The following is a 121,476-nucleotide window of genomic DNA, read 5'->3' on the forward strand; positions in this document are numbered from 1 at the left end:
AGGAAAGTTCACAGGAATTAAATTTCATAAACATTGCGCATGTCACCTACACGGTATTTATCAATGGAGGTCTCTATAATAGCGATACGCGCATATATCGTGGACATATTGTGCGAGAATGGGAAAGCGTGTCCGTTTTTTTGTAATAGGGGCGAGAAGACATGAGCCCCTGAACGCTGGCGTACTGATGGGGAGGGGGGGGGGGGGGTGGTGTATTTCTTATTCGAAACAAGTGATTTACAAATGTTGATGTTGTGACATGATTTTCCGGCATTTTTTCTCCATTTTTTTGTAAGTCATACCTTTTTATGCGTTTGTTGGAAAATAAGAAATTCCCAAATTACAGTTAGGCGAAAATACGCTTATTTAGAAGCCTTTATGTCATGGTCTGCAAAGTGGCAAGGCTCGAGCCCCCCCCCCCCCCCACTCCTTTATGAAAAAGTATGTTAAAGAGAAAAAGAAAGAAAGACGGAGAAAAAAATAAATGACCTGCCAATGTCACAAATAAGGTATAAAAAATGCTCATCTGACCGTAATTAAATGCTTAAAACCCCAGAGCTTGCGGGGGCTCCGCCCCCGGACCCCACCAAGGGACCTAAGGCGGGCCCCTGGATGCTCATCTGACCGTAATTAAATACCTCAAACCCCCCGAGCTTCCAGGGGCTCTGCCCCCTGGACCCTACCAAGGGATCTAAGGCGGGCCCCTGGATGCTCATCTGACCGTAATTAAATACCTAAAACCACAGAGCTTCCGGGGGCTCTGCCCCCTGGACCCCACCAAGGGCCCTAAGGCGGGCCCCTGGATGCTCATCTGACCGTAATTAAATACGTAAAACCCCTGAGCTTCCGGTAGCTCTGCCCCCTGGAACCCCACCAAGGGCCCTAAGGCGGGCCCCTGGATGCTCATCTGACCGTTATTAAATACCTAAAACCCCTGAGCTTCCGGGGCTCTGCCCCCTGGATCCCACCAAGGGCCCTAAGGCGGTCCCCTGGATGCTCATCTGACCTTAATTAAATACCTAAAACCCCTGAGCTTCCGGGGGCTCCGCCCCCTGGACCCCACCAAGGGCCCTAAGGCAGGCCCATGGATGCTCATCTGACCGTAATTAAATACCTAAAACCCCTGAGCTACCGGGGGCTCTGCCCCCTGGACCCCACCAAGGGCCCTAAGACGGCCCCTGGATGCTCATCTGACCGTCGTTAAATATAGGTTTTCCCGGCCAATTTCGTCAAAGCAGCGATCAATTTCACTAACGTGCATTCATGTTCGAGCAAATTTTCTTCACTCGTTGCTTCCCTGTTTCATTTTTAAACTTTTTGCATTCAATTTCGTTTCGAGTCACCGAATTTTCGAAACAAGCACATTCAAATTAACGTTTGGTTCAGTCAATTTGGAAATGCGTTAGCGTCATTCGATTTCGCCAAAGTTGAGTGGGAGGACAATTCTTTGTCGAATTGCGGTTTCATTTTCGTCTATGGGCAACCTCTTTCGCAATCGGGTCATTCAAATTAAAACTAGACCTCATAATTATTGTATGAGGCTCGATGTTTATTCGGATATTCACTTTTTCATGTTCATTTGTTTATTATTTTACTCTATGATCTTTTCTGACATGATTTCACATTATACAATCTTCTTATTTGTCTGATATATTTATATTGCATTCAATATTTTCTCTTTCTGTCGATCTTTATTTTTGATGAAACATTTCTTTATACAGTCATGTCTTCATATATTTCATTATAAATGAAGTTATTTTTTAAATGTTTTTTTTTCTGTATCAATCTGGATTGAGTGGGTAATCTTTCTTTCTTTTCATTTCACATATTTTTCTTTATTCACCATTGTATTATGTTTCCATCATGGCCATGTCTAAAGCTCAACTCTACCGCTGTCCAGGATCTGTGTATAATTATATAGCTTGTTCTTACAAGAAGAAGAGAAGTCACAAATTGTGCGCCTTCTCTGGGGACAGTTACCTGTGTCATGACAGATATCTGCTAACGAATACGCATAATCATTCCTACAAGTAAACTTAGCATTAAATTATTCAAACAGAAGTATATTAAGTGACAAATTAACATCAAATGAAAAGCAATGCACAAATGTCACATATGGATGCCTAATCACGAAATTGAATGCTCGAATACATACCACCGTCTGTCCGGCGCGAATTTGAATGCTCTTTGCACGCTTTTCTAAATTGAATGCTCGTTTTGCACTTCTCCGTGACAAGAGTATGAAATCGCATGCTACTAAATCAAATTGAACGACGCAATTAGCTTTTTGAATGTTGATCTACATAGTCATTCAATTTCGCACGAACTTGAATGAACGTAACGTTAATTCGGATGCTAAGTTTACGAAGTTGGGCGGGAAAACCTATATTAAAACCTCTGAGCTTCTGGTGGCTCCCCCCCCCCCTCCCTTGGAACACGTCAATGGCCTTAAAGAGGGCCCCTGGATGCTCATCTAACCGTAATTAATTACCTAAAACCCCTGAGCTTCCGGGGGCTCAGCCCCTTGACCCCCTACCGAGGCTCATGCCCTGGACCCCACGCCAATTTACGCTCTACCTGATCGATAATACTCCACTTTGAAAAACGTTCCGCGGGACCTGCATGTAACGTGTAAGACTGGTGGTGATGCAGATTTTTCGTCTGCCCCCCCCCCCCCCCCTCCGAACTTTTTTTCTCATTACGTCACTGCCCCTGGAAGGTGAGCCCCCTGGAATGTTTGCCCCCCCAATCCCAAACTGCTTCCGGCGCGCCTGATGCTTATCAACTAGGGGACCTACGCCCTTAAGTCATAAATGACAGTAATGAGGACTAATGCCCCACAAAAGGGCACTAATATAGCACATCGACACGGTTTTGATCCTGGGGCCTCACAGTTATGAGGCCATTGCTTTGTCACTGAACCATGACTGTACGCAGCGGACGCTGAAAATTTATTGCATTACCCCGGCAGTTTCCATAAATAAAATAAAAAACAGAAAATGCAATAAATTTTCAATAATTTATTGCATTTTACCCCGGTCCCCAACATAAAAAAAATCCTCTTAACTGGTCAGGCATTATGGCTCAAGGCATTGGCACACAGAGGATTTGTTTATGTTGGGAACCGGGGTAAAATGCAATAAATTATTGGAAATTTATTGCATTTTCTGTCAGACACTATTGAGTGACTGACTGGCTTTTTTCTTCTTTGGTAATAACACACATAAAATGGGCTGTAAAAGGTACATGAGCATTTGTCTACACCAATAACCCAATTCTTGTGATGGCCAAAATTAAACTGATTGAATCTTTGCGCAGCATAAAACGTATGATCATTCGGTACAATGGTCTGAAAATCAAGACTATTACTTATTGGCTCTATAGCTCCTAAGTCGATTTGACATTACTAATGGTCATTATTTTCCCACTTGAAGACATTTTCAAGCCCCACCTTTTTTAGGGAAGTTCTAAATTAGTTTTACCTTTCAAATGCCGTTGGAACTTAACCTTTTCATTTTTTGGGCCTGCAAATGGGACATAGTACCTTTAATGTATCGAAATTTATATTTTTCCAACCCTAATTAAAATGGTTTTAAACTAATTTGATGATAGAATACAATCTGTTACTGGTTATATATTATCTGATGAAAAACATGCAAGAAGTTACCTTACTATGTACATGACTCCTGTAGTGAAAATAACTTACTTTCAATATAAGCAGAAAAATCAGACAAACCAATCAAAAGAAGTTCGAGCAAAATCGGATAGGCCTAACTAATAAGAAAGTTATAAATTTGTAATGACATGACTGAAAACTTAGAAAATTACAAGACAAATTGGCAACTCACTCATGGGTCTGTGATGTTATTGCCTCACTATCCACTAATTGTTTCTAATTTTTTCCCCTAAAAAAAAAAAAAAAAAAAAAATCGTATTTGACACCAGCATCCAAGTTATATTGATAGTATTGTGTTTTTGTGTGGATGCACTAATGAAGAGTAATTTTTTAATAGTTAAATCATGAAAAATGTGAATTTTGATCAACTGTTCATACTTATGAATATGCCATATTCAGAAAACTGAGTATCAATTCTTCAAAGTTCATGAAAGATTTTGTGAAATGTATGCACGCATTATAATACAAATCTGACCTGGGCAAAAGCATGGGGAAATCAATTTGAGGGGGGGGGGATAAAAAAAGGAAATTAATGGGACACTATGATTATATAAAGCAATTGATAAATAGTGAGACAATGACGTCACAAACTGATAACCAAATTGGCAATTTTTGTCGTGATTTTCTAAGTTTCATAGTTTTTCATACTTAAAAAAAAGAATCATAACTAATAGTTATTTCGATTTTACTAAAATTTTGTTTGCTCTCTTTCTCTTGTTTTTGCATCTATTAAAAGCACATTTTTTTTGGAGTGAAATTAGACTTTAACAATTCTCTCAATCCCTCTCTCTATTGCATAAAGAAATTATGAATATAATTTTTTGCTTTGATTAAGAAAATTTGAACATTTTATCAGTATCAAAGAGGGAAAAAAGAAGTGGAGAGGAAATTAATCAAAACAAACATTTAAGATACCTGTTAAATTATCATGTTAAAATGTGAAATAATTCATTATAGAGCGATGGTTACTCAATTATTTGACGTTAATTGATTCGTTCATTTTACATGAATGCGGTGACTTGTCGGTAAAGACCGGCAGGCTGTGGTATCTACTCAATCTATCAAACGATACGAAATCTAGCTTTAGTTAATACACAGACAAGATAGAAAATAAAGCAGGTAGATGCCAGGGAATGATGACGATGACAATGATTAAATGTTTGAATAAAAAAATCATCAAACAATGTGTTCTTAGGTCATATTTATAGCAATTTTAGGCAGTTTTATCCAACAGCGTGTTATTAAACAATAATGATCAATTAAAAATGTTTGTAAAAGGTATATTATGTAACTTCCTCCAGCTCAGCACATGGTCGCAACTTCAGAATTGCATTCTTTCATACACCTCCATATTATCTTTCCTTTCCTGGTGATGCTACAGCACGTCTGACATATTATCAACTCCTATGTTGGTACTGTATGGTCTATCATTGTAACATGCAGGTGGTTAGCTCTGGTGCAGCTACATAACACTGTCTCTTGTTAGCTCACTAATGAATGAAAGATGATGTCACAAGGTGAATGAGATCTGGAGCATTTTTTTAGGGTGGAGTTTAGCAGGTCTGAAAAAATTATTCCAACAAATATTTAAAAATCTATGAAATATATTTAAATGTTAGAATAACAAAATATGAGTCGTTTGCAGCCCTGCACATCAACAGGAATCAACTTATGTTTGGATGTCACCCGGCTTGGTAATTGTAAAGATGAAAGAAAATGGTGCTAGGGTAGTGAATTCAATGCTAGGTGTCACAATTAAAGATAATCTGAGAGTGAAATCAGACCATTATTAATGATACAAATTAGACAAAGTGAACTGATCGATTCCTGAATTCTCCCAACTTCATTATTATAATTTAATTCTTGCTATCAAGAAATGATTTTCCGTTGTAAAGCAATTGTAATTCTTTAACAAGAATTGAATTCTTGATATCAGAATGTTAAAATGGCTTGCCATATAGTACGCATGATCAGTGGACGTTCGATTCACGCCGTTCTCGTTCACTCAATCTAAGTCCCTATTTATTATTGGTGCTCGGAGCCCCTTTACTAAGCTTTAGAGCTGTACCATTCTAGACTTGTCAGATGGCGCTATTCAATACTGTACTGAGTGCACTCTATAAAGGGAAACGAAAGAGCCGACAGTTTGGCTAAAAATGCAACACAAAAAGAACACATAGATGTAACTGTACCACGGAATAGGTCTGAATTAACTAACCACATGCGTCATTTTTATCAGCATTTATGGCAAAATCAGTGGGAAACAATAGACAAAGGTAGATTCTTATTTCAGATAATTATAACTAGACTTATTAACTTATCTGGTTTTTGTAGAAAAGATGAAAGATTATTACATCAAATGAGAATGGGAAAATAAAATTAATCTTTTAAAAATTCAGTATTAATAAACATGAAAATGGCCTTTGTAAAAAGAAATTTTGAGACTGAAACAATCAAACATTATTTATTGGTGTGTAAGAAATATGTACGAGAGAGGAAAAGGTTGTTTTCTCGGTTGAAAAGTAAAAATAAGAGTTTAAAGAATTTACTGGGAGTGAAGATCATCTGCACACTCTGTTGGCCAAAAAGCTAAAAAGCTAACGAGTTATAACTAACAGCTCTCTTGGAGAGGAAGGGAAGGGAAAGTATAGTTTTACAGTTAACCCCTATTATTAATTTGAAAAAATCGCAACCTGTTCATGGTCGACTCCTAAAGTTATTGCCCGCACCATCGAATAAACGGAAGCTACACACAGGGGCGTCTCCAAAGGGGGGGGGGGGTGTGGGGGTGCACCCCCCACCTGTCAGGATATTGTCGGTAAAACTGCGCTGCCGTCGGGAAAAAAGAGAAAGGGGGAGGGGGAAAAAGAGAGGGAAAGGGAAAGAAAAGGAGGAAAAAGAAAAGTAAAAGAAAAGAAGGAAAAGAAAAGAAAGGTATAGAAAGTAAAAGAAAGGAAAAAAAAGAGAAGAAAGAAGAAAAAGGAGAAAAGGAAACAAAAGAAACGGGGGATGAAAGAAAGGAGAGAGAGGGAGGTAAGAGCCCGAGAGAGGAGGGGTGGGAGTAAAAGAGAGAGGGAGTTGTTGGGTGGAGTCGTCTCGTCGAGGAAGCAAGAAAGACACGGATAAATCTGTTGCTGTGTCGGGTCAGCTGTGTCGGTATTCTTGCTCGATCCTCATGTACTATATCAATGCAGAAGTTTGAAGTCGGTGAGATGTATATTGTCGGTCGGCCGACAAGTTTTTTTCCCTACGAACTGTGACTTTTTATTCGCTTGTGACGACTTCGAGAGTAACTACAATCAGGCGCGTACGCAGCAAAGGGGGGAGGGGGTGGGGTTGAACCCCTTACCCCCCCCCCACCCCCCCCCCCCCCGCTTATTCAGCGGCTGGCGGAGACGTTGCGAAATTTTCTGCCCGATTTAAAAATGTTAACCCCCCCCCCCCTTGTAAAAATCCTGCGTACACGCCTGGCTACAATACTTGTATTTTCTCGAAGTTTCACTTTCCTATATTATCAGCTAAAGAAATCAGAGGTTTAAAATTTTCGGGGAAACTAAAGTCAAACAAGGATTAATAGTCAACAACGGTACGACGAATCGTCTTCATTTCTCTATATTTTGATGAAACGTCAAAAATTCCGGCTTTGCGCGGGAGGAGGGAAACTGAATTCAGATAAAATTAGGTTAAGAGTCGTGAACGGTACAACGAATCGTCTGCTTTCTCTAATAATTTACGGAAACGTCAAAGCTTCCGCGCTTCGCGCGATAGGGGGAAACTGAATCAGATAAATAGGGCTTAATAAGAGTCGAAAAAGGTACAACGAATCGTTTTCTTTCTCTAACAATTTAACGAAACTTCAAAACTGTCAAAAGGAGGAAATCTCATTCCGACAAGGATTAAGAGTCGAAAAAGGTGCAACGAATCGTCTTCTTTTTATGATAATTAAATCAAACGTCTAAGCTTTTCGCGCTTCGCGCGGGAGGGAGAAACTGAATTCAGACAAGTATTAAGAGTCGAAAACGGTAAAACGAATCGTCTGCTTTCTCTAATAATTTAAGGAAACGTCAAAACTGTCAAAAAGGGGGAAACCTCATTCCGACAAGGATTAAGAGTCGAGCACGGTTCAACGAATCGTCTGCTTTTTCTCATAATTTGATTAAACAGGAGGGGGAGATAATGAATTCAGACAAGGATTAACAGTCGAGAACATACACCAAATCGTCTTCTTTTTATAATAATTTAAGGAAACGTCTAAGCTTCCGCGCTTCGCGTGCTCTTTAAGTGATTCGCTTGCTCACTACTGCCCCTCACTAAAATAAGATCCTAGCTCCGCGCATTAAAATATATGGCTATGATGCTGACTAAGTTGACGAAATAATTCGTGTATTATGTCGTCGAGGAAAATGACCATTGGCATTTGTGCATACGTATAGATAGTCCATAGGAAAAACAATTTAGCCTACGGCCCCGGGTTTATAGGGTTAAATTTGTAGATATTGGGACATTTAATGTTTTCGGTAATTGGTGGCTAGTTTTGTCGGTAATCGTTGGCCTCTACCCCCCCCCCCCCCCCCCCTCACTGAAAAAGGTCTAGCGACGCCCCTGGTTGCACAGTAACATGATACCCCTATGACCCGGCCGCGACTTTGCGTTTTACACCCTGGCCTGGACCTTTTCCCAATAAATTTCAAGGAACCGACTGGGAAAAGTCTATCCATGACAAGATATTGCGCGCGCACGTAGCTCTTCTGCAATGCTCAACGTACGTCCTATATGTCCAGTGTCGCGGTACGCGGTACATGTACTTTTGTATCGAGACGTACGAGTGAGAGAAAAACAACGAATAACAACAGAAGGAAATAGAGAAAAACAATAAATAATTAAAGAACAGAGAGGAAACAAAGAATGTCATAAGCAGAGAGAGAAAACAAAAACTAACTTGAAAGAAAGAGAGAAATTAGAGAAGGAATTAATCAAAGTAAGGAAAGAGAGAAACCAAATAATATTATGGTTTTTGTGGTTTAATTCCGCCTTCTTCAGGGTTTCAATTTTTGACGTGTAGCCTACTTTCAAACCATTTGCTGATTCGGACCCCCCCCCCCCCCCTAACACACGTGTACACATATCGACACATACACAGACTACACTCGACATAATATGTGTAATGGTAATGTAATACATAAACTGTGATTTAAATATTGCACTCGTACCATTTTCTATTATTGTGGGATCACGTCTTTCATTTTTTAAATTCATGTCATTTGTTTCTAAGACCTAATTTCTCTAATTCTCTTGACCCCTCTCCCTTCATATTTGTTTTCTAAGACCTCCCCCCCCCCTCATCTCTCTTCATATTTGTTTTCTAAGACCCATTTCTCCCCCCCCCCCCCCCCCCCCATCTCTATTCATATTTGTTTTCTAAGACCTCTCTCTCTCTCGACCCACTCTCTCTCTCGTATGTATTTCTCAGACCCCTCTTTCTTTCTCTCTCATTAACCCCCTCTTCATAATTGTTTCTAAGGCCTCTCTCTCTCTCTTCATATTTGTTTCTAAGACCCCCCCCCCCTCCCTTACAAAAAAAATCTATGATATTCCTATGGTACGGCTCTATGGTGAATGGTATTTCTATGATATATTATATGGTAGAATATATTTCTATGGTATACCACACAATTGCTGAATGGTGGAGTTCTATGGTCAATGGTATATCATTGATGCCGTCCTATGGTGTATGGTATTTCTATGATATATTATATGGTAGACTATATTTCTATGGTATTTCTGTTGAATGGTATCCCTATGGTGGAGGATATTTCAGTGGTAGCTCTATGGTGGATGATGACTTTATGGTATATCTATGGTGGTTATGTGACTCTATGGTGGCTCTAAAGTGAATGGTAGATCTATGGTAGCTCTATGGTGGCTGTATGGTGTATGGTATTTCTACGGTATGTTATATGGTAGAATATATTTCTATGGTATTTCTGTTGAATGGTATCCCTATGGTGGAGGATATTTCAGTGGTGGATGGTGACTTTATGGTATATCTATGGTGGTTATGTGACTCTATGGTGGCTCTAACGTGAATGGTAGATGTATGGTAGCTCTATGGTGGCTGTATGGTGTATGGTATTTCTACGGTATGTTATATGGTAGAATATATTTCTATGGTATTTCTGTTGATTGGTATCCCTATGGTGGAGGATATTTCAGTGGTAGCTCTATGGTGGATGATGACTTTATGGTATATCTATGGTGGTTATGTGACTCTATGGTGGCTCTAAAGTGAATGGTAGATCTATGGTAGCTCTATGGTGGCTGTATGGTGCCCGGCCCCCACACTCAGGGGTCGGAATGACCGCATGCGTGTTGCCAAAATGTCCGGTAAAGGGGTACTTTTCGTGCGACAAAGTCCGGCCCGAGAATTGTAAAAAAAAGGGGTGTATTTGACTTTTCACCCGGAGATTTCTTTAAAAAGGGGGTGTTTTTTCTTTTTTTCTCTCATCTCTTTGGACTCCTGAGAAATTATTCAGAATTTAGGGGGGTACATTGAGCATTTTTCCTGATTTAGGGGGGTCTCCAAGGCAGGAAAAGCCCTCGAAAAGCCAGCGAAAGGGGGGTTCAAAAATGTTGGCAGTCCTCAGATAGGGGGTGCTTTCAAAAAGAGGGAACGAGCATATGCGTACCCTAAATAACACTGAGTGGGGGGGGGGGGGCGGGGTATGGTGTATGGTATTTCTATGGTATGATATATGGTAGAGTATATTATATGGTATTTCCGATGAATGGTATATCCCTGTGGTGTAAGATATTTTAGCAGTAGCTCTATGGTGGATGATGACTTTATGATATATTTCTAGTGGTTAGTGACTCCATGGTGGCTCTAACGTGGCACTTTTTACATAAAAAGGGCCCCTTTACTTTAAAAAGTGCCCCTATTATTTTTTTAAAGTGCCCCTTTTCCTTCGATAAGTTCCGGTTTTCCTTTGCAATAAGTGTCCATTTTCCATTCTCATAAGTGCCCTTTTTCCATCTCTAGTAAGTGCCCCTTTTCAGATACGAGAAGTGCCCCTTTTCACCTTTGATAAGTGCCCCATTCACCTCTGATAATTTCCCTATTCAAATCTGAGAGGGGCCTTTCCCCTTTTAATAACTACCCCTTGTTTAACTCGGATAAGCGCACCTTATATTTTCACATGTGCCCCCTTTCCTTTCTAACAAGTGCCCCCATTTAATAGAGAGCCCCTTCCCTTTATCATAAATGCCTCCTTTTCATCTATGAAAACAGTTACTTTTCATTCTTAAGTCCCTCTTCATTCTCATAGTCCCGTTCAATCTCTAGTAAATGACCCTATTAAATTCTGAGAGGTACTCGTTTTATTTTGACAAGTGTCCCTTTTCCTCCTGATAAGTGCTCTTTTCATCTTCAATAACTGCCCCTTTTATTTTGCCCCATTTAAAAGAGAGCCCCTTCCCTTTATCATAAATGCCCCTTCCCTTCCTAATAAATGCTCTTTTTCCTTCTTTTAAGTGCCCCATCCCCTTCCCATAATTACCCCCTTTTCATCTCTCATAAGTGCCCCATTTATCTTGACATGTGCCTCTTTTCTTTTTAATAATAGCCTGCACTTCCCCTTTCTCATAAATCCCCCCTTCCCCTCGTATTAAATGCCCCTATTAAAAACTGATCGGTGCCCCTTTTCGTACAACTAATGAACATTTCCCCTGATTATTAGTGCCCCTTTTTCATTCTCATAAGTGCCCCTTTTCTTTTCACCTCAGATAATTACCCTTTAACAATGATACGTGCCCCATTTTCACCTTCTGATAATTACCCGTTGTAATTTGACATGCGCTCCTTTTCTTTTCTAATAAGTGTCACCCTTTTCGATAAGTGTCCCCTTTTCCTCTCATCACGTGCCCCTAATTTCCAGCTACTAAGAGCAATATCACCCAAAGCACACTCGCATTTCTAGATGTTATAATTATGGTACTTAAGGTCTTTTCAGTCTTCTGTTATGATAATGTAATAAACCCATCAGGATTGGGTTTTTCTTCTTTATAATTGATGTAATTTTTCGCACTGCGACCTCACAAATCTTATTTATAAAGATAAAAAAATATTGAAATCATCCCTGATAAAGTAATCACAATATAGGGGGTATATACAAATGTTTGTTTTTTAAAATATATATTTTCTCTTTGAGATTTCCCTTTGTAGGTGCCCTATTTATTTTCTCCAGAAAGTGCCCTTTTTGTTGGTGCCCCCCCCCCACTTTGGAAGTCGCTCCACTGCCTCTGTTTGCACTCAACTAGTCTCAATCAATTAAAGAAATCATTAAATAAAAAATTCTAAACCAAATTGTAACAAGTAATGTATATCAGCAGAAAGTAGATAACAAGGGCTGTTTGCTGCCACCTTGTGCCCAAGATTTGAATAACTCTTCTAGCCGTTGGTCTCCAATTTCTACTCACTGAAAATGCTTCGCAAAACTCCAAAATATGTGAGGAAGAGGAAGGTGTTCAAAGGAGATCAATACCAGATATTACAGAAGAGTAACATGAATGCTGGAGAGGTGCCAGAAGAACTAACAGCTAATTCAGAGATCGATGAAGCTTTCCCTGAATAAGTGTTTGGACAGCCCTATTTTTGACCCTGGTCCCACATGTGAAGATCCGCGTCATTAGTGGCCCACAACTTGCAGCTGCTTTGCAAAAGGCTCACGTGTGTCTGGGAGGTATGTACTTACTATCAAACAATATTTTTTAGTTTGCAAACTGTTACTTTGAGATTGTATTGCATGCTCAAGGGGTGAATGGCTCAAAAAGCCAAATCAAATGATTAAGAATAGAGTAAAGGAGGGGGTAATCGACCATCACCAGTTTTCGGCCGATCCGTTGGATGCATGGTAAAATCCCTTTAAAATCCATCGCATAACAGCATATCATATATCCCACACATACCATACCATGCCAGAGTCACTGAAGAACCACATTTGCAATGGAAAATATATCCTAAAATATCACATTTTAGCAATGTAATCGGCGGTCCCGCTCCCCGAATCTGAAAAATTAAGTACAGTATCTTTCGCGTGTAAGGAATATGGGTACCATAAAATGAGCTTTATTTCAAGTATTTTTCAGATTTAGAGTCCGATTTTGTGTGAGTCGCAAGCTCAAAAGTATCTCATCGCATGTATTTAATCAATGCAGCCGGATACCGCAGCGCACACACGATATCTCTGTCTAATTCAGATTCCAATTTCTGATCACCACAGAGGTAGTTTTCGGCACGGGAAGCTCCGGCTTGGGATACCTGCTCCAGCCGCTAGTGCTATAGATCAGTGGGGAAACGCATGGCGCGCTTGCTTGCTTCCTATTGACTTTGTACATGCGGCCGAAAACTGCCTCGCTAGGCCGAAAACTACCTCCGAAACAGTGAAAATTGAAATGAATGTTGTCATGGCAATTCATGATTTTTTTTCTGGGATTCTTTCTTTGTTTAAATAATAATAGTATTTGCTTCATGATTTGAACAAGAAATGATAATAAATAGGAAGTAAAGAGTCCAAAAAATAGGATTTTGTCTTAAGTGGCCGAAAAACCCCTACTTTACTCTATGGTGAATCGAAGTGGGGGCATCGAAATTGGCGTGAAATCTGTGAAAATGTGTATTTGTGTAATATACTACATGCATGTCATAACTAGCACTTTGTTATTATTTGGGGATTGTGCTTTTCAAAATATTTTCCCTGTTCCATAAAGTGTTTTGGATATCTTTTACAGGGCATGTCATTCCTCTGGAGAATTTGTCAAAGAGGAATGGGTTGAACTGCGCCATGGTCCTTGGTTGCTTCATTTGCAAGAAGGAGAGGACATTCTCTTCATCAGAAAATGAATGCGAAGGACGTGGAAAGTCTGCAGAAATAAACCGCAGAGCTACTCTGGCAGCAACGGAGGTTGGTTTGGCACGGGATAGCTTGTGCGACTTGCTGACCATCCTCGGAACAGCCCCACTAGTCGAAGCCCCTAGCTACAACAGGCACATAGCCACTTTATCTTCCTTATCCCAAGAGGTTAGTCACCAGCCTTGTGTTTTCTTCATTACATTATCTTAGCTTTACGTACATTTAATCCAAACATATTTTTATTTCTTAGTTATGGTCGATAGACAGTATAATACATGTACATCAATATCCCTTCTTGTCAAATCAAGGGATGAAAATTAATCAAATCTAAATATTTGTAATAGGGTCTAATAAGTAAGGGGCCTGAGGGAACTTGAAATTTACTTGTTATTTATTACAAACTCTTTTTTTTTTTGCAGACCAGTAAGGATCAGAAGAAGAAGGTGGCAGCATGCCTACGTCAAAGGACCATGGACAAGGATCTGACCATCAGGGAAAATGATTATGTGGATGTGGCAGTGCCCTACGATGGAACATGGCATAGACGAGGTTACACATCGAATCATGGGGTGGGGGTAGTGATACCGATCGATACAGGGGAGATGGTTTGACACAGAGGGTCTATCAAAATCATGTAAACAGTTTGAGTATAGAAAGGGTTGGGTCTTTAGTGTTCTCAGCCAGAGGGACCTTGATCGCCTTCAGAGACTCCAAAAATGAGCAGCAAGGCTTGTCTTTTCTGCTCCTCTTCGAACTCACATACAACCTCTTTGACTTGAACTTCATTGTACATGTTTATACAATGTTTTAGAACATTTCTGTGCTGCAACTCAGTGCCTTAGTTTTTATTGTACATGTTTATATATTTTTAACTTGCCTTTCATTTTAGTCATGTTTACATACACACTATATATGACATTTTAGTTATTTAGAGGAACTAGGGTGATATATATGTGGGTATTTATTACAGCTTAGTAGAATAAGTCCAAGTAATATGTGTTGCAATTATGAACTTGCCTTTCATTTGAGTTTTTATTGTACATGTTTATACAATGTTTTAGAACAATCCTGTGCTGCAACTCAGTGCCTTAGTTTTTATTGTACATGTTTATATATTTTTAACTTGCCTTTCATTTTAGTCATGTTTACGTACACACTATGACATTTTAGTTGTTTCTTTTTAACTTGCCGATTATTTAGAGGAACTAGGGTGATATATATGTGGGTATTTGTTACATCTTAGTAGAATAAGTCCAAGTAATATGTGTTGCAATTACGAACTTGCCTTTCATATTAGTTTGTAGTGTACATGTTTATGTGATATATTTTTTTTACTTGCCTTTTATTTTTAGTTTTTAGCATATGTACATGCATACAACTTTTGATATAAACCAAATACATCCTGCCACTTTAATTCAATTCATTTTTTTAATAAGCATCATGTGTGTATTGTAAGTTAACATTTAAGTTTAGATTTCTCAAACATTCAATATATTATAGTCACCATTCTGTGTACTATAGAACGCACTACAGCCACCATTCTGCTAACCATAGATCAAGATCCAAACTACCATTCTGAATATACCATTTCAAAATGCTACAATTAAGCGTAACATTTTGTTGCATATTTTGAATGGTAGTGAATGGTAGATGAATGGTGGCTCTATGGTAGATGAATGGTGGCTCTATGGTAGATGAATGGTGGCTCTATGGTAGATGAATGGTGGCTCTATGGTAGATGAATGGTGGCTCTATGGTAGATAAATGGTGGCTCTATGGTAGATGAATGGTGACTCTATGGTAGATGAATGGTGGCTCTATGGTAGATGAATGGTGGCTCTATGGTAGATGAATGGTGGCTCTATGGTAGATGAATGGTGGCTCTATGGTAGATGAATGGTGGCTCTATGGTAGATGAGTGGTGACTCTATGGTAGATGAATGGTGGCTCTATGGTAGATGAGTGGTGACTCTATGGTAGATGAGTGGTGACTCTATGGTAGATGAGTGGTGAGTCTATGGTAGATGAATGGTGGCTCTATGGTAGATGAATGGTGGCTCTATGGTTGATGAATGGTGGCTCTATGGTAGATGAATGGTGGCTCTATGGTAGATGAATGGTGGCTCTATGGTAGATGAATGGTGGCTTTATGGTAGATGAATGGTGGCTCTATGGTAGATGAATGATGGCTCTATGGTAGATGAATGGTGGCTCTATGGTAGATGAATGGTGGCTCTGTGGTAGATGAATGGTGGTTCTATGGTAGATGAATGGTGGCTCTATGGTAGATGAATGATGGCTCTATGGTAGATGAATGATGACTCTATGGTGGCTCTATGGTATATGAATGGTGGCTCTATGGTAGAATATGTAGGTGTGGCCTAATTTGAATAAATGAATAAATTTGTCCCAATTATTTTAATTAGTTCTATGGTAAATGAATGGTAGATCTATGGTAGATTTGCTATGGTGTTTGTATGGTAATCTATGGTAGATTTGCTATGGTGTTTGTATGGTGTACCATAGAGATTTTTTTTGTAAGGGCTCTCTTTCTCATTTCTTGATATTTGTTTGTAAGACCTCTCTCTCTCTAGCTCTCAATTCATGATATTTGTTTCTAAGACCCCCTCTCTTTCTCACTTCTTGAATTCATATTTGTTTCTAAGACCTCTGTCTCTCTCTCCCTTTCTCTCTTTCTCATTTTAAATTCATGATATTTGTTTATAAGACCTCTCTTTCTCTCTTTTTCCATTCATCACTTTGTCTAGTGTAATGTACAGACACATAACATATAAAGGAAATTATACACCAGTTTTACATGAATTCATTTGCACTTTATTTACTGCTTTACATTCATATACTTTTTTTTTCGTGAAGGTAATCTAATCCTTCAATGTCAGAGAAGTAATACAAAAGATACAGGAGTATGTGTATGCATAAATAGTTATATAAAGAAGAAATATGTAGTAAAAGTGAAAGCAAACAATAGTAGAAATTTGAACAGATAATTTGACAGTGTGTTAAGATTTAGAGGCAAGAAATGACTATAAGAAATTTTTATTTGAAAATACATGCACATGTAGATAAAAAGAGATCTGAACATACGCGGATTCATGGGCGCAGAGGCGTGCACCGCACTTTACTTTGGAGATAACGAACTGACAGTGACAGTGACAATGTGACACTGTGCAGCGACTCACTTAGTCTTACTCTTAGTTTTGCTAACTATGGATGCCTAACAGTTACAGTTAATCGTACTCATATAACTACAATTCAAAACTGGATTTACAGTATTCATACCCGCAAATTAGGCGTCTGCATTGCCACTCCGTCATCATCCTCGATGAATTCCATCGTGCAGCAAGCTTCTTAACTTGTTGTTCTGAACTTGAAATCCTATATCTTCTCCCTTAATCTTCAGTATTGCAGCTGCGTACGGTGTGTATAAATGCTGCATCGACGTACGTCTGTGCATGTACGATTCGACCGATCGAGGAGCGTAGACTAGACTCATTCAAGCAGTTTCATTGCTATTTACCGGGAAAATGTCCAGGCCAGGGTGTAAAACGCAAAGTCGCGACCCGGCCGCCTATCCCCTCGGAAAAGAAACAGCGCCATCTAATCATCAGTGATGATTATATATCTCTAGAACACAACTAACAAAAAAAAGCACAGCCTAGCGATAGCATAGCCAGGCAAAAATATTCGTTTTAGATTGGTCAGGTCAGCCCACAACAACAACAATCGTAAGGCTTGATTTCGACAGCCATGTATGTAGAGCCACTGACCTCTAGAGGTCAGTGTGTAAGGCCCATACCACTAATCTGTACAGAACAGATCAGTCGAGACCGAGGCCGAGGGGCGAAATCTAACATTTAACAAGGCGAAAGAATTTGACTGATTTTGCTGGAATCCGGGGAGGGTTGACAAAGTACCCTACATTCTGTCTACGAGTGGTGCTGATCTGAGCTGATCAGGGTAGACCCTATTTATAATTCCAAGCAAAGCCAAAGCCAAGGCTCGCTCCGTCGAGTGATCAGCTGTAAGTTAGGCCTATTGAGTATTGTGTATTGAGTAGTAGACCTAGATCTATTGGGTAAGAAGGCTATGACTTTTTCATGATTATGACTGTTTAGTAACGTAATCAGTTAATAATACTTTCTTTAATAGACCCTAGGCCAGCTAGGCCAGCTAAACTAGGGTCTAGTACTTAAGTAAAGTAGACCTAGGTCTAGTAGTAGTAGGCTAGTAGACTACTACTAGGGGTCTAAAAAGTTAGTTCTAGTAGTAGAAATCTAGATTCTACATGTATTAATCAGTTAATACTTAGGTTCTAATACTTTAATAGACCCTAGGCCAGCTAGGGTCTATAACTATAAGTAAAGTAGTAGATCTAGTAGCCTAGTAGACTAGATCTAGTCTAGGGGTCTAGTAGAAATCTAGACCCTAACGTTAGATTCTACATGTATTAATTTATCTTTGTTTTACTTACTTTAGTTACTTTATGGTGGTGTGACCAAAGTTCGCGCGTGACCTAAGTTCGCTATCTCAAAAAATCAGTAAGATTACGAAAATCTGATATCACCAATGGAAAGAGGAACATAAAATCACCCAGAATTGAAATTTTCTTTGGAATTGGGTACGAAATTGTGAAAATATTGACAAAAGATCGGCAAATTTTGCAATATTTTGCGTCCGTTCCGAAAAATGATCAACTTACCGATAAGGGTCTGAAAATCTTCAATTTGAGAGCAGATTTCCTCAAAATTGTAAGTAAAAAGTGGTACTAACTGATTGTATGATATCTTGCCTTGCAAATTATGATATTACCTTATTTTTGATGGATCACACTTTTTGATAAATCAACTGTAAACCCCCGTGCGTGAAGTTAGGTCTCGTTGTTTTTATGACTTTTTTAGATGCAGCGCGCACGAACGATCGGACATCGAATTTTTAGATCGCGATATCTCCGAAATCCTTCGACAATAAAATTTTCTAGTTGAACTAATCTGTAGTTAAAAACTTCGCCGTCCCTTTGGTTATAATTGAAATCAATAAATTTGTGTAGAATATGAGAAATCGTAATTCGAATATCACATTTTGTAATATGTTCTAAAATGTCCGCGAACTTTGGTCACCCCTTCATACTCCTTTAATCCATCGATGCTTGTAGGGCAATGCCTGTTCATCGATCATCAGGTTAAAATCATTTCCATCTCTCTTCGGGCGTAAGTCTTATCAAGTGAGCATCTGTCTTTCATAAGTATGTTTAAACTTGATAGTGCAGTGTGTGCATGGAGCAGAATCAGTTCTCAATTTGTTATGTTTATTTAATGAATGCATGCTACACCACACACATACTGTGTCATAATTAATGCGTTAGCGATTTAAATCGCCCATTCGCCCTGATTATTTTTATTTTGTAATCAGTGATTTTAAAAAATTCCATAGACTTGTGAGTTGTGTGTGTTAAGAAAGTTGAAGGGAGTGTATAGCTAGCTGACGAGACTTTACATATTTCCTGTGGCCTGAATCGGGGGGGGGGGGGGGGGGGGGGGGGGGGGGGGGGTGGGGCCAATCGGGTATAGGCCTATATGACGCGACCGCAGCAATCACAAGCGTGCAATGTACGCGAAACCGAAGCGTGAGGAGAACTTTGGTCTGTTAGTGTTATACGCGAAAGATCTGACCATAGAGATTAAGTTGCTGACTCTGTTAATCAAGTCCATTTGTTTACGTGCAGTTGTCCAAAAGAAGACGTAGATGACGTTAACCATCATGTATTTGCCAAGCTATGCACTCCCTTTACAGGCCTGATAAAAACCCGATTTAAATCGGTTTCCCGATTTTTTAATTTTTTTTTCCTGATTTTTTTCCTGATTTTTTTTTTTTTTACCAATTTTTTTTTCTTCCCTATTTTATCCTGATTTTACTGATTTCCCTCTTATTTTCTCTATTCTTCCCTATTTTGCCCTATTTTTCCAAATTTTCTTACTCGAAAGGGGGGAATGTTGTTAGATGCCATTTTTACCCCGCGAATCCTCTTTTTTTTTTTTTACTCACTCAAGGGTGGCGTGGTTGAGGGGAAAACAAAAAAAAACAATTTTTTTTTAGTGCTCACTATCACCCCTGCCTTTAATGTTTGAAATATATTGCTTAGAAAAATTTCATGTTTTATCCTACTGTTGTGCAATTCTGTGCTATTTATACAATAATGAATATTACTTATTTTGTTCTAAATTCAAGAGTCAAGACCTTTTTGTTGACCCATCATCAGCCCTGGCATATTAAAGACCATGGCATCAGTAATGCAAACACATTGTCCACAAAATCAGAGTCCACAGTGATTTTTTTTGGTCCTTTTTGTGTAGACAGAGGCGGCGCACCTTTTCAAGTACCCCGTAACTGCCCCATTTTTACATAGAGTGCCCCTTTAACTTCGTAAGAAGTGCCCCTTTTACTTTGACTAGTACCCCTTCCCCTTTTCACCTCTGATAACTGCCCTTTTATTTTGACATGTGCCCCTTTTCATTCACCAAATGTCCCCATTATCCTTTGTAATAAGTGTCCATTTTCCATGCTCATAAGAGCCCTTTTTAATCTCTAGTAAGTGCCCCTTTTCAGGTACGAGTAGTGCCCCCTTCACATCTGATGATTGCCCCTTTTGAATCTGAGAAGTGGCCCTTTTACTTTATAAGAAGTGCCCCTTCCCCTTTTCATAAAAGCCCCCTTTCCGTCTCTGATAAGCGGCTCGTTTATTTTAACATGTGCCTCTTTTCGCTTTTCATAAAAGCCCCCTTTCACCTCCAAGAAATGCCCCTATTAAAATCTAATCGGTACCACTTTTCTTTTCTTTTCTTAGCTAATGCACATTTTCCTTTATCATATATGGCCCTTTTCATCCTCATAAGTGCCCCCTTCACTTCTGATAATATCCCTTTTAACAATGTTACTTGTCCCTTTCCTTTCTTATAAGGGACCTATCCTTTTTTCATAAATGCCTCTTTTCATCTCTTATAAATGCCCCTATTAAAATCTGATGGGTACCGCTTTTACGTTGACAAATGTCAAGTGCGTAGCTAGGATTTTGTTTTAAGGGGGCGTTAGTGAGCACGCAAAGCATGCAAATCACTTACAGAGCGCGCAGAGTGCGCTCTCTAGGGGGGTGGGCGCAGGGAGGGGCGCAGAAGCTTTAACGTTTCATTAAAGTATAAGAGAAAATCATACGAGGAGTACATAAATGGAATATATACGGACAGCAACGATGAACAACAATCACATAAAAGATTCTGGAAATACGTTAACAGCAAGAAGAAGGACTCGGGTACGATTCCCACCTTGAAGACAGCTTATGGACTTGCGACAGACAACCTTTCAAAAGCTGAGGCCCTCAATAATCAGTATTGGGGTTATAAGTTATAAGATTTAATTTTTTGCACTGGGACCTCACAAATGAATATTCGGAGTTTCAGACCAGGATAAACAATCGATCAACCATGTGTTGATGATCATTAAATTTAAATTGCCTCTTTTTTGTGGTCTATTGGTAGATTGAAACCCCCCAAAATATAGTGGACTCTACAGTACTATCGTGTTGACAAAGTAGTACATCTCTCTCTAACTATACCGGTGAGCAAATTTTGGAGAGACTTTTCCCTTCTTTAGTCATCAAAAACAGGTTGGTTCAATGTCAAGGTTGTTGTAATTGTCTAGATCTGTATAATGTGTATATAGCTATAGGACATGTTGAATCTGTGAATCCTGCTTCATTATAATTTATGTCATGATTGCATTTTTTTATTTTATGCTAATCAATACCAAATTTCATTTTTTTTCTTTCTTCCTTGAAGCTTTATCTCCGTCCAAAAGTGATGGCGCATCGTGTATTTGTGTACGGAACTCTCAAGCAAGGGCAGCCCAATCACCACGTCATAACAGGGTGTAAGGAAGGAAAATACACACTTCTTGGGCAAGGAAGGACAGTTTCAAAATGGCCGCTGGTCATTGCTTCACCTTTCAACATTCCATTCCTGTTAGACATTGAAGGGGAAGGTCATGTGAGTATTGGTATGACAAAGGGAACAATCATCAATATCTATTTGCTCTGTGGTGTGAGAGCATTAAATGAGCCTAATTTTGTTAAAAAACAATGCTTCACTGTATAGTCAAAAGAGACGGGGGGGGGGGGGGGGAGGATGTAAAAATGAATGGTCCAAGTAGGATCGAATTTACAGCTTAGTCTAGCTCAAGGCAGCTGGATAACCTGATTCATGATTTTTGTTCAAATCCATACTCAGCTACAAATGTGGGCTAGCTCTCCATGATGAAAATTACTCTTTGAATTGATTGATTCCAAATTCTTATGGTCAATCGTATATATACTTCAAGCTTGTAAAGTAGAACAATGTACAATTGATTGCTTGAGATTGAAAGCCGGACACGACTCAAACATTGCTTAATTTTGTTTCAGACTTTGACAATCTATTCCTTTAATTTACAAAAATGACAATATCTATACTGGAGATAATGATTTTTTTTTTAGGTCTATAAGATCTGTGGGGAAACTGTTGGAAATCAATTCTCTCTCTCTCTCCCTCACTTTTATTATATTGAAACAATACAAATGATTCTTCAAAATACAGTCTTTTTAAACATAATTCAATTAACTAAATATATGTACAATTCATTAATTACGATCGAAAAAAGAAGAAGAATAAAATCAGTTATAAAATAAAACAAATTATACCCCTCCCCCTTCCCTTCCCCTTCCATCCTTATCCCACCCCACCCCACCATATGCATCTGCACTCAATCTCCCGCATACACATGCTTAGCACACACGCGTACATGTAATAATAATAATAATTATTCTTATAATAATTTTCTTTCTTTTTTCTGTATTGTATTGTATTGAACTCGCAAACAATTATTTGTCAAATTACTGCCGTCTTAATTTTAATTGTGTACCTCTCGCTACAGTAAACATTTTCTGTCCCTGTTATTTTTCAAGTCTCCCAGGAACCTATTCTTTACAAGCTCTGCTTTTCTATAGGTTCCTGCACATTTCACAGTTTGTACTTTTGTCTAGGTTTCCTTTAAATGATATTAGTTGTCAAACAAATATGATGGTTACCTTGTCAATTAATATAATCATTTTTTTTAATTATGAAACAATATGTATTTTATATATATTTTGTTATCTGTATTATTTCTGCATGTGAAATGTGAAATCAATATAAACTCAAACTCAATAAACTCAAAAATAATAATATTGGATTCTTGATATAGCGCACGTATCGACCTTGCAAGGTCCTCAAGGTGCACCACAATAATAACACACAATGAATGAAAAGCTAGGTAGAGTCCTTCAGTAGGATTAATCCTTTTCAAGAGCGTACAAAAGAGCACAAAAGAGCCTTGAGATTGAACATTCCATCTCATTCAGCAGTAGCAGAACACACCCTTAATACTGGACACAAAGTTTGATGGGATGATTCCCACATTTTTTTAGTTTGAACAAACTTTTGGTCAAGAAAGGTGATAGAATCCATCTGGATAAAAAGAATTAATCCTTCACTTTCTCTTTTCTTGTGGTGAGATTTGGTTTTCATTTCATCCAATGCATTGCTGACCCATTACTTCTATACTGGAGAAAATGAAGCTTCTTTTGGGACTATCAATCAATCCTCGCTCTCTCTCTCTCCCTCCCTCCCTCCATCCCTCTCTCCCTCCCTCCCTCCCTCCCTCCCTCCCTCCCTCCCTCCCTCCCTTCCTCCCTCCCTCCCTCCTTCTCTCCCTCCCTCCCTCCCTCCCTCCCTCCCTCCCTCTCTTCTTCTATTTTACCTTCTTTTCACTTTTTTCTCCCGTAGCTATATAGAAACCAAGAATATCGTTAATCCAAATGGTTTGTGTGATCTTTTCCGGTTTGAACTTGTTAAGAGTGGCAAATAAAGGTTCTCTTGCCCTCAAAATGCCTGTTCTTGGTTTTAAATCAGGATCATTTTAGTCCAGACTTTCATTGGTATTACGAACTGGCAAATTGGAACATTGATGTACATAACGAATTTGTCACTTCATAAACACTTGACTGCCAACATGTACCGTAAATCTCTGTTAATAAGACACACTTTTTTCCCGCTGAAAAAAATAATCAAAAGTCGGAGGTGCGGCTTATACACAGGTACAAAAAAATAAAATTAAAAAAAATAAAAAATATAAATATTTCGGCCCCCCAAATAGGGATGCGTCTTATACACAGGTGCGTCTTATACACAGAGATTTACGGTAGTCCAATTAGATCAAAACACCTGAATTGACAAAAAAATTGTTTTTCATTTGCCTTGTTCTAGAATATTGTTGGAGAAGTTTACGAGGTCAACGACGCCCTGTTTGCCGACCTGGACGTCCTGGAGGGTTACCCCGGCTACTACGACAGGAGACCAATCAGCATCAAGCTGGAGAAGAAGACGGAAGGCGTCGAGTGTGCCGATGTCTTGGATTGCTGGCTCTACATAATTAACACTTACAAGCCTTTCATGAGGGACTTGGAGAAATACGAGAACTACGACAGCTTTGGTAGTCATGGCAAGCCGTATCTGAGCAGGTGTGAGAGGGATGAGGGATGGGCTCAACAAATTGATTGTCTGATGAAGGTCCATGCTAAATAGCATTGTAAACCATGTTTCCTAAAAATGTGCATATTCTCAAACTTTGCCTAGTGAATTAGGACTCGTGGCTGTCCTTGCCATGGTCTTTCTTTACAATAGTTGGCTCGTGGAGATGTCTGTAATCATACTACTTTAACAAAATATATATTATTGTTATATTAATATTGAAGGGTAATTAATGAATTGTTGAATTGTACCAACATCGTAACCAGCTGAAGCAAACGTTCATAATTTTGCTTCTCTTGCATAGCAGTAGACAAGCATTTCATCAATAGTTTACTCTCTTGAACCAGGTGTAGTTAATGCTCGCCCCCCCCCCCCTCCCACTCAGTGTTATTTAGGGTACGCGTATGCATGTTCCCTCCCTTTGAAAGCACCCCCTAAGTTGGGTGTATAAAGTCAATACGCACCAATTTTGTGTGTATTACGACCTGGGGAGTGTTTCACAAAGATCCTAAGTAGAACTTAACACTAAGTTGGACTTAAAAAGTATGGACAGCCATTGGAGCCTTAAAATGAAATATATTCAAAAGCAAAAATTGGAGTATTTTAGACTTTTCATCAATTCCACATCAAGAACATGAAATCTCCCATGATAATAGAAAATATGAATGATTTGAATCAACATTTTATGCCTTCTAAAAAAAAATTAAAAAAATGTTTTCAAGGATGCTAATGGCTTCCCATGAATTTTAAGTCCAACTTAGAGATAAGTTCAACTTAGGATCTTTGTGAAACACCCCCCTGGACTTTGTTGCGTGAAAAGTACCCCTTAAAGAGCACTTAATTTGTTTTTTTTTCAGAAGAAATTTTGCAGCGAATTAGCCGATCTTCCGATCAGCCGGCAAATAATTGTGGGGGGGGGGGGGGATGGTGGATATTTAGAATATTGACATTGAAAAATACATTTGTGGTTTATGCAACGGTAAAAGCTCATTGATATCATTTCTCATTTTTGAGCATTTTTTTAAGACTACTGTCAATTCTTTAACACAAAACAAATTGCAATACCTTCCAGCATAACCTTTTAATCTGTCTCCTACTTTACGAGGACTGTCCTTTGTTCTGATAAGAACAGGAACTAATGATGGGTCAATAGGAAGGAAATATTAGCTACTTGCCCTACAAAGAGAAAGATAAAACAGTTAGAATGTACACTCAAAGGGACACCTTCTTGATTCGCAGAAGCTTGTGTAGTGTATGTCACTCGTAGCCCAGTTTCAGCTTCTTGTACTATTTTGTAGTGCTTCTGATACAAGTATATATTTTTGTATGACTAATGCTATCGGAATTTGCCCTAAATCAGAGATAAATGTGATGCATATCATTGGACTTGTGATGAAGATTTTACAAGTATGTGCCTTATAGATGACAAGTTACGGGTAAATTAGTTGGTGTATTATATTATTTTATTTCATATTTGATAGATATATAATGATAATAATAATATAGAATATTTGGTCAGCGCATAATAAATTAAAAATTTATCTATGCGCTTTACAATTATGACAAATTTGAATATATATATATATATATATATATATATATATATAAATAAATCATATATCATTCTTCTTATGAATAATCAATTAAATAGTATTCAATAATTCTATTGGCCACCTGTAGTAGTTGCAGTATATACACTCCAGTGAATGTCACTTATCTCAAGAGCCTCACCTTAAAAGTGTCCCACCACCATTTACCGGTACATTTTTATTGAGACAAAGGAATAAGTGAAGTGTAAAATATATCTCATTGGAGTGTAACCGTTAGCAACCACAACTTTTTCATCCATATCATGTGCAATTCTATTTCAAATATTAATTAACACATAAAAGAATGGCAACAAAAGATGAAAAGGATAACATTCCATTAAAAATGCAAGAGTAATCTGTATAGTCCTATACCAGTGTTAAAGGGTTGTCATGGAGCTAATCTGGACTTTGCGAAGGTTTGACCTTGAAGAGGAGCCAAGAAAGCTAGTGGAGTGTTAATACACGGAGCTCATGATTGCAGAAGATAATTAGATCATTTGTTTTTATTCTCACCAATTGATGGACAACTATCACAGAATTTAGCACTATTCCTAAGGCATAGATGGCTGTTGATGAATTTAGTTGCTCATTTCCCCCCTTTTCTTACAGTGATGATTTGAATAGTCTAGATGATATTCATCCTGTATGAGAACGTTTGACAGACGAACACATGAACTTCTTGTGAGATCTGGAGACTGCGGATGAAAAATGGAGCATTGGTCATTGGGGCAGCGAGGAATTAGCTGCAGAGAGCTTCCAAAAAGTTGCCACTCTCCACCCAGGTTTTAAATGGGTACCGGTAGGAAGGAATTCCTTGAATGCTGTGAGCGCCAAAATCGGCTGCCTAGCAGAGCCGGGGTAATAGTTGGAGCACCTTGAGCACCATGCATGGTGGATATGTGCGCTATATAAATATCCAATATTATTATTATTATTTCTAAATCTTAAAAGTACATATGGAAAGAAGGGACAATATGTGCAATTTCACGCTACACCAAATCGCTCTTTTTAAGGAAGAGATTTAAAAAGAGATGCAATGAATGAGAAAAGAAAAAGTGATTTTGCCATCAGACAAGATTTTGTATCCAACCACTGATCAGAGAGAGAAAATATTTATGGAATTCATATACTGTGCAATGTGATCTTTATCAAGTAATTACAACGTCCTTATAACACATTTTCAGATTGAAACTTTGAAATTAATTTGTCTTATATTCTTTGGGAACAAACATGTTTTCTTCACCTTTCTATCCTGGGGGTTGTTTCACAAAGATTCTAAGTTGAACTTATCTCTAAGTTGGACTTAAAAATTATGGAAAGCCGTTAGCATCTTTGAAAATATTTTGTAAAAGTCATTTTGAAAGGCATAAAATGTTGATTCAAATCATTCATATTTTTTATCATCAAGGAGATTTCATGTTCTTGATGTGGAATTTATAAAAAAAAGTCTAAAATACTTGAATTTTTGCTTTTGAATATATTTCATTTTAAGGCTCCAATGGCTGTCCATAATTTTTAAGTCCAACTTAGTGTTAAGTTCTACTTAGGATCTTTGTGAAACACCCCCCTGGTGTGCAGGTGTCCAGTTTGGGTCTCAATTATCTTTTTATGTATCGTAATCAATGATATATATATATATTGTTATGTATTGTATGAATCAAATATATATTGTTATGTATTGTATCAATCAAATTTATTTTTTCATTATTATTTTTGATGAAGGAATAAATGTATTACTGTAAAGATAGGGAATATGTAAAAACATGTGTCCAAAAATAAATATCTAGGACAAATGTCTAACGAGTTATTTTCTTTGGAGAAATTGGAAATTTAATCCTAACTTTCTTATCCTTTATCAGATTTTCCCTATAAGTTCACTACCAGTAATTTGTTTCTCTAATTTTTAATACTACTTTAGCCAATGTGATCTTTATTTATCGTACTTGGTAACACTCACCTTCAGTTATATCTAGGTAACAAAATTATGACATCAGTGTTTGTTTATTAATCTATGGTATTTCTTAGAGTGCAAGCATTTATTTGCAATAATTTAACAACTATATTAAATTAATTTGAAATGAATTAAGTCATTTACTTGATTATATTTAGAAGTGATGATTTAAAAAAAGAGATTTTATAAAGTACTTAAATTGTTATTGTTATTTCTATCTTGATTAAAGGGTTGTATGCTCGACTTGTTTACATGGTATACACCTGTACATGATAAAGGACCATTTCTGAGATAACTGGATTATGGCAGACACTTTCTCATCAGAATACTCCTCTGACTCTCGCCATTATTCAGAATTCCAGAAAGTTTATCAATCAAACATAACTTGGCAACTCTGTGTGTGATTAATTTTATTGGACCTACATAGAAGTATGTTTTTTTAATTGATATAATACTTGTATCAGGATGTACAATTTTGCAAAATAAATATAGTTTTAATGAATGAGTACTCAAAACGCTTGATGTTGGTATCTGTTCTTACATTTGAGTTCCATTACTATAAGGTATATCAAAGTCATAGAAGTGTCGTAGTTAAGTGGTTTAAACACTTGTGTAGAGATGCGAATGTTGTGGGTCCAATCACTTGTGTAGAGATGCAAATGTTGTGGGTCCAATCACGGTATGGTGTCCTTAACCCTTAAGAGGCCAAGGTATTTTGAGGCTTCTAATATCGAGGGGGCATTATGACCCCCCCCCCCCCCCCAAGATCTTGGCTATGGTTGACGATATGAAGATGAATTTTGGTACACATATTTTAAATAAAGTATAATGAACAACATGACATCAATTTTTTTGGGATTAAATTATTTCTAATGTAATATGCACATTTTTTGTAAAATTTATCTCTTGCAGTTTTAGTGTAAATTGGGTGGAAAATTAGTTGTTTGATAGATGAACTACACGATAGTAAAAAACATTTATTGTCGAATAATATACATCGTTTTCAATTTTCGTTGTTTTTTTAATTGTTTTGAATTGAACCCAAGATAGGTCTCGCTTAGTGGAAGTGTAAACCTTCTTAACAATGATTTTGGTTACCCCCCCCCCCCCCCCCCCCCTGGCCTCATTAGGGCTAAGCAAGGTATTTTATCTACATTGCTTCTCTTCACCCAGGTGTTAAACGGGTATCCAGTAGGAAGCAATAGACATAGTTTGCTCTGTATTTTGATTGTCTATAATATGGCGACTGGCTGGAATGCTCCCCAGGGAGTGGAGCATGTGCATACATTTTGTTTCAGCAAGCCTGTATCCAATGACCACGGTAATGTGTTTTTTAATAGCTTATGAACATCGTAGATAAATGAAATGCGATATAAACCCAGAAATTAGTATTATTGAGGAAAAGGATCCTTTTTGTGAAGATGTAGTAGCAATTTGTCTAAAGTGTGAAATTCACAATACATATGATTTAATGTGATACATGTGCTTTCAACTCGACAGAAAACATCCTGTTCCTCATATATTTTTTTCTACCAATTTCACAACTTTAGGGGAAGTTGACCGTAATATTAAGTAAGCAAAATCCGTTAAAGAGTAAGTTGCAGTCGATCAGACACAAAATGGCAACTCGGTTAAATACCTTGCAAGGTCCCCTCCCATTTGCTCTATTCTGAAAATTGTAGATGATCTTATGCACCCTAGAAATAATCATTACAAACACATTTTGACAGAAATTGAAAATTCATGATATTTCAGTACAGATGAATTTGGAGAGGACCTCGAAAGATACATCAAAGAGTTGCCACCTTTTGCTTTGTTGTTTACAACTTTAAAAATTCATAATTGTCTTGTTTTCAATTAGATTTTGCTCAAACTTTCACTAATCTGTTTGTTTATTTCTGCTTTTATTAAAACCAACTAAATATCAGGGTACCGGGTAGATTTTTTTTTAAATGTGCATGTAAATAATTCTTTAGTCAGTGTTTACCATTATCTAGCTTAAGAAGTTTTCAAAACCATGAAACACAAATGATGCAGGCAAACTTATACTGCATAATGAATTTCGTTTTAATGAAATCACATGTACACTGTATACGTTAAACAATATGAGGATTGACAGCTTTCGCAACATAATGCCGCAAGAGATATTTCCTTGCAAGACAGTGAAGAAAAGTGAAGATGTACGATAAGTATGAAAATATACTTCGGCTCAATATGCTACTGAAATAAAATAATTTCTTTGTGTTTGCAAACTATTCTGCATACGGTATGTTTGCACATTACTGTGATGTAAGCCTGTAGTACGCTTCACAAGAAAGTTAAATTATTCTTCATTTTACGACTTGACAGCTATCTTTTCTCCAGTATTAGTAGTTGTGTTGCCTACACCATGATTGAAAGTTGTAAAACCTTTTGTATTATAAAAAGCATTCATAGTTAATAAAGCCATTACCTAATACATGGTCTGCTCTTCTGTAGACAAACCATGTGATACATGTGTATCTTAGAGAATGCAATACGCATAGTGTTAAGTTTAGTAAGGTGTTTGTAATATTAATGACTTGTCAAATTGAAGTACACCTAGAATACCATTCTGAATGCAATAATGCATACCAATATTATACCATTTCATTAATGTGATAAATACTAAATAACATACTAAAAGGGCACTGTACTACGAGTATGAATTATGGAATATTCCAGATTTATTTGGATGATAGGCAAATGCATTCTTGAGTGATCTAGTTATATCCTTAATAAATATATCTTTATCTGCTTTGAAAAAAAACCACATAGAGAGAGAGAACCATATCCGCTATTACATTTTGATAGTCAAAATTACCAGTTGATGTTCTTGATAATATTCTTTCAAATCATGTGGATATAAACTTTTGGCTTGCACATCACATGGATTAGTCCCTAACACTTAGTTGTGTGATGAAAAAAAAAATGGCATCAACATATGTGTTGTCGTACATCAAGTAAATGCCATATTTTTTTAAATATCAAAACATTTTTTATTATACAAGTACATGCCCATTGAAACATACAAAACTGGTGTACCAGAAATTGCGAAATACTCGTAATCAGCAAAGTTTGTATTCCTGCTTTGGAATTTGGATTTTCAAGAAAGGTTGGACAAATATCTGTTGGTACCAGAGGCAGCAACATTTCTTTCGCATCCTTGGAAAGTGCAATTTCTCTGAAATGTATAGAGTTGATTCTTCACTATCGACCCCCTTTGCAAAAAATATGCCTCAAATACTTTACACCTAAACAGCTTGCACATACCGGTAGTCTCTGCTTAATGGTCAAGGAATGCATTATATCTGGCTGATATAAGGCACGAACATTGTATTCTTCAGCAAGAGGATTTAACTCCATGTATCTGATCGTCCTATCTCTTGAAAAAGATAAAGGCGCCCTAAACCTTCACAATAGCACCATTTACAGATATGGTGAAATTTACTACATCATATGCATACACTTAACTGGCTTAATGATAAAAGCTGGAAATGAATTATGTAGTAAACATTTAAAAGTTCACTGATCATCACAAAAATGGAAAAAGATAAAGATTTACTGATAGTCTACATTCGTAACAAGAAATCATAATACAGAACAATGTAAGCATTTTTTCGTGAGCACAGATGGACAGAGATGTAAATTTATAATATTGTATTGTCCAACAAAGTTATTATGTGAAGGGAAGTCCAAGAATCAAAACAAATACACAGGATCCCTCTTCTCTCCCTGTTACCAATACTTGTATACATATATTCATTCATGTGAGGAAAGAAATGTCCATTGGAATTAAATAAGAGTCAAAATCATCCATATGAAAGGTGAATAATCCTAACAATTCAGTTCATTAATCAATGATGTAAACAGGTCTGTAAATTACAATTGGCAACTTAATAAAGTTGAAGAAATATATTGTACCTGATCAGATCATATTTAGTTTGCATCACGTCTCTCAATGTGTTAGGAAGTCAATGATGGCCAAGGTTTATCTGCCATGTAAGTAGAAGGTGCTATATCTAGCCGTTTTACTTCTCTTTTCACATACAATATGTGAGAAGATCCAAGAAAAAGCTTATATATAGTAGACACCGATTTATATGTGTTGTGCCCAATATTTTGGCTAACATAAACGCCCACAGGATAAAAATACAAACCCGTATTATATCCTTCATATATACGGTCTTAATGCTACTGGATAAAAGAAGCAGGAAAGATATATCTGCAAAATTCTTACTTGTAATGTTTGAGAGAAAACAAAATAGAAAGAAGGAAATACATTTAGGAAGCAAAGAACTTTTGAAAATTGATTGAGCTTAGAGGTAAAATATTTGCAGAAGCCTATAAACTTGATCATTCTAAACTCTGTGTGGGTCCATATGGCATATCTTATATGTAAGTAATGCCTAAGGGATAGCTTCAGGCCAAGCTCACAGAATTGGTATACAAATAATTACTGCCATGAGAAGGGAATAGTTGGAACTATGGTCCCCCAGGTGGTACAGGGAAATTAATCATCAAGGGTACCATAGTTTAACCAAAAGCTAAAATATAGGCAGTTTACATTTGGTTTTATATTCGTCATTTGGAACTCGTGTCTAGATCTACTGACGATCATCCGCACCTTACCGTACCGAACACACTCAAATTTTGGAAGTGGAAAGGAATTTGCGTGCATATCAAACGCAACGATGACATCGTCACATTCTGGTGCGTATCTATGACATCACAAGTCACAGTACGCACTTTTTTTTGTGTGATGTCATACGCTGTATACAGTATCTGTGAATCGAGATAATATGCACGGAATCATAAATGTAACGTCGGATGTTGGCCTCGGATGGGAAATGTATTTCATCACATGATGCGCAATGGATCGATCAATTACACAGATTTTTTTTTAATGACAGATAGAAAAGTACATATTGTATGCTCATGATATAATAGTGGCAGATAGTTACAGGTACTCGGGTGACAGTCAATGTGCATGACAACATGATGCTTTCATTGCAAGTCAACGACTCTGGATAATATCCATGCAATAATCACGATGAACTTTGTTTGCGACAGGTCTAGGACATATCGGACATCATTGCTTGAACTTGAAGACGGACAACACATTGATTTTAACTCGATGAAGCGATGCTGTAGCAGTTGGCCTGCTAGATACAACCCCGGAAGAGCTTTAAATTATAATATTATGCTGCTGCTGGCTCGACAGACAATCACACAGTCTACCCTACAAGACGATTCTGTGCCCATACTCGATCACTAACTTCCCTTGTGATCAATGTCTGTGGTATCTAGCACATTAGAAAAATATGTCTCTGTTCACAGCATCTGTAAATGTTCAGGTTTGACCCCTTCCCTCCGTGAAGGAGAGGTCAATTTTCTAGAGCTGCGTAACGATTTCCTAGTTGTAGATTCCCTCCTTTACTGCTGGCACCGTCCACTGCTTGTCCGCCCTTGGTTACAGTAGAAAAAGTTGCGTCCTCCACCTTATTACTGCAATAAACAGACAAGCAGAACAAGATATGTTTAAGAAGTTGAGGTGAGATTGAAAACGAATTCTAGTAAGCTTCAACACTATGACACAGATTTGATAAGTTTGTATTCTCATTACATCTTATTGTCAAATCCAGATGACCTTCTTCAAGTCTTGACGCTGCATAATTTTCATAGATTTTGGTTCTCGAAAAACGTGCGACTCTTGGCTGCAAGGTCAAAAAAAGCTTGCAAAGGATTTTCTTTTCTAATGAATCATGTTGTGGCACACATACATGGAAGACCCATTTGAAAAACTACCTGTAACATATTGTTTCAAACTTATTTTGAGACATTTCATTGTTAATTACAATCAACAGAAGAAAAGTTGGCCTCAGTTGGCCACCTAACAAGAATCTACATTGCCTGGCCGACAACCCAATTAAAATTTACAAGAGAAGCCAGTTTGGAAAAGAAATAATATTAACTGAAAAAAATGAGCAAGTTGACAACAGAAGTACATCCCAGAAAGAGACAGAATACTGCATGACAATACTAAACCAACAGCTGACTGATGGTGCTACAATGTGTGGGTGTGTGTAATTGGGTTTTTACAGACGTGTATCAATCAGATATGATTATTTACGTCTGGGGACCGACCTTTAATGTCACCGAAAGACGTGCTCAACAGCACTCATTTTAAGAAAGAATATTAAAACTACAAGCAAGGTTTCCCTACATCTCATGACATGCAAAATCCAGATGCCTACCGGTATATAGTTTACTAAAAATGGTCTGATTTCTATCTTATATGACATCATACACACTTGCTTTCATGAACCAGAGGTTTTCACATAATATCCCGATGCAAAAAGAGAGGATGTACCTGTGTTTAACTAGGTCTGAACTTGCAGCTAATGTTGGGAACTCAAATTCACTGTTAAGCTGTGGTGCCTTTCCCTTGCGTGCCATGCCGAGCCTGGCAGCAGCAGCAGCAGGGCTAGAAGAGGACTCTCCGCCAGCTCCAGCACCTCGCCTGTTGGGTGGGACATACTTTCCCCCTGATGTGACTGCTGGCTTGGGTTCTTCCTTGACAGGTTCTGAGGATTAAACAAACAAGGATATAAAGCGTAAGTTAAACAGCTAGATATAAAAATATTGTAGGTGATGTCATGTACCTGTTTTTCACAGTGATCACTCAAATATTTAAGGAACACCAGATTTTAGGATGTTGCCTGATTTCGGGCCTTATCTTGTCTCAGTTAGAACCTTTTAAAGCTTTATGTTGTACCCGATATGTCCATTTGCAGCCTAATTGGGAAAATCCTACTGGTGTCCCTGAAATTTGTACGAAAATGTACCAATAATATGGATTAGCTTGTATCATTGTATGACAGTACTACACCAATCAATATTTTTGTTTTCTGTGGACGAGGGGGGGGGGGGGGGTCAAATTTGAAAGCACACAGGGCTATTGTAATAGTCAGAGTTCTCCTCAACGTAGTACCGGTACGTATTTGATATATTCATCAACCATTGAAGGAAATTGAGTAATCCTATAATGTATTTCTCTTTTTGAAAACACCCCTCCCCCCACCCCCAATAAAAAAAATCCTTGGTATGATCATGATACATATGTACAGTCATGAAGCATTTGTCTCCTGATAATTTGAATATCAACTCCCAAGTGTACTGTGAACGCTGTTATTTCCAGTGATTAGTTTTTTTCGCGCTGAGAGACCCCAGAACATATTCGCTGGTTCTTAAATTCGCGTTGCACACGATTCAGCCCGTTCAAAACATGCATAAGAAGTCAGCTTATATTTTTGAGTTCTAATATTCGGGCTTGCCAATTTTAACGCTAAATCCGCGAAAATTCATGTACGGGAAATATTTCTACTTTTACAGTATTTGATACCTGGTGCTGGAGCAGGAGCAGGGGCTGGAGTTGGAGCGGGGGCAGGAGCTCGAGCCGTTTCAGCCGTCCTGTTCCATGGTCCTGATGCTCCTTGACCTTTGGTCTTTATAATTTCTCCATTTTCATCCACTTCTTCCTCTTCCTCTTCGCCTACGGGGGGTTCATCACTGAAAATAATAATATCCAAAGAGATTAATACTCAATCAATAATACAGAATGTAATTGAACTTGTGATTCACGTGCCATTTTAAATATCAAATGACAAGACACAAACCTTGGTTTCCAAAAATTAATGAGGTACAGAAATACTCTAGAAATACACTGGAGCTCATTTTTCACTAACGGGTCTAAGCTAAAAGATCTCATTCAAAACAGTATGACCCTAAATCTATAAATACTTCAAACAAATAAGGCAGGATCCATTGTTGATTCAAGTTGACTTAATCTTACATGTTAATGGTTTGGTTATTTGTTTTTTGTATTAAGAAAAACACAGCAGCAAATTTTATAACAAAATATAAATATATCTTTGTGTAATTAAAAATAGATTGAAAGATAAATTGGACAGTTTCCCGACCCTTCCCAGAACTAAACACCACCCCTAATCTTGCCCTTGTCTAATGTAGGAGAGTCTATAGCGGTATCACTGTAATACTTACGTCACTTGAAGAGCCTGGATCTTTAAGCCACTGTAATCCTTTTGTGAATCATCTCTAAAGTCTGTCCATTCATCATCATCCTATTAAAAAGGGATAGAAGAAACATACCTTATGTTTATCTCTCGAATGTTTCCATAAAGTGCTTTTATTAAATTAAATACGTGCATCCACCAATCATGTAAGCAATAATAATTCAGGTTAGAATCAAGCACCACTCGATGCAACAACCGAAAGTTTTAACAGAATCACCTCTCACTTCTGTACACTGATGCTGATGCTGATGCTGAAATGTCAAATCATATCATGCAGATAATGACTATAGCTTTGTGCAGAGGACTGGGCTAGTGAGTTCACATTATCCACAAAATTCAGGGTGAGACCGTGAGAGGTCTATTTTTCTGAAAAAAATTACACCTATCTTAACACACAGCAAAAACTGATAAGACGCCGTCACTAACCCGCTTAGAATTTCCTGAGGCTGAAGCATGGACAAGAGATCTGGAAGAAGTTTTCTTTGAGAAACAACTTTGACTCAATGACGTTAAAACATTATTCAATTGCACAATTTAGTGACTTAATTAGTTATTTCAGTAGGATTAGTTTATAAGATTTTACCCTTAGAAGTTAAGAGTTAGACTCAGTTAGTTTCAGATATTACCTATTAATTTTACCAGAAATGAACGCCTGGTATGGGAAATTCTTCAATAAATCTGACATTTGTAGACATTTCCCCTACGCAGAAGGTAACCCTTGCCACAGGCACAAGGGGGGGTTAACTGTATGAATATTGGAATTATATTGATAAGCTTGATATGAAATGATAATATGAGGAAGGGAACAGACCTGGTGAATAGCCCTTTACAAATTTTAAAAATTACTGCCTACTGGGCATCATCATGAAGCAGTAGGGGCGATGGTCCGAGAACGAGGATAGTCCGCATAGAGGATCATCTTTATAACGCAGACGGATGCGTCCGCAAAAAAAAAGGATCATCTGCATTTCCTGATCCGCTCATTGGCGATGCGAAAAACGGGTTCCGCAATGATTTTCTTGATGCATTTAACTGTATTTTAACATTGACTTTGAACAGAGACTTTCATATTATGAGCAATAAATAAATCCTCGGGAAGACGGATGGTGAATTGGGGTTATTTTTTTTACCCAGAATCCATTTTTTGGCATCGCCAGCGCGCAACTCGGGAACACAAAACCGCTGATGAAAAAAACAAAAATGCGGACGATCCTACGGTAGACTAGACCGAATTTTTCTGTCTCTTTCGTTCGTTAGCCTCTGATTTGGGTAGGTCGGCTCTCTCTTTAGAGACAGAACAGCCCCATACGCTGTAGTGGCCGCGCGTTTGTACTAAGAAACGTTACACAAAACTTGGCCAAACTTAATCCCTAATTTTGATATTTTACCGGATGCGTATCCGATGCATTTAAAGTCCTAAATTAGCTAAATACTTAACTACTTCGGTTCCACTTACCAACTTGACTGGAATAATCCGTTTAATGGTCCATTTTTAGGAAATTAGGGGTCAAGATCGACATCCATGAAGAAAATCTTGCAGCCGAGTCTCATTCTTTCTAGTCTACGCCGAAGGCAAAATGATTATAACGGAAAAACTGTGCACGAGCTATGACATGCACAGTTTTTCCGTTATAATCATTTTGCCTTCGGCGTAGACTAGAAAGAATGAGACTCGGCTGCAAGATTTTCTTCATGGATGTCGATCTTGACCCCTAATTTCCTAAAAATGGACCATTAAACGGATTATTCCAGTCAAGTTGGTAAGTGGAACCGAAGTAGTTAAGTATTTAGCTAATTTAGGACTTTAAATGCATCGGATACGCATCCGGTAAAATATCAAAATTAGGGATTAAGTTTGGCCAAGTTTTGTGTAACGTTTCTTAGTACAAACGCGCGGCCACTACAGCGTATGGGGCTGTTCTGTCTCTAAAGAGAGAGCCGACCTACCCAAATCAGAGGCTAACGAACGAAAGAGACAGAAAAATTCGGTCTAACGGTAGACTAGTTATTTTTTTAGAACGCAATTTGTCCGCGTTTACGAGGATATCCTTGTTAATGCGGACGATCCTAAATCTCGGACCAGCTAGCGCCCCTAGGCCTACTGATACTTGTTTTTAATGGAAACATTACATTCAATTTTATTATTGCCAAATATTAATAATGAAATAATCTTTTTGCTAAATCATTACAACTGTCATGACATTAGGGCCTATTCTTGTCCCCCTTTTTCAAGTATTTTAATATAATTCTTCTAAAAATAAAAAAAATGATCACCTTAAAACGATAGTCTATCTGTTCTTCTTCATTTTCTTCCTTTACTTCTTTGACAGCCTCGGGTGCTGTACTAACTGCAGCCTTGGGCTTTTTCGTCGTGACATCAGCGGATACTGATCCGAGGCTGCTCGGGCCGGGGGTTGTGTCTTGTTCAACCATTTTTTTGGCTACCTCGTCGGTGGTCGTAATCTTCTTGCTCTTTCCTTTGCCTTTGGCACCTTTTTTCTTGCTCTTCTTAGCGAAGAAATCCTCTAACGACTTTTCACTTTCAGTCATCTTGTAGTTCTGCACAGAAAATAGTTCTAAAAGAGTTCAAATTTGATAAAAACGTTACCATATGACAAAGGAAATGAACAGTCTTGGTTCACATGCCATTCATTCGGTGCATGCCATTACCACATACATATCCACAACACACGTGTAATACGCCAGGAACCTAGACTTATCGCCCTTTCTTATCTCGCTAATTATGAAGTCGACCATCTTACCACATCGGTCATGGAGGATCTTGGCCTGGTTCTGGATTTTGTTGTTCTCTACGGCAAAACTCTTGTGTCCTTCAATTCTGAACATCATTACAGTTACTGAGTAATTGTTGTTGTTTTTAATGGTAACCTTTCAATGTTATTAATATTACCAAATATCCCTTTTGCTAAATGTATTCTTGTCCACATTTTCACGTATTTTAATATAACTTATTTAAGTATTTTAACTTATTGTCTGTAGGGGACCCCACTGGAAATAACCTCTCGAGCTTTCGTGGGTTATCCTGTTCAAGCTGACTTAATTTTTATTTGTTATTATGTTATCAGTTGGTTATTGGTCAGGTTTAACTCAAATAAGTAAAAATCTACGTATAGGCCCACCGTTGAGAAAACTAGTCTTGAGAGCAAAACATGCAGCTGAGCATAGAAGCCCCGGCAGGCGCGGATCCAGGATTTCTTAGGGGAGGGGGCCCAACTTTTTTTTTTTTTGCTCCCGAAAATTTGAAAATCGCGCCGGCCGAAAAGTCGCTCAGTGGGGGGGGGGGGGGGGGGAGGATGGTACAGAGCACATTTTTTTTTTTTTTTTTTTTTTTTTTTTTTTTTTTGCTCCCGAAAATTTGAAAAACGCGCCGGCCAAAAATTCGCTCAGTGGGGGGGGGGGGGGGGGGGGGGGGGGGGGGGGGGGGGGGGGGGGGGTAGTGAGCACATTTTTTTTTTTTTGATCCTCAAAAAAATTTCAATTTGCACCCCCCCCCCTTGAGCGCCAGGGGGGGGGCCCAACCCCCAAAAATCGTAAAAATCACGTGATTTTACATGATTTTTTTCTCAAGGGGGGGGGCCCGGGCCCCCCGGGCCCCCCCCCCCTGGATCCGCCACTGAGCCCCGGGCCCCCCCCCCCCACTCAGAGGTCGGAATGACCGCATGCGTGTTGCCAAAATGTCCGGTAAAGGGGTACTTTTCGTGCGACAAAGTCCGGCCCGAGAATTGTAAAAAAAAGGGGTGTATTTGACTTTTCACCCGGAGATTTCTTTAAAAAGGGGGGTGTTTTCTTTTTTTCTCTCATCTCTTTGGACTCCTGAGAAATTATTCCGAATTTAGGGGGGTACATTGAGCATTTTTCCTGATTTAGGGGGGTCTCCAAGGCAGGAAAAGCCCGCGAAAAGCCCGCGAAAGGGGGGTTCGGAAATGTTGGCAGTCCTCAGATAGGGGGTGCTTTCAAAAAGAGGGTACGAGCATATGCGTACCCTAAATAACACTGAGTGGGGGGGGGGCCGGGATAGAAGCAGACTCATCTAGTAAAAGTTTTAACGTAATTGGACACTATATAACAATAATTTAATGAGGAAGTTATGAAATCAGTCATGTCACTGTGATGTGGTGCCGACAATTTTCAACTCGTTTCAACACAACTAAAAAAAAAATGTCAATTTTCAAAATATAGCCTAGGCTACATCACATGAATCATAGTCTTTTCTTTTCAGAGGAGCCAGCTATCCGTATATTTTGAGCAGTGGCCAAGGGAAAAAGCAATAAGAGAAAAACAAAAATTAGTGATACTTTTTTTTTACATGACAAGTTAACGTGTTTCTCGTCCGGACTTTAAAAAAAAGGAGGAGGCAGGGCATTACTATTTACTATTTTGCTATTTTTTTTAATTTTTGTCTCCAAGATGGCTCCAATTTGCTCCAAGATAGATGGCCAAGCCACAGATATCGTGCTATATGAGAGTATTATACTGATGCAATTTATGACAACACAAATGATTTTTATCACTTTAAAAGATATTTAAACAACTATATTATAATAAGTCGTTTGTAATATAATCTTAATAGTGCATCTAATGTATTCGATTTCGTATGTTGAGAGAAAGAGAATCAAAATATAACATTCCAAAATAACAACAAAATCAATCCAACCCCCCCCCCCCCCCAACAACAAAAAAAAACCCACTACAGCCAATGTGGAATGGGTAACTCTCTAATTCGCTTGCACAGTGTTTGTGTGTGTGCGTGTGTGTGTAATTGGGACAAAGGTGTGAATTGATACTTAATTTCTGATGTATATCTATATAGCTTACATTCTTAAATTTCGTAGCCTTTCATTTCTTGATGAAAGGATATAATCAAAATGTACATTGCCCTCTTTTCGAGACACCTGTAAAATTATGGATCTTCAGTGACTGGTCCCTCAGAAACTAGTGCTAAGCCAGTCACAGAGAATATATGATTTCAATTGAAGCCTGTCAGTACATGGTAAAATTGATTTTTATTCAAATATTTTTTTGAAATATTTCCATATTTTATGATGTATTGGCATTATGGGCTATAATGGTTGGAGCGATGGATGCAGTTAACAGCGTTGTTGTATTTTGTGGATTTATCATTTTGAAAAGGATGCCAATTAGTAATGTACACAATATTGTCCGTTAACATATTTTTTCTCTATCCCTCTTTCTCCCCCTCTTGTATAGGCCTATAAGGAAAATATGAATAATTATATTGGGCGTTTTATCAGTTTTAAACATGGAGAGAGGAATGGAGAGGGAATAAATCAAAACGAACGTTTAAGAAACCTACTAAATTTTCATTCGTGATGAATAAAAATGATAAATCAACTCTTTGACGTTGATCGATTCGTTCAATTTTAAATGAATGTGGTGACTAGTGATTAAAAGTTTGAAGAAAAAAAATAATCGAACAATTTGTTCTGAGGTCATTTTTTAGACACGTTCTTCAATTTTACAAAAATGCGGTGACTTCTCCTTTACGAGCAGATGGTCATGGCAGATTGACAACCTTCGATATTCTATAAATATTGTAAACTATCTAGACAGTACTTCAACAGAATAGAGACACTTCGTCACATCAAGCTACGAGAAAGTATAATCTCACCGAATTATACTCGAACACCGCATCGAAATCAGGTAGGCCCAACTACCCCCATTATACGTTATGCCTGTTGAATATTTGAGGCGTCTTTCTGATTGCGTCAGTTTGAAATTGTATTGATAATGATATCGATTATTTAGGAGCGCTAAAACCAAAAGTACCTTATCGCTAATACAAAATAACAAAATGTGAAGAGAAACATAAAACTCATGGATAGGTAAATCATACTTTATTACTGAAGGAAGAATAATTTTTAAAAGAAATAGGTTACATTTTACACGTAGGAGATGTAACAAAAAAAGGACCATACATATAGTTTGTTGAACACAAGTTAGTGTTTAAACAATAATATTCTGGGTAGGTACATTTTACCATGGAGTTACTACACTGTTGGTCATATTTTCCCCCCAGTTTAGGGAAGGATTTTAAATTGTGTTTAATTTCTAATATAGATCTAGATAATGGCATACATTCTCAGATTTTATTGAATATTGATTTGTGAGTGTTTGTTTTGCGTGACTGCTTAATCATATGTGTGCTACTATGCTAATCAGATAAGGGACCTACGTCCTTAAGTCATAATTGACAGTAATGAGGATTAATGCCTCACAAAAGGGCACTAATATATAGCTGATCGACACGATTTTTATCCTGGGGCCTCACAGTAGCCTAACGAGGCCATTGCTTAGCCCCTGAATCATGACTGTACGCAGTGTTTGCTAGGGTACGCGGCCCCTTCCACAAATCCCCCAAAACGAAGAAAATGCAATAAATTGTCAAAAATTCATTGCATTTTCCCCCGGCCCCAAACAGGAAAAATTCCTCTGTAGGGCCATGCATTATGGCTCAAGGCATCAATGACATGGGAGATAAAGTAATACCATATGGCACTTGTGTTTAAAGGAGAGTTGGTTTCTGTGGCCAAGAAAAGTTCTATCTATATGTAAATGAGACAAAATGTGAAGGTATAGAAAATCCACATTTTTAATCACGAGTTAAATTATATGTTGATATGTGTATGTATTTTTACGCGTAGATCATAATCAAAATATTATTATACACGGTTCAGCATTTGCTCAAAAAGCTATATAGACCATGATTAAGGAACAACGTACCATAACTCGACTGTCTCCAATAACATTGATAGCGGCTTCGAAGAGGATCTCCTAGTAAACCTATACACGACTTTTTGTTAGCAATGGAATCCAATGACCGGGGTAATTATGTAAGGCGTTTAGACACATAGGAGCTCTATACAAACGTGACTATTATCTTTAAACTTGAAATCCATTTTACATAACCCAGGAAAATGTCAGACAAAATCCATTAAACTATAACTCCAAAGCCTGTGCCTAAATTAAAAACTTTAAAAACACACACTAGTAGATAGAAACGCACTCTCTTGAATGCTATCAATATTTTTGTAATTAGATTATCCAAAAACTCTGTGGAAACAACATTTCCCATACGATGAGGTAGAGTAATTGAGTGCCTAAAACCCTTGGGCTTCCAAGGGCTCCGACCCCTGAACCCCACGCCAATTAGGGGCCTGCCAGTGTCACAATTAGGTATCAAAATAATGCTCATCTGACCGTAATTAAATGCCTAAAACCCCTGAACTTCCGGGGCTCTGCCCTCTGGACCCCGCCTAGGGCCCTAAGGCGGACCCCTGAGTGCTAATCTGACCATTATTATTGCCTTAAACCCCTGACCTTCCAGGCGCGGACAAGGTATCAACATTATGTTCATCTGACCGCAGGCGCGTAGCCAGGGGGGCAGTATGGTCCACCCAAAACGCCGGCCAAAAAAATAAAGGAGTGAAAAGGAAGAGGACGTATGAAGAAAAGGGAGTAGACAAAGAACATTTTTGATATTCAGACAAGGATTAAGAGTCGAGAACGTTACAACGATTGGTCTTCTTTCTCTATTAATAAAACGTCAAAGGGGGGGGGGGGGGAACGAAATTTAGACAAGGATTAAGAGTCGAGAACGGTACAACGAATCGTCTTCTTTCTCTAAAGATTGAATGAAACGTTAAAGCTTCCGCGCGAGGGGGAGGGGGACATAATTCAGACGAGGATTATTTTTGGGAACGGTAAAACGAATCGTCTTCTTTCTCTAATAATTTATTGAAATGTCAAAGCTTCCGCACTTCGCGGAGGAGGGTGGGTGGAAACACGCCCCTCCCTGCACCCACCCCCCTAATTACATCACTGCTGGTCACCATTATGTACCAATATGTGGCTCGCATAATTTCAAAATTGGGCCCCCCCCCCCTAAGAAATCCTGGATCCGCGCCTGCAACTTCACACTTCCAAATAACGTGATCAAACTTTATTCACGCCATATTCTGCACAACTTGCCTTAGTCATTTCTCCAGACATTTCCAATCCAACCATAGTCTTACTTCAGACTCTTACGTGTATGAAATATGAATCAACACAACATTATTTCAAGTACTAGACTTTCAGAAAGTGAAGAATAAAATTATGACTAAATTGAGACATTCTGAAGCCTTCCCGTCTTGTATTCATCAGAGCTATTAAACCACAATGCCCGTATTTTCTGGCAGCCAATCGTCTCGAAGCCTTTTATTTTTCGCACCTTTGTTGTTCAAGTTCATTTTCCGTTAAAACTTTGTCCGGTTCGACTTTCTCTTCATTCTTGATGAGTGGTAAAAGGCCCGGTAAAAGGAAAATTCCAGTACGTCACTATTCTATGCTGATACTCTTAATTGTCTTGCAATAACACCGTATAGCTTTGACCAAATTACCCGCCCCCCCCCCCCCCCCCCCCACTCAGTGTTATTTAGGGTACGCATATGCTCGTTCCCTCTTTTTGAAAGCACCCCCTATCTGAGGACTGCCAACATTTCCGAACCCCCCTTTCGCGGGCTTTTCGGGAGACCCCCATAAATCAGGAAAAATGCTCAATGTACCCCCCTAAATTCTGAATAACTTCTCAGGAGTCCAAAGAGATGAGAGAAAAAAAAGGAAAAACACCCCCTTTTTTTACAATCCTCAGGCCGGACTTTGTCGCACGAAAAGCACCCCTTTACCGGATATTTTGGCAACACGCATGCGGTCATTCCGACCCCTGGGTGGGGGGGGGGGGCCGGGCCAAATTATCAAAATGTATTCCATGTTGATTCTATTTTCCTTAGACTTTGAAAATGGCTACAACAACCCTGATTGCTCTCTGCTTTCTGATTGCCTTGGCCGTGGCAGCAAGTGTTTTAGTCGAGGACTCAGATGAGATCAACAATTCTGGTGAGTTTAATGTCGAGGGGGACATAATTATGCGGGACGAAACAATCGAAAGTAAGCATTTCATGTTTGATGTTGTCAACCAACCGTCGAATTACTAAAGCATAATAATTACAAAACAATCAACGTCAAGAAATTTCCAATAGCCGTATAATTATGCTTGTGCGGTCACCTATTAAAATGTGCCAACATGACCGTGTTTGTACATAATCCGAACAGATTTGAAGAAAGAGTTGTTTTCAAATTATATGCAAGTAATTCTCATTCCATTCCCTCTAAAATAATATCCTTAAGAGGATCTAAATACGTAGTTCATATTATTCACTTTACATTGGTAAACAAAACAAAAAGGAAAAATATTGTAATCAGTTAAAATCCAGGAGTAAAACGTTGAAGAGCATTTGATAATGTGATTTTTATCTAAATTCAGTTTGTTTAATGTGCCATATCGTAAAGATATTGAACGTTTTCCCTTGAAAGTAATTTACTATACCACAAGCTTATTTTGAGGGCGGGCGGTATTTTTTCTTCTTTTTTTCTTCTTCTTTTGAATAGTAAATAGTAATTTTTCAAAAAGGAGGCGGCGACCAGAAACTAGGCGGGCGGTGAAGAGAAACACTTCATTGTGTTATTTGGCTATAATAGGCCTATCCGCGACTCCGTCACAGTCCATTGACTAAATTGACAATTTGAGACTACGGTATAGATATTGACAGTGATCTCATATTTCTAACAATTCTTAACTATATATCAATTAATTATTTTTAGGTCCGATGTATTTCAAACTTTCGTTACTCTGTTTCTGCTTTAATATAAATAAACTAATTACAATTTATTAAGGTTGGATTGCCCATTATTTTTTTGGTATAAATATAAAGTCGTGAACCATCGATGCCTACCATGCTAACGAGCGATATCATTAAGGGCGAATTATCTTGGGGCGAGAATGTCTAAATATGAGCGCGCCGTTGGATAATCCTCCTACGTAAATGTGCGGCTGGTTTCTGTCAACTCGGTTTAGTCCCCAAGGGGTATAGTGCGAGCATGACTCGACACCAACCAACCTTTTTATTCCCTCCTTTTTCCATCTTTTTCCCAACGTTTAATCTATAAAACACGTTAGAAGTATGCAGGGAGGCGAGTTTGTAAGCTATTGTTTCGTGCTCGGGCCTGGAGCTGGCTAATTACCCCCCCCCGCCATATTGTGCTGAGTTTCAGGGGTACAGCCCCCCCCCCCCCCCCCCCCCCCCCCCCCCCCCACTCCGGGGTCGGAAGGACCGCATTCGTGTTCCCAAAATCTCTGGTAAAGGGGTACATTTCACGCGATGAAGTCCGGCCCGAGAATTGTAAAAAAGGGGTAAATTTGACTTTTCACCCCGAGATTTCTTAAAAGGGGGTATTTCTCTCTCTCTCTCTCTCTCTCTTTGGATTCCTTAGAAATTTAAAAAGGAGGTTATAAGATAATATATCAGAAAGGGTATGTGTTTTCTCTCTCTCTCTCTCTCTTTGGACTTCTGAGAAACAAACAAAAAGGGGTTATAAAATATCTTGAATATCATAGATAGGGGGTATACATTGAGCAGAGTTCCTTATCTCCAAGACAGGAAAAGCCCGCAAAAGGAGGGGTGCAGGAAATGTTGGCAGTCCTGAGATAGGGGGGGGGGGTGCTTTCAAAGGGAGGGAACAAGCATACGCGTATCCTAAAAACACTGAATGGGGGAGGGGGTAGGGCAGCCGCAGGGACAGATGGGCGTAAATCCTAGGGACAGGCAGGTCGACTACTTCTGGAAGTACAATTATAGGAGCGGTTCTCGAAGAGGATTTTTTTTTTTGGGGGGGGGGACTTGGGCCCCCCAACCCCTGTAGAACGACTACTGCCTGGAAGTCAAGTTTTTGGGATGGTAGTTTGAAAAGTGAAACGTCATGTTTATCTCTAACAGAAAAATTTATGTAATGTATAGTATTTTGTCTAGTTTCCTACCCACCAAATGTGGAGTTCCTCAAGGATCAATTTTAAGCCCTTTGCTTTTTGTATTATAATTAATGATTTAACCAATACAACAACTTTATTATCATTTTGTCCTATTTGCTGATGATACGAACATCTGCTGTTCACATCCTAATTTAAACACTTTAGTAAAATACATTTAATAATGAGTTACCAAAATTATCTCTATGGTTTCAATGCAATAAGTTATCCCTTAATATAAATAAAATAAATTTCATGTATTTCAACCAAGCAACTTCTCATGTCATTGACTTTTCTTACAACATAATTATAGATAATGTACCTCTCGAAAGAAAGAGAACAACAAAAACAAATGTTGGTGTCATTATCGATGAAAATCTAAATCGGATTGAACATAATACGTCATAATTATCACTACCTCTATTTCTAGGAATGTTGGTTTATTATATAAAATGAAGAAATTAATCCCATGTTATACGCCTGTTATGCTTTATAATTCATTGATGTTACCGTTTAATTGTAATTTAGTATGGGCCACCAGAGCCAAACCAAAATCAACTCTATTTATTTATTGTATAATAAAAGAAAGCCCTTCGTATACTGGTTCACCATATTTATCTCACACAAGTCCAATATTTTACAAACTGAAAACCCTAACAGTATTCGACATAAATTCGCTACAAAGTTTACTGATCATGTTTAAGTATTTTATATACTCCCTCTTTCATTTAAAAACTTTTTATACTATGAATAAAGCTATTCACTCTTACCCTACCCGTTATTCCTCAAGTTTTCATCTAGTAAACCCGAAATTACTTATTGCCCATAGATCCATAAGACACCATGGTCCTGACTTGGAACTCTCTCCCCGTAAATCATGTTGCTCCCTCTACTCACTTAAGGCCAAAGTTAAAACGATGTTATTATCTGAATACTCAAGGTGAAATTTATAGTCAACTCTTCATTCTTATCATGTCATCTCTTCCTTCATTTCATTCATTGTCATCTTCATCATCATCATCATCATCATCATCATCCTCATCTGCATTGTCAATATTACCTTCATCAAAATTTATATTTTCAAGTACCTATCCGTTTCTGCTTAATAAATGTGTTAATATAATACTTGAGTTTTGTCTGGGGCTGTCGTATAAGCAATCTGCTTACAATGACAGTCCTTCTTCCGCAAATAATTTGATAATGTTTGAGGAAATTTAGTATTCATGACAGTTTATCATTTCGTTTTTGAAAATAACAATTGATATTTATATGTATTCGCTTATTTATGATTCATTGTCAGAAAAAAAAACTTGTTTATGCCTCTTTGTATTGTTGTTTAATTTGATTTGTTTTGCGCTTTTTTAAAATAAATGTAGGGCCTTTATACAATATGCCGTTTAGTCTTTACCACCCCTTCCCATATGGGAGTTGGCCTATATATAGGATGCGAGTGCAAGGCCAATATTAATAACTCGATTACTTAGGTGATTGCAATCACTTAAGTCAATATGACAACTAATGGTTAATATTTTCCCACTTAAAGACATTTTCAAGCCCTTTCGTTTTGAGGGAAGTTCTAAATTAGTATTATCTTTCAAATGGGACATAATAATCCTCCGCTTTCGACAGTGAAAAGCAAGTCTACCCTTATTCCTGGCAATTCCCGGGGGAGGGGCCGGGGGTTCCCAGAGTTGGTTGGACGGGGTTGTACCGCTCAAGCCTCGTAACACCTAGCCAGTTTTAAGGGTCATTTGGGCAGATTTTTCACAATTTTCGGGTATTCGCCATGCAAACACATGGAAACTCTGAAAAAAATTGAAAAACGGACAGATGTTTTAAAAGTCATGAGTGATATTTTTGTAAAAAATGGGACCCATGTTTGTTTAGGGATTTTTTGTGAAAAAGTGACCCATAAAATCGGCACATCCCGTATATCTTAATAGGTTGGTACCGCCCTCCCCCCTCCCCCATCCGGGGGGGGGGGGGGCTATTCTATACTTTGAATCATTGTTGGACTTAATGAGTGCCTTAAAAACCATCCATGTTAGTACCCGCTACCACTGCAGATTATATTCTTGTTATCTTCTTCCTTTTTATTTAGGCTCCCCATTTTTACATTGTTTTAACCTTGCCTGTTATATCATCTATATATTTCAAAACTTCGTACCTATTTTCCGTACATTATACTTTATTTGAAATCTGAAATTTTTAACCTTTAACAGCGATGAGAGCAGAGGAAGCACTGGAGAGCCAATCTTCCTTTGATAGGGAGCAGGTGGAGAAGGAGCAGGAGATGGAAAAGGTTGAGGAGACGGAGGAAGATGAAGAGGAGGACAAAGAGGAGAGAGAAGACAAGAAGGACAACGAAGAGGAGGAGAAAACGGAAGATGGGGAGAAAAAGGAGGACGAGGAGAAGGAGGAAGACGAGGAGAAGAAGGAGGAGGGGGAAGGCGAGAAATCTTTTGATTAGAAAAGTAAATTGATATCTTCGAGGCATGAATCTTTTCACAATAATTTGTGGTTCAAACAATAATCGTTAAATCTGTTTCGGGATTATGAATTTAAAAAGAATTTAACAAAATCACACTATAGTTCACAAATTAGAAATTATTATATCCTGCATCACAAATTTGTTGGCTTTTGATTGGTTGAGAGCTTGTCACATGACCAGAAATATTTGACCTATTTTTAGAAAGTACTATATAAGAGTACTATTTTGGTTTACTATTAAGGAGTTGAAAAAAATGTGAATTTTTTTTTTGAATTGAATTAATTTTTTTTTTTCAAATCTTAATTTAATGAAAACAAAATATTTTAAATCTTTTAAATAAAAATTGAAATTGTTTTTGTTCTAAAAAAATGTTTCCCCAAAATGTGTTGTTTTTTTGTGTTTTTTTTAAAATAAATTTTTGATGCAGGATATAAAACAAATATACAATGCCTTCTATTCGAGGTACTGGTTAAACTATGGGCCTCGGTGACTCCAAAAGTACCATTTGCTTCGGGGCTGCGCCCCTCAGCAAATAGTACTTTTGGAGTCACCTCTTGCGCATAGTTTTAACCAGAACCTCTCAAGGCAATGTATATTTGTTTACTATTCGCAGAGAATCGTGTTTTTAAGAAGAGGCAGTTCAGACGGGATCCAATTTTATGAAATAATTTTACTAGTTAAACATAATTTTGGCACTTTAATTAAACAATTCAATTAAACAAATTGGATACTTTTCTTTCACGAAATCTGCAAGTCTTTGCTTTTTACTATAATAATTATCAACCTTCCTTTTTTATGTGTTCTTTTATCAAAACAGTTCAAAAATAGACCAAACCAAACCTTAGATCAAGATAGTTATGTAAAGTTCCTTAATTAAAAGTAAATTAAATTAAACTAAGTTCTTCCATCGCCCGATTGCTGCAATGGCCGTTTCATTAACAAGGGCCAGGTCTTCATTTGTGCAACCCGTTCCGCCACAGTGCAAGATGTGGTCCATCGTCTGAGTCTCTCCGCAGTCGCAAAGAGTATCTCCTTCCTGGGCATAGCCCCATGAGCATAGCCCCATCTTGCCATCTTGCCATCTCGCCATCAACTATAGTGCTATTATTGACCAACCCATCGAAAACGAATGGATACTTTTGGATGACTGTAACAACCTTGACGCACCACACCAAGTTTATTCCCATGATATGACAACAGACTTACTTGATTCAATCACAACCAAATGATAAAGAAAGCAATATTGATGAGGACAGGCACAAGATGAGGCTACAACGGAGGCTACCAAGACGGAGTCCATCATTTTGTTCCACTTTATTATTGTCCAATACGAAGACATATTTGATTTTTTGTTGTTGCTTTGATTGCTTGGCTCTTTATAGGTTTCTTTAAATAACATATGAAATAATTTGTACTTTATTGATTATCTAAAAATTTGAGTTTGTTCTTTTATCATTGCTATATTGAGTGTTGCTATACTCTTGTTAGTTGTTACAATGTATCTATGTAGTGATCTCCCATGAGTACTGCAAAACGGAATGGGGGGGGGCCTTCACGGTTTCGGTGATTTAGTTTGCCTGCCCCATTCCTGGCAACTTGTAAATGCTCATGGGAATCACGATAATGTTTTTTTTTTAATGATTTTCATCCTTTGTTTTGTATGATTTATTCTTCTATGTAATCCTCTAATATACACTTTGTTTTGCCGAATAATAATAATAATAATAATAATAATAATAAATACTGTTTCAAAAACTTTTTTTTTGTGTGTCTGTAAAGAAATCAAAATAACAAGTGAAGGTGATGGTGTCGGTCATAATGATAATTATGATGAACATGATGATGATGATGATGATGATGATGATGACGACGACAATGATGATGATGATCATGATGACAATTATTATATGTCTTGTGGTGGCAGTTGTGATGGTGATTTTTTTTATATATTTTTTTTAAATAACAAAACTTTTAAGACTAATCGACTTCTGAAAACTGAATAACCAGATAATTCATTTGGAATTAGTAAGACAAATAACATCGGTAGTTACTATACGAAAATCTCCATGATTCTTTAATTTAAAAAGAAGGAGATATTTCTGTTGTGGATTGGTGATTAGGGTGACGCGAAATTTTTTATTTCTCAAAAGGGTGCCGTGACTACAAAAAGGTTGGAAATCGCTAAAGATAAGCCGTAATGAAATGGTTCATTGTACGTACTATACGTACTATACTATACGTTAATGATCAGGTAGAGCGTATACCGTAAATTGGCTTGGGGTCTAGGGGCAAAGCTCAGGGGGTATGGGCATTTAATTACGGTCAGATGAGTTTTGATACCTTATTCATGACACTGGCAGGTCACTAATTGGCGTGGGGTCCAGGGGGCTGAACCCACTGAAACTCAGGGATTTGAGGCATTTTATAACGGTCAGATAAGCATTCAGGGGACCGCCTTAAGGGCCCCTGGTGGGTTTGAGGGGCTGAGCCCTCGGAAACTCAGGGGTTTTAGGCATTTATAATAACGGTCAGATAAACATATTTTGATACCTATTTTGTGACACTGGCAGGACACTAATTGGCGTGAGGTCCAGGGGTGGAGCCCAAGAAGCTCAGGGGTTTTAGGCATTTAATCACGGTCAGATGAGCATCATTATGATACCTCATTATTCTGTGACACTGCAGTGTCACATAATAATTATGGCAGGTCACTATTCTTTCTTTTTCTCTCTTTCTTACTATTTATCTTTGATATACTTTTTTTTTAAGTATGGGGGAGGGCTCGAGGCGTTCCGCGGGCCCTGACATGCAGGCCGCTAAATAAGCATATTTCTTGCCTGACTGTAAATTTAGGAATTTGACATTTTCGAACAAATGCATAAAAAAGTATAATTTACTTAAAAGTGAAGAAAAAACTCGGAAAATAATTTCATTTCAGCAAAATTTGTATATCACAAGTATCAAATTATAAATTAACCACGTTTGGATTATATTTTATGGGGCAACTGCCCCCCCTTTCAGTTCGCCACCCCCCCCCCCTCTGATCTACACCTTGTTGGCCTTCCCTGTACTGATCTCCTCTTTTCCTTTTTTCTGTCCCTGTCCCCCTTATTTTTGTTGATGGGGGGGGGCGGGGGGGGGGGGTAACAGCCTGGAAGGCCCTTTCGCCCCCCCCCCCCTCGATCTCCTTCTTTTCCCACGTATTCTTTTATTCTTCCTCTTCTTTCTTTCCTTTTCTCTCCTCTTTTCCTTTTCCTTCTCTCACTTTTTTTTTGTTCTGGGGTGGGGGGGGGGGGGGGCAAGATCTGCTCCCCCCAGATCGATACCAGCTTTATATCGATACAACTTTATATAAGTTGTATAGAACATAGAGCCCCAAATAATATCATGATGGATTGACACTATAGGAAAGGCAAGACAATTTCGACCCTGATTCACTTTGCTTGGTTGAAATTATAACGAAGCCGAAATAAATGGTACCGCTACATCACTCAACGTTAGTTCGATCAGCGGATAGGTGATTTCCACCGCTGGTGATTTCAGTCGATTTGTTCCGGGGGATAGAATCTGCGCGTCTATTCGACCCCCCCCCCCCCCCCCCCAGAACCTAGAGCGAGCGCGAGTTGGCGCTAGAGCATATTGACGACACGTTGCGCAATACACAACACAGGATCTAACTTAGACTCGGAGGTTGTTATTTCGACATAAAGAGCAAGGCAGCTTTTGCTGCAAGTTTTCTAGGATAAGAACTTGAAGACGACACCAGACTAGTCCAGAGCTACAGAGAGACAGTATTAACACAGTCGTCCACAGAAAACCGACAAGAAATACTAAATTCAAAAGAGGATACCGAAGTTTGTCGAGAAGTTCAAGTATTTAGTGGTGGTAAGTATGGACCTGGTTCCTCTTCTTCTAACTCCAGGAAGCTCCGACACCGACGCCGACGCCGACGGAGCTTCCTGGAGTTAGGCCTACTCTTCTTCAAGATAATCTGCCTCTTTCAATATATTGACCTCTAGTGCTGTATACCTGCTGAAATTAGGCACTCCAGCAAAACATAGACTAGAGAGTCAATGCTAAATGCGTATTGAGCTCTAGCTAGCACTGCTTTACGTGTTAATAGGCAGCATTTGAATACATGAATAGTCAATACACTCATAACACACAGATGCACACAATCATGCCGATGCGGCTGATCGGCAAGTTTGACAGTGGACTCACAATTTGAATTTTTAAATTATTCTTTCTAACATCAGAGAGTTGAAAAATTGTATTTTACTGCTATTTAGCTGTCATCAATCGTCACTAAAGTACTGATTTTGAGTGAAATCAGTTGAGTTTTGTACAGTGGTGTTTGAAAGGTTGAGAATCAATAGCACAGCTTTAAATACACAGCCAGGATAGTAATGCATCTGTGTGGCTGAAAGGCAGCAATTGCACACAGTGCACATATATTCACATTGCACACCATTGCACAGTATTGCACACTAATGCAAATCATGAATACAAAGTTGCTGATTGGCAAGTTTGACAGTAGACTCATGATTTGAATTTTCAAAGAATTTTTTCAAACACCGGCTAGTTGAAAAGTGAATTTAATGCTATTTAGGTGTTATCAATTGTCACTAAAGTACCGATTTAGAGTGAACTTGGTTGAGTTTTGTACGGTGGTGTTTGAAATGTTGAGAATCAATAGAGGTCGTCTAAACAGTTTTAAATACACAGCCAGGATATAGTAATGCAGCTATGTGTGCCTGCGTCTATGAAACAAGGGGAGGGGCACGTTAACACAACGCAGGCTTCAGTCATCTGCCTGGGTTGGATTTGAGACCAAGATCTTTCGTTCAACAGGCAGAAGCTTTCCTGACTGAGCGTACTTGCCTTTTGGTTGTATTGTCTATTGGCAAACCGCAAAACCAAAAAATGATAATGATTAAGCACCTATTATTAGAATCAAGAATCAAAGTTAAAATTACACTTCATTTTTATTTTCAATATTTTCACCTCTGACATCAATATTACCTCTGACATTTTTATGCCTCCGTTACGAAGTAGCCGGAGGCATTATGTTTTCGGGTTGGCCGTCCGTCCGTCCATACGTCCCGTTCTCATGATCGCGTTATCTGAAGAACCAATAGATGGATTCCTGCCAAACTTTGGTCATGTATGTATCTTGCAGAGCCGATGAACTGATAAGATTTTGGGGTCACGAGGTCAAAGGTCAAAGGTCACAGGGCTCATTATGTATGCAAAAACAGCTTGTGATCGCGTTATAAATCTCAAGAACCGATAGATGGATTCCTGCCAAACTTAGGTCATGTATGTTACTTGCAGAGCTGATGAACTGATTAGATTTTGGGGTCATGACATCATGAGGTCAAGGTCAAAGGTCATGCGGCTCATTATGTATGCAAAAATAGCTTGTAATCGCATTATCATTAGAACAGATTGATGGATTCCTGCCAAACTTAGATCATGTATGTACACTGTATCTTGCAGAGCCAATGAACTGAGTAGATTCTTGGGTCATGAAGTCAAAGGTCAAATGTCATGGGCTCATTATGTATGCAAAAATAGCTTGTGAACGCTTTCTCATTAGAACTGACAGATGGATTACTATTTAACTCAGGACATCTTGCAGGGCCAATGAACTGAGTAGATTTTAGGGTCATGAGGTCAAAGATCAAAGGGTCATATGAGAAATTGCTTGTAACCACGATATTCTGAGAACCTGTTAATGGATAACAATGAAACTTGAATTTGAAAAATTTCTTCTGTTTTGGTTTGTAAACTTGCTCTATGACGGAGGCATCATTTTTCGACTGCGTGCAGTCGAAGTTCCATCTAGTTACCTCTGACATATTTTCCTCTGACTTTTTTCCTCTGAAATTTTTACACTGAGCCGCTTTGACTTGGTTTAAGTAGATGGACTAAATAATAAAAGTAAGCAGAGCCAGACTAGACCGAAAATCAATCTTTTTTGTTACCATTTTTTCCCCTTGTAACAGGCACTAATTATTTCATAAATCTTCTAAGACTTATGTTGGACAATATTATTATAAAGGGCAAATATTTATGATGGTTAGTTCTAGAGATAACTATTTTCCATTAAATCCGAAGGCAAAAGAGAAGTCTTTATGTTTGATATTAAGTCCAACACCCCCCCCCCCCCATCATGTCTCAAAGTCTAACTGCCCTTTATACACTGGGTATAATCACCCTCTTCATCAGATTTAAGCACTAGTATGAGTCTATTTCCTGGTGAGTGCTCTATCCAGGGAGTTGGAACTCCCTGCTCTACTGTATCTTTACACTATTGACAGTGCTTGTTACTTTACCAAGACTGGGCCAAATTTATTATGATTTTGATGACTCCAGAACCTTGCAGTTCACACCAATACTTACATGCTACATGATCAACTTTTTCTGATCCATTCCACACCTTTTCTTTCACAATGCAATCGCATGACAAGAACTCACCTTTAACTTTAAGTGCCTTGCTTCGGGCATAAGTTTCATGCTAAGGCTGAATCCCAAGATTTTTTATCTCCCTTTGAATGTTTCAAACATTACTCCAACTCATCTACTAAGATGATTTTATTTTTTTTAGATGAAAGAATATACATCATTTTGCAAAGACATTTAATTTGAGAATGTTTATCTTTACTGTATGTTGGAGACATATATTGACAACTATATCTTAATATACTGTTTTGTCGTCACTTTTGTGTGTCTGTACATATTTTGACATTGTTTTGTTTTTCTGTTGCAGATTCTGTAGGTGTCCAAGATGGCGGCTACCGTCCGAGAATACAAGGAGGAATTGAAGTACCTCAACAAACTGTCTGACAATTGCTGGCAGATAAAGAAAGGATTTGTTGATAACATGAAGGTAGGTAGGACCTTTAGTTCTCACTCAGAAATCGGAAAGGATATCATTGTCATTCTGTTAAATAATAATAATTATAATAATAATATGGATTTATATAGCGCTTAACACAAAATACCGTCTCTAAGCTCTTTACAGATATCATTTATTTATTTATTTATTTATTTATTCGTTTTATTTAGACAGGGTAACTCTCTCAGTTAATACTGTTTTTCTGAGAGGCCCTGTACACAAAAAAATGAACACAAATACATGAAATAACAAACATTGTTAAAAGACGTATACATGATTTTATATATATCAGGGTTATTTGTTTGTTTTGTTTATAGTTATTATATAACCCTATAATATACAACAAAGCAATATTTGTCCAGCTGATACAATATGAGTTTATAACCTGTTCATCGGATTCATTCACGCACAATGAGCACCATTTTCACTCCCTGGGGACTAGTGGGGAGTAATCCTACCATGTGGTCACCATAATGGCATATGGAAATTACTAACACAATGGCTTTTGTCATCTTACCAGGTCTCCATTTTTCTCCCGGGTATTTAGTGGTAAATGTAGATTCACGCCTTGTCTTAACTAATCATAAATGATAAACCCATGGTCCCTATCCTTTACCTCCTTCATGTTCAATATGTGTTTCTAAAAGTGTATATTTAGACCAAACTGTGTTTATCACTGGTTGGGTATAAAGTGCATATTTTATGAATGTGCAGTGCAGAAATTTACCTGAGTTTTGAAATGATATTTCGTTAATATTTAATGATTTCATTGAAAAAAAAGATATCCATGAAAAAATATCCATCATTTCACATAATCTTTACTTTACTTTTATGGCATACAGGTGGAAGGACGTTTTTATGTCGATTCAAAGTTGGAGAAGCTGATGTTTGAAGAGCTGCAACAAGCCTGTAGATCAAAAGGTAATGGTTAACTCACTCCAACTCGACTGAGTGAAGATGGACTATCTCATATTGCTTTTGCTCAATTGTATTTTCCCTACCTTAAATTCAGTCTCTGTTCTATGTCATCTTAGATCTCTTTAATCCTTATTTAATTTTATAAGATGATGACTAAATCCTAATCAAATGGTTGGTTGAGAGTGTACATGTGACCAGGCATTTATTTTGCCTAACGCGTAATATGGATAATGACCGGTCATTAGTAAAATCATGTTATAAAAAATCATATTTTAAAACAAATAAAACATAATCTTATAAAACAAATAATACACATCATTCTGTTAGGGCATTAGTAAAATTACCCAAACTTGGTACCTTCAAAACAGTCCAAACACGCTCAGCTATCACCTCGGGCGTGTTAGACTGTTCCAAAGGTGCCTTGTGTGGGTAATTCTTACAAATGCACTCACTCCTGTGTATTATTTGTATACTATCCTCCATTTTTTCCCCTCCATTTTATTTTCTAATTAGTGTTTGGTAATTGTTTTTTCCCTAAGGCTTTTGTAGATACTAGAATTAGAAATGATATTGGATCGATCTGTGTCAGTCTTGTATTTGTTGTTAGTTGGTCACTATTATAAAAGATGAGTAAATACTGTGCACGTATATTACAGGTGTTGGAGGTTTTCTACCAGCAGTTAAACAAATTGCGAACGTAGCAGCACTACCAGGCATTACTGGGTACTCGATAGGACTACCAGACATCCATTCCGGTTATGGCTTTGCTATTGGTAAGTGTTGATGATCTCCAAGGCTCCATGCAATCATACTGTTTTAGTGATATACATGTATATATATGAATGTTACAAAAGAATAATCAATAGAATCTGTGCCTGTATTTGTCAGATTCTGACAGAAACACAAATCATTTTTTTTAAAGTTTTCAAAACACCTGAAAATGAAGAATATTATTCCAACAAAACATGAAACGGGGTTCAGGTTTGCAAACTGTACTGTCCGCTGCACCTGTTTGAAATATTTTGTAGGAAAAAAAAGGTATTTTTCTTGCTAATAATAGTAATAATAAAAGTGTGGGGTGATATTTGGAAGGAATATGAAATGAAAACCTGACTCCTTAGGTTAGTCTTTATCTGCAAAGTGCTGATGATGCATTGATTTCTATGGAAGCTAAATTTGGATAACCTATAGTGCTGATATTTGAAGAAATTGGTGTTTTACAGGTAATGGCAGCCTTTGATATGTCAAACCCAGAGGCTGTGGTATCTCCTGGTGGTGTAGGGTTTGACATCAATTGTGGAGTGATAATTTGGATGGAATATGAAATGAAAACCTGACTCCTTAAGTTAGACTTCATCTGCAAAGTGCTGATGATGTAAACTAAGATTTGGACAAGCTTTAGTTGTGACATCTCAATGTTCTGTTGTTTTACAGGTAATATGGCAGCCTTCGATATGTCAAATCCAGAGGCTGTGGTATCCCCTGGTGGTGTAGGGTTCGACATCAATTGTGGAGTACGTCTCCTGAGAACAAACCTGACCGAGAAGGATGTCAAACCTGTCAAGGAACAACTCGCACAGTCTCTCTTTGATCATATACCTGTAGGGGTTGGCTCTAAGGGTGTCATTCCAATGGGTGCCAAGTGAGTATCATTAGTGTTTGATTTTAAAGGTCGTCTGTACTAGTTTGGCTATGAGAGATTTGACCACCCAGGGTGGTCACTGACAGGTGGCTATCTCATCAACTCAGCTCTCAATTAACGTAAGAAAAAGAGGATCATGGGGGACCAATGGTCACCAATTGAAGTTATAGGCATTTTTTTCTATATAGAGGGAGCAAGTAGCTACAAGTAGTACAGTGAGGCTTTAATGGTTTTAATTAAATTTTGTGAATTAACATTAAAAGTATAAAGGCGACTTAATGATGTGATCTTTAAAAAAAAGGCAGAATAGAACAGCTCTTTGATATAAACGATGTTGTGAAGAAAATCCTATGAAGCAGATGAGTGCAATTTTAATTTAGAAAAACCTGAAACTTGAAAGTAATATCCATTCAGTAGTAAGCGGCTGTGTACAGTGTAAGAATTTTTACATTTTGTTATTGTATAATTGTAGTGTGTGATTGTTGATGCCATACCTGCTTTGTTTTTTTCTTACAGGGAGTTAGAGGAAGCTCTCGAGATGGGAATGGACTGGTCTCTCAGAGAAGGTGAGTGTATCTACAGTTTCTTGTCTATCAGGGCTGGGGAACATGTATTTCAGTGGGCATGGAATGATTGATATGAGCACGGGATAGGCATGATAGGTTTGATCTAAAGTAGTCAGAGGCATTATGTTTTTGGGTTGTCTGTCCGTCCCATTCTCGTGATCACGTTATCTCAAGAACCGATTGATGTATATTGCAAAGCCAATGAACTGATTCGATTGTGGGGTCATGAGATCAAAGGTCACAGGGCTCATTATGTATGCAATAATAGCCTGTGATCGCGTTATCTCAAGAAATGATTGATGGAGTACTGCCAAACTTGGGTCATGTAAAATTGTATGTATCTTGTAGAGCCAATGAATGCATTATTCCTCCTTATGTCTGTGACTGACTGATGCTTGTATAAAGTTCTTATGTTGTAGATGGGTTGCTATATGGATTGACACTCCTTCATTGCTAATATTTTCTAAGAGGGCAATTACTAACTCGAAGGCTTTTGGCATCCCACCAGGCCCACATTTCTCTCCTAAGTATGGAGTGGTAATTGTAGATTAATGCCTTGCCAAAGGAAATTAGTTTCGTGTCGGAGATCGAACCCACAACCTTTGCATTTCAAGTCGAGTGCTTAAACCACAAGACTAGGACACCTACACCTCTAAAACCTTTGGGTTAGCTAACTTAGCTTATTTCCCAGGATGTTAGTCTATCCACTTTCCACGTATATAGGACAGTGATTTTGCTCACATCATGGCCTTCTCATTTTAGAAGTTTGAAAAGGGTAGGAGATCTAGAGCTGGTTATGAATAAGTATGGGTACCGTGATCTGAATCTTTTTTCATTCCAAGGAAAGATATCATATTATGACAGATTTAGATTTTATTGATCCATTTATGTGTTATTAATATGAATAATAAAGTTTTGGTTGTTTTGTAGGGTATGCTTGGGCAGAGGACAAAGAACACTGTGAAGAATATGGTCGTATGTTGCAAGCAGATCCCAACAAAGTCAGCGCTAGAGCAAAGAAACGAGGGTTGCCACAGGTAAGAATGTATTAGATATTGGATATTTAAGATTGTTTTAACTTAGTTGCAAAAGTCATATCAAAGTGAAGTCTACCATTGGGTTATGCAGCTGAAATTCAAGAATACCTTGAGTAGCCCTGTTACGGTTGGTGTTGTGTTCTGAATGTACCACTAATATACATACACAGATGTTAAAGCCGTGAATTGTCCAAAATATTATAATGAAAATAATAATACGTCTTGTTTACCCGGGGTAGCCTCATCAGTATTAATACTGCTCTCCCTTAGGGCCCTACAATCATATTATTACCCTGTTTCTAGCCGAGCTACCATGAAAGGGCGCTCAAGCATTCAAGGAATTTCTACCGGGTACCCATTCACCTCATCTGGGTGTTGTGTGGCAAATGTAGATTAATATTTTGCCAAAAGAATCCACTAGACCAAAGTCAAAATATTCAAAAAGGTTTTGTTGTTGAATTCTCATGAAAACCAGTTCTAATGTTTTATTCAGTTCATGTTGATGTCACTTGCTCGATATTGTGTTTAAGTGATGGTGTATTTCTTTGCCCTACCTATATTGCAGCTGGGAACACTCGGGGCAGGCAACCACTATGCCGAGATCCAAGTCGTGGATGAGATCTACAATGATCATGCAGCTAAGAAGATGGGAATAGACCGGAAGGGTCAGGTCTGCCTGATGATACACAGCGGAAGCAGAGGACTGGGACATCAAGTAGCTACAGGTAACATTCTTGTACGACTTGAATTTTATCAGGGCAACAAACCATGGACTATCTCCCCAACCCCCTAAAAAAAACTACCCTTCAGACAACTTCCTCTAAGGATGAGTATTTTAGTGTAATTAATAATAATAATATTCCGCTTTTATATAGCGCTTAATACAAATGTCTGTAGGCGCTTTACAGATATACTATTACCCCGATCATTGGATTCAATACTTGCCCGCACACAATGTGTGCACAATCTCCACTCCCTGGGGAGCATTCCAGCCAGGCGTTACGTGACGCTAAAAAAATACAACTTCTCCCTCTCCCGGTACAGTTACAGCAGGACAAATGTCCCTACCCCCTGTTATTATGGCTTTCTAACTGATAACTTCCTCAAGGACCAAGCTATTGGATAGTTAACAGGTAACAATGCCCCAGGTCTATATGTCTAGTGAGATTCACTGGTGTAGGTCAACATATATGTAGGTAGATTCAATAATTCAGGGACCCGTCTTACAAAGAGTTGATATCAATCACAACTTCAATCGCAACTATGTTGCTATTGATTAAAAGATTTGCGATTGATTTGGATCAATCGTTACTCTTTGTAAGACAGGGCCCAGATCTTTCTTCTTTTTATGCCTCCGCCACCGAAGGTGGTGCCGGAGGCATCATGTTTTCGGGTTGTCCGTCCGTACGTCCGTCCGTCCCGTTTGACCGTTATCACAATATCTCAAGAACCATTTAAGATTTAAACTTAAGACTCGGGAATAGTATTTATCACCATAGGAAGACGATCTGATTAGATTTTGGAGTACGTAGGTCAAAGGTCACAGGTCACAGAGGTCAACTTATGAAATTCCTTGTATTGAGTTTGTTAGCGCGATATCTCAAGAACCATTTGAGATTTAAACTTCAAACTAAAGGATAGTATGTATCACCATAGGAAGACGATCTGATTAGATTTTGGAGCACGTATGTCAAAGGTCAAGGGTCACAGAGGTCAACTTATGAAATTCCATACATTGAGATTGTTATCATGATATCTCAAGAACCACTGGAGATTTAAACTTCAAACTTAGTGATAGTGTGTATCACTATAGGAAAACAATCTGATTAGATTTTGGAGCACGTATGTCAAAGGTCAAGGGTCACAGAGGTCAACTTATGAAATTCCATACATTGAGATTGTTATCATGATATCTCAAGAACCACTGGAGATGTAAAAACTTCAAACTTAAGGATAGTATGTATCACCATAGGAAGACGATCTGATTAGATTTTGGAGCACGTAGGTCAAAGGTCAAGGGTCACAGAGGTCAACTTATGAAATTCAATACATTGAGATTGTTATCATAATATCTCACGAACCACTGGAGATTTAAACTTCAAACTTAATGATAGTGTGTATCACCATAGGAAGACAATCTGATTAGATTTTGGAGCACGTAGGTCAAAGGTCAAGGGTCACAGAGGTCAACTTATGAAATTCCATACATTGAGATCGTTATCGCGATATCTCAAGAACCACTGGAGAATTTTCACTTCAAACTTAATGATAGTATGTATCACCATATCATAATATCTCAAGAACCACTGGAGATTTAAACTTCAAACTTAATGATAGTGTGTATCACCATAGGAAGACAATCTGATTAGATTTTGGAGCACGTAGGTCAAAGGTCAAGGGTCACAGAGGTCAACTTATGAAATTCCATACATTGAGATTGTTATCATGATATCTCAAGAACCACTGGAGATTTAAACTCCAAACTTGTTTAAATTGCTCTATGGCGGAGGCATCATTTTCGACTGCGCGCAGTCAAAATTCCATCTAGTTTTCCTCTCGTGCACTGGCCAATGTCAAATTAATGAATCCGGATGCTGTTTAGATGCCCTTATGCAGGTCTACTTACCAACAACTGATTAAATTGTTTCATTATTTAGATGCCTTGGTGCAGATGGAGAAAGCAATGAAGAGAGATAAGATCCAGGTGAACGATCGTCAGCTAGCCTGTGCTCGCATCCACTCACAGGAAGGTCAAGATTACCTGAAAGCCATGGCAGCCGCTGCTAACTATGCTTGGGTCAATCGGTCAAGTATGACCTTTCTCACCCGCCAGGCATTTGCTAAACAATTCAACACCACACCTGATGATCTTGATATGCATGTAATCTATGATGTCTCCCACAACATTGCTAAGGTGAGTGTTTGACGATTGTTTTGGGGTACATTTTTTTCTTCTTAATGATCTGAGCTAAATGAACTTTTGAAAACAATATGAAGATAGAGAAAAATGAGATTGATATTGATATGCATGTGATCTATGATGTCTCTCACAACATTGCTAAGGTGAGTGTTTGACAATTTTTTTAATGAACCGAGCTAAATGAGCTTTTGAAAACAATATGAGGATAGAGAAACTGAAGATAAGATTGATCTTGTGGTTGTATATTGTTTTGTAGACAATATAAAAGTTATAACATAGGAACATATGTGGCCAACCTGAAAAATCTCAAGTTCTTCATTTGTTGGTGAAAGACTTTGTCATTGTAATCAGTACTATACTTTCTTGTAAACAAATATGAATCAAAATGTATGTGGTATAATCAGTAATCAGTGGAATAGCATATGACAGATATGTGTCCAGTATAAGTTTATAAATACAGAAAGTACTTCATTTATTCATCCATTCATTGATGTTCATTACACTTAATGTTGGTAAAGCCTATCGTCATATGTAATTGTTTGGCACTGTATTTTGTTTGTTATAGCGCTTAGAGACGTCGGAGGTAAACGCTTTATGAGCACCTTTTTTATTATTATTATTATTATTGAAATTTATGTGCGTCATTATCAACAAATATGAATCAAAATCACCCTGATCAGGTTGAAGAGCACATGGTAGATGGTGTTCAGAAGACTCTTCTGGTCCACAGGAAGGGATCGACGAGAGCATTCCCCCCTCACCACCCCCTCATCCCGGTGGACTATCAGATGACCGGTCAACCCGTACTGATCGGTGGGACCATGGGTACATGTAGCTATGTATTGACAGGGACCGAGACTGGCATGGCTGCGACCTATGGAACAACGTGTCACGGTGCTGTAAGTAGCATGTTGTTACCCCTTTAGATTTTCTAGAAACTCTTTGGTCAGAGTACATCACAGAATATTCATGCGAACCTAAATCAGTAGTGCCTTAGAAGTAAATTTGGGTGAGACGTAGGGTAGTAACTTTAATAAAACGCTGTGTAGGTTAGTCCATGTGCTTGCATTTTTATTACCGGTAAGTGTTCTGCTACATGCTGAACTCTTATCTGCAATCCACTTCTTTTTCCAGTATGATATTTGAAATCATCACTGAACTTATTTCTTTATCACCCTCTTTAGACCCTTGTTATTGGATTTTGTTTTTGTTTACTTATTTTATATATGTATTTGCGGATGTATGAGAGATGATAAGTACCGTATTTGCCGGCGATAAGGCCGCAGAGTTTTTGGAAGAAAAAATATCAAAAAGTCGGGGTGCGGCCTTTACGCTACAACAACAAAATTCAGCGTTCAAAACAGCACGTCCATTTGAACATATGGACTATGACAGTAGGATGACTAGACAATGGAACAGGACAATTCTAGAATAACTCCACACAACTTACCGACAATTTTATGATGCATAGTTGACATTAAGACGAAGAAAAAAAAGCATAACTTATTTTTCTAATAAAAATCTGCCGATAGATCTAGATCTAAGTCTGTACCATTTCATCGCCAAAAAAGTAAAAAGAAGGGACAGACTGTTACTTACGGAGCTAGCAGATGCCACACAACGCAGCGTACGAAGGTGCTAAGGTGGTTAGGTTAAAAACGCAATTCCGGATTACACTGCACATCATGGTAGGGGTATTGTAGGATACCAAATATGCGTGCGATACAGTACTAGCTTAAAAATCGATGAAGATCTGCTAAATTACGATCATTTTTTAGGTAAACTTCTTGTAAATTTATAAGAATATTGATGAATTTGGTATCAGTTTGTAAAAAAAAAAAGAGTGTTCTACAAGATAATTACAATTATTTTGTTTGGTCCGTTTTTTTTCTCTCTTTTTTTTTTTTTTTTTCCTTATCGCCGGCAAATACGGTAGCACAGTTAGAAAAGATGAATGTAACTAAAAATGAGCATCTGAAATGAATATAATTGATATTTAGTGGATTACCACTAATATAAGCTCACTAGATTCATTGTTTGTCTGCCTCCCCTCACCAAAGGTGGTGCCGAAGGCATTATGTTTTTAGTCTGTACGGTTGCCCACTTTCTCGTTATCGTAATATCTCAAGAACCACTTGAGATGTGAACATCAAACTTTATGATAGTATGTATCACCATAGAAAGACAGACTAATTAGATTTTGGAGTAACTAGTAATCACAGAGGTCAATCTCTGAAATTAAAGGTTATTAGCCTTGCTATTGCAATATCTAATCATGGTGACAGTATTACTCTAAGAAACTGATCCAAATACATTTTGGGGCTAGGAGGTCAAGATCATATACCGGTTGACATTTGGTCATAGGAATTCTGTTTTCATCATGATATGTGATGAATAATTCCTATACTGAATTTAGGGCAGAGGCATGTAGGAGAAGTAATTACATTTGTCTTTTATTGTTATGTTTCTCTTTGTGCTTTGATAGGGTCGAGCCTGGTCGCGTGCCAAGTCAAGAAGAAACCTGGATTATCAGACAGTGCTCAAGAACCTGCACGACTTGGGCATCTCAATCAGGGTCGCTTCACCTAAACTCGTCATGGAAGAGGTAAGATTTAGTACAATTCATGCTGCATGTCACAAAGGAGATGGTTAGATAAATATCACATTAGCACTTGTATTGAACTCAAAATCTCTTGATTTTTTAACTTTCTTGAATGTTGTATAAAATAATAGAGAGAACATTTCATGTTTCTGAATTTTCGTATTTTAAAATCAGTTTTGATAAAGGCATGAAAGCTTTAGGGTATAGCGTCAGGTCTTGTAACTGAGACATACAAGAGAAGAACCAGGTTTATGACCAAATTGATATGCTAGTGTTCTTTGATAGGCATTCATCCTCACTTTTCAAGTCATTTTTTGCATTGTTATTGTGTAAAATACAGGCAGCTTGGTAGTAGCATGTTTTTCAAATTTCACTATCAAGTTATCGTTGCTCTTGTTGAAGGTCTTGAGCTTTTAATCTGGACCACTTTTTCATTTTTATTAATGGCTAAATCAAGTCCCTAGAAACCATTTAAAGAAGAAATATTAATGGGTCAGCCATGAAGATATGCTTCCCATGTAAAACCACCACTGAATTTTTTGTCACCAGTATCTTGCATATTTAAGTTTCAGCTTATTATTGTTTTTATCCTTTAGATACTTTAAAATGGTTTACGAAAATATGTTATTATATTATGTATATTTTACTGTGATTATTAAGACACTTTAAAATGAATCCTGATGATAATGTTCATATTATATTTGTTCTTGGGAACCTACAAAAACAAGCTATGCTTTCCAGTAGGCTCCTGTTTCATTTCATAATTTTGATCTTACTTTGTCAACTATATTCTTTATTGTGCAAACAATTGTTATATGAAATGAATAAAAATTTAAAAAATCAATCCTTCAATCGACTGAAAGATTTTGCACAAGTCAGAATCAGTAAACTTTTAGTCCAGCCATTACAAGTTCATAACATATCACTCTAGATATTCATCAGTATCAATGTTTCATTAATGTAAGATGTAATGTAATCTCATTTTTTTACATTTGACAGGCTCCGGAGTCTTACAAGGATGTCACCAGTGTTGTCAATACATGTCATGACGTAGGCATAAGCAAAAAGGTTCTCAAACTTCGACCGATTGCTGTTATCAAGGGTTAAACACCACTATTCAGACTGCTCATTTATCAAAGACTATCGTTACAACAAATCCTATGTCGGAGTACGTGTTACGTGGATCTACAGATGTTGAAGTCCATACAGAAATAGAGAGGAAGTTGAGGTGTGCTCAAAGTCGGATGACAATCAAGGACAAGCTTTACATGAAATCTATGTGAAGATTGAACATTGAAGACGGATTTGTAATATGTTGACACTTGACAGTACTTACCTTTACCGGTAATCGTGTGCTTTGATAAAGGCCAACACTGAAAATGGTTCGTAGTGTGGATGAATGCAATAGCAAGATCATGATTGAAGGTAAACAGTAAAGTGTTTTTATTTGTTATTACCATATTTTCTTGTTTATTAAAGCATCACTAGAAAGATGTGCACCATATAAGTTTGTGTCATACTTCTAAGACAAGCAATTGATAGCTAAATGTATATTGTGGAAGCACTGTCAGACCATTGCTTTTATGGACCCACTGGGAAAAGATCTTTGTGAAGGCCCGAATAGTCCAGCTTGTCCTCTTTAAAAACTTCCAGAAAATATCTTGTTACCTCGATAACTTTCAAAGTATTGAAGCAAAACAAAGCAATCAACGAACATACAGGTGGAAGCATATAAAAATGTAGTTGCATTCATCAGTTTTTTTTAATTTCTCTATATGTGTCAAATTTACCTACTTGTTGTGTACTATACAGTGTTAAGTACATGTAGTGGATGGTGAATAGATTGTACCACTCAGGTTTGCAATGATGAACACAAAAAGACATTATGGTAGTAATGGTGAACAGAAAGAGAGCTAAACTAGAGGGGAACAACACAAAACAACTCGGCTCACTTTTTTCTGTCTGGTGTGGCACACTGCGATTCATATTCTATGATGAGGGACTCTCGATATCATTAGAAAAGAAGAAGAACCTGTGCTCTTTTATGGAGCAGAAACTTAAAAAACGACAAGGCAACTGGAGTTTTAGCACAGACCGTATTCTATGTTTGATTAATGATAGTGTGTAGCTTTTTTTTAATGTCATATTTTTTTTTCCCTCATGGGTCAGATTGTAATACATGTAGTGCTGATTACTGAACACATAGAATGTGGTCAAGTCAAGTGAATTGTAGCCATGAAGAGAACAAAAGAGATACCATTTCAAGTTTTGTATGTCAGGGGATTAGTAAAAAAAAAAATGAGAAAAAAATCTTTTAGATTAATGTGAAATCTATTAGTGCATAGATCTATACCGGTAGGTGAAAATGGTTCAATTTTTAGTTTAAGAAAAGTTTATATTTTGCAAAACCGGTACTTCTCATTTTCATCATTCATATTATTGTTGAGTTCATTACGCACTCTCAGTTGAAAGGGATTTAAAAAATATTTTTTACATGTACCATAAAATGGTATCAATAATGATAGTTTAATGCACTTCTATTGTGCCATATGTCCAGTTATCTGTTTTACACGTACATGAACTATATTTTCTCTGCTTTAGCTAACTGAATTAAGCTTGTTGCTCTCTGGGAATTCAAGGATTGTCTTCCTCGCTGTATCCATTTACCTCATCTGGGTTGAGTAGGAACAAGTGAAGTTGATTAAAGTCTTCCCAAATGATGTTAGCTCCATGGTATTTTTGTGATATTTTGATGCTCAATTAACCAACAATATGAGTAACTAATATGTAGTTGTACTAGGGGTCAGCATTTCAACAGTTTTCATTTGTTTGATTGCACAGGGCTCGTGAAAAGTGAAATCCTGTTTGGATTGAGCCATTTGCAATTTGATTTCTAGTTCGCTGTTCACAAATGTGAACAATACAGTCATAACAAATTATGTATTACTGTGTTTGGGTACAGGTAACATTGCACACCAAATATCAAATTATGTTTTACTGTGTTTGGATTCAGGTAACATTACACACTAAATATCAATTGATGTATTACTGTGTTTGCATACAGGTAACATATATGCACACCAAATATCAAATTATGTATTACTGTGTTTGGGTACAGGTAACATTGCACACCAAAATATCAAATTATGTTTTACCGTGTTTGGATTCAGGTAACATTACACACCAAATATCAATTGATGTATTACTGTGTTTGCATACAGGTAATATATGCACACCAAATATCAAATTATGTATTACTGTGTTTGGGTACAGGTAACATTGCACACCAAATATCAAATTATGTTTTACCGGGTTTGGGTACAGGTAACATTGCACACCAAATATCAAATTATGTATTACTGTGTTTGTGTTCAGGTAAGATTGCACACCCAGATATCAAATTGATGTGCCTTTTAGACAATAGATGCAAGCATTGGTCTAGCTAGGTCCTCATCATGGTCACGGCCTACAATTGTTATAGTTAAAGGAAACCAAAACCTTCATACTAAGTTACTTTTATTGTAAAGTTTAAAAGATTTGAATAAAATCAGTGAAAATTTGAACAAAATCGGGCAAGGAATAAGAAAGTTAGAGCGTTTTGAAATGACTAGTCACTAGAGGGCGGTATTCAATTTGATGACATCATCTGTGAACAACTCTCCATGCCTTTTGTACATAAAATTTCACAATTTTGTTGTTTTCTTCGTATTTATTTGTGTTCTTGATCCGACTTCATAACATGTAAAGTAGAATATCATTTTGCATTCTATATCTTGCTTTCAGGGGAGTACATTATCTCAATCACAAGAAAGAAGGAAAAACATGAAATTTGATGTACAAAAGGCATGGAGAGTTGTCCACAGATGATGTCATCAAATTGAATACCGCCCTCTAGTGACTAGTAATTTCAAAAAGCTCTTACTTCCTTATTCCTTGCCCAATTTTGTTCAAATTTTCATTGATATTTTTCAAATATCTTAAACTTTACAATAAAAGTAACTTGGTATGAAGGTTTTGGTTTCCTTTAAATCACTTTTCTACATTGCCACTCCATACCCTGGAGAGGTGTTGAAAGTGTTACTAATCAAATGTACTGTGCACTAAGAGGCTCTGGTTGAAGTTATGGATTCTCTGAGATGACTGGCAGACGAGCACTATCTATATTAAAGTCAAACTATATCCCTTTTGTATTCATGGTGGAAGTATTACGTGTCTCATTAGCCATCCGTGGCCAGTCCTTGCACTGGAATTTTAGGATTTAGGATATAATGTTTAGAGATAATGTATGTGGACGATAAGTCCTATAAATGATATCCTATTAGGTACAACAACCACTGTAACTAATGATCATATCTGTATGTTAAGTCCTGTAAAGTACAACAACAATGATCATATCTGTATGTTATGTGTGTTGTGGGTGCGCCACATGGTTTACGGTCCGAGACCCATTACAGCATTTATGTCCTTCGGTAAGTTCAAAATCATACATTTGCCACTCTCCACCCAGGTGTAGTTGATAGGTACATAATTGATAGTAAATTTATTCTTTGAAATGCTTTTAGCAGCTGAAGGGAGCTGGGCTTAAAGCCAAGGTACTTGATAGTACTTTGAAGGCAATTTTTATTACAGACATTACCAACAACCATATAGTAGTGGTGGTGGTGGTTATTTAACCTGACTGCTAAGAAAGCATAAATGCTTGTAAGTAAAGCAACCAGACGGACGACGGCTTTAGGTCCTCTCCGAGAGACCTGTTAATGAGGATTAATGCCTTACCAAAGGGCACTAGCACATTGCCTTGGTTTCGCCTTGGTTTCGAGCATCCCTTGTGATAAAAATGTACACAATATAAGGAGCCATTATTATGATTAGTATTATTATGTTGCATATAATGTTACGGATACCGTGTCCAGGATTGATCTTGTAAGAGACAGTGGTTATAGTTTTGTAAAACTTTCATGATCAATGAAAATTAATTTTTACTTTACTTTATATAAAGTAAGATAAAAGTTAACCAAGTTCAATATGACAATAAATATATCTCTGTATCTACTTGTATGTTTGTTGTAATGCTGTATTATAATTTGGGGCTGCTATTAAGAGATAGACCACATTAAATAATGTAACGAGTTACATTGTGGATTGTATGTTTACACCACTTAAAGCCCCACTGCACTACTTACAGCTACTTGCGCCCTCTATATAGCAAACAATGCTTAATCGGTGACCATTGGTCCCCCATGATCCCTTTTTCCTTATGTTAATTGAGAGCTAATTTGATGAGATAACCACCTGTCAGTGACCATGCAGGGAGGTCTAATCCCTCCTGGCCAAACTGATGCAATGGGGCTTTAAGATGGAACATCTTCAGTTTTTACCTTCTCTCTTCCTTGACTGGTATGCATGCAGAAGTGTAGGGTTGGTCCAGCCATTGAGAGAGCATTGGCTTCATAAGTTCATTATGCTTGGTGAGCTAGGGGCAATAGCTGGTCTTATTATGATGAATGCAATGTGATATTAAAGGCCCACTGCACTACTTGTAGCTACTTGCGCCCTCTATATAACAAACCATGCCTAATCGGTGACCATTTGTCCCCCATGATCCTCTTTTTCTCATGTTAACTGAGAGCTGAGTTGATGAGATAACCACCTGTCCAGTGACCTTGCAAGGCAGTCTAATCCCTCCTGTTAACTATGGCAGATACGCTTTAAAGGGAAAGCCTACCCAAATAGACAAAAGAAACTAGAAAAATGGGAGAAGCAAACTGATGAAAGTTTCTGTTAAATCTGACTAAATATAAGAAAGTTATGAATTTTAGAAAGTTTTATGGGCACTTTAAATTGGCTGAATCGTTTATGTCAATATGATGGACTCATACTAAGCCATCTGTTCCAACATATAAAAATGACTAAAATTTAATTTTTCAAAAGTTCTTTGCTCAGGAGGGTCTAGTCTTTTTAGAGGACCTACATGTATAATAATATGCTATCTATACTATATTTTGAGTACCGGTAGTGCCCCAAGGAAGAAGGAAATTTGTGTACACGGCAAATGGGAGAGTTATCCACGTTCTACGTCACAATCCACTGAACAAACTGCCAATTTGAGATTCGCATAGACTTGATGATCTCATATCTCAAACATTTATAACTTCCTTACTATTGGCCTGATTCATTTCAAACTTTGTTCATTCAGTTTCTTTTATTTACGGTTGCTTTCATACAAATCAACTTATTACAAGGGTTGGATTGATGCCCTTTAACAAGGCCATTGATGAAGAGGGTGTGGTAATTACGGGGTTTTATGATGATCGATGATGAATTTCCTTTTCTCTTTTCTCTCCCCCGCCCTCCTTTCTCCCCCCCCCCCCCCCTCTCTCTCTCTCTCTCTCTCTATGCCCTCAGTCTATTTTATAAATGTCATCTGAGGGGGGGGGGGGGGGAGAATGGCCTTTTGTCACCCAATTAAATTGTGAATAAAGTACCAATATGTACTACCTTTCTTCTTCAGTAACAGATCCAGGGCCCGGATCCAGGGTTCTTTGGCCAAGGGAGGCACGGGCCTATATGGAGGTATAATTATTATTTTTTGTGACAAAAAGCACAAAAAAGAAATAATTAAGTATGCAGGGGAAACAATTTTTTTTTTGTTAACTTGATGTTTTTTTTTAATGTTATGCCAGATTCTTTTTTGAAGTGAGATGGGGAGAAATGGGTGATGTGTTCCCTACTCCGATCCCCCGAGTCACTAGAGAGAGAGAGAGAGAGAGAGAGGGGGGGGGGGGGGGGGTTGCGGATAGAACTGTGTCACGTGACAAGTATACGTGGCGCGCACACACACAAGTTACTACTTCATCCGTTGCTCTGTAATGCCATCGACCTCAATACAAATCGGCCTAATATATTTCAACACTCATGTAGGCACCCCGATGAAAATGTCACATTTGGCAATTTGCCATTTATAAAATTGAATTTCCAATTTGTCAATAGGTAAATAATTACTAAAGCAACCGATTTCAATGACTAGAGGTCAGCGAAGGATCGTTTTGTGTTCATAATTCCAAAATAAAATTCTTATGACTTAACTTCTTTTTTTCTTGGGTACGAAATACGAAGTAAGCTAGCGAATTCGTTAAGGCCGAGTTGAGCTGCCGGTACACTAGCTCCACGAGCGAGTGGGGCCGGGGTCGGTCCGAGGATAGCTAGCCACGCCGACTATGCAGCGGGCTGAACCGGCGTCCTTTCGATCACAATTCCCGAGCATACGCCTACGTATATATTGTACGACCTTTGGCCTGACGTGTACCGGAGCCTCCATCTCAAGAGCTGATCTTAGCTGGGAAATTCTCATCTTCTGCAGCTCAATCGACAATTTTTTGATATCAAGTAAAGTTGGATTGGTATCAAAATGAAGTGGGCATTTCTTTTTGCAGCTGCTTTATGCCTGCTTGTGGCAGTTACTGCCGCAAAACCATCGAAGTCTTCGATAAATCCAGACTTGATCAACGCGAAAGTGGAGCGTACAGTAGACGTGGCTTCTCAGCTCGTGAAGATCTCGACACTGGTGACTCTGGAAAATGGTGGTAAATCGTCAGCGGGGTCCTTCGTTGTTGCCCTTGATTCTTCTCTGATTGACAACCTTGCCTTCCTTGGTGCTACTGTAAGTGTGCTGTTTTTCTTTAATATTAGTGAAACTAAAGTCGATGAACAGTGAATGTTGATGAAAAAACTGTAATTTTTGTATGAAATGTTACTTATCAGTACTAGGGGGGCTGGTCCGAGAATAAGGATCGTCTTTGTAAACGCTGACACTCAGACGCGTCAGCAGAAATAACCATCATCCACATTTTCGCAGACGATTTTTATTTCTGATCCGCACATGACATTGGCAATGAATGCGAAAAACAGATTTCACAATGATTTTCTTGATGCATTTCACATTGATTTTGTACAGAGACTTTCACGTTATGAATGATGAATCCTCGGGAAGATGGACAATCCATAAATGTAGACGGTGAACTGGGGGTATTTTATTACGCGAAATCCGTTTTTTGCATTGCCAGTGCCAGTGCCAGTGCGAGCGGGGATCACCAACCCGAAAACCTGCAGAGCGCGAAAGACAAAAAACGTCCGCAAAAAGCGATCCATATATTTTTTAGGACGCATTTTGGTTTACTGGTTAAAGAACTTAAACCTGTGTCTTTGAAGTTTGAGTGATTTGATCGTTAAGAACTGCTGGATCAAAATCTTTGAATCATTCAACAACTTAAAAACCTGACTCATATCAGCCTGTTCACACCTATACTGTAGGAATGGTAGGCAACAGGTTTGGGCAAAAAGTCTGATTCTTATTTTATAAATTGCTCATGTAAAATAAAAACTTGAATTCAAGTACACAATGAAGGGTGTTGGTCAAGGTAGGTCTTGGTTACTGCAAACTCTTGTTGAAGAAGTTACTTGGAACATGTCTCGTTTGAGTAGCCTGGTCCATTGGGTGAATTCTGGGAAACTAATTTTTGCAGAAAACCTTAAAATTAGCAACATGTTTCCCCGAATTCTAGACAAAAATGTCGATCAATTTTAATTTATTTACAAGGCAGTTCTCTTTAAAAAAAATAACCTTTTTACACAGCAGATAAAACGTACCGGTAATAGTTTACCCGTGATGATAATAGAAATTAATGAATAGATAATGATTTTTATTGCAGACTGGCTCTGGAGATGAACAGAGTACTTTGTCCATGGCAGAAACAGCTGTTGAAGGAAGACCGTAAGTATCAAATCAATTTGTGTGATGTTTTTTTTAGTTCTGGGCTTCATTTTTGTATGATGGGGTGTTGGGTGTCCGGACACTTCACAAACACAAAGTCTTCTCTTTCGCCTTTGGATTTGAAGCAAAACATTAATCTAATAGCACTAACCATCATAAATTTTGTCCATTCCATTTTGTCCAACATCAGTCTTTGAAAATTCTTGAAATAATGCTTGTGAACTTCTTCAGATTGCTGGTTCAAATCAATTGTCTGGATACATAAACTGTCTGGATACATAAACTGTCTGGACTATACTAATTCTCTCGGACTTTATCAGAGATAAATATTGCACTCTAAAGTAGCTTGAACGGTATTCTTGCTTAGCCTTATAACTTATGTTATTTTCTTGCCAGTTGCAACTGACTTTTAAGATTTTCCAATTTAACTTCAAGAATGTATCAAATGTCAGATGGAAAGTAAGTGAAGTAACATAATCAAATAGTTCAGTTTTGATTTATTGCTTCTGCACCAAGTGGCATTCTTGCTTAGCCTTAGAAATTATGTTAATTTCTTGCCAGTTGCCACCAACTTTTATGATTTGCCAGTGTAACTTCTTGAATGTTTTGAATGTTGGGTGAACAAAGTTTATTTTGTATTTATTCTTGCATGTATTTTCAGGGAAGGTACCTGTTACAGTGTGACATTGGACTCTGCATTGGCTGGGGGTGCATCCGTAGATGTCAGCATCGAAACTGTATTCACACACATACTCAGGCCCTACCCAGCTAAGATCACTCAGAGTGAGAAACAGTTTGTGGAATTTACTGGCAACGCTTACTTTTTGTCTCCTTACACAACAAAGACACAGACTACAAAGGTAAAGTTGTTTTCTGTTTGAACTAACATGTTGGTGTATGCTAGAGCATATTTTTTAACATTTAAACTAAGCCCTTGGCCAAAAGATTTAGACTAGTTATTGTTTATACAGTAGGCTTGGGGGTGCACCATGTGAGAGAGAGAGAGAGAGAGAGAGAGAGAGAGAGAGAGGAATGAGGAGTCCTCGATAATCTTTCTTGGGGGTGTGTAGTCCTGAAAAGGACTGTTTGTTATCTTTTTCTGCATTTCTTTGGTTATTGTTTGTTATTCATTTTTATTTTAAAAACCAGCACGGTTTTTCTCTTGCAAGTCCATAACTAGCTAAATGAGATATATTCAAAGATTGTTTTAACATGTCCACCCATAACAGTTAATCTATTCCATTGGTCAAATTGGGTATACATTTACTTTGAAATGTAATAAAAGGCATTTCTGTAGTTTGAAGCAAACTCTTTTACTTTTAGTTTGTAAATGACATTAAAACATAGGCACAGCTCTGTTTTGCCTTGTGCATTCGGCCATTTCCTTGTTTGAAGTCCAGAATTTTACATTGATTCTTATTCCATTCTCTCTTCAGGTGGTCATTTCTTCCAGCAATGTGGAGTCATATAGCAAGGTGAACCCAGTATCTCAAAATGAAGATATCATCACCTATGGTCCATATGAAGACACCGCTCCAATGAGTGAGGTAAGCTTGCATTTTAGTCATTGAATAATCCAAGAAAATTGAAAATAAGTTTTCCATGTCTAGTCCAAGAATCTCATAAAAACTTAATCTTGATTTTTTTTTTGTACGTACGTGGTAGTATGAAAGATTTTTTGTATATGAAGTTACTCCAAGTTGTGTAGAATAGAATAATATTCTGTTCACAATTGATATTTGTTTAGATTGTAGTAATAGTTGAATGTACCAGAGTAACCAGACTATTGATAAACCATGATCACTAATGTAAAAAGTTGAACTTCTCCCTTCTTTTGCTTGATGTTTTTGTTTCCTATGCAAATTTTGGTACACACGGTAAGCATGGTTCCAGCAGTAACAGAAAAACCTATGTCACAGAGATGAATCTGAATATTAAAATTTTCATGTACGTTTGTGTTGGTGTTTTTTTTTTAACAGGCTGAATTGAAGGTACACTATGAGAACAATTCTCCTTTCTTGACTGTGACTACAATGACACGTGTTATTGAAGTATCTCACTGGGGTAACATAGCAGTAGAAGAGACCGTAGATGTGAGTCATACAGGAGCTGTACTCAAAGGACCCTTCTCCAGATATGATTACCAGAGAACACAAGATGGATTCTCCTCTGTCAAGTCGTACAAGGTAAACTTACCCTATATGTGATGACAGAATGCTTTGGAATTCTTGACATGGTATACACTGATCTTCAACTCAAAATAACAGAAGGACTATTTATCTATCGGACCAAACAATAACTCAACCTCAAGCCATATTTTCATCAAATGAATAATTTAATTTAAGTACTATATATAATCCGTTGGGTGGTTTGGTCCTTAATGTTTTGATATTATTTTGAAATTGTTATGGTGGATTCTTTTGGAAATATCCTACAAGGTAATGTCCCTGATGAGCTTTAGAGCAAAGAGTTGTTATCTTATTTGGTCTCTGAGAACCGGGGCTTGATCCGACTTCCCTTTGTGTCATATTTCTTTACTTCATGATGGACACTTTCCAACTTCATTTTTGTATTTTCTAAACAGACCATCTTGCCCGCTGCAGCCCGTGACATTTATTACCGTGATGAAATCGGTAACATCTCCACCAGTAACATGGTGGAGCATGACGATTACGTCGAACTGGAGCTGAGACCACGATTCCCTCTGTTCGGTGGATGGAAGACCCACTACTACATCGGTTACAATCTACCAAGCTATGAATATCTCTACACCTCAGGTAATGTAATGATATGGAATAGATAGTACATTGTTTCTTATGGAACATAGTTATCAAAACTTTACTTTTGCTTGAAGCAGCATAGTTACACAATATTTTCTGAGGGCTGCACTGAGGCCTTACCATAGGATAAAATGTGCTACTCAACAATTCCATTGCCCATCCAAATCTCAATCTAGAATTATGCAAGACTGTGAGTGGTCCACCGTAACGTCCGTAAGCTTCACTTACTGTCTCATGTAGATCATTAGCATTACTCTTTTTTTCTGTGAACCTGATTTTAGTATCTCACCATACATCTCATATACAGTGAAACCTGTATATAAAGAGCATTCAAGGGAGACAAGGAAAGTCTCTAAAGCCTTTAGTACAGGTTTCAATCAGATACCAAACTCAAAGAAAATGAAAAAATATGGTCTCAAGAGACAAGTGGTCTTCCTGTACAGGTGGTCGCCAAAGCAGGGTTAACTCTTACCATTTTATGTAACCATCAATATTGTTTAATGCTTTTCCTCTGCTGTACAAAGGAAATTTGTTTTACTTGTGTTTATAACTACCGATTCTGTGTCTTTGCTTGCAGGTGACAACTATATTCTAAAGATGCGTTTCTTGGATCACATCTATGACAACATGAATGTGGATGAAGTCGTCCTGAAAATCATCCTCCCAGAGGGATCCAAGTAAGTCAGAAATACGAGCATTTTACCGAGTTTTTGGCTTAGATAAAATACTTAGCCAACTTTGGTATTTCTGAAATATTTTGTGTGAAAACTGGAAGGTATACAAAATAGACTGTATTGCTAATTTTGCCTCAAGAGATTCTTAATTCTTGCTGTGAATTTGACAGGTATGCACAAAAATGTCTATCAAAGGATCTTCAGACCTGCCAACCAGTACGATTTAGTCGTATTTAGTATTTTCTTCGTAGAAGCAAATACGAAAAAAAAAAAAAAAACTATATATTTTTTTTTCTTTCTATTTTCTGTGTGTTTGTGTACCATTTTCAATGGCAAAATACCCATTCTGTCCTGTAAAGTATCCTACATGCATCTCACATCAGCAATTTTGGGATGTTCATTGGTTCATCGAACACAACAGTGGTGACGAAACCATGCATATTCAACCAATGATCCATAAACAAAATTATTCCTGTATGTAGGAACTGTAAGACGCATTGATCCGCGTAACGGTCCATGTTTATTTTTAAGAATACAACTTTTGTCAGTAAAATACAACTTTTGGGATTTAAGAATACAGTTTTTGAACTCCAGAGGTTGGCAGGTCTGGATCTTTTGTTATCCATCTCTTTTAACACAATGTTTTTTTATTATAAAATATGCTTATATACATGTTTATTGTATTCAATATTTAGAGGTAAACATATCATTTTTATCAGTGTAATATGACCCCCCCCCCCCAAGGGATACTAATGAAATGAAATCTGAGATCTAAATTAACATCTGAACACATTAGTCTCTGAATGTAACTGAAAACAATCGTGAAAAGAGTAGCATTTTATTCTGAATGTGTGGGAATGTGAAATGTTATTAAATGAAAAATTCAACATTTTATCTTTAGGAACATTGATCTGGTGACCCCATACCCTGTGAAGCGTAGTGCTGACGAGAAACACTTTACCTACCTCGATACCATTGGACGCCCAGTCGTTACCGCCTCCAAGAACAAACTGGTGGAACAGCATATCATAGACTTTGAAGTAAGAACGCCTATTTTTCACCACATCTATGCAGACAGTTCTGACTATATTATTTCTAAAGTTGAATGCTGGAGCAGTTGCTCAGTAAGCTTGATACCATTGTATATAGTAATTGTTTTTATATAGAACCTTTCCAATTACAAGTAACTTAGCATAACACTTTTGTGTATATTATCCTTATTGTGAATGTAATTTTTATAGTGCATTCCTATTATGTAAGAGTTATAGATATGAATTATGGATTGGATACAGGTTTACAGTTTTAAGCAAGCTCACAAGTGTGGGGCACACAAACATACAGGCAGTCCTTTTCATGTTTTTAATTTTGATGAGTACAATATACACTCTGTATTGTTGACTTCTGATAATGTTGTCTGATAATGCACTTGCAATAATGTGTAAAATTATGACATGATTTGATTTTTGTTTTCTTTCTTTTCAGCTGCATTACTCATTCCAGAAACTACTTCTGCTTCAGGAACCTCTTCTGGTCGTAGGAACCTTCTATCTTCTGTTTGTCACCATCATTGTTCTTGTTCGCTTGGATTTCTCCATCTCAAAAGTATGTCATTCATAGCAGTAGCTCCTTGGGGGGGGGGGGGGGGGATTTGACCTTTGACCTTCAAATATCTTTCAGAATTAACTGGCTGCATTGCCACATGTGAAAAAAATATACAGGTAAGCAATAAAACTCATTAGAAATAATGTCTTCTGATGAATTTATTCAAGATTTTTCCATCACTATCTTGCAGAGCCGATGAACTGATTAGATTTTAGGGTCACGGGTTCAAAGATCAAAGGGTCATACATGTATATGAAAAATAGCTTGTAATCATGATATTCTTAGAACTCGTTGATGGATTACAATCAAACTTGAATTTTTAAAATTGCTTCTGTTTTGGTTTGTTAAATGGCTCTATGGCGGAGGCATCATTTTAGACTGCACGGAATTGAAGGTCCATCTAGTATTATTTTAGAATGTTGTAACCAAACACCTCCCCCCCCCCCCCCCCTCAAGAATCCTGGATCTGCCACTGCAGTGATGAGATATTGAAGACAGCACCATTCTGCTAATGATGAACAACAACTTACCTACATTGATATGCAATGAGAATAAAGTAATTCTGAAGCAGGTTTATGGTACTCTGGCCTTCTCACTCCATGTATAACCAACTACATGTCAAGGGTTCAGTGACACAAAGTAACGCCATATTTTGCCAAAAGGAGTATTTGATATCAAAATGTTCAGAAAAAGGTGGGCTTTCCAGGAAACAAAGACTTAACTCCACCCAAAACCCCATTGAAGTCAATGGCTAGTGAAACATAGACTTAACTCCTTAAAGCCCAAGTGCTCAGTGACACATAAACCACTTCTTCTCAAAATGGACTTGCGTCTTTGTGTCACTGACCCATCGATGTAAACATATTTCATTTCAAAAAATGAAACTCTACTGACAATGACATACCCTCTTAAAAGCACAGCTTGGGCCAACAGAGCCTTCTACTTCTCTGTACCTAAACTGTGGATTAGCCTCCCGCAATCTACCAGGAGTGCTGAGTCTGTGACAACGTTCATGTCAGCCATCAATGACATCTCAAGAATGAAAATGCGAAAGCTTTCATATATGAAGCAGCAAACCACTGCAGTTTTTTAATGACGTAAAGTGTGACTGAAACTGACAGTCTACAATATTTCTGATGTCATCTGTTTCAACAAACGTGAAAATACTGACTTTATTGTAAGAGCCTACTCCTTTGAACACCCTTTGAACATTTATAACAGAAATATGGCACCTTATATATATATATATATATATATATATATATATGCTTTGAATCGCTATTGTTGTTTATTTCTTAATTTTTAGGATGAAGTATCTGAATCGCGCATGAAGGTCGCTGGTCTAGTAGAGGAGGTTGCATCTCAACAAGCTAAACGTGCCCGTCTCACCAAGCGATATGAAGAGGCCATCTTCAAGTACAAGTCCAACAAGGATGCCAATGGTACATGATTTATTTCTACTCGCATCTCTATCATTGCAGTCTATCGGTGCCTTGAGTGATGAGTATTGCATATAACATAGAGTCAAGAGATCAGCCCTTTTCCAGTTTTTTTTTTTTATCATACCCAAGTGCTCAAAATCCTATTGTAACTCTAAGGGATGTTCACCCTGATATTAAGTTGGTTTTATTAAAAGCAGCAAAATGAGAAAAACAAGTAAATGAAAGTTTGAGCAATATCTGATTGGAAATAAGGAAGTTGACGTCGGTGAAACAAAAATTGGCAACACTGTGACCTATCTTGCAAGTTCCTCTCCAATCTGATCTATACAGAAACTGTGATAAACTTTCATTTTCAGATAACGAAGCAGACTTGTTTTATACAGGGGTTGTATAAAAAACATATTTGCAATAATTATACTTAGAGCCTTGGTCACAAATGCCATTACGAACAATGGAAAAACGGAGATTCGTACAAAATTATCGTTCGTACAAACTTTTGTGACCCTAGCATAAGGTGAATGTATAATTGACAAAATGTATTTATTGGAAAACATATTAATTTGTTTATAGGAGGAGAGCTTGCAAGATGCATCACAGAGTTTCCAACTGGTCTTTGACTGATTGCACCTTCAAAAATTCTTATTTTTTAGTAGTTTTTGCTCAAACTAACACTGATCTGTATCTCTCATTTTCCTAAAATGTTTCAAACAAACATAATGTCAAGGTAGACTTCCCCTTTATTTCCAAGACGTTGTCACTTCTTCTTGCTTCTTACAGTCAATGGGCAATCTTAATTTTGTTGATAAAGCCAAACCTGAACCAATGAAAAAAACTATTGTTTCATTTCAATTTATGTAACCTCTCAGATAATGTGAACTAATATACAAATAGTGACTGCTCATAAGGATGATGGTGGAAATTATCATTCCCAAGGTGGTGTTCATACCAGCGCCTCTAGAGCCAAAACCCTCTGACGTAATGATACTTGATAGATCGTAATGCGCCTTGTCATGTGATATAGTTATGACCAATCTGTGAATGACAATCTATGTTTGAGGTAAATAACATTGATGCTTGTTTTGTTTCATAGCATTCCGTGCCACCTTGAAGAAGATTGAGGGTGAACATCGTTCAGCTACTGATGCCATCAAGGACTTGATTGCCACTATCAGCAAGGAGAATGCTGATGTAGCAGACAAGGTATGTTACATTGTATTGTATCTTCCCCAAATCCTTCGCTCTTGTCACCAGTTATCTACTTTCAGAACTCAACTTAAGACATACCTATTTCAGATTGCTTACAATTAGTCACTGCTTTTTTTGTCTTTCCCAGAATCATGAACAGACATTTTTGGTAGTTTTTCAGTCTCATCAGTGCCTTCGATTAGGCAACTAGATATTGGTGCTTTATAAATAGCTGGATTGGATTGGATATTGAAGCAGTTTACCAAGAGTGAATTGATCAAATGACTTCACTTACTGGTGAACAAAAAAATGTTAACATGTTTACTGCTTGTTTTTTCTATTTGTGGGGGTTAGATGCTTCTGTAGGAACCCATTTTTACCTGTATATACAGTTAGCAACTAAATTATTCATACCCTGATTAAGTTTTGTAATTGTTCAAGTATGTGAAAGATTGATTTGTCCCAAATTAGGTTTCTTGAAAATGTGACATATCAAAGCTTACATCTAGAAGTATTCAACAAAGGCAATAATTCAACTAGTCCACCTTTCATTCATGAGTTACAACAAACACAAAAATCATCAAATTTACAAGGGGCTTGCATAATTAGTTAACTGTAACTACAGAGCAGCAAAACCATCTAGAAATTAGTGTTCTTTGGGAATTCCTATCATAAGAGATAATGATTTGATGAGTATTCTGTCAAATCCCCCTTTTCCTTTTTTTTTTAATAGTAATAATTTGATTAATTTATTAGTTTCTTGACCAAAGGAACTTGAAAATGATTATCCGTCAACGAATGGAGATGAATCAAAGAAACCAATAAATCAGGTTGATTCCCCAAAGAATTGAGAAAATCTTCCAGATTTTATTATGAATCAATTAATGGAAGTAGATCTGCTTACTCCTCACTCCATGACTATCGTCCAGATTGTTCTCCACATATAGTAGAATTTGTCCTCTATGAATATTTCTTTGCTTCCTTGCTTGTGTTACAGATGAATGAGGTGCAGAAGTTGAGCCGTCAGCACAAGGAGCTGATCCAAGCAGCCATTACTAACGCCGAGAAAGTCATGTCTGGCAAGTTCTCCAAGAACCAATACGTAGACATCGACAAGGCCACTACAGCCAAGCGTTCGGAGCTGGAAACCAAGATTGAGTCCTTACTTGGGAACCTTTAAATCAGCTTTATCATTCTAGCTTATTTGACTTTAAACTCTATTAGAGTGACATATGGTCACATGGTTGATGTAATAGTAAAATTTCTTCTGTTTTTTGTAAAGAGACCTTTCATGACATTGCTTCATTTCTAAAAGAAAAGAAGTGATTTTCTTTCCGGCAGTAGTTTTAGAATGAGAGGGTAGGGTGTAGATTTTTTTTGCTCATAAGAATTCACAAATTTCTGTAAATAGTAGAGGTGATGGTGAATACAAGATTTACACGAGTAGAAGTAATGTGATATCTTTGCAACCATTCATGGTTTCCGATAAAAACACACAAGTGACAAACAATAATGAAGTAAAAAAGGGTTGGGGTATTAAACTGCTTAAAGATTGTACATGTGGTATCTATAAAGCTTCTTTGATTAAGAAGGACAAGACTGCCAGTCTTGAAATTATTCATCAAAAGAAGCTTGATGAAAGATAATTAAGTTACTTTTGCACCATATCTTCATTATGAGTCCTGACCAAGTTACATTATTGGCAAATTTGATAATAATTCAATGAAATTGTGAGTTATAGTACAAACAAATTATGAATCATATCTTATCTGATGAGTTGGCAAGTCTTATTGATTTAGACTGTTTTATTATACATCAACAGTTGATGGATGGATGTTTGATATAAAAATGTTTGATTACTGTGCTGAATCACTCAACTAGAAATATGCATTGTTGAAAATAATCATGGTTCCTTGTAATCAGTAAACTAATTTCTTGAATGTTTGTACCGTCAGTTACTGCTTCAATAAATGCTCACAGCTCTCTATTAATGTCCTTAACTTCTTGTATGATATTTGATACTGCTTAAAGATTGCATTTGTATTTTAATAGGGCTATTGAAATGAATTATTGAATGAACTACTAAATGAGTTACTGGAATCAAATTGAACAAATGAAAAAAGTAAATGGTTGAATGATCAAGAATGCAATGAGTGAGTGCTTAAAAGGAGTGAGCAGGTGAATGGTGGGATAATTGAAGTGAAATTTAAGAAATTGAAGTGAGAAGCTGAATGATAGAACTTCAAACGCATGAACGATTCAAATGAGAAAACTATTAGATGATGGGAAATTTGAAGAGAATGACTGACTGATAAAAGTGAAAATTTAAGAAATTGATTGGAGTGAACATCAAATATATGAACGATTCAAAGGAGTAACCAAGGGAATGAAGGATACAATTGAAGTGAGAAAAAAAACTGAAGAAAATGAATGATTGCATGACATGAATTACTGAAGTGAAGATGAGAATGCAATAGACTTTTTAAAATGTATTCAAATTTACTCGCGTTTACCTAGCGACTAGTTTATTACATTCGCCTGCTATACATTATTGCATCTCAGCCATTGGTACATTAGTTGTAGCAAGGTTGGACAAACCATATGGCTTGTCTTTCTCCTACCTACCTGTACGCTCAATGAAATACAATCGTTCATAGCCAGTTGATAAAATCATTCATAATGAGACACTTAGAACGGACGTTTCATTAAATTTGATTACCTTACGAATATGGCCTATTTGACATTATTTTAATCAAGTGTGACTGAAGTGTAGAATAGACCATTTTCGAAATGTAATCACATTTAATGCATAAACCATTGTTTAGTGCCATGTTACAAATTATCTTATTCACCTGTTATGAATAATTGTATTTCAATGGTCAAAATGAGGATTGCAACATTACTTGATGCTAGGTAGGACACACATTATGGTTTGTCCTACCTAACATGGAATGTATGTATTGTAGATTTGTGCATTAAATTTGATTACATTACGAAAAATGGCCTATTGAATGAGTGAACGATAGTATGAAATTAGCGATTTAATTGGGTAAAAGGCTGAAGTGAAAATACAAAGAAACGAATGACTCGATGGGGCCAGATGAACAATGTAAGAATTTGAATAAACATTTGGCTGGGACGAAATGCCCGAGGTGTTCCTCCGAAGCGTCTCTTTCATACCCAGTCATACAAACGAGGCTGACACAGACAATAACTTTATCCCAAATGACCGGTCGGTTTAGCGGTGTTACTGAGGTATATTATGAGGGGGATGTGCTTCCAAAGATAATAAATAATCATTCAAAATTCATCACTATCATAATTATACGCCTATATGCGCAGTGCAATAATATGATTCCTTTTCAAAACAAAAAAAGGTGTATTCATGTCTTTTAATAAATATTCATTTATCTAAAAGAGAACATTAGATTCTCTTTCATTTTCTAGATATCACTCACTGTCTTTGTCTCTATCTCTTCCCTCCTCTATCTAGCAATGTATCTTTCTGTCTCCTTACTCTCTCTCTCTCTCTCTCCCACTCCTTTTTCTCTCTCTCTCTCTCTCCCAATCCCTTCTCATTTCCCCTCTATTTCACCTGTCCTCATGGCTCATGCTGTCCTCATTCTGTCTCCTTTTCCCCCTCTCTCTCTCTTTCTCTCTCTCCTTTTCTCTCTCTCTCTCTCTCTCCCTTCTCGCTTTATCTCCTTTCTACATCTCGTATCCCCTCCATTTCTTCTTCTCCTCCACCCCGCTCACTTCCGGCCCTCTCTCCATCTCGAGGCTGAACGGCATTACTGTTCCTTAATCTTTTCTATCACTTCACTCCTCTCTAAGGAACATTAACATAATACATCGCACCAAGTAATAAGATGGTAGTGTCGTATACTCATGGGCATGAAATTGTCCTTTTATTAAGAAGGTATACCAAACATGATACATCCAATCGTCTTGCATATCATACAGCTGACCACGTCATGCTGTATGGACATGAGAGTGAGATAGGCATCCGATAATTGAGACAACCATTTGCTTAAGCTATTAAGCTAGAGGTCTTGTGAGACGAGTGAGGCACCCCAAGTACATATCTCAAATAGTTTCATTAATGGGATAACCATGAACGAAGTCCCATACACTTGGTTTAAAGTTACTTCTAACCGCACACAAGTCATAGTGACGCAGTCGGGAGACTCCGGACAATATTATATGACCTCTCAACTACAAATACATTTATTGTATATTTCAAAGCTACTAGTATCAAAGCTTACATCTAGAAGTATTCAACAAAGGCAATAATTCAACTAGTCCACCTTTCATTCATGAGTTACAACAAACACAAAAATCATCAAATTTACAAGGGGCTTGCATAATTAGTTAACTGTAACTACAGAGCAGCAAAACCATCTAGAAATTAGTGTTCTTTGGGAATTCCTATCATAAGAGATAATGATTTGATGAGTATTCTGTCAAATCCCCCTTTTCCTTTTTTTTTTAATAGTAATAATTTGATTAATTTATTAGTTTCTTGACCAAAGGAACTTGAAAATGATTATCCGTCAACGAATGGAGATGAATCAAAGAAACCAATAAATCAGGTTGATTCCCCAAAGAATTGAGAAAATCTTCCAGATTTTATTATGAATCAATTAATGGAAGTAGATCTGCTTACTCCTCACTCCATGACTATCGTCCAGATTGTTCTCCACATATAGTAGAATTTGTCCTCTATGAATATTTCTTTGCTTCCTTGCTTGTGTTACAGATGAATGAGGTGCAGAAGTTGAGCCGTCAGCACAAGGAGCTGATCCAAGCAGCCATTACTAACGCCGAGAAAGTCATGTCTGGCAAGTTCTCCAAGAACCAATACGTAGACATCGACAAGGCCACTACAGCCAAGCGTTCGGAGCTGGAAACCAAGATTGAGTCCTTACTTGGGAACCTTTAAATCAGCTTTATCATTCTAGCTTATTTGACTTTAAACTCTATTAGAGTGACATATGGTCACATGGTTGATGTAATAGTAAAATTTCTTCTGTTTTTTGTAAAGAGACCTTTCATGACATTGCTTCATTTCTAAAAGAAAAGAAGTGATTTTCTTTCCGGCAGTAGTTTTAGAATGAGAGGGTAGGGTGTAGATTTTTTTTTGCTCATAAGAATTCACAAATTTCTGTAAATAGTAGAGGTGATGGTGAATACAAGATTTACACGAGTAGAAGTAATGTGATATCTTTGCAACCATTCATGGTTTCCGATAAAAACACACAAGTGACAAACAATAATGAAGTAAAAAAGGGTTGGGGTATTAAACTGCTTAAAGATTGTACATGTGGTATCTATAAAGCTTCTTTGATTAAGAAGGACAAGACTGCCAGTCTTGAAATTATTCATCAAAAGAAGCTTGATGAAAGATAATTAAGTTACTTTTGCACCATATCTTCATTATGAGTCCTGACCAAGTTACATTATTGGCAAATTTGATAATAATTCAATGAAATTGTGAGTTATAGTACAAACAAATTATGAATCATATCTTATCTGATGAGTTGGCAAGTCTTATTGATTTAGACTGTTTTATTATACATCAACAGTTGATGGATGGATGTTTGATATAAAAATGTTTGATTACTGTGCTGAATCACTCAACTAGAAATATGCATTGTTGAAAATAATCATGGTTCCTTGTAATCAGTAAACTAATTTCTTGAATGTTTGTACCGTCAGTTACTGCTTCAATAAATGCTCACAGCTCTCTATTAATGTCCTTAACTTCTTGTATGATATTTGATACTGCTTAAAGATTGCATTTGTATTTTAATAGGGCTATTGAAATGAATTATTGAATGAACTACTAAATGAGTTACTGGAATCAAATTGAACAAATGAAAAAAGTAAATGGTTGAATGATCAAGAATGCAATGAGTGAGTGCTTAAAAGGAGTGAGCAGGTGAATGGTGGGATAATTGAAGTGAAATTTAAGAAATTGAAGTGAGAAGCTGAATGATAGAACTTCAAACGCATGAACGATTCAAATGAGAAAACTATTAGATGATGGGAAATTTGAAGAGAATGACTGACTGATAAAAGTGAAAATTTAAGAAATTGATTGGAGTGAACATCAAATATATGAACGATTCAAAGGAGTAACCAAGGGAATGAAGGATACAATTGAAGTGAGAAAAAAAACTGAAGAAAATGAATGATTGCATGACATGAATTACTGAAGTGAAGATGAGAATGCAATAGACTTTTTAAAATGTATTCAAATTTACTCGCGTTTACCTAGCGACTAGTTTATTACATTCGCCTGCTATACATTATTGCATCTCAGCCATTGGTACATTAGTTGTAGCAAGGTTGGACAAACCATATGGCTTGTCTTTCTCCTACCTACCTGTACGCTCAATGAAATACAATCGTTCATAGCCAGTTGATAAAATCATTCATAATGAGACACTTAGAACGGACGTTTCATTAAATTTGATTACCTTACGAATATGGCCTATTTGACATTATTTTAATCAAGTGTGACTGAAGTGTAGAATAGACCATTTTCGAAATGTAATCACATTTAATGCATAAACCATTGTTTAGTGCCATGTTACAAATTATCTTATTCACCTGTTATGAATAATTGTATTTCAATGGTCAAAATGAGGATTGCAACATTACTTGATGCTAGGTAGGACACACATTATGGTTTGTCCTACCTAACATGGAATGTATGTATTGTAGATTTGTGCATTAAATTTGATTACATTACGAAAAATGGCCTATTGAATGAGTGAACGATAGTATGAAATTAGCGATTTAATTGGGTAAAAGGCTGAAGTGAAAATACAAAGAAACGAATGACTCGATGGGGCCAGATGAACAATGTAAGAATTTGAATAAACATTTGGCTGGGACGAAATGCCCGAGGTGTTCCTCCGAAGCGTCTCTTTCATACCCAGTCATACAAACGAGGCTGACACAGACAATAACTTTATCCCAAATGACCGGTCGGTTTAGCGGTGTTACTGAGGTATATTATGAGGGGGATGTGCTTCCAAAGATAATAAATAATCATTCAAAATTCATCACTATCATAATTATACGCCTATATGCGCAGTGCAATAATATGATTCCTTTTCAAAACAAAAAAAGGTGTATTCATGTCTTTTAATAAATATTCATTTATCTAAAAGAGAACATTAGATTCTCTTTCATTTTCTAGATATCACTCACTGTCTTTGTCTCTATCTCTTCCCTCCTCTATCTAGCAATGTATCTTTCTGTCTCCTTACTCTCTCTCTCTCTCTCTCCCACTCCTTTTTCTCTCTCTCTCTCTCCCAATCCCTTCTCATTTCCCCTCTATTTCACCTGTCCTCATGGCTCATGCTGTCCTCATTCTGTCTCCTTTTCCCCCTCTCTCTCTCTTTCTCTCTCTCCTTTTCTCTCTCTCTCTCTCTCTCCCTTCTCGCTTTATCTCCTTTCTACATCTCGTATCCCCTCCATTTCTTCTTCTCCTCCACCCCGCTCACTTCCGGCCCTCTCTCCATCTCGAGGCTGAACGGCATTACTGTTCCTTAATCTTTTCTATCACTTCACTCCTCTCTAAGGAACATTAACATAATACATCGCACCAAGTAATAAGATGGTAGTGTCGTATACTCATGGGCATGAAATTGTCCTTTTATTAAGAAGGTATACCAAACATGATACATCCAATCGTCTTGCATATCATACAGCTGACCACGTCATGCTGTATGGACTTGAGAGTGAGATAGGCATCCGATAATTGAGACAACCATTTGCTTAAGCTATTAAGCTAGAGGTCTTGTGAGACGAGTGAGGCACCCCAAGTACATATTTCAAATAGTTTCATTAATGGGATAACCATGAACGAAGTCCCATACACTTGGTTTAAAGTTACTTCTAACCGCACACATAGTGACGCAGTCGGGAGACTTCGGACAATATTATATGACCTCTCAACTACAAATACATTTATTGTATATTTCAAAGCTATACTCAGGTTTGTTCCATGAACATCTTGTCAATTCATCTTTCCAAATACAAAGAATTTCTTTGAAATACTCACTCATTTAGAATGTTGAGGTACGCGTTGGAGATTTTATCCATGCATTATTTTTATTAATACCTCGTGCAATCTCGGATGCTTGTAGAGAAAATTTATTGAGAATTCTAATAACCAGAGAGATAATCCATTTTTATAAAAGCTGCACAAAATTTATCAATAATTACAATCATATCAAATTGTAAAAATCAAATATCAAATATTGTGAAATATAAATTCACAATGCACCATTTTATCACCGTAGGATGAAACTCACAAATGGCACTTTTTTTAATCATTTCATTCGTCAACCATATAGTGTTTGAAAACAACTGCATGGTCCCAATAAAGAAGGCACATCTCTTCATATAATAATTTCAATACAACACTAAACCTTGCATAAGGAACTAAGGAAGAATAACACATTTAGACATTGTTTTCACTTGGTATATTGATCGTCAGCTTCTATAAAATACACGTCACTACAACGTCAAACGTTTTCGGAAATATTTCTAAATATTTAGGCATGGTTTTCGGCAAGTTAGGTGCAATCTCGTAACCTAGGATTGTATCATTTTGATTTTAAGTACTTTGACGCAAAGAAAGCAAGATCAATTGTTAAGATATAAATTATCAATCATCTAGACATGCATATATCGACTACAAAAACCTAGCAGAAAGAACAAATAAAAACGGTAGAAAACATTCAAAAGATAAATATTCTATCAAACATAATATACAAATGCACTTAATATATACACTTACATCAATTTGAAATATCTTAATTGAATACCATAATGGCAAATTTAGCAATCACATATATACATAATTCATATATATAATTGTATGCTTACATCAAAGTAAGCAAGTTATGTTCATTGAGAATTTATGATAGATTTCGCAAAATTGAGACACGAGGTATTTGGTAATACAATCATGATTGTGTCATTATGTACTGGGAAAAAAAACCTTTTTGAATGAAACAACGGATCATTTTATACAATCAACCCCCTCCATTATCTTATCGCGAAAACGTGAAAAATGTTGATTGTAAAATATCCTGTTTCAGTATTTCAGTGAGGCTATAATTAGGTAACAACTATTATGTGTGTTCACGTCCTAAGGCTCCTTCATGATACAAACTTTGGTCTATACATTTATTTTAGTATTTAAAATATTTCAAGAAGTTCATGAAAAAGTTATTAACCAAGAAATCAATATCGTGAAAGATATATACACCAATACAACTGCAATTCTTTCTATATATCGCGAAACTTTTCTATAATTATTCAGCCTTAACCTGCTGATTCTAGAATATCGCCAATTTTTTTTTTTGGGGCATAAACAATAATTCCTTACTGTTGATTTTAAAAGCAGTCATAGTACACAATATAATGTTCAGCGTACACCGGGATAGAAACTCATGAGTTACCGTGACATTACAGAGGCTGGCAGCCTACGAGATCGCCAATATCGGTCTCACGAAGCATCAAAATACTTTATCAGAAGACAGGCGAGATCGACGTTGTCGGTCTCGTTGACTGTCGTTCTTGTGAGCTGTTGCCATGATTTTCATGTTATTAACTTCTGTGACTTTTGTACTTAATGGCCAAACATACAACTATCGGTACTTAGTAACTACACATCGTATACCAAGTTTAATTATCGCGATGACAGAAAAGAACATTAGGTAGAACATCTAGCAATGAAATAAAAGTGTCTCCGTGGAACCAGCGTCGTGGACTGAGGCATTTCGAATAATCAATCAAAATTGAAAGACATGTAAATATTACAAAATAGATTGTCGTGCCAAAATCAAATCAATTATTGATGGTGAACCTGCAAAATTATAAACAACTCTATGCTCACAGCACACTGCACAATGTGAACATCTGCAATCGTATACCAATGACTTTTGTGTGATAACTAGCCTAGTCTTGTCATCTGATATTGTTCTACGCTAAACCTACAGACTCGTTTCAATAACTCCCATGCGTCGACGTTGTTCTATGCTAGGCAAAGACCAATGTTCGTTTGAGTTTACCACTGGGTCAGTGTTGATTTGCATCATCTCGTCAACAACACTATGTGGTCTTTGCTGCCTCCCATCAACTTGCTCAATGCCATTACTTAACGATTCGATTCCTGGGAAACTACTCCTCTGTGAGTTCACCATCGCCTCGCTTGCAGTCCCCGACTGTACTGACGCATAAGGTTGTCCAGGGTTTACGTTGTTTACCAAGCGATCCGTAGGGACCTGATGGTTGACTACAAACTGTGGAAGACCTATCCGGGTCTCATGGTCTGGGTGTGACTCTGACGGAGTTGGTTGATGGTGCTGTGTCCGTTGTAACTGGACGTTTCCTGTCGGCTGTTGATCATACCCTGTATGTTGGACATGACCAGGAGGATGCTTAGTAGGAGAGTTAGGAGTAGACTTGGATGTGGTTACTACTGGCTTACGACTAGACTTGTTCGGGGTAGACGGTGTAGACTTTACATATCTTGGTGCTTCTGGGTTACTTGAATTTGACTTGGATGTTTGGTCTCTTGTGACGACAGGCTGATACAAACCAGTACTTGTTTCTTGTGGGCCAGGAGGATAGTGTACTTGTTGCTCGGGTACTGGTGAGCGCCTGTTGGCAACAGACGGGGGAACTGGAGAGTACTCAAATTCTCTTGACATACTTGCAGATAAAGGTCGTTGTGGGGCGTTTGAGATCATGGCAGAAGGCTTGCCGGAAGTGACCTGAGAATCCTTCAGAGACGCATTTGTGAGACCGACCAATGGTTGGCCATTGGTCTCTGAATGTGTACTGATGTTAGGATTGCTAAATGACTGCTGAAGATGAGTCTGAAAGCCACCTGGCAGTTCCGAGTTTGACCCAATATCTCCGTTCGAGAGATGCTGCGATGCTTGGTGGCTAGGGCTTGAAGGTTTTCCTTCCAGCTCTCCTGTTGATCGGGATGATGTTGGAGGGGCCATACCAGTGGGCCACTTGACGGGTTGGTCTATTGGAGAATGTTGTGATTGCTGTGGTGCAGCGTGGTTCGCATTTAGTTGTGATTGGCTCACATTTGGTCGTGTCATCCTCGCAAGAGCAAAGCCTCTAGATGAACCACCATTTCCGATCTTGGACATAACCACCGATGAGGAAGAACTCGTGGAAGAGGGTTTCTCTTGGAGAAGTGTTGATCGTTGCGGTGATACTGGATCCTTTCTCATGGACGAGCTTTGAGCAGGAACATCCACGTTTCTGACAGTCTCTGCGGCCTGATTTGATATCATGGCCGGAGTAACATTGATCCCCGTGAAGGAGAACCTCTTAAAAGCAGTGTCATTGGAGTTGAGAACTGCCAATCTTTGTTGATCACTTGCCATTCCCAGTCCTGTTGAATTAGCGACAGGGGGTGGTGAGGCGAGTGAAATAGCTTGCGATGGTGTATTCGTAGGTGTGTAGGTGAACTGTCGTGTACTGACCAAGTCTGTAGCCACCGGTGAATAGGCCCTGGGTGGAGGACGAGGGGGTGGTCCTCTAACACCACGGGGTCTAGGGACCGGAGGCTGAACTGGTAGTGTTGGCGAAGAGGAAATTGAAGCTGGTCGAGCAGATGGAGCTATCAACTGCTTGGTTGGATCACTTGGATTCTCATTCTGTAAGATACAATGGTTGCAAAATAAAAATTAGTCTTTATAGGGGTTACAAAATTATTAAAATAATGTGGGATCAATTACGATAAGAGACATTACGTTAACTTCTTTAACTTTGTATCATCTTAAGTCGACGGTACATCGCACCACTTTGTATACATTGAGCATAAATAGAACCAAGGGCTAGAGTTGGCCGACAGCTCACGAGACCAAGAGTTTTGATTATGACCAAAATAAATTGAGGATTCACAAGACCAAAATTGTTGCTCTCGATTGCGCCTTTTCTCGTGTGCTACTGTCCTTATACAGTCTCTATATCGAACGATTTCGAAATTACTGTTTGCTATATTTGTCATGACTCACAAATAAAATATCAAAACCTTGCGTATTGTTCTAGTTTTCTTAAATCCAAATATACACGTAATTCACTTGATAATGTTTATGTATTACTTGAAGTAATGTTTCTAATAATTATGTATGTGTTATTGCATTCGATGTGTACCAGTAATTTTAACAGTATCCATTCACTAACGGCGCAACCCTGTTAATATAAGAATACAAGATAATCGTGATGTAAGAAATCAATATTCTGTCGATTTAGTTATATAAGCCCATTATTACACAGCAACAATTAATACAGAAATTGCAAAATATTCTGCAAAAAAAAAAACACACGAAGTAACATGTTGCATATAATCATTACATATCACATCAATACCATTTTAACACCAATATAACAATGAACAAGTGAGAAACTTTAAAGCACAATAATATAGAAATAATATGTTAAGTTGCAAGCATTGGTAATATAAGGCAGTCTGTTGGGACATCTGAAAGTAAAGGTTAAATGATGAGAAAAGTGCTTGGAAGACAAACAAAAAATGATGTTTAAAAAATGTATTGTACATTTTAGAGACATTATATAGCACATAATTTATCAAAAGTGTCTAGAAAGTAGAAATTAATGGATATTAAATGAAAACAAAGAAACTTTTCTTTCAAAATGGAATGTGAAATCTCTCCATCCTCCAAGTATATTGCGCACTCTCGAAGCACTCTCTGAAAACAAAGAAACACAAGGAAATACAAATTTCTAAATCATTACCGTATTACCTTAAAGATTACAGTAAGTTTTTTTTTTTTTTGCGTGTTTAAAATGAATTTATGTACAAACCAACCACACAAAAAACATCTAAAATGTAAAATAGTACTTGAGAGCAGTTTGGCGTCTTTTATATGTCGTCATTTTTAATTTTTTGGTTGCTATTTGACATACAGAGGTTAGGAGATGATAATCGTTAAAACTCTTTAGAGACAAGAAGAAAAAAAGAAAATACAGCTTATTTATATACATAACTGACACATAAATACTGTAAAATGATATATGACGGGCGAATTATGATGATCGAAATCCTTGTATTTTATCCAAAGTGAAGTCACATGTATCAGAAAATAATAAAGACATAAACATTTAAAACGTACAATATAAAGAAGCAAAGCAAGTTCGGTGAATCCATGAAACCATAAAATAATAACGGACTTACACATGAAATGAACCATTAACACAAAAACAATGAACAAAATGTATCCATGTAGGCAACAAAAACACACACACACCCACGCACACAAAAGAATATCACATTTGTGGTGCATGTTATAAACTTCATCAGAAGATGGTGATTGTTTAATATTGATACCAGGGGGGTGTTTCACAAAGATTTTAAGTCGAACTTAACCCTAAGTTGGGATTTCAAATTATGGAGAACCATTTGTAGCCTTATAATGAAATATATTCAAAAGCAAAATCCAAGTATTTTAGACTTTTCATAAATTCCACATAAAAAACATGAAATCTCCCATGATAATAGAAAATGTGAATGATTTGAATCAACATTTTATGCCTTTTAAAATAACTTGTAAAAAATATTTTCAAAGATGCTAACGGCTTTCCATAATCGTTAAGTCCAACTTGGAGAAAAGTTTAACTTAGGATCTTTGTGAAACACCCCAGGTGCAAGATATAAACCCACACAATGCCAGTTACATAAAGACACAAGGAGAGATGGAGGCGAACCTTGCTGGGTATTGAATCTTGTTGTAGAAGCCAGTTCATCAATTGAGTATTGCGACCACTGTCGGGAGTGGGCGACAGCGGTGGGATAGGGTGCTGTAGATCGGGATGGGACATACATGGGAAGGTGAGGTTACTTAAAACTTTTACCAGAGATCACAAAATAGATGACTTATGAAGATAAATCTTCAATATAACTGTCGAATGCTTATTCAACGCATGAAGTGGAAAGCAGTAAATGGTCGCGTTTTTAATTCAACGTGCGCATGACAATGTTGAATGTTCGACTTTTCGTTGTCAAATTATTTTTAACGATCTATATATTCATCAAACAAAAAAATTGATTATTGATTACAATTTGTAAATGAGTGACAGCGGTGGGATAGGATGCTGTAGATCAGGATGTGGGACATAATGGGAAGGTGAGGTTACTTATACAATAGATCACAAAATAGCCAAACAATACTAAATGACTAATGAAGACAAATAATGTTCAGTCGACAGCTTATTCAACGCATGAAGTGAAAATCAATAGATGGTTACGTTTTTAATTCAATGTGCACATGCATGACACTGCTGAATGATCGATTTGTAGTTGTCTAATTATGTTCCGATCCTTATATTCATCAAATAAACAAATATATGGTTAATTAAATTTTTTTATCTGTTTTTCACGTTGATTACAGATTATACAGACTCATAACACAATAATGTAGAAATACATTAGTAGGACCACTGCGGGAGTATGGGGTCTGCATCTTAATGGACACTTCCTAAAGTTACTTAAAGATAAAGTTGAGTTCTGGTCATGCGATTGCATTGTGAAAGAAACGGTGTGGAATCGATCAGAAAAAGTTGATCATAATCGTGTATTGATGTGTACTGCAAGGTTCTAGAGTCATCAAAATTATAAGTAATTCGGCACAGTCATTTTAAAGCTGTTACTTGTCATTATGTAGAATATGAAGGAATTTGAAGAGCCATGCTTTTCACAAGTTTTCAGGGAATATTTTTAATTTCTTTCTTCGATGTTCTTCCACACGTGCATATTAATAACAAAGATAACGCTCACAAATTATTTGTCACCTCTCCCCAGAACTCAACCTTCTCTTTAAGCCCACGAGATACACCAACCAAAGTGTGCGTATATGTTTATACTGCTTTACCTTGATCAGTCTCTGGAAGTCTTGTACAAGATCACGAGAGTCTTTATTCTCCTTCATGGCACTGTTGAGACGACCTTGTAAGCTCTCGATCTCTTTTACGAGTACATCATTTTGCTTCAGACATCGCTTTAGTCCCTCCCTAACACGATATACAAGGAAAATAACGGTGTATTTTAACATTCATCAATATTATTCTGATACTCCAACGTGCAAAAGTGTTAGATTGTCTCACTTCTGGTGCAATTGAGCATTTGGGAATAAAACATTACAGTTACCGTATATCACCCTTCTTGGGAAAGACACAAAAGCAAAGCGTGTTCATTTTTTGCATCAAGCTTGGCAACCAATCGATTATAATCGGTAATTCATGAATTGTATTATTCATTTCTGTTTCCAGCATTTAATTTGCTCAAAAAATAGAAATAAATTATTTCTATCTAAACGAATGATTTCCGACTCCATGTTTGTTCCATTAAAAATTGCAAATTTCACAGTAGCCTACGTTAATGATGCCATTCTTCAATAGTAGTTTGGTCCTTTACGAATCAGACAATCATATCAGGTGACCCTTCCACTTCTTCTTCTTCCTCCCCTCCCTCTTCCTTTCCCTGCACATCCTCCTTCTTCTTCTTCGCCATGAGTGCAAAATAGGAGAACGCCCCACATTTTTCTTTTCTTCTACTGTTGTTCCTGAAATAATGTGACCGAAACTCCTTGGAGCCTTTACAGTTATGAAAATTGCAACAGTGAGACGGAGGGGAGGGGGGGGGGGGGGAGAGCGGGGGTCAGAGTAGGATATTGCTATACTCTTTCTCCTGTCGAGGATTGGCCTTTCATAATTTACCTGGTGTGGTAAAGCTGAAACCTCTCGAAATCAAGAGTAGGGTAGTCTGTCATCACACAAGCGACGTCCTGCACGTTTAGAAACTCGATCCTAACCAATAAAGATGGCTCTTCCTTCGTACAGTAGTCACCGTCCAATGCCTTGGCCTGTATGAACACAACGAGGAAAGAGTGATTAATGAAGAATATTTAGATGGAAATTTCTTTGGAAAATAAAACATTATATCAAATAATAAGGGACAATGATAAAGATATACCACATCATCACCAAAGAGAAATTTACGGAAATTTGCTATTATAAACACGTTCGTCGACAGAGAATTTTCAAATGAAATTATATTGATTTTTTTAAAGAAAATCCACAAAGCATCCCGAGGTCTGACTGGCATGAAATGTACAAAGTATGAAAACATTTATATTCTAAGATATGGTGCAACTTTATCTTTATGTATACATTATAATCATGAAATAATATTGAGCGGAGGGGGAGAGAGAAAGTGTGATACAGAGAGGGAAGTATCAAGTATGTTGAAAGGGTGAGGGAGAAAAGTGAAGGGGGCAGAGAGAGATTGAGGGGATATTCTACAGGAGATTGACATTTATGAGATGATTGTTAGGTAATAATACAATCAATTGAAGAGGACAAATTAAGAAGCAAGTATTTCCAATTGTCTGAGGGACTGAAAAGGGATGATTATTGATCTGTTGCCAATCAATTAGACCTACAAAATGAACACGCATTCCACACACTGTCCAATCGATGCTCCGTATCAGAGACATGCATATGCCTCCAGCTATAAGGAGTTGGATTCGCTCCTTCACAGTCTATTATTCTGTTTCTACTTCTCTACAATATAGTACTGCAAAGATGTTATTCAGGTATATGATACTGAGGATTCAACGAACCGTTGTTCAAGAACATTCAAACAATACCTTAATCAGTTTAAAACATGAATAAACATTCATTATAAGCTTGATGTCCTCATCTCTCTCTCTCTCTCTCTTTCTCTAATAATAATAATAATGAAAAAGGTTACTTATAAAGCGCTTACCACCGAAGTCTCTAAGCGCTATACACACAAAATAGACTGATATACAATTACATCTTATACAAAACTGAAAATGCAAATAGACATACAAATTACAATACATATGGAATACACGTCAAAGTGAACAGAGTTAATTAATCATCAAACGCAATTTTGAATAAATGTGTCTTGAGACTAGTTTTGAATAGGTTAAAAGTTTGACAGTTTTTTTACATTTAAAGGTAATCTGTTCCAAAGTTCAGCAGAAGCTTTACGAAAGGAGCGATTACCATAAGAAAGAGTTGACACAGAAGTAGATACGAGGTTTAATTGTGAAGATGACCGTAAACTGCGTGAGGGTTTGTATTCCTCGATTAATTCTTGCAGATAAATTGGTGCCGATTCATGAATGCATTTATAAGTTAAAACTAAGATTTTGTACATAATGCGGTACCTCACCGGCAACCAATGCAATTCGCGAAGTACTGGGGTGATGTGTTCACAAGAACGCATGCGTCTCGTCTTCTTCTTCTTCTTCCTGTTTTTCTTCTTCTTTTGAAAAATTGGCAAAGTAATTAAGACATTATTTGTTATTATGTTAGGCCTGCGTGTCTCAAAGTCCTTTCATTAAACTTATGAGGTAAACTTAGGTTAATTTAGTGATCAGTTATGCATACTTGAAAATTCACATTTTCATTGATTTGATAATTCATTGTTTTCAAAAGAATAAGTTTGAGTATAAGAAACAATAGTTGCACCGTAATGGTGTCATTATTTAGGCAGTATGCGTGGTAATTCCTTTATTACTAATTAAATTTTGGCTTCGTTGTATATGACTGTAAGTTGAGCAATCAATCCAAATAAAAAAGCCAGTGTTTCATGTCATTATGAGTATCAGCATCTGTACCAGTGTGATATACATCATAATGGATGGGGCACAGCTTGCAGGTGTGTCTATTTAATGACTTACCACCTCTACCTACGTGGAGGTATAGTATTGATATTGTCATGTCATTAGTATCGGTAAGATGATACCAGCTGAGCTTCAAGTTTGCATCACACGTTCACAATATTTGGAATCACTTATTTATCGCAATCCCAAGCTTCTTCTTCTTCTTTTTACTCAAGTTTGGAATAAAGGACTTTGTATAGGCCTTCATCACATTCCCCGTTAAATTCATGCATATTTCACTTTCCACAGGTAGACCTCTAACGCTTTTACTCTCACCTTTAATAAAATAAAATTGAAAAAGTACTTTCAGGTGAGACTCAAAGGGCGCTTTTCCCCTATAATGCATCAAAAGGTAGGGCGAAACAAAGAGGATGATTTTGAGCAGTTTAACTCATTCCCGCTCCATCTTCGGAATCGTCTGGTTATTGACGCTGAGAATTATAGAACATGTTGAAAGTATAAATATTGTAAGGTATGCAATTATGGTTCATTCATGGGCACATATCCTCTGGTAATTTGTCTCTCTTCGTGCTCTTCATCCCTTGGTATACATCCCAACTCTTAAAATAACGATCGGTTTCTCGTCCTGTTACATCACTCGCCCCTGCACCGATGACGAAGAACAATTATACCAGCAGCATCGATCGCAGTCGTACACGGGGTACACGGGTCGTTGTGGTTCGCTGATTGTCCGTGTCTTGTTCTCGTACGGATTGTTAAAGGAGAACTAACCCCACAGAATAAGTTTGGTTATTCTGAGAGATTAATTACATTCTTTCCCATCAATCTACAAGATTCCCCACCAAAGTGTTTGAGAAAGGCACAAAGCAAGAATAAAGTACAGTTTCTCAGCAAGACGTGGGCATCGCCATTTTCTTGGTTATGCGGAGTTGTATATCAACTAATGTATTCAAATTTATGGATGCTTCCTTCCAAAGTGTTTGTGGTGTTGAATCGTTTTATTCACCTGCTATTATTATCCTTTGTACTTCAATTGCCAGAACGCGAATTGCATAAATAAGTTGGTGCTATTCTGGGGTGAAGGTTTCGCATAATGAAAAAGATTTTGCAACCGCAATATTTTAGTATTTTTAAATAAATGAGTTACAGATGCAATTGTTGCCCTATTATATATTTTCACCAAAAGTCATTTTTACCTTCTCGGCTATAATTTTCCCCTCTAATAACGGCTGGTGTCTTCTTGAAATCGTGCTGATGAATATTATCAATTTACATTACGATAGAGTGATAGACAGATAATGTTTGTCGATGAGATTTTATATTTTTCGCTACTCGAATAATTTGTCGAGGAGATTTTCAGTATCTTCGTCCTCACCTCCAATCCACTCCTCCCCCTTTCGCTGCTCCTAACCTGGTTCTGCCTTTTGCATTTTATGTGAACTTGCATACATTTGTAGATTTGCGATGTTGTTGCCATGCTTACGAGCATGGCTATTCTTTTACATCTACGGTCTATCATACAGCTACTATCACATTCAAGTTTAATATTGAGCGATTCCGATTCTCTACCGTGCAGCTGCTATATCACATTCATGTTTAATATTGAGCGATTCCGATCCATACTGATATTGAATACTGATGCAGACATACATGTACCAGTCATTTCCGTTTTGGTTCACCGAAAACATCTTCTTTGTCTTGTTTATATTTAGAACAGTTTCCTCTGGAACGATGTAGAGTTTATGATATTTGAAAGAGAATTTTGTATGCCGAAGTTTTATTAACTGTGACTTTCAATCATTTCCCCCAACCTTTCGAGTTCATATTCTCATATAATACGTTATAATTTTACGAGCTTGTATCCATGGTTTAGTCACTGACCTATCTCGATAACAAGTTTTTTTGTTCCCGAATCAATATACGTCATGCTCTTGGATGTTGGCATTCAATCGAGGAATATTGAACTCTTCAAAGAGAAGAAGAAAAAAAAAACACGCAATATTCACTCATCATGCCCAAAGGCAAAGCGAAACATCCATGGTAATATATATCAACAAGCATTATCTTCAAATGCCCTACTTGTCAGCGCGGAGTTACGGGGGTGGGGGCAGAGGGGGATTTCTTATTATTGCAATAAAAAACTCAATAAGATTAAACCATCCTTCTTTTTTCCCTTACCTCGTCAGAGATTTGGGACACAACGCTCTAATGTTTTCGAAAAACATGGGAACACTGGTAATTTATACCAGATCGGTTTTGAGAATGATTGTGCATCTTCACCCTTTCAGATAGTCTAGTACCGCCCCCGCCATACCCTTTTTTGGTTTTGTTTTTAAATATTATCTTACACTACCAGCAACGCATTTAAATTAAAGAACTACTACTTTATTATATTTAGGTGCATGGTATGTGATGTTCACCTCGATCATTATTGATACCAGCATATGTGATGTCCTAACAGAAACATGTCATGCCATAATAGATACTGTTTGTTTGTTTAACTTGATTTTTTTCTTTTATTTTGTAAGTTTGCCCCCCCCCCCCCAAAACCAAAAAAAGACAACTCACTACAACAACACACAACCGAGTCATATAAAGCTCATAATGATAATAAAGTCCATTTATATAGCGCAGCTACTAGGCTATATACTCTACTGCGCTTAAGTAATACAAGGTATCATAATTATTACCCCAGCTGTAGCTAAGCTGCCATAATTTAAGGAATTTCTTCCCACCGGGTACCCACTTATTTCACCTGGGTGAAGAAAGGCAAATGAAGATTAGTGTCTTGCCAAAGGTGTCGCGGCGGAACTCGAACCGTGAACCATGAGACCCACAGTCCGATGACGTACCCACTAGATCCCGACACTTCTATATTAATGAATAGTCATTAAACCCACTCAATTAGACTTAATATAGCATTTTCAGTGAATACTTTGCAACTGCAATTTCACAAGCCGAAAGGAGATAGCACATTATGTCTGCTACATTACATCGGCTAAATTGGCTCATATAACATGCCAGCTGTTACTATAATTGAATGTTGAATCCAACACGGTTGACTGCAGTGTAGATGTAGTGAGTAAAATTCAAGATCAATATAAATTCATTGATTTTCCCTTCACATGCAGAGAGTAATCGTAAGCTATATGGATATCGAACGCTCATTCCCCCATTCTATTAATATGCATGGAAAGTGAAATTATTCGTGAACGAATCTGTAACGACCTTCTGTTGATGTCGAAGAGTATTACTTCCTATACATTAATTCAACCGTCAAAAATGTACTCGGGTATATGATCATTATGCGATGAATTATAAAATCTATATTACTTGCTTCCCATCACTTAAAAGAATGTATAGGTATGGTAAGATTAAGAATCATCTCATTCATACGCACAAATTTTCCTTGGGAGAAGTTTCAATCGTCTTATTTAATTGTTTTAGAATGCACAAACATTGATAATTTACTTATTTGTATCTACTTGATTAGTTTTGTTGAAATAGTAGGGGCGTAGACCTGGGGCCCGCGACAGCCCCCCCCCCCCACCCCCTTTTTTATCGAATAGAAACGAGACGTGTAAAACATAACAAGAGAGGGGAGAGGGGGTCGGATTTTGACATTCATTAGTTATCTTCATGTCCCGCATATTGTGTTAAATTTAATGGGCACTTCGTCAAAGCCCCCAAAATGTGAACGCCATAGAAACAGTTACTTTTTTCGATTAGTTGAGAGAAGGAGAGTTGACTCATACCTGAAACTAGTTACACACTTATCTGTTGATGTCATATTAACAGTATACATGTATTTGCTTAGTCTGGGAATGTGTTGAGATTCCCATGGCGCATTATTGTACACGAGGCGATTGGGATGTATGACAAAAGCAAGGTGTTCATCTATACATGCTTCAGAAGAAAAAAAATGTTCATCGAAGTCTGATTTATACTTCACCTGTATTCACAGCACGACTTGACATTCGGAAAATCAGTGCCTTAATTCAGATTAATATACGGTCGCCACTATTTTCACGTATTCAAACAGGCTTATATCACGTTGTCAAGTTCGACGTAAAAATAGAGAAGAAAACCAATCGTTGCATCTTGAATCATCTTTATTGAGACGAACGTTCGACCTTCTCCAGTGTCATCTTAAATCTAATAACCTCGTTGCAGAAATTCACCTATATTTTAGAACATATATAACATCTTACAAAATGTAAGCTTAAAGCCGTTAAGACTATCATTTTCAATGATCCAAAGTACATAGTTAATAAACATTCACCGATGATTCATGAACGATTAATATTCAAAGTCCATTTGTGCATTGTACTACTTCGCTTACTCTGTAGCTAACTTTATCATAATTCAGTTGTATAAATGGCAAGAAGAACCCAGATTATAAGACATAAATTATTACCCGGCTTAATGATTAATTTATAAATACACAAATTTAAAAGAATCAAGAATATGAAGAAGGTACATCTCCCTTTTTTGCGATTTACCTCAATATTTACATGACTGTGAAAATGTATTTGTTTAAAGCGTAGTATATGCCAACGATATTTGTCCATGATTCAAACCATTTTTCTTGATTGAGTGTTCCGTGTTTGCGAAGCCAATACGCTAAAACGAAATTTCGATATTGATCCCGTTAATGGGTACGAAGGTCGATAACATACATGCCCTATGTATTAACAGCACTCGTGGTGTACGTATATGGACTCAGTCAGACCATTTAATTAAGACGATCTATACACAGTAAAACCATACAGGGGTTATTGCTGTTAGGACGAATTATTGTGGATGGTATCAATATTCATTCAATTAGGACAAGGGCTCCATTCTAGCAAAACGTTGGAAATCTCAATACGAAATTTCTAATAATCAAGCTTCCAATATCCCGATATTATTATCCATATATTCCGCTTGCTGTCCACATTAGTTCATCAAAAGATAATAAAATGAAATTTAAAAAAAATAGTATGTACAAATAGTAATGTAAGTAAATAGTATGTTAAAGGGTGGGCCCTTCAGCCCTTATCAAAGTATATATCCACATCAGCACACACAAAATGGAAACCAACTTACCCATTCTCAAACCAATGGTTAGAGGATGGGTGGCACAAATTAAAAGTTCCTAAGCTAAGGCAACCCGTCCCGACTAGTACCACACAAAACCTACAAAGTAAAATGTATTATGCTATAATCATGACCAACAGAAGCTCTCAACCCACATTTTGATTTTATCCATATATATTTTTTCCAATTTTAGTTGGACCATCTGTTTCATATTTTTCCAAATTACTTGAAGCTTGGGGTCAACGTTTCTGACGATAAAGTCGGTAATTACTATTTGAAATAAAATAAGCTCACGGTATAATTGTGTTATTTTAAATGTGTGGGTGTTTTTTACAACACCAATACGACGAATTTGCTTTGTGGATAATGTATAGAATTATCACGCTAATACACTAGAAAATAAATTGAAACACTGCCTTTAAAAGACATTTTAGGAACCAGTGTAGCAATAAACAGCAGTATTTAAAAAGACACAAAGAAACGGCTACTTTTTCCCCATTCGTTCAGGTACACACAATTTATTCACAATCGATATTGCCTTTTTTGAGTTTTCTCATTTTGTTTGAATTAAGGAGCCGTAGGAATAAAAACCCGGTATATTCTGAGCCAGTGCATTATAAACTTCAAGGGGACTCTGATTCCTGAATATTACATGCATGCTCGTGAGGATCTCGTGCATGGCAACGGCACACAGGCAACGAATGTGTATAGTAATAATAGTTTTAGATGTATACCTCGGTGGGAAGGAATATAATTCTGAGGGGAGGGGGGAGGAACTAACTTCACAGGCAAGCGATATCCTTTGCGAAATTCAAAAGATAACCATTCTTACGTCTCAAATTAGATTAAAATAATATCCAACTTAAATGGTTCTCCCATTTTGGAAGCATATTTAGCAAATCATGGGAAGGGGGTGGAGGTTATCGCCCCCACCCCAACCCCTCCCCGTTACGCAGCAACTACAGTTTTATAGCAAGCAATATTTAGAGTAATATAATCTGTCTGAGTAGACGCTTCGAGCGTCACTTTCAATGCATGCACGACACACTACTCTATAGATTTTCTAATTGAATTCGGGGATTATTGAAAATGGCAAGGTTATTCTAATAATGGTGCTACTTCCGACGGGAGATACATCTCGAATTCTCGATCAGTCACGGACACGGGACTGGAGAAAGTTATTACAATTGGTCGATTGATTCATCGTTAGTGCCTCGTCAACAGAATCAAAGAAATGTATGTCTGGAAAAGTTCAAAATGCGTTTTTAATTTTAATCATAATTATAGAGGTTGAAAACAATGCAAGAGCTTTTCTGAAAACGAATAGAAGTACGTAAAGAGGTTGAGAAATCATGTTGAAAGTTTCGTTGAAATAAAAAATCATTAGTGAAGGCCTACTAAAAGCGAGATTAATCTCGTTTGTATACTTCTTTTTGTTGCGTGTTTTTTTTTAATACACTATAATATAAGGAAACAATAATATCGCAATTTACTATTTTTACAGAAAAGGTTAACCTTTCGTTATCAATTTAATTCACTTTGGACGTATATTTCATCACACAAAAATGACACAAATAAGTTAACTCCTACTTTTCAAATCCTAATTAGGCTTACTTTGATGACGAGATGACTGGGGAGTGAGTTCGACGGGTATCCTATGACCTTACCCTGGAAGTTTTATTTCATCACAGATTCCATGCAAGAGAAGTGAGATCATCCTCCCTATCTTGAAACTTTTTAATACAATTTATTTAAGAGTAATATTTGCTTCTTGCGTTATTTTCACATTTACAGTCACTGTGTTCAATATATTTCAAGAGGATAATATTTATAAACAATGTATTGGGAGTAAAACGTATGTCAATAATTCAAAGTAACAAGCTTATGACGGGCACGTCTAAATTATTCAAATGAGACAAGAAAGAAGGAAAGTGACGGACGGATGGAGAGAATGGCAGACAGGAAGAGGGGGAGGAAGAGGGGGAGGAAGAGAGAGAAAGGACTCATGAAATGAGAGGAGGAACAAACTGCACCAAACCAATTAATTATGTAACTTACCTTCAGAAGTGGAATCTGTGTAGACATGCTGTAGTTAGTCTGCATCAGACCTCGCGAGTAATAGCCCGAAAGTGGACAACCGTTGACTGCAAGTGTCTTCTTACGATCAGTTCTTGACAAGACAAATGCCCTCCACTGGATGAACTTGGTGCATTCTTCTCTCTTGGTCAGTCTCGACTGGTTGGAATTCAATCCTGGAGCGCAGAATAATCTATTCTTGTCTTCAGCGTTGAGTCTGAGCGAGAGGAACTGGGAGGCATTAGCAGCTGCAGAGAGTCGCCATTGGTTTCCTCGATGGTCAGGAAAGACAGCGTCTTCGAACACGAAATTGTCGGTGTGATAATACCCTCTTGTTGTGAGTCTGACCTCCGGCTGAGCGAAAGGTGTAATCGAGACAACCTCTACACCCAAAGGAACAGCACCACGATACAGGAGATTGTCACTCCCATCCAACGGTTCGAAGGCCTTGAAACGACCATAACCTTGCTCATTCTTGAAAGAGAACTCGAATGTCTTAGAGCTGTGAGGACATGTGCGACTGTGTCCTAAAAAGAAGCGATACCGGATACGACATCCAATGATTGATGTGTCACCTTCGTTACCAAGGAAACGGTGAAGGTACATGGAGACATGTCCATCGGCTTCTTCACGGTCTCCAAGGGGATAGAGCGAGACGTAGAACTCCATTCCTGCTAACGGAAAGTTGGCAGTAAAGAAGGAAGGGTATGGTTGCTCTCTATGACTCAGCAACTGAGTGAAATCAACCGACTGCTCGAACAACGATGAACAAGATTTCATGGCAAGTTCGATGATGACGATCTTCTCCGGTTCTAATAAGAATCCTTGTCCCGGTGTGAAGAGTTCTCTGAGAGATGCAAACTCTCGCTTACCCCAGCCAGGTGACTGGGGAGCACTGAATTCAACCTGGCTTCCTTCTGTCACCAAGCTTTTGGTAGGATCGAGGATGTTGCGGGTGATGATACGGAAGTCGGCTCGACATCGTACCCCTTCGGAGGGACTTCCCCAGTAGATGTACACTCCAAGAAATTCAAGTCTCTTCCCCTCTGCATACTTGCAACTAAGATACCAATCTTGTCCTTGGTAATTAATAATGGTGGAACGGACGGAGCGAGATTTAAACTCATCGAGGTTCATTAGACCCAACTTAAAAGTGAAAAGTTGGGTATTTTCGCCGTCATTTAGAGGCAGGGTGCGATATAGTTGCAGTGTGTTAGCCATCATTTAGTCGTTTATATAGCCATATGGACTGGAATGAATTCAATCACATAATTTTTTGCCTATGGTATTGATAGCTGAGGAGATGGTACAAATAACCATCTTAATATTCAATATCATTATTGTCCAATCATCATTATGCCGTGATAAAAGAGATAAAGCATATTGTCAAGCATAATCCTTTCTGGAAAAGGTAAGAAAGGTAACTCTATGAAATTATTATCTTGATATATTCACCAGGCTTGCTACAACCATCCTTGGACAATTCGAGCACAAAATCACTCAACGGATGAAAATAAATGCTTGCAATTCACCCATGACGACATACCTGTTATTTTCCCGCGATTGAGTTGAACGATTGGAGAACAGATGCAAAGCTATATGCATTCGGTTCCATCATAGTCATATCACATACACGATGTTAATGTCGCGTTGATGTACAGTAACGATGTGAAAATATATGTAGTTTCACCTTCAGATAATATTCCAACTCTAAAGAAAAGCAACATTAGCTATTGTGTGAGGTGTTAGCTGATGGCTTCACATCGGCGGGCCAGCTTGCAGCTGAATGAATACACTATACCCTCGATGAAGGCGGCTTTATATAGGGGCCGGGATAATAACGATCCATGCATGCAGTACACGCACGCCGTCTGCTCCAAATCTCTCCTCTTTCTACCTCCCTTGCATACACTCGCACCAAATGCGTCAATCAGGAATATACCACCACCACCGATGCTCCCTGTCCGAACTCCATGGTCCTGTACAGAAATATGAAATAATATCTCCACCTTACAATCTGCCTCGCATGAAGTTGCTGTAATATACGGTGATGTCCACTTGTGATAGAGTTATATGCTTCAATACCGCCTGTTTGCACTGCAGTGTTCGTAGCGGGTTCGGTGCGTTCTACTCTTATCGATTATCAAACAAAAGAATTGCAGAACACTCTTTGAATAGTGCGACTTCACGAATGACCTTTGTGTTTATTATATGAAAGACATTAACAGAAATAGACAGGGAGGGTGATTCTCCTTTTGAAATATGGGGAAGTTGTATTATTCTCACCGCGGTGGCTCGTGTCGCCTTCTTCCGGTACAGACTCGGAGATGAAATGCACATCTCCTTGGTGAATGCATGCGTATCAGAAAAAAATCAAAAAGTTAAGCTATTCCTTTTGGTTGGATTTTCATTTTTGTTGGTATTTCTGTTTGGTCGATGCTGCAGCTTTTGGGCCTTCTGAAATATAGCCTAGAATAAAAAAAAAATATGAAACAACAGACTTATACATCGTTCTTCTGAAGCCGAATGACTAATATTACGAATAGAACAGACTCGCGGGAGATTAATAATAGGCCTGATTATTGAAAAGTCTGATAAATCTGTGTGATAAGTTAAACGGACGTGTTAACCAAGTTGTGTCCCTCATGCTCGTTGGCTCTGAACATGATGAAATGCATAAACGAAAAAAAACATATAGACCTTACACCAGTGGCATTATTGGGAAACATAAGGATTACAACAACAACAACAAAAATCATAAAATCGCCTAACGCACATTTTTTAATACTCGACTAATTTCGAGGGGTAAACATATCGCTAGACCATTTTAAATGGAGGGGAGGGGGGGGGGGGACTATGTACCGACAAGATAGCTTTAAAAATCGGTCAAGCAAACAAAGAGTGGGGGTCATGAGACTTTTCAATATGCCGACAAGGATAAATGGGTTTCGGATATGTTTTGCCAACAAACCAAAACTATTTACGACATCATTAATTCACCATTAAAAACACCTCGATGAAAATGTCGAATGTGCTGAATTGTTCAGAATATTTTAAAGTTCGTCCTGGTAAAGACTTCATGGTAGACAAAGCGTGTATCATTTATATAAACTTGAGAAAGTAAGAACGGGACGGGGGGGGGGGGCAAGGATTTTTGCCAAGGAAGATTTGTTTACAAAAATATGACTATATAGCGACCACCCATGCTGTGTTACATCATTGGGGTCGTAGCCACCGAAAATTCATATTTTTCGTCTATATAATGTTGGAAGGTGATAGGGGCAAACTACCTCCTTTCGAATATCCTAAACTGTGGATCTTTTCGACGGAGTGGAAGGTGGAAGGGATGGGAGCTAGTCGTCCGATGGGACCAAAGGGGAACATACCGATTTAGCATTCTGCAGAATATTGAGAGCTTGCATTCCCAAGTGCTTGTAATAACATAAAAGAAGGCAATTCTCATTCTAAGATAAGATAAGTTTAAAAAATATGTTATGCACAAAATGGATGATTGTATATCTTACACATTATAGTCGAGAATTTCTTGTTATAATTATTTTGAAGCAGTTTACATTTTGTAAAAATGCTCTCCATCGGCGCTCATTTTTTACTCGATAACGATTTATCGCTCCGTAGGGGGTGCTAGGCCAGTCATGCATGGATGTCAGGTTCAAATGGGGTCGCAGAAGTTTGGGAGAGGTCAGATGGTAAACAAGATCGAATCACACTCAGCGGCTGATCCAACATTTTCCCAAAGTGGGGGGGGGGGGGGTAAGCCAACGTTTGCTTTCTCGATGGGGTCCAGGGACGTTCTCGGCTTTTAGCAATTTATAACAAACATTCTCTATTATATACTAAGGACAAGAAAGGTTTTCTTTGGAACCCCTTCTATCTCTACGGGGGGGGGGGGGGGGGTCCAGTGGCCCGCTTTAATTAGGGTGTCTTCAATTTTTGAATTCATCGTTATTATTGAGTCCAAATGGCATTTCAATTTGTTTTGGGACCTTTCTGCACTTTTATTAGCAGTAATGAAATACGAGCAGGTGTCCCATCTGGTGTGCAGACAGTTCTATTCGTTTAAACAAAATATCACAATTCATAGTTTGGAGGACTTCAAGATTCTTTATTTGCGTTCGCTTCTTCAAGCATATTTCTGGTGTTGAGAACTGAAAAGGAAGAAATCAAATGACCCTTTTGTATTTGAAGTGTATTGACTCAATCGGAGAGAGCGTGTGATTTAAACACAATTCGGTTTGGAAGGTTGCTGGTTACTTGCTTCGTTATTGTAGATGACAGATGTACAAAATATTTGGGAAACACTGATTTGAAGTGCTTTTAGTTTTTATGTTTCACAATATTTTATGTTTCACGGGAAGCATATAGCCCAGTGTTTACGACTCTTTTATTTTCGTGTTTTTCGTTAATAATCCAGTGACCCTCATTCAACTCCCGATTTGGTCTTTTCAGATAATGATTTCATCCAGATAATGACTTCTTCAAGTCGACATCAGACAGTTGAGTTTGATATTGACGATGACCACCACCACCACCACCACCAAAGAGGAGACCACTAAGGCACTAGCTACCACCATACACCTAGGAGGAGACCATGACCACCACTACCACCATACACCTAAGAGGAGACCATGACCACCACTACCACCGAAGAGGAGACCACTAAGGCACTAGCTACCACCACCTTGGAGGAGACGATGACCACCACCACCACCAAAGAGGAGACCACAGGCGCTATCCACCAGCCAGGAGTAGACGATGACGACGACCACCACCACCACCAAAGAGGAGACCACTAAGGCACTGGCTACCACCACCTAGGAGGAGGCGATGACCACCACCACCACCACCAAAGGGGATACCACTAAGGCACTAGCTACCACCAGCCAGGAGGATCGAGACGATGACCACCACCGCCATCAAATAGGAAGGCACTGGCTACCACCAACTAGGAGGAGACGATGACCACCACCACCACCACCAAAGAGGAGACCGCACTAAGGCACTATACCACCACCTCAGGAGGAGACGATGACCACTACCACCAAATAGGAGACCACTAAGGCACCAGCTACCACCAACTGGGAGGAGACAGGCGATGACCACCACCACCACCACCACCAAAAAGGAGGCCACTAAGGCACTAGCTACAACCACCTAGGAGGAGACGATGACCACTACCACCACCAAAGAGGAGACCATTAAGGCACTAGCTACCACCACCTAGGAGGAGACGATGACCACCACCATGCACCACCACCACCAAAGAGGAGACCACTAAGGCACTAGCTACCACCACCTAGGAGGAGACGATGAGCACCACCACCACCACCGGGCACTACCACCACCAAAGAGGAGACCACTAAGGCACTGGCTACCACCACCTATAGGAGGAGACGATGACCACCACTACTACCCGCGCCATATAGCGGCACCATTGGAAACGAACACCACCAAAAGAATGAGCGCATGCACCCGACAACTAGTGTCCTTTTGGGACACTAGCGACAACAACGGCAGCGCAGCGCCACCAGAGGGCGTGTAAGTGTTACATAAGTGGAGATAATAATATTTTTTTATCTGAGCTGTCTAAGCTAAGCTGACTGGACTGAAAAGAAGTTTTTCTCGGAAGATTGGTCATAATGACAGATTTAAGTTGCATGGTAAGCACAACATTAATACATCCATTCTTGTTTCATGCCCAGGTTTCTTAAATTATTTTCTGTGGGTGTAATTTTCGGCTTATCTTGCGCTATCCTCACTAAGTCGGGCCGGTGTGCGATGGGTACTCAAGGCGACACCCGGCTCCGCAGCCACAGCTCCCCCCGGCACGGGCTGGTATGAAGGGGATCGCCGGGGAGCCCTATTTATGTTTGCTCACCTAATATATATTTCACTTGAAATTGACAATAGTTTTCTATTATATTTTTCCTTATGCTTGATTGCATCTTATTCCTTTTAATTATTCTATAGAGTTAGTGGGCCGAAGGTTTCTTGATCTTCAAAATTTGAGCAAGCAGCATGCAATGTCATTTTCACAAGCGCCGTGTTCTCATTTTGCATAAACAAAGGCGCACTCGTCCACTTTACACGCAGTTCAGGATTTTTGATGTGACAGTTAGTATTTCAAGACTGGTAGAAAAAAGTACTGAAATGGAACATTTCTCTTGTGTTGGCCCTCGCGTACACAGATAACGCGTGGCGCGCGCGCCACGCGTTCCTGATGGGCCCGACCTAGCGCCACGCGTTCTTTAAAAAAAAAAAAAAAAAAAAAAAAAAAAAAAAAATCAATTTTTTTTTTTTTTTTTTTTTTTTTTGAAAAATCAGAAAATTCCGGATTTTCTGGTCCTAGAAATCCCCCAAAATAGAATATTCTGAATTATTCGTAAGGGTTGGCAGGTATGGTATTAAAAATTCATCAAATTACTTGTAATACTTGTAAAAATTTTAATTTAAAAAAAAAAAAAAAAATTTCCCTCGGGTCGCGCCACGCGTTTTCTATTTCTTGGCGAGAGGCCTGTAGTGTGATGTTCTCACTCTAGCCTCACTCATCCGGCATAGCCGTATGTGACCTTTCAAACATTCAAGGCAGCTTTCTCCTTTAGGCTTTACTGCTCCCAAACTCTTGGACAGGTTCCTTCCTTATCTGAAATCTCTCCCAAGAGTCCCAACAGACAATATAGGCTAACAGTTTAAACAGATTTTAAAGACATATGTAATATCTATTCTGAAACTGGTATCCAATGAACCGACACCGTCACAGACTCACGGTTCATTATCTTGTGTATCTTTTTAAACTTTTCTTGAATGTTGACCCAGGAATAGCATCTCAATCACTTTTTATCCAGTGACATCATTTAATCAGTGATATCACATCACATGTTGTACTAAATAAGGTGCAACACTAAAACAAAAGTTACCTTTGAAATTAGAGTCATTTGGTGAAATTACAACATCCATCAAAATCGTCTTTTGGAAATATTGCAAACACAAGATGTACGCTGAATCAAAAGTGACAACCCTACCGTATACAGACTGTTTATGTGGGATTGTGTAAATTTTTGCTAATCAAACTATAGACTGATATTTTCCTTTTCTTTTCTTGATTGGAATGCACAGATGAGACTTCTTTCAGCCCAGCTACTTACATGTCATTATTGAGGGGCATCTCCCCGCTTGGCCTTGGGTACAATGATCTACTTGGTCTCCTTTCTTGGTTTGATTTGTGGAGTTATAACAGTATCAGGGAGAGGTGCCGGTAAGTTACTTTTTTCTGGCCAATCATTGAAATAACATGTAATTTGAGCTATCTCAACTTGTTAATGATCCTATCCAATGAAAATACAACCTTATATCAATGGAAACTGGAAAGCTGAATGAACGTAGAATACAAAATAAAGGAATAAAAAAAGTTTACCTTTCAGTATTGCACAAAAGCAAATTATAACCTTATTTTCTGTACCCCTCCATACTACGGGTCAACCAGGGTAAAATTTGCTGCAGTTACGGTGATGACCTAACATGTGGACCCAATTGGCTCGCCTATACAGCTGAGGGGGATGAGCCATACTTAATTAATGCAAATTCATTGTGAATATGTGTACTCCATATAAGATGATGTCATCAAGACGATAGTTTTTTTGGGGGGTCGACACTCGACAACTTCCGATTTTCAAGATTTAGTTTTCAAATTTTCAGAGAGCTGTTTTTCCTCTGAAAGACACAAAACTATATGTAGCATATGATTTATATTATTTGGCTTATAAGCTTTCCGTTCATATATGATTCATCTATTTCTATTTTTTATTTCCAACATGGCCTTTAATTTATATACAATTTTACATAACAAGGATTGCTATTTTAATTACAAATACGAGTAAAAAATCTTTACTTTGCGGCCACACTTGTGGGAAGTCATTCATAACCATCTGTCCTTGCTCAGTACCCATCTTTTTTAACAGTTCTCAAGATATCAATTTGCTACTTGTTCCAAAAACCCATAATTGTTCCATTTGACTACTTTTAGATGAATCTGAGATGGTTTCTCTCTCAGATTGAAAGATAACGTTGGTCTCCTTTTACATTGCAGATTTGAATTGCACTGGTAATACAACAACATGCATTAATAATGAGGTATGCAGAGATGTCGGATGCGTCTGCCCCAGCAGCCATTATGGTTCTAAATGTGAATTCAAAAGTAAGTACATGAAGAGAAAATGTCTGATGTCTTTGACCATTTCCCTGATGATTTATTCTGAACAGTCAACAGCAAACTAGATTTTTGAAAAAAAAATCACCATACATGTTTTGCTTTAAATGTTTAGTGTTCCATGCAGGCAGTAAACATCAGCTTCAAATATATACTTCTGTGAAATGATTAACATATGTAAAAAGTACCCAAATTGTACTCTAAATACAGGTAGAAAATAGATTACTTGCTGTGCACTTTCACACACCTGCTAACCTGTAAATCAAAAGACATACCGGTACTTGATATTCTTTTATTCTTCAAATCTGTTTGCAAAAACTATGGTTCATTGTGAACTTGCTTTACATGTGTCAATAAATAATTAAAAAATAGGCGTGACTTGTGTGAGGGAACAATTTCAAAGAATAAATGCACTTTGAAATATTAGTGTTCTATATTGTTACCATCCTTTTTTTTTTTAAGGGCCTTTCTTCATTCATATTTACATTTTTTAGCTGTTATATTAAGTTGTACTGTATTTTCTCCTTTCAGTAACCAATGCCCTGATCATAGTTTTGCTTTGTATACTACCACCCGTCTCTTGGCTTGCTGTCTGCTGGTATGGAGCACATTCAAGTAAGGAGATGTGTGTTTTTTATGGGAAAGATAATAGGGAAAGATAATAAAAGGAACAATTTAAATAAATCTCATCACAAAAAAAGATAAAATAGTTTGCCTTAAAATTAATTTGAAAGGTTTTTATTAAAGGTCGTTAAAAAGTGTCATGTGGACATGAGGCATGAGCATTATACAAGAACCCATTATTATTATTATACAGACTCATGTTTCCATAGAGGATGTGCTGATAAGATCAACCACAATTTTTTTCTTTTTACCTAGCAAAGTGTATGATTCTATTTGATATTCAATTCCTTTATTATGTATGATCAATTAGAGATAACCTCTCCAAGTTTCTGAGTCCTACTGTCGTCCATATATTGCAGTGTTTTTGTTTCGTCATAATTTTCCTCCAGATTTTAGAGATTTATATGATCAAACTAGTCAATGTTTCTCTATTTAAAAAAAAAAAATTTTATGTAGAAGGAGCATCTGGTCTGTGGCCTGGTTCACGTGAAAGAAGCAGTGATGAATTTGAGCGGGAAGCAGAAGAAGAAGTCATCGAAGATCATCCTCCGCCAACCTATGATCAAAGCAAGAATTACGACACGGCTGGAACATGTGAAGGCGTGAACGTGACGATCCAGGGAGGACCGGGCTCGGACGATGTGGAACCCCCGCCATCGTATCAAGAGTGGACACGGAAAGCGGCAAGTCTCAGAAACCAAGAGATAGGTCGTGGTGGAATCGGTCTCGTAACAATCAGCGATAATCTCCCGGTGACCAGTCATCATGGGCCAGAGAATGTGGAGAGTGAAGACCAATGTTAGGTCATAGACTACAATCAGTCTACTAATTCATGCTGCAAACAGGGTTAAAACTATTTCCTAACATGCACAATGAATTCAATCTTCAGGGAGGACCTACCCTTGGTTCGTCGACAAGAAATCGTTGACACCTATTAATAACATGATTAGATATGCTGCTTATCCAGTTAATATACACTCTTAGACTCACTCCCTTTTTTCTCTGTAGAGATACACATAGGAACACTTTTGGGTTAATATATATCTCTTCATTCTTCGTTCCACTTTATTTGTTCACTTATCTCGAAAAAGTATTCATGTGTAAGTAGGGATTGGTCATTTTTCGGCTGAATTTCAAAATACTGAAATGGGTGTGATGGTTTATTTCCAGGTGCATGCTTAAGTAAGGAACACCATAAATTGTTCAGACTTGTTCAGGTATGCCACAGTAAATGTAACAAATGTAGATGTATTCAATGAGCTCTGCGTTATAAGATACAAAAAATGTGAAACCTCTTACACACACCTCGGTTCACCGAGTCATGTCTGAACCAAGCTGCATGCTGTCTCAGCGAGCAGATTAATGTCATCATCTTCGCAAGTGGTTTTCTGGATATGCATGCTGTCTCAGCTCAGTAACAATGGTGCTGATAATGGTCAACCATTTAAGATATTGTATCACAGGCAATGCCCACTCTACAGACATTGGCTTGTACACTGTAAACTCTGCGAGCTGAGCATAAATGTATAAACAGTTCATTGATTTTCATTAGAAACAGGGTTGCTACATGATGAAAGATCAAGAATTAACAATATATATTTTAAAAAGCAACAAATCTTTGATCATTTTTTTGGTAAAAAAGTGTGAAAATGAATTTCATGTCTGTTCAGCATTATTTTCATTTGCAAAACAGTCTGGACGAAATTCATTAGCATTTTAAACTTGTTTTCAAGCTCGGCTTTACATTATTTAAGCTAAATGATAAAATTAAAACTCTCTTGGGCACATACCAAATAATGAACAAAGATTTGTTCATTATAAAAAGATACATTGTTAATTCTGTTACTTTACAGATCTCCATTTGAAACATTCCCCATGTAAATATGAATTCAGATAATTACATATTTATTGGAATAACTTAGCACTTAATGTTTAAAACTATCATCAGATCAAAAATGCATAAAATCTGACCGCAATATACATGTGTGTATATAAGAAATGTTGTTTTCCAGCAACAAAAGCATTGACAACTCTTGTGGGTAAATTAACATTTTAGAAATCATTTGAATGAGAGAAATAATTAGCATAGCTATTAAATTCATAATGGCTTCTTTTAGGTATAAATAACTGCAGATTCAGCTGCATATATTTGTGTGTTTTTATGTATTCATCCATATTTCTACATTCGTTTGAGATTGAAATCATTTATATTTTATATATATATTATTTAGAGATGACGAGGCTGAAAGGGAGAGGGAGAGGGAGGGGGGCTAAGGTTGCTGAAGTTAGCCCCACTTCAGAAATAACAAAATTTAAACAAATCAATCATCGATGCCTTAAAGGTACTATGTCCCATTTGCAGGCCAAACAAATGAAAAGGTTAAATTCTAATGGCATTTGAAAGATAATAATTATTTAGAACTTCCCTCAAAACAAAAGGGTTGTAAAATGGCTTTTTGTGGGAAAATAATGACCATTAGTTGTTGAATCAACATAGTGATTGCGTGTGTAATTGGGTTTTTACAGACCTGTATCAATCAGATATGATTATTTAGGTCTAGGGACCGACCTTTAACATCACCATCCGAAAGACGGGACTCAGTTTCAAACCTGTGTCCTCGGCTGAATTAGCAACTTCCATTTTTAGCTGGATTACAGGTGCAGGCCACACTGCCCCTGAGTAATAGTCTGATTTTCAGACCCTTGTACCGAATGGTTATACATTTTGTGCTGCACAAAGATTCAATCAGTCTAATTTTGGCCATTACAAGTATTGGGTTATTGGTGTAAACAAATGCTCATGTACCTGTTACAGCTCATTTTATGTATGTTATTACCAAAGAAAAAAAGATGTCAGTCAGTTACTCAATAGTGTCTGACTGTGAAGTCTAGAAGGTTAACATGTTTCCTTTAAAGACCGTCAATACTACTGGGCCAGAAGGGATTAGACCACCCAGACAGGTCACTGACAGGTGGCTATCTAATCAACTCGGCTCTCAACTAACATAGGAGAAAGAGGATCATGGGGGACCAACAGGCACCGATTGGGGAAGTTTTCTATATAGAGGGAGCAAGTAGCTACAAGTAGGACAGTGGGGCTTTACTGTTTAAATTTCACAGATAGGACATACATGTACATGACATATTCATGATTCCTGCAATATATTATACTCTCTTTTGTCAGGAGAGTGCCTTTTGGAAGGACCGTGCAAAGATTGTAAACCTCAACTATTTTATTGACAAGTCAAGAAAATGAACCATTGTACCATGGTGCTCCAGCTGAACAATTATAAATGCAATGGAATTTTACAATATCTCATTTGATAACAAGACTACCCATATGTACAATAGTGTGCAGAAAGAAGCAATATCACGGTTAAGCATTCTGAAAGTTTAATAACCATTTTGAATATGTACTCGGTTAGCAGGGTTGCTTTAATTTTTAATTTTTTTAATACAGGGTTTATAGCTATATCTACTTCCTATATCTCCAAAGGAAATAAGTGCCTGTGTGCTGTAAATTAATGTTTCCTGTATGTGTGGCTGCCTGATGTGTGTGTGTGTGTGTGTATGTATTGATTTGTGTATGTATGTGCCTAAATTGCATGAATTTGGAAAATGGAGAATGACTTTTCATGTACGATTCATATACTCTGAATTATGAAATATGAATATTATTATTAAACTATAGTTTTGTAAGTTGTATTTGATAATCAAGTTTAATTCCTTGTCAGAATTTAGGGGGAAAATGAATAGAAAGTTTGCCATTCACTATTACCAGATGATATCAAGTTATTGTGATTTGTGATTAAACTACTCAGTTGAAATGGTTCAAGGTGATATAGGTAAGAAGGAAACAGCCAGCAAACTAGAGATCATAAATGATTTATAATGTTGTTATATGATATTTTATATTTCTCATGTCATAGGCACTGGTTTTCTATTGAAATGATGCATAAACTGCCAAACTAAACTAGTTATAAATTAAATTGAACTGAAAATTCATAATTCATTACTGAACTATAGTTATAAATACATTACGACCTCTCATCAGATATGTAGACTTCCGAGAGCTTGAGAGAGAAACATGTAATGAAATACAATTTTTTATGTTACTACATTACATGAACTACTACTCATGACATTAGAGCCATAAGGCCATTGGAACACACAGAGTTACTGCCGTATGGTAAGTAAGTAAGAGGGCAGATATGTGTGTGATATATAGCAGGTGCTTGTAAGATCAAGCTATATTTTATGATTAATATTTACCTTTTTTTACACAAGATATATATATATATATATATATATATATATATATATGTATAATGTATTCATCGTTATTGTACAAACTTGCGAGATTTGTATATTTGGTATCAATTCTTATCTTTTTTTACACAAGAAAATAGATTTTAATATGAAAACATATCTCTATTGTATTTTCTCAGCTTGTCTATATGTATGATGTCAGTAATTGTTTATATGCCATTGCGGTATTATGATACATGCTCCGGCAACAAATTGCTTGTGATGACATTAATCCTGACTAAACCAGTTCCTAAATTCAGCCCTGGATCAAACACTAGACCTTACCCTACCCCAAACACTCCATCCAACCTAAAACACAATTACAGTCCTAACTCTGACCCTATATATTTCTATATAATATATGTAATACCGGTAAATCCTAGAGTAATCGTCGCCAGAGCAAATGTCGGATCACCGCCAATGGCATGGCTCGAGATCAAAGAAAAGTGGCAATTGAGGTGTGAGTACTCCCATTTTTATGACCCAAAGGATTGGCATTCAGGATAAACCCAACACTTTCTCATTGAATAGTCATCATAATGTGTACAAATCAAGGACAACTTTGTTAGGTAGGAAAGGAAACTGGTTATTCTTTACCTTTTGCTTTGCTTTTTTTCCCCCACTTAACTTTCTCTCTTCTTTACCTCTCCACAAATATACCGGTATTTAACTTTAATTAAGCCCCTGTGATCCCTCCTAAAATGTCCAGTGTGGATAAAGACCGATCAGAAAGGTTAAAACTTGGAGAAAAATATCTAATAAATATTTTCATATACTTGTATGACAGAAAGTGAGAAACCTGAACGAACAATGCAGTAACCTCAGCCCCGGACCTACAGCTATTTATTTTCAAGTAGCCTCAGAAGCCTAGATGTATTTATTAATATAGACTATTGATATATTTACATAGTAAGTCTATCAAGAACCAAAATACCAATGAGAAACAAAGAGATTTGATTGACATTGTAGGCCTATACTTTCATCTGAACTTTCTAAGGCTAGAGTCTAGGGGAAAATTCGAACAGAGACGAAAAATCCGTCTGGATTCTGAGCTCAACGCTGTATATGTACGCAGTGTGACATTACCATAAATCAACAAAGGATGTGGGTTAACTTACTTACACATGGGGGTAATCGTAAACGAATTAGGGTGGAATGGTTTTGATTTTGATTTTG

At 37.6% G+C, this 121,476-nt stretch overlaps 8 protein-coding genes across 13 annotated transcripts; 6 read left to right on the forward strand and 2 right to left on the reverse strand.

The window, feature by feature from the left end:
• Positions 1 to 11,995: 11,995 nt before the first annotated feature.
• Positions 11,996 to 15,003, forward strand: LOC115919428. The gene is made up of 3 exons (XM_030973183.1): positions 11,996 to 12,414; positions 13,463 to 13,752; positions 14,004 to 15,003. The coding sequence occupies exons 2-3, from the start codon at positions 13,516 to 13,518 to the stop codon at positions 14,193 to 14,195; spliced, it is 429 nt and encodes a 142-aa protein (XP_030829043.1). The 5' UTR covers positions 11,996 to 12,414; positions 13,463 to 13,515; the 3' UTR covers positions 14,196 to 15,003.
• Positions 15,004 to 17,256: 2,253 nt separating this feature from the next.
• Positions 17,257 to 26,629, forward strand: LOC593809 (putative gamma-glutamylcyclotransferase CG2811). Of its 4 annotated transcripts, XM_011684713.2 has the most exons (4): positions 17,257 to 17,626; positions 21,435 to 21,641; positions 23,934 to 24,187; positions 26,396 to 26,629. In XM_011684713.2, exons 2-4 carry the CDS (start codon positions 21,456 to 21,458, stop codon positions 26,433 to 26,435), a joined length of 480 nt encoding a protein of 159 aa, XP_011683015.1. In that variant the 5' UTR covers positions 17,257 to 17,626; positions 21,435 to 21,455; the 3' UTR covers positions 26,436 to 26,629. The 4 variants fall into 4 exon arrangements, with proteins under 4 accessions (XP_011683015.1, XP_798364.1, XP_011683013.1 ...); XM_793271.4 differs by lacking the exon at positions 26,396 to 26,629 and having other exon boundaries at positions 17,258 to 17,626; positions 23,934 to 24,681; XM_011684711.2 differs by lacking the exon at positions 26,396 to 26,629 and having other exon boundaries at positions 17,258 to 17,562; positions 23,934 to 24,681.
• A 4,755-nt stretch (positions 26,630 to 31,384) lies between these two features.
• On the reverse strand, positions 31,385 to 38,538 carry LOC593799 (protein CDV3 homolog). Its single transcript, XM_795689.4, has 5 exons — positions 38,126 to 38,538; positions 35,820 to 35,899; positions 35,161 to 35,327; positions 34,129 to 34,342; positions 31,385 to 33,263 (listed from the first exon to the last, which is right to left on the reverse strand). The coding sequence occupies exons 1-5, from the start codon at positions 38,399 to 38,401 to the stop codon at positions 33,143 to 33,145; spliced, it is 858 nt and encodes a 285-aa protein (XP_800782.2). The 5' UTR covers positions 38,402 to 38,538; the 3' UTR covers positions 31,385 to 33,142.
• A 6,115-nt stretch (positions 38,539 to 44,653) lies between these two features.
• LOC115929896 (acidic leucine-rich nuclear phosphoprotein 32 family member B-like) lies at positions 44,654 to 49,203 on the forward strand. The gene is made up of 2 exons (XM_031000004.1): positions 44,654 to 44,767; positions 48,956 to 49,203. The coding sequence occupies exons 1-2, from the start codon at positions 44,671 to 44,673 to the stop codon at positions 49,201 to 49,203; spliced, it is 345 nt and encodes a 114-aa protein (XP_030855864.1). The 5' UTR covers positions 44,654 to 44,670.
• Positions 49,204 to 52,909: 3,706 nt separating this feature from the next.
• On the forward strand, positions 52,910 to 68,535 carry LOC588300 (tRNA-splicing ligase RtcB homolog). Its single transcript, XM_030972441.1, has 12 exons — positions 52,910 to 53,109; positions 55,997 to 56,116; positions 56,968 to 57,046; positions 57,700 to 57,816; positions 58,478 to 58,685; positions 59,202 to 59,251; positions 60,182 to 60,288; positions 60,854 to 61,013; positions 62,946 to 63,202; positions 63,889 to 64,107; positions 65,694 to 65,813; positions 66,810 to 68,535. Exons 2-12 carry the CDS (start codon positions 56,015 to 56,017, stop codon positions 66,915 to 66,917), a joined length of 1,527 nt encoding a protein of 508 aa, XP_030828301.1. The 5' UTR covers positions 52,910 to 53,109; positions 55,997 to 56,014; the 3' UTR covers positions 66,918 to 68,535.
• Positions 68,536 to 73,061: 4,526 nt separating this feature from the next.
• Positions 73,062 to 83,772, forward strand: LOC577281 (dolichyl-diphosphooligosaccharide--protein glycosyltransferase subunit 1). Its single transcript, XM_031000123.1, has 12 exons — positions 73,062 to 73,470; positions 74,519 to 74,580; positions 75,242 to 75,440; positions 76,017 to 76,127; positions 76,560 to 76,766; positions 77,165 to 77,357; positions 77,938 to 78,037; positions 78,936 to 79,074; positions 79,517 to 79,636; positions 80,943 to 81,078; positions 82,169 to 82,278; positions 83,261 to 83,772. Exons 1-12 carry the CDS (start codon positions 73,219 to 73,221, stop codon positions 83,441 to 83,443), a joined length of 1,812 nt encoding a protein of 603 aa, XP_030855983.1. The 5' UTR covers positions 73,062 to 73,218; the 3' UTR covers positions 83,444 to 83,772.
• Positions 83,773 to 89,889: 6,117 nt separating this feature from the next.
• On the reverse strand, positions 89,890 to 109,268 carry LOC100888066. Of its 2 annotated transcripts, XM_003723985.3 has the most exons (5): positions 107,127 to 109,268; positions 98,050 to 98,195; positions 97,206 to 97,344; positions 96,043 to 96,135; positions 89,890 to 93,971 (listed from the first exon to the last, which is right to left on the reverse strand). In XM_003723985.3, the coding sequence occupies exons 1-5, from the start codon at positions 108,366 to 108,368 to the stop codon at positions 92,283 to 92,285; spliced, it is 3,309 nt and encodes a 1,102-aa protein (XP_003724033.2). In that variant the 5' UTR covers positions 108,369 to 109,268; the 3' UTR covers positions 89,890 to 92,282. The 2 variants fall into 2 exon arrangements, with proteins under 2 accessions (XP_003724033.2, XP_003724032.2); XM_003723984.3 differs by lacking the exon at positions 96,043 to 96,135.
• Positions 109,269 to 112,700: 3,432 nt separating this feature from the next.
• Positions 112,701 to 117,757, forward strand: LOC100887996. Of its 2 annotated transcripts, none has more exons than XM_031000460.1 (5): positions 112,701 to 112,814; positions 114,279 to 114,417; positions 115,249 to 115,356; positions 115,900 to 115,983; positions 116,449 to 117,757. In XM_031000460.1, exons 2-5 carry the CDS (start codon positions 114,351 to 114,353, stop codon positions 116,793 to 116,795), a joined length of 606 nt encoding a protein of 201 aa, XP_030856320.1. In that variant the 5' UTR covers positions 112,701 to 112,814; positions 114,279 to 114,350; the 3' UTR covers positions 116,796 to 117,757. The 2 variants fall into 2 exon arrangements, with proteins under 2 accessions (XP_030856320.1, XP_003724031.1); XM_003723983.3 differs by having other exon boundaries at positions 112,737 to 112,822.
• Positions 117,758 to 121,476: the final 3,719 nt, after the last annotated feature.

This window comes from Strongylocentrotus purpuratus, unplaced genomic scaffold, assembly GCF_000002235.5.
Source record: "Strongylocentrotus purpuratus isolate Spur 01 unplaced genomic scaffold, Spur_5.0 spur5_scaffold_6, whole genome shotgun sequence".
NCBI lineage: Eukaryota > Metazoa > Echinodermata > Echinoidea > Camarodonta > Strongylocentrotidae > Strongylocentrotus > Strongylocentrotus purpuratus.

Coding starts and splice junctions, on each gene's coding strand:
- LOC115919428 (XM_030973183.1), top strand. CDS start 13,516: ATGGTCCTTGGTTGCTTCATTTGCAAGAAGGAGAGGACATTCTCTTCA. Junction 13,753..14,003: donor TATCTTCCTTATCCCAAGAG/GTTAGTCACCAG, acceptor TTTTTTTTGCAG/ACCAGTAAGGATCAGAAGAA.
- LOC593809 (XM_793271.4), top strand. CDS start 21,456: ATGGCGCATCGTGTATTTGTGTACGGAACTCTCAAGCAAGGGCAGCCC. Junction 21,642..23,933: donor ACATTGAAGGGGAAGGTCAT/GTGAGTATTGGT, acceptor GCCTTGTTCTAG/AATATTGTTGGAGAAGTTTA.
- LOC593799 (XM_795689.4), bottom strand. CDS start 38,401: ATGACTGAAAGTGAAAAGTCGTTAGAGGATTTCTTCGCTAAGAAGAGC. Junction 35,900..38,125: donor AGATAGACTATCGTTTTAAG/GTGATCATTTTT, acceptor CCTTTTTAATAG/GATGATGATGAATGGACAGA. Junction 35,328..35,819: donor ATCCAGGCTCTTCAAGTGAC/GTAAGTATTACA, acceptor TATTATTTTCAG/TGATGAACCCCCCGTAGGCG.
- LOC115929896 (XM_031000004.1), top strand. CDS start 44,671: ATGGCTACAACAACCCTGATTGCTCTCTGCTTTCTGATTGCCTTGGCC. Junction 44,768..48,955: donor AGATGAGATCAACAATTCTG/GTGAGTTTAATG, acceptor AACCTTTAACAG/CGATGAGAGCAGAGGAAGCA.
- LOC588300 (XM_030972441.1), top strand. CDS start 56,015: ATGGCGGCTACCGTCCGAGAATACAAGGAGGAATTGAAGTACCTCAAC. Junction 57,047..57,699: donor ACAAGCCTGTAGATCAAAAG/GTAATGGTTAAC, acceptor CGTATATTACAG/GTGTTGGAGGTTTTCTACCA. Junction 59,252..60,181: donor GGACTGGTCTCTCAGAGAAG/GTGAGTGTATCT, acceptor GTTGTTTTGTAG/GGTATGCTTGGGCAGAGGAC.
- LOC577281 (XM_031000123.1), top strand. CDS start 73,219: ATGAAGTGGGCATTTCTTTTTGCAGCTGCTTTATGCCTGCTTGTGGCA. Junction 77,358..77,937: donor TGAATATCTCTACACCTCAG/GTAATGTAATGA, acceptor CTTTGCTTGCAG/GTGACAACTATATTCTAAAG. Junction 79,075..79,516: donor AGCATATCATAGACTTTGAA/GTAAGAACGCCT, acceptor CTTTCTTTTCAG/CTGCATTACTCATTCCAGAA.
- LOC100888066 (XM_003723985.3), bottom strand. CDS start 108,368: ATGATGGCTAACACACTGCAACTATATCGCACCCTGCCTCTAAATGAC. Junction 98,196..107,126: donor CACAGATTCCACTTCTGAAG/GTAAGTTACATA, acceptor GTGTTCATACAG/GCCAAGGCATTGGACGGTGA. Junction 96,136..97,205: donor ACTTCCAGAGACTGATCAAG/GTAAAGCAGTAT, acceptor CCCGATCTACAG/CACCCTATCCCACCGCTGTC.
- LOC100887996 (XM_031000460.1), top strand. CDS start 114,351: ATGATCTACTTGGTCTCCTTTCTTGGTTTGATTTGTGGAGTTATAACA. Junction 114,418..115,248: donor AGTATCAGGGAGAGGTGCCG/GTAAGTTACTTT, acceptor TTTACATTGCAG/ATTTGAATTGCACTGGTAAT. Junction 115,984..116,448: donor CTGGTATGGAGCACATTCAA/GTAAGGAGATGT, acceptor AATTTTATGTAG/AAGGAGCATCTGGTCTGTGG.